The sequence below is a fragment of the Haemaphysalis longicornis genome, unplaced genomic scaffold (genome assembly GCF_048455015.1).
Source record: "Haemaphysalis longicornis isolate Haplotype H1 unplaced genomic scaffold, Haemaphysalis longicornis Haplotype H1 scaffold_9, whole genome shotgun sequence".
Taxonomy (NCBI): domain Eukaryota; kingdom Metazoa; phylum Arthropoda; class Arachnida; order Ixodida; family Ixodidae; genus Haemaphysalis; species Haemaphysalis longicornis.
This window is the reverse complement of record NW_027526460.1, coordinates 149,048,286-149,192,464: the sequence shown is the minus strand read 5'-3', so window position 1 is coordinate 149,192,464 and position 144,179 is coordinate 149,048,286. Positions and strand designations below refer to the sequence as shown.

Genomic DNA, 144,179 nt, shown 5'->3' with positions numbered 1-144,179 from the left:
GATTAGTTTTTTCTACCACATGTTGGCAGTCTTTGTTTCTCTGCTGTGTTTTTTTTAAAACGATACTGTGTAGTGCGCGCAACTTGGCACTTTCGAGAAGTGTTCCACAGCATATGCGGCTGTTCTAATATACTTGTTTGTACATTCGATGATGTTAACAGACTAAGCGCGTAGTTGGAGTATCTACCACATAGGTGTTGAACTTGCTCCCAAACCTTTTTTGATGTGACTGGCCGGGTTATTGAGAATACACAGTTTTGCCATGAGGCTTTCTCGGCATCCCGGCAGATTTTACTTGCTTTAGCTATTTTCTTTTAAAAATCTGCTGGGTTTTCCGGGGTAGGGTACCTTCGAAAGACCCCCCATCCTTCATTTTGCCGCTGTTTTGCTTCCTTACACTCTTGTGTTCATTACACTTGGTGGTTTTTTCTCACCACTTCTCTGGACAGTGAACAGCTGCGCGTGCGGCGTTACCGACGAAGGATGCAAGCATTTCATTCAATTCGTCAATGCTAAATGTGTCCCAAATACTTTATCTAAACATGCTTCGGAAGGAAAAAGTCCCACCGGCTTTCACTGGCAAGGTTTCGTTGGAATAATTGTTGGTGAAGAGGCTATGCTGATGAGTACATGATCGCTCCCGTATGGACTTGGCAGCGGAGGCAGCGAACAGAGCGGTCGCCTGATAGTCGCCTTCCTATTTCACAGGTTTGAAGGGCGCCCCAGGAATCATCTACAATTCACCGCCTCGTGGAAAGTTTCGTGCTTGCCGACTCGCGTGCACCTGCACCGACTGCTGCATCGCCTCGCCACACCTCCTGTTTCCTGGACCACGTGTGGCTTTCGTCATCGAGTGGATCCTTTAAAAGAACGCTCCGTCCATCTCAGCATCACTTGGCAGCGGAGGCAGCGAACAGAGCGGTCGCCTGATAGTCGCCTTCCTATTTCACAGGTTTGAATATTCTGCAGTAATCTTTGTTCGCTTAGTCAGTAACTTTTTTTGCTGCCTCTACTGCCAACCACCCAGCGTCATTGCTATTGTGTGCCCTTGTGTATGATCCGGCATTGCTTGGGTCATGGAAACTGACATTGCTGACCTAAGACGCGAGATCGCTGATCTTAAACGCGAATTTCGGAAAGAAGTAAGGGAAATGCAGAAAAGCTACGAGGAAATTAAAAAGGTATGTGAAACCACAAAGCAACAATATGTAGAAATGCAAAAAAGCTGCGAATTCTTCAACAAAAGCTACGAGGAAATGAAAAAAGAATGTGAAACTACAAGGAAAGAAAACGCAGCTTTGAAAACTGCACATGAATCACTAACTCGGGAGGTAGAAGGCCTCAAGAGGCAACTGCATGACACTTCTTTGAGGGTAACGGCCCAAGACCAGTATTCCTGTAATAAGAACTTGGAAATCAAAGGTGTGCCGGTTACAGAGGATGAAAACCTAGTGAATGTGCTCGGCAAGGTTGGGGACGTCCTGGGTGCAAAAATTGCGGAGCAGGACATTGAAACTTGCCACCGCGTTCCAACGCGCAAAAATGACTCAAGCCAAAACATTGTAGTAGTACTAAACCACCGAGCACACCATGACGAAATCATTGAGAAAGCTAGGAAAACAAGAATCCCTACTGAAGATCTCGGATTCAACGTGACAACTCCAGTTTACGTGAACGAGCATTTCTGTCCAGCGCTTAAAAGATTGCTTGGGATGACTATCTCAAGAAAGAAGGAAATGAACTGGCGATTGTCTTGGGCAAAGGGAGGGAAGTTGTTCGCCAGGAAAGCGGAAGCATCCCCCATCGTCCGGATAGTGTGCGAGAGGGACTTAGAAAAGATTAAATAAACAGATGACCGCCCCAAAAGATATCAGTTGTCCGAAGGAAAACGGCTATCTAACCTTTTTTCATTGCAATGCACAATCCATGAAAAACAAACGTGATTTATTGACGGTGCTTTTTGATCAATTTTGTTTCAAGTTCGAGGATGTCATGATAACGGAAACCTGGTATACGAGTGACACAGAAGTGCTGCGCCTTTCTGGCTTCAACACGTTCTTTTAAATCGGTCCCACCGACGAGGTGGGGGTGTGTTACAGCTCGTGTCTACACAGCTTTCTTGTAGCATAATGCACGAATTTTCCACAGTTACGGCAGATTATGAAGCTTTAACGATGCGGTGTGAAAATGCTATTTTTGTTGTTATTTACCGCCCCCCCCCCCCCCCCGATGGAAAAATCGAAAATTTTTTCGCATTTTTAGAAGACCTTCCCAATTTTGTTTGTCGTATGGTTTACAAATAACTATTGGTAGGGAATTTAATATTAACCTATTACAGGCGAGCGAACATTCGCGTGATCTAGAGCTACTTCTGGGTTCTTTCGGCTGCATGAACGTGATCAAAGAACCGACTCGTATTGGCCGTCTTTCCCAAAGTCTTAGTGATGTATTTATAACCAGTGATTCAGCTAGCAGTATCATGTCCGGTGTGATTGGTGTACATATAGGTGATCATTTACCTATATATATGTTCTCAAAGCACACAGAAATGCTAAGATGTAAGCAATGCCCCGAATCTTTCGCTTTTCATGATATTGATCAGAATACTTTGACTACTTTTCGTCAGAAAATTCACTCTATTTGGTGGAACCCTTTACTTCAGTGCACCACTGCAGATGATGCCTACGATACTTTTCTGGGATCATTGAAAGATGCATATAAAAAGTCTTTTTCTCTTAAGATGGTCAAGAAAAATAAGAATATAAGGAAACCATGGATTACAGACGAATGTCTGAAGATAATCCGTAAAAAAGATTTATTGTACCGTAAGCTTGTAAAAACAAAGAACAGGGACGATTTTGAAGCCTTTAAAAAATACCGAAACTTTGTGACAAAGTTCTTGCGCTATACTAAAAAAACGTACTTCGAACATGCGTTTTCTGAGGCTTCCTCCCGGCGGGATGTCATGTGGCGGGAATTGAATAAACTTTTGCACCCCCTTACCCCCCGTAACGACGACTTTGAACTGACAGTAGATAATAAACCTCTCAAAGGTCAGGAACTGCCAACCAAGTTTAATCACTATTTAACCAATCTTGTGCAATGCTCCCACAATGAAAACGCTATGAGCTTCCTAAAGGATTATAACCCCCACACAGCCTTTTTTTCTTCGGTAACGCCTCAGGAAATATGGTCGATTTTCTTGTCACTAAAAAATAGCAAAGCCATAGACATCGATGGGCTTCAGATTCGGCCTATTAAATTTGTACTGGATCTTCTTGCATAGCTGCTTAGCCATATATTTAACTTATGCCTTACTACTGGTGTTTTTCCAAAAAAGATGCAGCAAGCTAAGGTCACACTACTGTTTAAATCCGGGGACAAAAACAATTTTTCCAATTATAGACCGGTTTCTGTACTTCCAGTTATTTCAAAAGGGTTAGAAAAAGTAATCGCGAAACGCCTTGTGTCCTTCTGTGACAAACACTCTATTATATCATCAAAACAGTTCGGTTTTCGTAAACATATGTCAACGGAATTAGCTTTACTAACGCAAAAAGAATTAATAATCCAGGGATTTGAAGAAAAGAAGGTAACATTAGGTATATTTATAGACTTTTCCAAAGCATTTGATAGAATTAGTCATTTAACATTGCTTGAAAAATACAACATTATGGATTCCGGGGGCTTCCCTTTACTCTTTTGCAATCGTATTTAAGTAACCGGCAACAGGTCGTGGCAATAAAGGACCACCACTCTGCTTCACAAGAAGTAAGGGCTGGAGTTCCGCAAGGCAGTCTTCTAGGGCCAATTCTGTTCAATATTTATATCAATGATATCGTAGAAATCACTGACATTGTACAATTTATTATTTACGCAGATGATACCAGCATTTTCTTTCAATCGTCTGATACTACTCAGCTTTCGCATTTAGCAAATATAACCCTCCAAAAGCTTCACAAATGGACTAAAGCGAACTCGTTAGAAATAAATACTAAGAAAACTAAAGCAGTGTTATTTTCACCAGCTCAAAGATCTGTTGACAGAAACCTTGATTTGTATATCGGATCTGAAAAGATTTGTATCGTTAGTGAAATAAAAACATTAGGCATTGTTTTTAATGAGCATTTAAAATGGGATGCTCATGTCGATCAAGTCTGCACTAATTTATCTCGAGCGTGTGGGGTGCTTTGTAGGTTACGGCATGTGGTTCCATCGAATATTAAACTTACTCTTTATCATGCTATATTCGCAGCTCACATCAATTACTGCAGCCTCGTATGGTTAACCACTTCCGCAAAAAATAATAATAAGCTGCGTTTATTTCAGAAAAAGGCCATTCGACATATCGCAACTGTACCGTATGACTCACACACTAACGAACTGTTTCTTCAGTATAATCTGCTTCCTGTCCAATGTATCTACAACTTTAATCTTCTAACACACTATAAAAATAGCTTGCAACACAACGGTGCAGCTTATCTAAGTCTATGTAGTTTAGGAAAACCGGTGGACGTACCGTACGAAATAAGGGGAAGGAGCTCATGGTTCGTGCCCTTTTCGAGAACGAATTATGGCGATGATAGGTTTCAATTCCGAATTGCCCGCCTTTTAAATACCCTAGCCGAAAGTGGCATAGCTGTAAATACAATTTCTAAGCGAGATTTAAAGAAACGTTTACTGCTGAACATCGAACAGTTTAACTGAAAATATATCAAGCGTTGTCTTACGTTGTGACCTGGGTTTGGCCAGAATTACTTTTAGTGCTTTTCAATGGTTTTAGTGGCAGTGCCTTCATTCCCTGCACACTGGACCATCTAAAAAATACCGTACACTGCTTTTGTCAATATTGTGTGTATTTATGTGGATACTTGTAGTGGATACATGCAGTGCAGATATTAATGAGTGTATAAAACCTGTATATAACACAGACTTTTCTTCAAGTTTAGTCTTTTTTCTTTGTTTGTGTGTACACAGGTACCGTACATATCCAATATTTCTCTTTTTATGTACCTGTGTACCCCATTTTTTGTAGCATTTATATGTATGTATGTATCTATGAGTGTCTATATGCGTGTATGTATATCATTTATTAAGTTTCCTTTACAAAATGTGCGCTATAGTGCCTTTTAATGCATCCTTTTATGTTTGTATGTAATATCGGCATGTTAAGGCGAGATTTATTTTCTTAAAACTATTTCCTGTTCGCATGCTTTAAACTCCTGTTTCTGCTCTGCCACGCCAACCGTAAGGGGCAAACACCTCGTCAAGCTGCAGTTTTGCAGCTTTTTGTGTTTGTCCTCGCATTTCTATGTACGAAATGCTCAATAAAGTTGAAGTTGAAGTTGACTGTCAATGATATACCTAATGAAATCACTGAACCTGGGCGAACTAAGAGACAAATCTAAGCAGCTCATCTTTCCTAAGCTTTGAGCACAGTACGTAGGTTTCCCGGTGTCCAGAAGACAAAAATCACTTGATCAGAGAAAATACTATAAAATCTGGCCTCTTCCGTCAGTCTTTTCACTCCCGCCAAAAGGACAGTGGGCATTAGAAACACCAACTACCAAAGACGGCTCTGGCAGTTGGCTTAGTATATCTTCTAGATCTTGCTGTGTTATTATGAGGTAAGGTTCGAGCTACACGCATCACACTGTGATCTTTTTACACGCTACTGATATGGCAGCCATTCCTTCTAACCTAGTTATAAGGCGGAGGCAAAGTCAACATTGAAATTTTTTTCAATGTGTGAGTTTTTTCTTTTTGCTTTGGTAGATGTGGAAGTTATTGAACATGGCCTCAGTGAAAAAAATTTCTTCCTCCACAGTTTCTTTCGGAAGATACAGAAAAAAATGTGAACCCACCCGGCGCCAAGGGAACCGAAACTGAAACTGCCAGTTTTGTGTGCAACAAAAAAAGCATCAGCAAGCAATCGAGGGCGTCGTCTATTCGAGGAAGGCGGTGAAAGTCTTTCCGGGTGGTCTTGTTAAGGCGGCGATACTCCACACAGAATCGGAGGGACCCATCTTTTTTTATTACTACCACCGCAGGCGAAGACCAGAGGCTTTGAGAAGGTCGGATGACGCCACGTCGGAGCATGTCATCGACATGCTGACTAATAACACTGCCTTCCAGTGCCGACACCCTGTAGGGTCACTGTCGCAACGGGATGTGGGTACCTGTGTCAATATGATGGGCGAACGTGGACATTCTGCCCAAAGGAGCTCGCTTGCAGCTGAAAGAAGACTGAAACTTCCTAAGAAGAGCCAGGAGGTCTTTGCGTGGCTTAGGGTCTAAATCGGAGGCGATAACTTCTGGAACATATCGTCAGACGTTGGCGTATCGGTGGGATCAGTCACGTTGAGCGAATGTAGCTGCGGTGAAATTTTGTTGTAGTCCACGTCGAGGCTGAAAACGGAGTCAACTGGTTCGATATGGCCAACAGTTTCTCCACGACGCAAGCTGCAAGGGCGGGTCGTCTGGTTGCAAACTAACATCGTTGTGCGGCCAGATAGGAGTGTCAGCACAGCAAACGGAAGCGGCAAACGCTTGCGAGCAACGAAAACGTGTGATGGCGTAAAAATAACGGGTCCAGCCGCCAGAGTACTGCCAGAAAGGGAGACGAGAACTGAACTTTGCGGCGTGATATCCACGTCTTCGTCTACGGCCAGCTTTTCTCCGGTAGTAGAGGAATCGTTTAGGGACGGAGCGTCATTTTGTGAACAGAATTCGACTTCGACGTGAGCGCAGTCAATTACGGCGTTCTGGTTCGGCAAGAACACCCACCCAGGGATTATGTAATGAGAGCACATAGGCAAGATGGCGAATTCAATTGTGTAGAGAATATCCTAAATGGCGAACCGGGCAGTACACGCAGCCAAAATTGTAACATGTTCTGTGCTTGCAGTTTGGAGAGAAATCCCCAGAAGTGGCATCGTGACTTTCTTCAGCGAGCGACATATTTTAGCATCGATGACCGACACGGCTGCAACGGTATCAACAAGCGCCAGCGCAGGGAGTGCATCTATTAACACGTCAATTACATTGTGCGGAGGTAGGTGAGGGCTCCGATATTTCAACGGGTACGCAGTTCGTGCCTCAGGAACTGCGCGAATCAGTTTCCCTCTGGAGTGGGGGAGGAGTGGCGGTGCATGGTGGGGAGGGAGTGGCGACGGGGCGACGGCGATCGGCTGCCTTCGAACATCTGACGGCCGGCGGAAAACGAGGTTGAAGGTGGTCCCGAGGACACGTTATGATGTGGTGGCCGTGTGGAGTAGCCAGACGTCTGGGGCACGCCAGGAGATTAAACGACACGGCGACAGTAGACGGCAACGTGACTGATGCAGCAGCAAAAAAAATTTATAGGCTGGTTGTCGGGAGTGTACCAGGGGTTCGCGTACGGCATAGCTAGTGGTCTGGTCGGTGGAGGCTGGGGAGCTGTCTGCGAAGTGTGAGGTGCCAACGCTGGTATCGCTGGCCGAAACGAGAGCAAAGATGGGTGCACCAATCTTCAACGTCATAGTCACCTGCACCGCTGAAAAACAGCGGGTCGGCTGACGGAACGCCCGAGCGCAGATGACCGATGGCACCTGTGGGGGCGGTTGGTCAGCAGCGCCAATGGGAGTAACGGGAATTTGTAGCTTCCGACTGCGGCGTTCCAGGCTCTGTTGTCCTTCCCATAAACACCCCAACTCTATCAATTGCAAGGGGGTTAATGGGAAGGACAAGAATCCTCTGAGAGGGATCAAGAGGCAAAACTGTACAAGGTGAACCAGCCAGAGGATTCGACTCGTGCCGCGCGATCACGCACCGGTGATGACAGCCGTCGATCGGTGCCATAGGCTCATTCGGGCATTGACCGGTCGGTGAATAGGGATTGTACGGCGACAGCACTTCATTCAATCTTAATTACAATTTATTTATTTACAGGTACCCTCCGGGCTGAACCATTAAAGAGCGGAGTGGGTTTTAACATTCTTGAACATGTAATACCCTCCCGTCCATGTTCATCAGCCTATTTACGCTTACTGCGGGGCCAATACATCTCCCATAGATACCCAATTACCGGCTCCTGTGCTAACGGCGACCAATTTATCTCCGGTCACTTACTGATCTCATCTGGCCAGCTAAATTTCTGCCGCCCGTGCTACGTTTACCTTCTCTAAGGATTCACTCTGTTGCCCTTAATGACCAACGGATATCTTTCCTTCGCTTTACATGCCATGTCTACACCCATTCGCCGCATAATTACCTGTTAAACAACGTATTTTGTTCCTCGCACCATTTAATGACGTTTCGCGATATGTCAACGGTTGCCGGAAACGAGTGAGACAGTGGGGTGGTCTAGCAGCAAAACTAAAACCTACCGAGAGAAGCATCGCGACCGCAGGTGCCATTGGTCGCGCTCTCGGCCCATACGACAAAACTTGCCCGCCTATAGTTCCGTTACCTGCCCCTCTCTGTGCATCAATCTTGGTGCCGCACGGGACATGAGATAGCGGGTAAACAATGTGAATGTCCCGCGAGGTTTTGTACTTTACGTACAGAGTCTAGGGGACACCGCAACCGCAGCGCGAACGACGACAGCGGCACTCTTGTGATTTGTATTCCGGTGATCAATAGTCGAATTTAGTCACTGCGATGCACTCGGCGTAACAGTGTGGCATAAACTATGAGGTTGCTTTGTAACAGCATGCAAAGCTAAATTTGTGCAGCCCGCTACGTGGGCACCGCGACGTGAGTTTTAGCAGAACGTTTCGTCAGCTCGCCGTCGCGATATGGTAACGCCTACTGTTGCATGCGTTGAATGTTTTGCTTAGCGATTGTCCTAATAGCCACCTGCCAGAAGTGTGCCTAGAGTTTTTAGAAGTACCAAACCCACTACAAAAAAACGCCTTGGCGCAAGAATGGAATGATGAAGGTGTATAAAATAATCCAAATATCATTGCACCTAAGCGCGCACTCTAGTGGAAGCATAGCAACATACAATGCCCCTAATCAAAAGACCCGATTTTACGCACATGTTTTATTAACAGCGAAGTTGTTTCGCAAAGCGTAATTCTTCGTGTCCGCAGTTAAAAATAACCAAGCTATTAGCGAGCGCGTGCACGCGAAATACCGCATGTGTATCGGGCCTCGCGGTGACCGCCTGGCAGTTAAGAAAACCAAGAAAATCCCTAGTGCTCTTGTGTGTGCGCCTTGCGACGATCGCCCAGCGTCGTCTGCGTACGTTTACCAACTTAGCGACGTTGGTTAAAAATGCGGCGACTTAATGGGAGTTAAAAAGAACAAGAAAATGCCGCCGGACGCTCGTGTGTGCGTGCCTCGCGGCGACTGCCGAGCGTCCCCCGGGGCACGTTTCTCGAGCAAAGTATGACCACTTAGAGAGATTGCCAAAGATTGGCAAAAAAAAAACTCCGGCGTTAGCTGCATACGTGGCTAGACGGAGGAGGATAAATGCATTTATTGTTGGCCAATTTTTCATGTACTCGTCAGGAGATGTAGTCTTCAGTCCAGGAGCTCATACCCCTTGCCAGACGCTACAGGCCGCACCACCACCCGAAGCTGCTCGGACAGGCATGAGCTGGGCAGGGCGCACCTGCAGAGCTCAGGAGAGTTAAACGTATTGGGTTTTTGGATAGAATGGGAGGTGCATTCACCAAACATGTGGAAAGGAGTGCAGTCTGCTCCCCAAAAGGAACAGCCAGGGGACGTAATTCGTTCGTAGTAGTGGAGACTCCTCTTGGGTGGGGAAATGCGTCTGTTTGCAAGGCACGGTAGTGGTGTGCCTGCTGGTGTGTGGGGTGGGGGAAGGGTGCTTCGGGCCAGACTTAGATGTTCGGTAATTTCTGCGTATGTCAGGAGTGGAGTAAATCTCTCCGAGGCAGCGTTTTCTTCGTTCCTCGTGCGGCATGTCATTTCTCGCGCGAGGCCGAGCGCCGTCTCATTCACTTTCACTCACAGATGGGCTGGAGTCCATATTATCTGGTTATCTGGATCTGTAACTGCGGTGGGTGGCGGAGTAGCATTGCGCGGGCAGCAGCATGAGCCGTTCCCGCCTGGAAGTGCCGGCAGGCCTGTTGGCTGTCCGTCACTTTAGTAGTAGCCTGGGTAGAGCAGATGGCAGGCTTGACTGCCGCCTCTTCAGCTTCGGCAATTGAAAGTGATTTGACAGAGACAGTAATAGCCGTCATCCTTGGGTACAGCTTATTGCCAAGTCGAACGCTGAATAGGAGGTATTTGCTGTCGCGTTTGTGAAGATCGCATTAGCATCTTGATCGTACTGTTGTGAGATGGCCTCCGTGCGAGCCTTACGCCGTCCACTGTGGTGCATATTGTGGTGGTGCATATTACGCCGAAAGGGTTGTACTTTATTGAGTTCTTAAGCCTTTAAATTGGAAGTGGACCTTTGTAGCCCGGCGTGTTTATTCCCAGTCCTGAGAAGACCGGGCGGCACGCGTTGGTGAGAGAAAGCCGTTGGCATTGTTGTAAGAGGTGTCCTTCAACTAGTTCTGTAGAATCTTCTGAAGCGTTGATACACAGCCCCATCGTCATCCACAGCCATTGGCCTTCGGCTGCGAACCATCTTCACAAACTGAGGCCAGTCTCCCTTGACTGGCATCATCATCATCATCATGGATCGCGCTTGACGAGCGCACGCATTGCTTCTTTTAAGTGCAATGCACTTCTTAAGCGACCCTGAACCTGCGTCCACCGGCGATGTCCGCGCACGTGGAGATGGGCGCGCGCAGCCTGGCCGCTGACATGGCACATACCCACGTGGGGGATTGGCCAGGAATCTCCTCGTCTTCCTTGGCAACGGGGGGAGATGGGCGCGCGCTGCCTGGCCGCTGACATGGCATATACCCACGTGGGGGATTGGCCAAGAATCGGGCGTGAGAAGGGCTAATGCACCTGCTTAAAGGAGCACTGACACGAAATTTCAAAGCTGAGATCCGCTCTAGCAATCAAGTACAACGACAACACAAATAGGTGTCTGTGAATAAATGCATCTAGCTTTCTCTGTAGTTGTGTGCGTGTGTGTGATCTCTCTTTCGCGAACATTACCGAACCGCGCAAATTCAACTCGTGCATTCGCACTTTCACATTCTTCCCCTCGGGGAAATGCGGGGAATTTTTTTCTTCTCATTACCGCTCGGCGTTCCATTAAATGCAGGCCTTGACGTTTCCTTCTCTCCTACTTTTACGGTCGAGACTCGTCCTTGGGGTTCGACGGCTACTAGCGAACCTCGATGACGACTTCCTCGTGTCCCTCACCGCGTACCTCAATAGAGTGTGGCGAGAGGGCAAGATCCGTGCAGAATGGAAACTCGCCTGCATTCACCTCATTCACCAACCGAACAAGACCTCGTCCATTGTCAACCAACGACCTATATCGCTGGCGTCCTGCGTCGGCAAACTCGTGGAGCATGTAGTCCTTGCTCGCCTCCCGCGTCACCTACACGATAGGGACCTCATACCAACCTCTATGTTTGGATTCGAACCCTACCTCTCCACGCAGGACATTCTCCCTCAGATTGAAAACAAGTCATGATCCCGGCCACCTCAGACTACCCCGCTGCGATGCTGGCATTGGCCTTCAAGGGGGCCTTTAGAATGTGTCCAACTGAGTCATTTTGGCCCACCTGCGATAGCTCCATTGCGGGAAACACACGTACGCTTACGTGCGGGACTTCCTCACTAACAGGCAAGCCGTACTGCGGGGTTCGGCGATTCATTGTAGTCTGTGTAGCGCTGTTGCGGACCAGCCTGTAAGAATTTTCCCTCGAGGTACGTCAAAAGTGTGTCGGTTGAGTTATTGTACAGGACGGCGCGTAGTTGGTTTGATGACGCTTCCTTCGAAGAGAAGAGTTCCAGGAGGTAACGAAGAATTTTCCGAAATTTTGACGTGCTCACGTGGTTCCCCATGGCGTCGCAAAGGTAGAGTCAACTCTCGCGGCACTGTTCGCGTGCGTATTTGACCGCCTTTTCAGTGAGCTGCGCAATGCGGATGCAGAACCTTTTGTTGTGCCGCTGCTTTTCCCAGCGCTTTTGGAGGCTGAGTATCGCTTCCCATACGTGTAGAAGGTGCGTGTCTACGCAGGTATTGTCGGTATTTTTCTTTATTTTAGTAGTAGAGGCGGCCAAGTATTGAATATTTTGGGCTATCCATGCAGAATATTGGTCTTCCTCCGTCGGATCTGCGGTGGCCTCTGTACGGCGCAATGACCTCATTTTACGAAAATCGGGCCAGTCTGTCAGGGCGGCACGTACCCTCTATGAGGACTAGCTCTGGGTCTGAAATCATTAATTCAATAAGAAAATGGTCGCTGCCCAGTGCTTCTTGCTTGTTTCGACGTACGCACGTCACCTGCTGGTTGCTTAGAGAGAGGTCTGGCGTAGTATCGCGATAGGCGCTTGTGCCCATGCGAGTGGGTATGCTGAGCTCGTCTAATATCAGCCACACCTTCTCGTCTATGTACTTGTGAAGGTAGTTTCCGCTTGGCTTAGGGTAAGTGTAACCCCAAAGGGGTTGCGCCGAATTGAAGTCTCCAGAAACGAGGACTTGGTGCCTTCGTGCTTTCTTTCGCGCCAGTACCAGCGTGTCATTTAGGGCCTGTGAGTAACACTTGGGTCTGCAGTATACATCAAAGTGGAAGATAGGTGAGGAAGTCTTTTGTGGGTTTGTAGGGAGTAGTTCTCGTAGTACATCTGGGGCTCCTGCTAATAGAAGGGAGTGCTGTATAGCGGTGATTGACCTGGATACTGGCCTGTGTAACAGCCACGTGTCATCCGCATGAAAGGAAATATAGCTGGGTAGCGAAGCGTAGGTGCTGCTTTCTTGTAATGCGACAACATAGGGATATGTTTCTTGAGTTGTAATACACTAGATCAGTTCGGCGCGTTTTTTGGGGAAACTGCGGCAGTTCCATTGCCAAAGTATTGTTTTACCGCGGCTCCGACTATTCTTTTTAGGAGGACCCATCTTCTTCAACGGCATATTTGGGTAAGAGAGGAAGGGAGGTACTGACGCGAGTTCACTGACTGGAAAATGCTTGAATGTTCGTAAGTAGTTCTTCAAAATTGGCATTCATTTTTTGAGGGCTTGCATTGTCTGATTGAGTTTGTAAGTAATTGTAGCGAGGCAGCCAGCTGCTGTAGCATACAACGTAGTCTCGAGTGGTAAATGGTGGGGGGTTTGTTGGCATCGCCTGGCCAGAATTGGGGCGACGGTCGTTGGAAGAGGGGCTTGCACCACTGCCTGGTGGGAGGGAAGTTCGAGGACGCTTGATACCGGGAGAAAGTTGTTGTGAGGAGATGCAGGGGGTTGGCTGCTGATTTTGTTAAGGACGCAGGTAGATCTGCAAGTTCTTGTCTGAGAGCCGAGTTCTCAGCTCGTAAATGAGTTAGGCGTGCTCAGTATTTATCATCAGCACTGAACGACGCTACATCTGCCCAGCTCAGATTGAGGGAGTCTTGTTCTTTGTTCGCGGAGCCTTTGTTGATTGAGCAGCTGGCCGAGCGTTGGACTGTGGATGGCTTGCGTTCCGTCTCTGGGGTCTGATCTCGATTGCGAGCGTTGCTGGGCGCGCGTTACGTGGTGCTTGACTGTCCGTGTTGTGGCCCGCGGCTCTGATCTCGGCTCGCTCTTGAACTCGAACGGTGAGTTCCCCAGGTGCGGCACGAGCCAGGAGAGGGGGAGCGTGACTGGCAGGACCCATCCGATGTGGACCTGTTTGGAGTTTGCTTGGCCTTTGCACGGTTGGTAGATACTGCTTGTGGCAGTCTTTAACTGTGGTGGTGTGCGGGCAAAACTTGCCCGGAACGAGCAAGACTCCAGCGTTAGCCGTAACTGGGGCAATATTTGCTCGAAACGAGAAAGACACCTGATAACGTACGCCCACCAAGGTTATTTCCAATGATTACGACTTCCGGAAAAATGAAACAAGCTCGCCCCATTAGTAACAGTGATGGAGTCAAGGTCGTTTCGGGAGCAAATAAGAAGTAAATAGGCTGGAATCGTGGACTCAAACCTTCTTGATGTTTGGGAAGGTTTCGTACAGCTTCGCTACCTTCAAGTCTTACGCGTTAGTGTGGCCTCTTTCAATTATCAGCTTCAAGACACTGGAGAAATGGTTTCGAACAGGTACAAGCGTTGACACAGAAGTACAAAATTAGCAGGCGTCCAGTGCTTGTTGTTCTCCGTAAGGGTATTCCTGCGGTTTACGGAGGCGAAGCCGAGAAGGTTGTAAAAAGAATCGCGCATACTCTGCATACCCGGTTCGGGTTGATTTGTCGCTACTGATACTTCTAATGTAGTAAGCACAGTCCAACCGCGGGAGCTTGCAGTCCCATTTTATCACAAAGCTAGCACGACCAAAACACACACACAGCTTCGGCCACTGGCCTGTGTGCAAAACTTCGTACGGGCAGGCATTCCGAGGTAAGGAAGCTGAACACGTGTTCTGTCAGATGCGAATTACTGTCCACGGAAGCGCGGAACAGTGAAAGGACGACGCTCCACTTGCTGCATGGTGTAAACACGGATATAGCTGGCATGCGACTACGCCGAACCTGCAATAACCATCGCAACCGCCACTGGAGCCGCGGCTCGGCAGCTCACGAATATGGGCACGGCTTGAATTCTAAATGTACCGTTATAATTATTCATGACGTATGAAACGTAACGTGCAAATAAATATTTTGTGTTTCTTTGAGAGCTTGTGCGCACGGTTCTGATTGCGTTGTTCATCATGTGACTCTCAGCACATTCGCTGAGTCACCGTTTACGTCATCTCCTGGTGACTACTAGCTTCTTTTTAATTATTTACGTGATTATTTTCAATGCACTTTCCCAGAGAGTGGTATATCCTTTTTCTGGGGATGCCAATCAATAAGTTCAGACCAACTTCGGTTTTGACTTCAGTGTCCCTTCAAGGTGAAAATGTGGCCTCTTTCCAACTTAAAAAAAAAAGCAGGTAAACTGGATGCAGGTTAAACAACAGTATAAACTATGTGGGGCTAACCTCTCGTTTCTTAGGTATTGGCCGGAATGCTGCTGGTATGTCACTATTTTGTCATGGAAAAGAGGTGTTGAATGTAGTAGCTGGAGAAGAGTGGCCCTACTCACCGGGAAGTCGCTGGCCGCACACTGACAGTGAGAACTCGCCGTGTGTTTTACTAAAAATTCTGAGAGTGTCTGAAGCAAGCCACTCGCCACGGATGCGGCCGCCGGTTGCCTTGAGTGACACTCGTCCCTTGTTTAAGGGGGAGTCGCCTGATCACATTAATATGGTACTTACTAATTCATGACCCACGGGGCTAAAAAGCCTCGCCCAGCGATACGAAAAGGATTAAAAATACATTGAGACGTTCCTAACGGCGGAGCTTGCTTCTTTTGGGAATTTAAAACATTGTTAATGGAGTCAACAATAAATAAGAATCACATTTTGGTTTATGTAGTTCCTACGAGATGGCGCTAGGTGTCCGGCAAACGAGAGTTTTATTTTTTATTCCAGTACAGAAGCGACATACTCTGAAATAGGCAAAGTATGCCATTCTGAACATTGATACTTATTTGCGAAGCTTATCGTACTGGTGCAGGACGGTTTTCAAGTCCGTGGGTCATGACGTAGTAGCTCCCATAGGAGTGTTAGCAGGTTAGTCGCCCTTATGTGCGTGTGACAATTAGTGAGCGGCAGTGGGAGAGAAGCCAACGCCGACCGTTTTCCCAAATTTACCCTAGATTTGGCATACCGCGTCTTTCATTGCTGGTACTTTAGAGTTAATGCTCCAACCTGTACATTAACAGCCCCCCGTATGACGTTTCAGACAGTTACATACCAAAAAAGTATCGCCATCACATAGCACTTGACTGACGCGTCCCCACTACGGAAAGCAGCTGCGTATGAAATTTCTAAAATACAGCTTGCCTATGATGCCCCACCTGTCCATTTACCCTCCGCGCAGACGCTCACATACGTCAGAGGCAGTAAACTTAGCCTAAAGAAAAAAAATGAATTAACAGGGCCACCGCATGGCGTTTCAGAGAGTTGTATGCCAAACAATATCGCGATCACATAGCACTTGCGTGACACGTCACTGCATGTAATGAGGAATGCATCTGCGTATGAAATTTTTCAAATACAGCACGCCGATGATGCCCCACCTGTCTATTTATCCTCCGCCCTAACGCTCACCCACGCGACAGGCAGTGAATTCAACTTGTCCATATGTCCGTTTGTGAAAGCCCCAGCAACAGGAAACTTGAGTTCATCCACCATACCATGCATACGTATTCGTTTAGAGAAGCGGCGTTCGTCCTGCAAGCACTGGCTTGTTTTCAACCTGCAAACTAAAAACCGCTGCAGCATGATTCTTGGAGCCGACAATTTCGCGAAATCTGGTTTCGTTGAACCTCCGCAAACTTCGATTTAACTACCGCATAGACTTCAAAACCTATGCTGTGTGCATGCTTAGCCACTTGCTGTGTAGGTGTATGTTAGGTCTAGTGTATCAAATTTGAAATAAAATATAAAATATCAAATTTACAAATGTAAACGTAAATAAAATAAAATGTGTGCTTGGGCCGGGTGGCGCCGGGCAAACTCGACGACCCTGAATGTACGAAGGACGAAACGCAAGAGTTGCTGAACATTTCATTTTGAAGAAAACGGAATGCAAAATAGGTTCCTGCGTACCAGAAAAAATCGCGGTGAAACTCCCTCTAAGCGATGCAAAATAAGCCTACTGTGGAGGGGGGGCTGTTATAACCTGCTGTGGTCTGTGTGTAAGGCGAGAAATGCCCGAGGTTTCCGCTCCGAAATGATATCTATACAATACAACCATAAGGCGGCGAAGAAATTGCAATTGGTCGCAATTTACCGCGTCATCAAAACCTCCTGAACAACGGGGTTTGAGGGATATCTAAAGCTGTATCGCTGAATTTCGCTAGTACAACGTTCGATTTGTATTACTTACAACGTTTTTTTTATATCTCGTTATCGGGTTTTTCTAAGTTTATTGTGAATCATCAAAAATTCTTCAAGCAGGGTGTAGATGTGTTTACTGCGCTTTTTAGTGACATTACACTAAAACTACAATCACTTGAAGACGTTACCTGCCGTCTGAATTCATGTTTGACGGATTTTACCTACAGTAGTTTTGACGACGGTGTTCGCGCTTCTTTTGCGATGGCTAGAGTGGGCGGTTTTTGACGCTTCGTATCTGAATCATGGGTGCGCATAGACTGTACTTGTATACCACCCAAATGAACTCTTCTGCCTTCATCAAAATCGGCATTTCGCGATTGTATGTACCGTGCATTCTTCCGATCCAAGTAAGCTTTAGGATCACAACTATGTTTGGTATCGCGTGGTCGCATGCGGCGTTCTTGTTATGCATTGCAGATCGCATTTCAACGTCGCCACCAGACTGCAATAAATTCCGTCGTTCTTTCGTTCCGCACTTTTGGCAGAAGCCGCGAATCTACGCGCCTGCTTTTATTGTTTCTTTCACACAATGCAAGCTCGACCTCGCTCGGCCTCTCTGCGTCTTCCGTCTTCATTACTGAGTGGTTTCAGTTGTGCCTGAGTTATTGCAGTAACGCCCGCTCAGGCGATAGCTCTTGCTCAAGGGTGGTGGAATGACATGCGAAGGTGTGCAAGGAGCGACTTCGCCCTTCTACGCCACGTAGTCGCTCGCAACTTCGCGAATTCCTTCGAATAGCCACTTAAGCTGTTCAAATCGCGTAAATGCAAGCACTCCTGTAAAATGGCAAGTGGGAAACTGATAGGAGTATGTAATAGCGTTATTGTGGCGGCTAACGTCGCTGTACAGGCAGCGTTGCAATGGCGGGAGCGTTCCTATTGTTGCAAAAAACGGGTAGACGCAGATAGACTTTCGTTCTTTTTTTAGAAGGGACATTGTAGTTTACTGGGTTGTAGCATGCATTTAAATCAAGAAATGTAGATTCGAATTTCAATGCGCACAAATTTGTAATTTTGGTTTTTAGAATGCTGAAGCTCTACATGAACTATAAGGCGCGCCGTAGTGGAGGGCTCTGGAATAATTTGACCACATAGGGATCTTTATGTGCGCCAAAATTTCTACACGCGGGTGTTCCTGTTTTTAGCCTGTATTTGAAAAGCAGCCTCCATGGCACGGACCCGCGCCCTTAGGATCAGCAGAACACTATCTCAGCCACTGTGTCACCACGAAGGGAAACATTTCCTTGAAGGAGCATTGTCATGATGTATAGTGTCATTCCCCCCAAAAATTACGGGCCATCTCCAGTAACTTGAAAACTGAGGAGGGTGAAGCATGCCGTGTATAACTGAATTCTTGGCGCCTTGGTCTTTTGCCCGTGGAGATGAAACCTTTCGGGGGTTCAGGCATACAGCTTTGCTCGAAGTGAAAAAGCGTGGTAGTGCGGGCTTGTTGGTACATAATTGACGGCAATAACAGCGCTTTAACGGGACGCAAGAAAGATTGACAGACAAGGCGCTTGAAGCATGAAGTGTTCTAGTACGAGGAGTTGGAAACGAGTGTCCTGGTGGGTTCTTTTAGTACGCGCTACGTTCTGGCGTGAGGCGTGAAAGCGAGTTTACCGGTGTATTAGGACTGTGACTAGCATGAGGCGTAGACCATTGTCTCGGTGTTTTCGTACCGTGGCTACATCTACGATGACATGACACGACGACATGAGACGCCGACAGCCCTAGCCCCTAAGCGACTTCTCCTCTAAAATATCTGATCAATACGCTCTCTAATTGTGAGGAAGCTTCTTCGGCAGAATCTGTATTCACTGCAAGGTCGTAGTTCGCGTCTGCAAGTGAGATGGTTGAATGGTGTAATAAGCGTCCAAAATAAAGTACCTTAACTTTCAGTTAAGGTACTTGATTGTGGACGCTTATTGAATTTTGCAACGTCGTTTTTGTTGTGCATGGTCGCGTTATCATGATACGAGAAAGGCTCCCAAATTACCCTTTATTACATAAATTTTAAGCTTGAAAATTAAGATTTGCCCAAACCTTTACGCAAACGCGCAACCACTTGACCAGGCTGTTGCGTCCAGGATCAAAGCAGTGGCCCCACCACCTTCAAGGCTACGGGATTGTAGGGTTTCGTTATTTACTGAGAACTTTGTAAGAGGATTTGTGCCTGAGACACGCTGGACGATATCTTTGCCTTTATCTAAAGAGAGTACAAGCGATGGAAACGCCAGCCAAGACATAATAACAGAAAATATTGTGCGCAAATTCATCAGATGCCTTAGTCACTTTTGAAATAATTACTGGCGATTACTAAGGTTCCTAATGCGAAATTTCTGCACAGCCCAAACTGCGGTCTTCTTACTCACGGCGAATATATGCTTCGTTTCTGGAAGTGATCGGGTGATCAGAGAGTGAACGGCGGCGCGAGTTACTGTGCCGTTGTCTCGAAGCGCATCGCCGCCCCAGAGCATGTTGTGTGTCATCGTCTTTGAACCTCCCGCGTAAATATCCCGTGACACCGATGATCCACACAACGAGGAGCACGCCAAAGGACCACTTGTAGCACGCAGAAGTGATTGACTTCTGCTCGCCCGTGCTGCTCTCCCCTCACACTTTTGCCACACCCTCTCACTGTTTCCTGTCTGCCTTCGCTCGCTTGGTTTCAACGCTGTTGTCGCACCAAACCACTGTAGCTGGCGGCAAAGTGCTGCGCAATAAAAAGGCGGCGCGATGAACTATCATGAGAGCATTTGCCCTGTTGCCAACATTACACACTAACAACAACAAAAGACTGCCCTGCTTCCTTGGTTTCACTTCATACTTTTGCTTATGCCCAAGTTTGGTATCGCCGTTTCTTCACCAAACCCGGTTATCTATTCTGACGCAATCGTTGTTTTGTTTGAAGCCTTGAAAAGAAATAGATGTTACCCTTAAACATTTTCGACTTACATAACAGTGATTATCCGTTGGGGGAAGTTTCCCTTTTTTTATGAGAATTTTTTTCTAATTTAGGCCAAGAGGGAAAAACGGGATCTGGAATAGATGCAAAGAATGTGAGGAGTCGCGGAGTAGAATAGAAAAATTATATCACTAAACCGGTCCTCCCGTTATATATTACTTCGCGTTCTTTTATGATGTTGTCTTATCACTTCCTGGGATAAATGTTCAAAACTCTCGACTGGTGTTCCTGCAAACCACAAGCATCCAAGCCCGCTTCCAATCCAGTTCATGAAACACGAAGTAGCATGAAGAAAATAATACTACATGAGAAAGAGCTAGAAAAGCGTGAAGTGGCGGCGGCTGTAGGGCTGAAGACTGTTCGCACGTATTTCTGCGCAATATACAAATAATTATTTTGGGTGTGCCTTAGTCCGCATGCTGTCAAGAAGAGATGGAGCCTGGAGTGCCGGCGCTCAGCTAAATTACCTCGATTACCCAACAATGTCTCATTCGTTTTCATGAGAAGAGCTTTAACATAACGCTTTAGCTTGCAAGGTAAGTATGCTGTTTGGTAAGAAACGTTAAATGCATAGTCAAATGCCGCTGGGCGGCATACGTAGTAGAATTTTCTTTATGCTGAAACTCTGATTCTCTGTGCGGCGTCTGTGTCCGTGCGGGAGGCTACATAAAGTAGAAATTTCTGGCGCTGTCTATCGCACAAAAACGAACAAACAGCGTAAATATGTATCAGCAGTAAAAAGAGATTGCAGTAAACTTTCCAGGATATTCTTGAGGAACCCGCTTGAAAGAATGCTCAGTGGGACTTTTTGTCCCCAGTAGGCAACATCACAGGTGCATACCTTGCTCGGGCCATTTATTCTAAACTTTACCAACCACACTATGACGATAGGGGTGTTCCACTGACGCTATTATCATCCAACGCGAACATCAGCCGAAAGACCACGCTGTTGCTTATGATATTCTCACATTACGTTCGGGTTAAAACCTAGAACAAAGTAAGAGCAGAGCTCGCTCTTGTCTTGTTTGGGCCGAAATTCCGCCACTAATTATGCAGCCAAAAGTTTATGGTACGACCTAACACCAGAGGCTGTGCTTGTCAATGTTAAAAAACTTTCGTTGTCGTCTTCGATGGGGAATTCCCGCCATTGAAAATATTGTTGCGTCCTACAAAATGGTCACGCAAGTTGGCTATACACAGGAAGGAAGACTTTATCAGGCGATGAGCTTAAATGGTGAGGTCAGGACAAGCGAGAAGTGAAGGTGTGTCCAATATGGCGACCAAGGCAGACGCACTCACGATTCTTGCCGCCGTATTCGGTGGTCGCAAAGGTGCCGATTCACAGGCAACATTACCCACCTCCGAGAAAGGCATCGACTCGATGCAACAGTGAAGTGCACGAGGGGGTGGTCATTGCAAGAAGTATGGCTCCAGCCGCACAATGTGCACGACCTCGGACCGAGTTCAAGAATGTCCGGTGACGCCAGTACTAGTTGGTGCGACTCCGTACGTGACGTCACTCACTTGTCGTAGTACTGTCGTAGTCGTAGTACTGTCGTAGTTGTCGTAGTACTGACGTCACTCACTTGTCGTAGTCTGGGGTCCACACCCAGACCCGATCACCAGAGCGAAGGCGGTGTGCCGACGCCGTAGGTCATAGCAGGCGGCTTTGCACGGCTGGTGCTGCTGAATCCGAAATCAGGCCACAGCACGCGCGTCTTTAGTGCAGCGTACAATCTCGTGAACAGGAATATCTTGGTCATCGCTGATGTTCGAGATAAGCATGGCGTCAAGCATTGTCGATGATTCTTTAACAAAGAAAAACGCAAACGGAGTCATTTGCGTGGTCTCTTGCTGTGCAGTGTTGTACGCAAACGTTACCCATGGTAAAATAGCTTTCCACGCCCTGCGCTCAACATGTATGTGCATGCTGAGCATGTCGGCGAGGGTCCTGTTAAGTAGTTCCGTCAAACCGTTTGGTGAGGGTGGTATGCGCTTTCTTTTCGGTGAAGAATGCCGCTCAAATTCACGATTGCTTGTAGCAGTTCGGCCATGAATGCTGTTTCCCGCTAGGTAATTAGTATTGCGGGTGCGGTAGGACAAAGAGCAATCTTTGCGAGACAAAACTGCGCGACGTAATGAGCTGTAGCTCGAGGAAGTGCCTGTGTTTCGGCGTAGCGGGTGAGATAGTCGGTGGCGGCTAATATCTATTTGTTTCCTGTTCTCGATGTTGGAAAGAGACCGAGCACTTCTATGCCAACTTGTTGGAAAGGGATGCTGGGAAAATGCACCCGTTGTAGAAGTCCACCTGGCCAGAGAGGCCACACCTTTCGTCGCTGGCAATCACGGCACATTCGGACGTGGTTCCGCACAGTGGCCGACAACTTTGGCCAGCAGTATTACTGTTTTCTCCTGGCGAGCGTACGCACGTAACCGAGGTGACTGGAGCTGGGCTCGTGGCTCGTTGCGGCAGGTCAGCAAGATGTCATTTTGCAGAAGGCTTGGAACGACGAGGATGTAGTTGCTCCCAGTCGATGCAAAATTTCTCTTATACAGAACACCACTCCGCAGAGAGAATGACGACAGCCCTCTAGCGAATGGTTTCCGCACGACGGTCGTCCGGCCTTGCAAAAATTCAAGAGGTCGTAGTTGTGCATTCTCACACTGCTGTTTCGAAATCGTTGGTGCGTCCAGAACTCCGATGACCGCCGCGTCGTCGCTTTCGTCGTCATCAGCAGGGGAACGACCAACAGGAGCTTTCTACAGACAGTCTTCCTCCAAATGGCACTTGCCGGATTTGCACACGATGGTCATGTTAAATTTCTAGAGCCTTAAACTCCATCATGCTAGATGACCGGTAGTGTTCTTCTGGTTCATCAGTCTGAAGAGGAAAGGGTGGTCACTTACATCTGTGAAAGCACGTCCATAAACGTAGGGTCAGAGTTTTAGGATGGCCCAAACAACAGCAAGGCATTCCTTTTCTGTGGCCGAGTAGTTACTCTCTTCCCGTGAAAGCATTCTGCTAGCGTAAGCGATGGCTCTTTCGATGCCGTCTTGCCTCTCAACAAAAAAAGCACCAAGCACACCATTGCAGGCCTCCATGTGGACAACAGTCGCAGCCCCTTCGTCAAAGTGGGCCAATTCAGAGGTATCTGCAAGCGACAACGGAGTTCATCGAGAAGTGAGGCGAACAACGGTTGATAGCGAAGCGTTCCAATAACCGCACCGCACCGACCACGACCATGACCATGACAATGACCGCACCGACACCGCCTACTTGCGGCGCACTGTTTTTTTTTGACCTCTGAGCCAGTGCGGAGCTACGCGCCCCGTCTCCTCTTTCCTTCTTGAAAGAATATATAAAGATAGGTAAGGATCAATTGGATTCGGACGCTTGGCCCCGTTTTCTGTCGGTGTCCAATCAAAACAGCGCTGGCAGTTCTGCTGACTCGGCGCCAACATTTTGCTTTTTGAGATAAACGTCTGCTACGCTGCGTCTTCCAGGGTGTTTTGTAGCGTCGGAAATCGTGGAAGCTGGGTCTTACTCAGAACTCACCCATTCACAAGAACGTACCTGGTGACTTCTGCAAATTCACATTCTCCCTTGCAGGGCGGTACTTCACAACCGTCATGCCTCCCTGTAAGCATCACCTAACTGCCCCGCATCCGGTATCAGTGCTACAGTCGCGCACTCTATGTGGGGCTGCCCTCTTGACCCCTTCTCTTCAATCACCTCTGACGAGCAGTGGGAGGGAGCGCTGGGTATCTCTGATCAGTGAGTACAAACCTCACTTGTGGACAAAGCTGCTATTGTCGCCACCAGACATGCGTCGGCGGCCACCCCGCTCTTTTAACCTATTTTCACTCAATAAAAGATATCGCTATCTTTTCGCTTCGCTGGCTCAGAGGCTCGCTGCATCATACAATGTTACTAGGTGAGGGTGAAATGGCTGCTTCTCCCGCACTTCATCTATCAGGTACAGTTGGGAGTTTTTGCAAGCTCTTCAGCCCAATCGAACTATTTGAATAGCGGAGCGTTTCAAGACTTCTTCGGCGGTGCTCGCTCACTCGGTCTCTCCATCAATTGCGTGTCCACAGGGTTGCCTGTGCCTGTCCTTTAGCGCAGGCGAAAGCATAAACCCTGCAAATCCAGTAGATATTGTTGGACGACAGCCTGAGAAATCCTAAAGAAATACTTTCAAACACTGTGTGCTTAGTGTTTGCTTTCGCTAGTGATGTCGATGTTTGACAGTGATAAAATTGAACCATTTTTGTTGCAATCGACCCACCCCTTCGGTGGAAGGCTCTGACCTGATTGTTATTATCAGTACACTATTCGTCCAGAACTATAAGTGACCGGATGAATCAAGAGGCGCATTCTCCATGCACCATCTACACCATCAGCTCAAACGTTAAAATTATGTGGCATACGGCGAAAAGTATCAGAGCGCTGGTGCCGCCTGGATACCAGTTGCGAATTGTGCTTTCAGCCAGTTTTTTGAAGAGTTGCAAGATTGTGGAACTGCTTGCCACTTATTCTCCCAGCAACGTGATCGAGTTTTTTTATGGCTGCAGTTTGACTACCTTTTCCTGCAGCGTCGCGAAGTACGTCACCTCGCGTACATGTTGTCGTTCTCAGTAACGACATACTGCTTCACATCACTCGACGTGTACAGCCGTAAACTGTCCTTCCGCTACTCCGCAACTTGAAAGAAGCCCATCAAAGGCTAACAGTAAGGTGGAAAGCTGAAGAATTCATGATCTCGCTGTAGAAACGATATTCAGCTCTTACCGTGGAAGCAGAGTGCACGACACAGGAAGCCACTGACAATATTACAGGCATTATCACGGGCTGTGCAGTAGAAGTCGTAGGTAGGATGGCTAGACAGGATACTCGTGAACTTTCCCAGGAGACGAAAGATTTAATAGGAAACGGCAAAGCATCAAAATCTCCAGCCCAACTGACAGAATAGAACCAGCGGAACTTTCGAAGTTAGTCAATACGCGTAAGACACCTGACATACATAGTATAGCTGACAGCTGACAGCTGACATACACGGTATAGTATGGAGAATATCGAGCATGCTGAAAAAAACGAAGGCATCGTAAAAGCAGCGAAGGGAACTCTAGACATTGGGAAAAATCAGAACTACGCACCTAAAGACAAGCAAGGCAATGTCATTAAAAAGGGGTGTAAAATGATTATAGTAGCCGAGCAGTTCCAAAGAGATATGTACAGTAGCCACGATATCCAGGATAATACCGAACAAGGGAGCCGTTCACAGAAGACAGACATCCCACCAGTAACGACATAAGAAATAAAGAAATCTTTTAAACATATGAAAGGGGGCAAACCACCTGGTGAGGATCAGATAAGAGCAGACGTCTTGAAGGATGGCGGCCAAATTGTACTAAAAAACTCGCAAACCTGTATCCGCAATGCCTGATGACCGCGAGTGTACCTGTTTCTTGGAAGAACCCGAGCGCCATCCTAATTCATAAGAATGGTGACATGAAGGACTGGAAAAATTAAAAGCCGACCATCTTACTGTCAGTCGTCCACATGGTACTTACAAAGATAATCGCTAACACAATTTCTTTCACCTTACATTTCAGTCAACCTAATCAACAAGCAGGGATTGCTAAACGCTATTCAACAATGGACAATATTCACATGGTTAGACAGGTGATAAAGACATGCGCGGAGTATACTCAACCCTAAATATCGCCTTCACAGATTAGGAGAAAGAAGACTCTGTCGAAACCTCAGCAGTCATTCACGCATTATAGAATCGGGGTGTAGACGAGCATTACGTATGAATACTGGAGGATGTCTGCAATGGGTCTACTGCTAATATTGTCCTGCTTAAGGAGAGCAGTAAAATACCTATCACGAAGGGCGTCAGACAAGAAGACAGAATCTCTCGAATGTCAATCACAGCATGTTTACCAGAGCTATTCAGAACATTGGCTTGGGTACAGGTGCGAATGAGGGTTAATGGAGGATACCTCCGTAACCTCAGATTGGCTGATGACGTTGGATTGCTAAGTAACTCGGGGTAAGAATTGCAAAGCATGATTACCGCACTGGGAAAGCAGAGTAAAATCGGGGGCCTGAAAATTTGTATGCAGAAGATTACAGTAAGGCTTAATACCCTCGGCAGAGCATCGCGGTTTGAAATAGGGGGCGAGGAAATAAAAGTGGTAAGCGAATATGTCTAATTAGGCCACGTTGTGACCTTGTATCTCAACCATGAGGCACAGATAATTAGAAGGATAAGAATGGGGTGGGGTGCACTCGGCAGGCATCCTCAGATGATGAATAGCAGCCTACCATTGTCCCTGACCAAGAAAGTATACGATAGCTGCATCTTTCCGGTACTCACCTAGGGGGCAGAGGCTTGCAGGCTCACTAAAAGGGTTCAACCTAATTGAGAAAGACTCAGCAAGCAATAGAATGGAAGATGGTAAGTGTACCAATAAGGGACAAGATGAGAACGAAGTGGGTGATGTAACAAACACGTGTTAAGGACATATTAGTAGAAATTAAGAAGACCCGCCGCGGTGGTTCAGTGGCTAAGGCGTTGCGCTGCTCAGCACCAGTTCGCGGGTTCGATTCCCGGCCGCGGCGGCCGCGTTTCTGATGGCGGCAAAAAGCAAAAACGCCCGTGTGTACAAGATTTCGGCGCACGTTAAAGATCCCCAGGTGGTCAAATTTAATCCGGAGCCTTCCACTATGGCGCGCCTCATCGCCTGCATTGCGTCGGCGCGTTAAACCTTGGAATCAACTTGGACAAGGCATGTAGTGCGAAGGGAAGAAAACCGTTGGTCATTAGGGGTAACCGAGTGGATCCCTAGAGAAGGCAAGCGTGGCATGGGGCGGCAGAAAGTTATATGGGCAGATGAGATCAAGAGCTTGCGGATATAAATTGGTTGCAGTAGGCACAGGACCAGAATAATTGGAGAACCATGTGACACGACTTCGCGCTGTTGTTTGGCATAGATAGGCTGATACTATATATATATATATATATATATATATATATATATATATATATATATATATATATATATATATATATATATATATATAGGGTATGGAAATGAGGGGCTCGTTAGGAAATACAGAAAGAAATGCAGGCAGTCTACAACGCCAAAGAAGGCGTAGGGGAATGGTAAGACTGTTTTTTACCGCTGGTGAAGTTACATTATTTTTTTTATTATTACGTGAGAAAGAAAGAAAGAAAAATACGCGCCCAGAGTGGGGACCGCACCCACGCATTTCGATTAGATCTCGAATGCCTTACCAATTCGGCTATCTGGGTTACGGGGTTCTCCTTCACTTTCTGGGGTATTTATATTTACTGCAACTGTATCTGACGATTGAGGGTGGTAGCCAGCGCCACTCAGACTACACAGGGGGAAGGGGACCTTCTTTTCAACGCCCGGGGCGTGACGCGAACGTCTATAGCCTGTCATAAGCGGCTAACTCGCGGGAAACCCTCTTATGCTACCTTGGCATCAAGGCTGCCATAACCGACAACCTCGCTAAGCTTTCGCACGATAATAGGGTTTTGAAATGAAGGGCTGGTTAGGAAATACAGAAAGAAATGCAGGCAGTCTACAACGCCAAAGAAGGCATAGGGGAATGGTTAGACTGTTTTTTACCGTTAGTGACGTTACATTATTATTTTTTATTAATACGTGAGAAAGAAAGAAAGAAAAACACGCGCCCAGAGTGGGGACCCAACGCACGCCTTTCGATTAGATCTCGAATGCCTTACCAATTCGGCTATCTGGGCGACGGGGTCTCCTTCACTTTCTGGGGTCTTTATATTTACTGCAACTGTATCTGACGCTTGAGGGTGGTAGCCAGCGCCACTCAGACTACACGGGGAGAAGGGGACCTTCTTTTCAACCCCCGGGGCGTGACGCGAACGTCTATAGCCTGTCATGAGCGGCGAACTGTTGGGAAACCCTCTTATGCTACCTTGGCATCAAGGCTGCCAGAAGCGACGCCCTCGCTAAGCTTTTGCACGATAATAGGGTTTGGAAATGAAGGGCTGGTTAGGAAATACAGAAAGAAATGCAGGCAGTCTACAACGCCAAAGAAGGCATAGGGGAATGGTTAGACTGTTTTTTACCGTTAGTGACGTTACATTATTATTTTTTATTAATACGTGAGAAAGAAAGAAAGAAAAACACGCGCCCAGAGTGGGGACCCAACGCACGCCTTTCGATTAGATCTCGAATGCCTTACCAATTCGGCTATCTGGGCGACGGGGTCTCCTTCACTTTCTGGGGTATTTATATTTACTGCAACTGTATCTGACACTTGAGGGTGGTAGCCAGCGCCACTCAGACTACACGGGGAGAAGGGGACCTTCTTTTCAACCCCCGGGGCGTGACGCGAACGTCTATAGCCTGTCATGAGCGGCGAACTGTTGGGAAACCCTCTTATGCTACCTTGGCATGAAGCCTGCCAGAAGCGACGCCCTCGCTAAGCTTTTGCACGATAATAGGGTTTGGAAATGAAGGGCTGGTTAGGAAATACAGAAAGAAATGCAGGCAGTCTACAACGCCAATTTTTCCCCCTCGTCGAGAGAGCATCGTCCCGATGCGTGCAAAGCTCTGGAAAAAATTTCCCCGCATTTCCCCGAGGGGAAGAATGTAAAAGTGCGAATGCAGGAGTTGAATTTGCGCGGTTAGGTAATGTTCGCGAAAGAGAGATCACACACACACACACAACTACAAAGAAAGAAAGATGCATTTATTCACAGACACCTATTTGTGTTGTCGTTGTACTTGATTGCTAGAGCGGATCTCAGCTTTGAAATTTTGTGTCAGTACTCCTTTAAGCGGGTTCATTAGCCCTTCTCACGCCCGATTCCTGGCCAATCCTCCACGTGGGTATGTGCCATGTCAGCGGCCAGGCAGCGCGCGCCCATCTCCCCCCGTTGCCAAGGAAGGCGAGGAGATTCCTGGCCAATCTCCCACGTGGGTATGTGCCATCTCCCCCCGTTGCCAAGGAAGACGAGGAGCGCGCGCACCCGCAGCTGTTGCTATGTGGACGGACGGCGGTCAACGGAATTCAGGGTCGCTTATAAAGTGCATTCGCACTTAACCCGATGCGTGCAAAGCTCTGGAAAAAAATGAATGCGCTCGAGGCATTGTCCCTCAACGTGTCAGGTAGGGCTTCATACGCACGACATGAACGACGTCAGGGCGGCGGTTACGCCGGCGTTGAGAAACGATTCCGTCGTCCACAACCTCATAGGTTACGTCGCTAAGTTGGCGCAAAACTCTATAGGGACCGAAGTAGCTTTTGAGGAGCTTTTCAGAGAGTCCTCGACGTCGAACAGGAGCCCATACCCAGACTCGTTCGCCGGGTTTGAAAGCGACAGTCTGTGACGGAGGTTGTGACGGTGCGTGTCGTAGCGCTGTTGCTGCCTTGTTCGTAAGCGCGCCAGTTGACGCGCCCCTTCGGCTCGTTCCGTAAACTCATTTAGCTGCATGTTGTCGTTGCTGTTGTCGTGAGGCAGCATTGCGTCCAACATACTGGTCACGGGACGGCCGTAAAGGAGGAAGAACGGCGTCATCCTGGTGGTGTCTTGTTGAGCCGTATTGTAAGCGAATGTCACGTATGGCAATACGGCGTCCCAGGTCTTGTGCTCGGAGTCGGTGTACATACTCTGCATATCGGCTATTGTTTTGTTGAGCCATTCAGTCAAACCGTTTGTCTGCGGGTGGTACGCTATTGAGGTCTGATGTGCTGTACCGCTGAGTTGCATCACTGCGTCGACAAGCCCAGCAGTAAACGCTTTGCCTCTTTCCGTAATACCAATGGCCGGGGCACCATGCCGGAGAACAATGTTGTCAATGAAAAACTTGGCAACCTCGAATGCAGTTCCTCTTTGGAGGGCTTTTGTTTCGGCATACCGAGTGAGGTAGTCGGTAGCGACTACAATCCACTTGTTTCCCGCGGACGACGTCGGAAATGGTCCCAACAGGCCCATCCCGACCTGTTCAAACGGCTTCTCGGGGATTTGAACAGGGTGCAGGAGGCCCGCTGGCCGGAGTGGTGGCGCTTTCCGTCGTTGACATTCACGGCACGTGCGCACGTAATGCCGCACGGCTGCAGAAACTTTTGGCCAGTAGTATGACTGCTGAATCCTAGTCAGGGTACGGGTGAAGCCGAGGTGACCCGCCGTCGGGTCATCGTGGCAAGCCTGCAGAACCACGTTACGAAGTAGTGCAGGTACAACAAGCAGGTAACTTCGGCCACGCGCAAAAAAAATCGCTTTATACAGGACACCACCGCGGAGACTGAAGGATGACAGCGCTCTTGAAAACACGCGCGGCACAGGTAGGGTCGAAATTTAAGTACTGCCCAAACGACGGCGAGGCACTCTTTTTCTGTGGCCGAGTAGTTGGCTCCCGAAGAGGACAACGTTCGGCTGGCGTACGCTATCACCCTTTCGAGGCCGTCTTGCAACTGCAGAAGAACCGCTCCGAGTCCAACGTTACTGGCGTCGGTATGGAGCATGGTGATGGCGTATTCGCCGAAATGGGCCAAGACAGGCGGGGTTTGCAACCGCTGGCGCAGCTCGTCGAACGCCCTCTGTTGCTCGTCATTCCAAAGGAACGCGACATCATCCCGTGTAAGGTTGGTCAGCGGAGCTGCAATGTGGGCGAAGTTCTGTATAAATCTTCGGTAATATGAGCAAAGCCCCAAAAAGCGCCTCACGGCTTTCTTTTTGGTTGGCACGGGGAAATGGGATACCGCTTCAGTCTTAGTAAGATCAGGTCGAACTCCGGCACTGCTAACTACATGGCCGAGGAACAGGAGTTCGTCGTACCCAAAATGACACTTCTCAGGCTTTAGCGTAAGTCCGGCGGATCGTATTGCCTCGAGGACGGACGTGAGGCGTGTGAGGTGTTCTTCAAACGTGGTGGAAAACACGATCACGTCATCCAGATATACCAAGCAAGTTTTCCACTTTAGGCCCGACAGCACGGTGTCCATCATTCTTTGAATAGTGGCTGGAGCGGAGCACAACCCGAACGGCAAGACTTTAAATTCGTATAGCCCATCAGGCGCCACGAAATTGGTTTTCTCGCGGTCCCGTTCATCGACCTCGATCTTGCAATACCGGCTTTTTGAATCCATAGACGAAAAATAGCGGGCGTGTCGTAGTCTGTCGAGGGTGTCGTCAATGCGGGGCAACGGGTAGACATCTTTTTTTGTTGACCTCTTTGAGTTTGCGATAGTCTACACAAAACCGTAATGTCCCATCTTTCTTTTTCACTAACACTACGGGCGACGCCCAAGGACTATTCGACGGTGCGATGACGTCGTCTTCCAGAATTTGCTGTACTTGCCGCCGTATTGCATCGCGCTCCTTGGGGGTCACACGGTACGGGTTCTGTCGGATGGGCCTCGTCGTTTCTCCGGTAATTATTCTGTGCTTTGTCAGATGCGTCTGACGGACACCTGACGTGGAGGAAAAACAGTCCGCATACTTTTTCACTAGGTCGAGGAGCGCTCGGCGTTTTTTTGATGACAGGTTGGTGCTGACGTCTATTGCGAGTTTAGTGCTAACTGTTGCGGTGGCACTAGTTTGAAGCACAAAACAGCCCTCTGTGTCGTCGACAGCTTCAAAGAAGGCTGCCGTAGTTCCTTGCAGAATGTGCTGGCGTTCATTGGCGGGATTGGTGAGCGGGAGGTTTCCGCGGCCACAGGACAGGTGCAGCAGGCCTCTCGCGATGGCAAAGCCATGGTCGAGGAAGAGCGATGTGTGCAGCCCGGCAACGCCATCAGCAGTGCAAGGATCGTCGCACTCTACTGCGACAAACGAGCAGGATCGTGGCGGCACACTTACGTCGTCAGTGGCGATACGCAGCGGTAGACGTCGGTTCTCGGTAGGCTGTAATGGAGGCAGGTGCGTCGATAGGCTCACCCTGCCCCCGCCTATGTCTATAACGGCGTCGTATTCCCGCAAGAAATCCACGCCGAAGATTACGTCTTTGCAGCACCGAGGTAGAATGACAAAAGTTTCAACAAAGTCAGTGCCTCCTAGACGAATCCTGGCCGTGCATTTACCGACCGGTGTCATCAGGTGGCCGCCGGCGGACCGAAACTGAGGCCCGTCCCACGGAGTCTTTACCTTGTGCAACCATCTGGCAAATTGCTGGCTCACGATAGAATAGTCTGCTCCGGTGTCCAGCAAAGTGGGCACCTTATGCCCGTCGATGGTAACGCTGAGCTCAGCACTAGCGCCTTCGTCGGCGTTAAGGGTCGTCGTCGTCGTGTGCTTACACAGGGGCAAAGCTCTATGGCCGCTTTGTTCTCGTCGAGTGGGCGCGGCAAAACCATTGGTTGACGTCGGCGGCGGTGGGAGGTCTTCTGAGCTTCTGCAATCAGCAACCTTGCCTCCCGAGGCGCTTCGTCTAGTTTCCCCGCCGGGGGCTGGAAAACCGGACGTCGGGGTCGTCTCGAGGGGCGCGACGGGTCGGCGGGACGTGCGGTGCCGGAGGAGGTGAGCGGGATCGACGAGTAGGCGGCGTGGTGTTGCGTGCGGAGAGGTAGTCGGCGATTTCGGTCGGCCGCTGGCCAAGACGGGGAGGAGGAGCAGCCGAAGAGAAGCCACGTAGTCCGATCTCGCGGTAGGGGCATCGTCTGTAGACGTGGCCAGGCTCACCGCAGTGATAGCACAGGGGTTGCCAGTCAGCTGTGCGCCACAAATCCGTTTTGCGAACCCGGGTCGGTGGTAATTTCGCCTGCGAAGTGGGCCACGACTGCACAGGTGGGGGTGGCTAACGGAAAGGGAAAGTCGGCAGGTTTGGTCACTGCTGACGCATGGCTGCTGCGTAGCTTGCGGGGCTCTCTTGCACGGGCGTGTCGGGAGGCGAGAATGCTTGGCGCAGCTCCTCACGCACAATCCTGGCCACGGAGGGTGTCAGCTGTGGAGTCGCAATTCCAAGCTTGCCTAGCTCTTCGCGCAAGATCGACTTGATTAGTTCCCGCAAAGAGCTGTCGTCGGTCGTCAGGCTAGCAGTGGTCACGGGAGCGTTCGCGGACCTCCGAGAATACTGACGACTTCGCTCCTGCACAGCCCGCTCGATAGCCGTGGCCTCCCTGATGAACTCTTACACAGTGCGTGGCGGGTTTCGGAAAAGGCCGGCAAAAAGCTGCTCCTTGACGCCGTGCATAAGGTAGCGAAGTTTATTCGCGTCCGACATGGCAGGATCAGCGCGGCGAAAAAGGCGTGCCATGTCCTCGGCAAACATGGTGACACTTTCGTTGGGTTTCTGGATTCTCGACTCCAGCAACCGCAGCGCGCGCTCAGGACGATCCAGGTCGGAAAAGGCTTCCTGAAGCTCCTGGCGGAAGTCGGTCCACGTCGTGAATGTAGCCTCATGGTTCTCGTACCAAATGCGAGCGCCGTCTTCCAACAAGTAGTATACCTGCCGCAGTTTGAGCGCATCGTCCCGCTGATTAAAAGTGGCAACACGCTCGATGTGAGCGACCCAGTCTTCCACGTCCTCGAAGGCATCCCCGTGGAATTTATTGGGTTCGCGAGGCTGGTGAATTACCACCTGTGGTGCGGCCATAATGGGAGCTTGCGGGGCCTTACGGGTGCGGACGTCGGAAAGGCCCGGTAATTCAGGCGAGAGACCGAGCTTGCGCCGACTGCTCCAATGGACCGGCGTGTTGATGAGACACGGGCTTTCTGAGCTGGCGCTGGACAGGGATCCAGGCATCCGAAAACCCGGCTCCTCCACCAGTGTTGCGTCTTAGTAGACGGAGGTGTAGATAGCAGTATGGAGATGTACCTATTTATTAGGCGTAGCTCTACACCGAAGAGTAGAGGCAGCACGGCGAGTCTCAGCGAAGAAGGCTGAATCGTTCTGCCCGCGAGCGGTGAACCCACACACTTGCGTCGTCGTCTTCGAAGGAGAGGGAACGTCACACTCGCTGGGGATTGTACACTAACACTGCACGGCGATCACGCATACCGCAAGCAGGCGATCGCTGCTTGATAAATATCCAAGTGACAGTATATATAAAGGTCGTACACCACTGGCTTCACTACACATCCAGTGCTATGATTGCTCGAGCTGTCCTTAATAACACATAAAACAGTTGAGTGGGTTTCGCTTTATGTCCATATAACACGACAGATGGTACTCAAAAATATTCACTGGTTGCTCCAGGACTGGTGCCAGGATTGGTTCAATCATCATTATCACTATCATGGTTTGGACGTATTACTATACGCTGCAAAAACTATCGTAAAATGCGTACTAAAATGTTACTTTTGCTTCGTTATTCGCTCAACTCTAAAACTATCACTAGAACTCGGCCCCCCTGATCACATTTATTTCCTTCCGAAAACACTAATATGTCTGTCTACGCGCTGCTAAGGCAGAAACAAATACCTCAGATATTACTCGCTTTGACACTTTCGACCAAAGTTGTTCCTCGCCGCGTGCCACGAGCTCGTACGACATCTGTGCATAACTTTTGTTGACAGTTTTCGGCGTTGCTGTTTACTGTGAACTCAAAAGGATGCTTTCTTTATTAACTGCGTTCACTTGACAACAAGCCTTTGCGTAGCCAATAAAATATATTTTGACCTTTATGGATATCCACGTTATATAAAACTACTTCCGTGCAGTGAAGCAAGTGTAACGCAGCCAACTAGTGTGTAATAATGCACCGGCCTATTTACAAGCGTTTCTTCCTTCTGAACACCAATACTGTTAAGCAACCGGGGAAGCTGCAGGAGAAGGTGTGTCATTCGATGACCAGGCAGGACATAAGGAATGTTAACACTACGGATGTTTTTCCGTTACTGCAATGCACAATCTGGAATAATAATACAACTTTGGTAATAATACCACAGGAGGTAATGTAGATATTGCGTAGTAGATTTTATTCTCCAAGTTTACATTTGGAGTCCTTCTACATCGCGCCTTGTTAATCATTTGCTGCAAAGAGGTTTGTATTTTGCTTGTGGCAATCAATGGCCTGGGCGAGACGAAAAATGCTAACGAACCTCGAAGAATATAAGCGAGTGCGTAGGATGGTGCATGCAGTGTAAAATGCGATGCAGTCGCTTAACACTGTTGACAGGCCGCGTCATGGCATACTTAACATGGACTAAATACCCATTAAAAACGGTTAGTCTGAAGCTCATCTGGCCAAAAAGGTCGCTGAAGGTGTGTAAGTGTTCTTCCTCGCCTTTTTAATACCGGCAGAAAAACTGTTTATCGTGCGCTCCGCCAACAACGGTGACATTTTGGCCGGGATGCGCAATCTCTAGACAACGCTGTTCCTTAAAAATACCAAAAATGTTGGGACCACGACAGGGGTGGAAAGACTATTTCCTTGTGTTTATACATAAAACCCGATTGCATATATAGGTAGCGCTTGCTCGAAGAGTCGCGGCAACTGGTTGTAATTTTGTGTGCGCCCAGGAGTCGTCGGGTTATTCATATTTAGCGATCATCATCATCATCAGCAGCAGCAGCAGCAGCAGCCTATCTACGCCCCCTGCAGGGCAAAGACCTTTGCCATACATCTCCAATTATCCCGGTCCTGTGCTAACTGCGACCAATTTATTCCCGCAAACTTCTTGATCTCGCCTGCCCATCTAACCTTCTGCCGCCCCCTCCAACGTTTGCCTTGTCTAGGGGTCCGCTCTATTCCCCTAATGACGAACGGCTATGCTGCCTTCGCATAACATGCCCTCCACACCCCCAATTCTTCTTCTTAGTTTCGACTAATATGTCCTTAACACGCGTTTGTTCCCCCCTTCCTCCGTGGACTGATAACTCCGCGGGTCGGACTTGAGCTGCCTTATAAAGTTTCATCTCTCTCTCTTTCTCCCACCCACTGCGCTCTCTTCTTCTCCCTTCCCAGGCAGCACAGCAAGTCCGATTCTTGACCGGCCAACCTACGGCTGTTCTACGGAATGCTTGGCCATCGGCAACAAACTGGCCAGCGTTGAACATAAGATAAACGGTTTGAATACGGCCACCATCCTCGGCGCGCGTTTTCGGCAGCCACTGTTCTTAAGTTGGTCAGCTTTCGCTTGTTAACCGTCAACACGGTTTCCCCTCGGCGGAAGTTACTCAGAAGTTATCTCGCGGATCAACCACCAGCGATGAACGGCACTTGCTCCAGCAACGTTCAATAAAAAGACAGGCGGCCGGTTTCCCGCCACCGAGTACTCGCTTGTTGCTTGAAAGGGGGTTTACAAAAGAGGATCAGCTTGTGCACGGCCACCAGGCGACCGCTTTGTTTCCGCTTCCAGGGTAACACATGATGAATGGCTGTTGTTCAGTTCTAGAGTACTCGTGTTTCGTAGGCAGCCGTTGTTCAAAAGTTGTTTTGGAAACGTACGTTATCCGGTCCGCGCGAGGGTGGTTTCTAGAATAAACCACCCCAGAGGATTACCGCCCGTTGTCCCTGCCTCTTCCCTGCCTCCCCACGCCGGTGCTGTCCACACGGCAGCCGCGTCGCTCCAACTCTTCGAAAGGTGAACGGCTGACGTCTGTCGCAGGTCTAGCACCTCCCGTGCGCAATCACCGGAATTCCGAAGGTCATGCGTGGACACGCGCCCAGCCACCGAACAGTGTGCTGTATATACATGTTCACTCAAGGACCAATGAACGAGGACACAAAATATAACCGAATAAGCTAAATCAAAGATAATGGATAGTGAAGACAAAATAATGGCTTGCTAGTGGTATATTTGGAAAGGCACATTTTCGGTCTTGTGTTGTGACATGTGTTCGCGCTTTGTGGATATCTTGCTTGCCTTTGCAGTAGCTGAAATGCTGCTGCAAACGATCGACGAACGACGGCGTTTTCCAGTGCCCGGACAAAGAAAGTTCGGTAAGTTCATTTTTGCTGGCCATTTTCTTGCGCGAAAGGTTCGGTGCAGAAACGTGTCATGGCTCGATTTCCCGCTTCGGATTTAGTCTCACGGTGTGGTTCGCGGAAGCTAAATTCAATTTACTGATGCTGACGACGCTCGATATGTCTAGCGTTGCTTATGGACAGGTGGTAGGCGCAGCGGAGGGGGCTAGGAAGTATGAAACAATTGCCGGTGCTCTTGATGACATCGTGATGAATGGAGATGTTTTGTACTGTATGGAGGTTTTTGTCGCATGAGCTCTGTTTATACAGGGTGTTCAAAGTTAAGTGGACATGTTTTTTTTCTTAATAGGCGCCTAGATTTACGCGAAGACCACCTCTACAGTGAGGTTATGCTCCCAGGGGGACACATAATTAGGAGGTAATCATTGATGTAGGTGATTTTACTAACTAAAATTGATTAATTACCATTTTAGTGGCTGCAGTATCCACGCATGTTTGTATTGGAAAGTTATACGGAATCGTGTTTCTACGCAGTTTCAATTGCCAGAATTCTTCTAGCGCATCGGTAGTGCGAGATATGAAACTGCAAAGTTTAATTGCCGTTCGCATGATTATGCATGCTAGAAGTCAAGACCGGCGCATAGCTTCTCCCTTTTGTTCTGTGTTTCGATAGCGGCTCCGAGTACTGGATATTGCAATACCGCCAGCCAAGAATGAATGGGTGCCAGTTATCACTTTTTCCTGTGCCTCCACCCCTTTGACAAACTAAACACCGTACACAGCAGGCACATCACAGAAGGGATGAGCCTCGCCCCGATGCAGACTGTCTTGCATGCGTAATTAAGCGAACGGCAATTAAACTTCGCCGTTTGATATCTCGGACTACGAACACACCAGAACAATTCTGCCAATTGAAACTGCCTAGAAACATGATTGCGTCTAACTTCCCAATATGTCTGGTTACTGCATCCACTAAAAAGTAATTAGTCAATTTTAGTTAATTAAGCCTCCGAGATCAATAATTACCACCTATTTATGTGTCCCCCTGGGCGCATAACCTCACTGTAGAGGTCGCCTTCGCGTAAATCTAAGCGCCTATTAAAAAAAAACATATCGGCTAGGCGGTTTCACCGCACATCGTGTGACTTCGATAGCAGGGCCACTTTGAACAAGACAAAATCCACGATGCGACTGCTCAACTTTTCGGAGCTAAAACTTCCCTTGAGAAAAAAAAAGGAAACACGGGAATAGTTTGAAAGTCTCAGCTTCGCAATAAAAGCGTTTTCTCATTTTCATTTTTACCTGATTTCTGGCTGAAAACCTTTCTTAATGCCTTCTCGGGTTCTGTTTCTCTGGAAACTATTTCTTTTGTTTAACCAATTTGTAGTTCAGGAGCACCTCGGCTGAACTCGCGAAAGTTGTGCGCTCTCACCTTGAGTGGGGTGCCGCTTACGGTGTTCTGTTTGTGGGCCTTCGCTATATCACAGGCCATGGAGTTTTTTTTTTCTCCGCAACGTGGAGGGTTCTATTTCCTGTCTGGTGCCACAAAAGAGCAGACATCTCTGCCTAGTCGCAAGTGCGTGCTCAGTCTGATAGGGCGTTTTAAAAGTAATGAACGTTTGTTGTCGAGTGATCTCGTTGAACGGGGACTATTTAGTCGGTCACTGAAACTCCTTGCGCACTCAAAACACAACAGAACCCCCTAAATTCTACGTACAGGTTCACTCTTAGAAGAGGTTGGTACAGCGCCGACGAACAGGAAATGCAAGAAATAAGCCGCGAAGTTGACCAACGACAGCAAATAGGACAGCAAATAGGACAGCCATGGCCATATTGACGTTGTTTAGGCCATGCCAGGGGTGCATAATGAGAAAAATTGAAGAGAGTGCGGTTGGTTTTTCCGCGTCTTTCACAGTGATTTGCGCGCCTACCGCTTCACGTGCACGTGTAATATTTGGCTCAGGCATTCCTGGCAGTATAATCTAAAACGTCATGCAGGTTTACTTCCACTGCTCCAAGGGTGTTGTAGGGTCCCTTTAAGGCAAGATACACTGCACATTAGCAGTGTAAATATGTGTAGGTGCCTAGAACTGCCTTTATAGTTTGGTGACAGTGGGAGCTGTGTAGAGTTGTAACTTGTCCTTTTTTTTCATTTTGTTTTGTGCTGCTGGCGCTCCTAAGCATGGCAGCTGTGGTTTCCTTTGGAACTCTGTCCATGACCACAGTAGCGGTTGCATCAAATGGAAGCAGGATCACTGTAGGGGCAGCAATTGAGATCATAAATCTGCACGACATTTTGTGATCAACAGTCTTTGTCAGTTGCTGAATTTAATTGTTTACTTAAAAGCACGAATGATTGCAGTTACGAGGTTATAAATTCTGCACTTGGCTGTAGAAACAGCTTGACTATACTCATTCTAGGTCTGGATGTAAGCTGCAGCCCAACAAATAATATGCCTACTGCAATGGAACGGCCGGACGAGTATGTTGCATGGCTAAAGTTCAACCATGGCTCAGTGGGTCTGGTTGAACAGCCGGCCCCCAAACAAGGGTGAATAGCCATCGTCTGTAAAAGTTGAACGGCCGTGGGTAGTTAGGTTGAACGGCAGCCGGCCAATAAAAGAACAGCAAGACGACGGCAAAGTCTTGCGGCCGAAGGGCGGTTGTAAACCAATTGGCGATGCTTTGGTGAAAGGTGAGCAGCTGTTTAGCTTGCACCAGGGAACTTTCAGCACACGCCGAAGGCCCACTTTTGAGTACGGGCTTTGCACTCTGACGGAGCAACGGCCGAGCCGAAATTACCCGGCCAGAGATGGGCAGCTCATGCTTAGCCGTAAATGCTTGTGCTGCTTGGGTTAATGTTACACCTATACCCGCCGCGGTGGCTCAGTGGCTAAGGCGTTGCGCTGCTGAGCACGAGGTCGCGGGTTCGATTCCCGGCCGCGGCGGCCGCTTTTCTGATGGAGGCGAAAAGCAAAAACGCCCGTGTGTGCGAGATTTCGGCGCACGTTAAAGATCCCCAGGTGGTCAAAATTAATCCGGAGCCCTCCACTACGGCGCGCCTCATCGCCTGCGTTGCGTCGGCGCGTTAAATCCTACAATCAATCAAATCAATGTTACACCTATCATCTTCCGTTCAATTGCTCCCTGAGTCGTCCTCAGTTTAAGTTGAACACTTTTAGTGAGCTTCCAAGTTTCTGCCCCGTAGGTGAGTACCGGTGAGATGCAGCTGTCATACACTTTCTTCTTCAGGGACCATGTAGGCTGCCATTCATTATCAGAGAAAGTTTGCCGAATGCAGTCCACGCCATTCTTATCCTTGCAATCATCTCTTCCCAATGGTTGAGACCCGGGGTCACTACTTGGATGCCATCCAGCTAGTATCGGCTAAATTAAAAAAAAAATAAATCAGTAAATCTCTGATTTAGGCGATACTAACTGCGTAACCTCGGGTCGTCGTGCTATTCGTAGGGCCGTATGGGCATGGCATCTCTAACGTAGCGATTCTTTTTTGTAAATTAATTTCTGATGCTGCGGAATGCCTTTTTAAAATTAACCCGAGCCTAGACAAATGTATATATATATTTTTCATTTAACCCCGCAGGCAGGGCCGGTTAGGTATGCGGCTACTGCGGGTTGTTTAAATCGAGTTTCGCCGAGTCCTGTTATCATACGGCCGGTCGTCGTTTCGAAGTCTCTGTGCGATGCAGCGGAATTGTTTTTAAAACTTTGAAGTGTTTAAAGGCCCCGCCGAGTGAATTACTTGTTTATCCTGCAAATCGTGCAGGCGGCTTCACCGTTAGGGCTGCGGTGACTGGTTTATTTACATTAGCGCTTTTGGCTGTAACTGTACCAAATATGCACCATGCCAGCTCGTTTGACTTTTCAAACAATCGGGAATCCCTCACGATAATGGGAGTATGGTATTCACGGGGCCACCTAGTCGGGGACGTTGAAACTAGGTTTGGTTTCCTTGCGTTGACACTAGGTGTGACTCGACACGCACACCTCCACGTCGAAAAGCATAACACGCTTAATATACGTAAAACTATTGGAGCCACGATGTTCAAACTCTGTACATATTTGTTACAAAAGTGCTCTTGCTTTACCACTAGTTGAGCTAGCTCTCGAGCACTAGGTGAAATTTATAGGGTTAAGCGAAATCAGAAGGATAGGAGAAAGCTTTATGGAGCTCACTAACGAGCATTTTCGCTGCGACAGTGGAACCCAAGAGAAGAAAGCACACGGAGTGGGATTTGAATTCACAGAGAAATAGCTGGAAACGTTGAGAAATGTTTGAGTATTATCGAGAGAGTCGCGGATTTGGTGTTCAAGCTAAACAAGTTGTACCGGTTAAAGATGGTACAGGCCTATGCGCCAACAACCAGTTACGATGATGGAGCCGTACACAGCTTATAAGAGACCTGGAATCAGCAATAACGAAGGCAACAATGCTGTTCACAGTTGTGATGGGAGACAATAACGCAAAGCTTGGTAAGAAGCAAATGGGAGGAAGTTGAGTGGCAAAATCTTGAATCGTCAATCGGAAGGGTCGAGGATACAGGAAGGATTTGCAGAGGCAAAAAACCTGAGGGGAATGAACACATTCTTCTACAAACGGACGGATAGGAAATATAGTCTGGCAGTGGTGGTGACGAGCAACAGACGTCGATCTGATTCACCCGTACCTTTTTCACAAATTTGTTCCTGAGTGACCGCATCCGCTGTTTCGGCTCATCTCCTTCCTGCCATCGCAGCAGAAAGGACGAGGAATTGCCCTCGACAACCCGCTTTTTTCTTTGAAACCCAGAATTTGCCGACCGACAAGATTCCTGAAGCGAGAACATTGCGAAGTTAGAACGATCTGCCATAGTGGTCACAGCCCCCGGTTTCAAGGAAGTCGGGAAGCGACGGTGACGAGCAACAGACCTCGATCTGATTCACCCCTACCCTTTTCACAGGTTTCTTCACAAAGTTATGGCCATTTACTTTTTGTCTCTTTTTCGCTCACGCCACAGCTGCTGCTAGACTTGTCACTTGTTTCAACTGCGCATGAACTGTGATGTCTGGTGTTGAAGCAGAAATCTGTCTTGCCTGCAATATGCCCATAGACAAGGCAGACAGTTTGATAACGTGCAATGAATGCAAGTTCCCATACAACCTGGCCGGCTGTTCCGGTCTGCCAGAATCACTGGGGAAAACAAAAAGTGCCTGCGCTCGCAAAGCATATACGTGCCCTACATGTAAAGTGGCGTTTTCCCGCTCTGGCTCAATGTCTGAGGCCAAAGATACCTTCAATGTAGCCGCGGCATTTCCGGAATTGAGTAAAAATCTGGACTCCTTGTCGCCCCTGAGAGAGCAGGTAAACAACATCGAGTTATCCATGCAGACCATGTCCGACCAATTCGATGAAACAATGGAGCTTCTTGACAGCCAGGACAAAGAGATTGCACAGCTTCGCAAACGGGTTGAAAAAATTGAAACCGCGTGACGAAACGAACAGCTTCTTGAGTTGAACGCTGACTTGGATGCGCTTGAATTTCGGAGCCGGAGAAGAAACCCAGAAATTCATGGCGTGGTGTTCTCAGAACACGAAGACCTCATTACCGATGTTAATGAAGTTGCCCACGTGAATGGCGTAGACGAAGTCAGTGAGAGAGAGAGAGAGAGAAGTGAACTTTATGGAAATCTCCGGCGGAGGTAGCAGGGTGCCACGCAGGGCCCTCTTGCTACCTGACTATATGGGGGGCAGTCATCAAGTCGTGTCCCGTCGCTTACGTCGGGGAATCCAACGCTCTCCGCGAGGCTTCAGCCCCTGGATCGCGTCGGATGCATCCCTGCGCGTTTGGCGAGCGAGAGCTGCCTCGATCCGCTGGACCACCTGTAGCTGTTGCACTGAATCCTGTGCTAACACAGCTCTAGCAATGTCCTTCGGCAGCCTGCCTGGGTAGGCAGCCGCCTCTTCTGGATTCAGTTCGCAATCCCACAACACGTGAGTCAGCGTAGCAGTAGCACTCTTACAAACACTGCACTTTTCGCTGTCGTAGACGTCGGGGCACATGTAGCGCGCGAGCGCCGGCGTGAGCACCGAGTTCGTTTGCAACTGCCTATAGAGCACCGCCTGTTCCCGCGAGAGCAGCGGGTGCGGGCCCGGCATAGAGCGGCGTGCGCTCCGATACCAGTCCAATACATCCGCGTAGCTCGTTACGGGCTCGGCGTCTTCATCGTCGCAGCTGTTGTCTTCGCCGTCGCTGGCGTCGTTCGCAGCAGCTTGCTCCTCCGCAGAGACGAGGGACGGTGCTGCCACCACGCGGCGAGTGAGTCCTCGCGCGGCGGCGTCCGCCGTCTCGTTGCGGTTGGGGTAGCTCCCGCAACTGTAGCCTTGGTGCGCCGGGAACCACCGGAGATGAGTCCGCAGTCTCTCGTCGCACTGTCTGACACCGCACTTCACAACGCGCACTGCATTAGCACACACACTGTTCTTGCCGTAGTTCCGGATCGCTGTGCGGGAGTCGCTCAGGATCGTCGCGCACGTGTCGTCGGTGAGAGCCAGCGCGATGGCTGTCTCCTCCGCTTGATGCGCCCGCTGCACGCGAACGCTGCAGGCACTGTAGACTTCGCCCGTCGTAGCTCGCACGGCGACGGCTACGTAGGTGTCTTCTGTGTCTTTGTACTTGGCGACGTCCACGTACAGGGCGCTGGTGTCGGTGGCATGGGTTTCGGTGAGCGCTTTGGCCCGCGCCTCCCGTCGACCGCGGTTGTGCTCGGGATGCACGTTCCGCGGCAAGGGTGTCACCACTAATCGGCGGAGGGCTCCCTCCGGGAGAGCGCCGCCGTCACGCTCGTCATTGCTTGTAGTACTCGCGCCCAGGCCGAGTTTGGCCAGGATGCTTCTTCCCGTCTGCGTAGTGAGGAGCCGCTCGCGTTGAGAGGCCCGCTGCGCTTCTGCAATTTCTTCAAGGGTGTTGTGTACCCCCAGCTCCAGCAGCCTGGCTGTGCTTGCGCAGTTGTATAGGCCCAACGCTGCTTTGTACGTCTTCCGGATGGCTGCGTTGATCCGGTCGCGCTCCTGTACCTTCCAGTAGTGGAACGCACCGACGTAAGCGACGTGGCTGACGGCGAAGGACTGGACCAGTCGTAGCAGGCTGGCTTCCTTCATCCCCCTGTGTCGCGTCGCAACTCGCTTGATGAGTCGCGTTGCAGTTCCCATCTTCGTGACGAGCTTGTCCACGGTAGCGCCGTTGCTCCTACTGGCCTCGAGCACCATGCCCAGGACGCGGAGCCTCGAGACTTTCGGAATGACGGTCCCGTCTCTCGTTCGGAGCACGATCCGCTCCGAATCTTCGGTAGCTTTCCTCCTGTACCGCCCCGGCGGCGGGACGATCAGGAGCTCGGACTTTTGCGGCGAGCACCGGAGCCCGGTGCCCTCCAGCTGGTCTTCTATAGCGTTCACAGCTTCTTGTAGCGTCTCCTCAATGTGGCCGTCGCTGCCGCCAGGCACCCACAGCGTGATATCGTCCGCGTAGATCGTGTAACGGACTAGCGGGACTTGCGCGTTCAGCCGCTCCGCAACGCCGATCATGACCAGGTTGAAGAGCAGCGGTGATATCACGGACCCTTGCGGCGTGCCGACGCTGCCTAGGGTCTTCTCGTCCAGTTGTAGGTTGCCCGCTTGGATCTTCACCGTCCGGTTCGACAGAAAGTCCCTGATGTAGTTGTAGGATCTTCGTCCAAGTCCCAGCCGCGAGGCCTGCGACAGGATTGCTGAGTGGCGCACCTTGTCGAAAGCGCTCTGCAGGTCTAGGCCAAGGACGGCTCTGTTGTCGTTGGTGGGAACCGACACGTCCAGGATCTCGTGCTGGAGCTGTATCATCGCGTCTTGGGTACTGAGCTTCTCCCGAAAGCCGATCATGGCGTCCGGGTACAGGCCCTTCTCTTCGAGGTAGCGGTTCCATCGGTTTCGCATGACGTGCTCCATCACCTTCCCGACGCACGACGTCAGGGAGATGGGTAGCAGGTTTTCGATGTTGGGGGGCTTGCCGGGCTTCGGTATGAGGACCGCGCGGGCCGTCTTCCACTGCTTCGGTAGTTTACCTTCTCTCCAACATTTGTTGAAATATCTTGTAAGCGCTGCGATCGCCCCGTCGTTGAGGTTACGCAGCGCTCGGTTGTGAAGCCGGTCCGGCCCTGCGGCCGACTTGCAGTTAAGCTCCTGCAGTACCGCTCGAACCTCCCATTCCTCGATCTCTCGATCCAGTTCAGGGTTGTCCGGGCCGCTATGCTCGGTGTGAGTCTCGCTGGCTTCGACGGGGAGGTACTTGGCGTTGATACGCTTGCTGGCCTCCTCTTCGCCCAGCTCTTTGACGGCGGTGTAGATCGTTTGGGCGAGCTTGTGCTGTTGGTGGCCCCTGGTGGACTTGTCGTCCAACAGATGCCGCAGCAGCTTCCAAGTCTGCCCCTTGTGAAGCTGTCCGTCGGCGGCGCTGCACGTCGCATACCACTGCTGTGAGCACAACTCTCTGCTGTACTTTTCGATGGCGCGGCCCAGCTCGGCGACCCGTTTCCGGAGCCGCCGGTTGTGTCGCTGCCTCTTCCATCTTCTTTGCAAGGACTGTCTGGCCTCAATCATGTGAGCCAGCTTACTGTCGACTTGCTTGACATTTTCTTCTACGTCCAGCTCGGCGGTGACCGAGTCGGCCGCAGAAGCGATCCGCCCCGTCCATGCCTCGATGTCGTCAATCTTGTGGTCGAGCTCGTCGAGGGTGGCACGGAAGCGCGTCCAGTCTGTGAGCTTGTGCTTGAGTGTTCTGTGGTCGTTGTGCAGCGCTGTGGGTACGTTCAATTCTATGATGTAGTGATCGCTGCCTAGGTTGTGGCCGGTGTTGTGCCAGGTCGCCGTTCCTCTTGTCTTGCCAGAGAGCCGAGCGAAGGTGAGGTCCGGGTTCGTGTCTCTTGTGGTCGATGTGCCGATCCTTGTCGGAGTGTCCGGGTCCGTGAAAAGCACGAAGCCGGCGTTCGACGCTTCTTCTAATAGTTCCCTTCCCTTGACCGAGGTGCGGCTGTACCCCAGCTCTTTGTGCGGCGCATTGAAGTCGCCGCACACCACCGTCGTGTCGTTGGGCTTAGTCTTCACAGTCTTGTGTAGGAGTGCCTTGAATTTCTGCTGCCCGTGTGTGGGGTTGCTGTAAACGTTCACCAGTAGTATGGCTTCTTGTTTCCTTCTGCCCACCACGATCTCGGTAACGCAGTACTCAATGGAGCTGCGGCCGAGAAAGTTCTCGTGGTGGATGGAAGTGAGTCCCTTCCGCACAAAGGTACACACACCCTGCGCGGCTCCCTTGCCGCACTCCCGCGCACTGGGCGGGCTGGAGTAGGCTCGGTATCCCGGCAGTGACGGTGTGTCCTCCATGTGGGTCTCTTGTATCATTATAACGTCTGGCAGTTGTCCGGCGCTTGTCATGTGTTGCTGTAGTGCCGCCTTCCGACACCGAAAGCCGTTGGCGTTCCAGTGCCAGATCTTCAGTCCTGTGCGGGTTGTGAGGTTTCGGTCCATGTTGGTGAAATCGGTGTTGGCGATTGGTTGCAGGGATTGCTCTCTCCATTCTTCGCGTTAATAAGCTGGTTCAATAGTGCCTCCATTTTTGCAAAGCCTGCAGTGACTCGACGTTCGAGCGCAGTTAGGCGCTTGTCCTGCAGTTCGCTGCGCTTCTCGAGCCTACTCAAGCGTACGTTAGTACTTTCACGTTCTTTGTTCACGGCCTTGCGGTCTCTGAACGAGGATCGGGATATTTCTACCTCCTGCTCGTTCATGTCTTCCTCCTCTTGTTGCGGGGCCGGTGCTGTGAACTCTGGTGTTGTAAGAGTAACTGCAGGTGTTTCCTCTGTTTGAGGTGGCGTAGTCTGTCGTTGAACGGGCGTTTGACGTGATTGCGGCGTTAGGGTGGGTGGTCTCTGTGCAGTCCCCAGGGACCATGTGGGGTTCAACTGAGGCGCTCCCGCGGGTAGCTGTGCCGTACGCAGTAGTCGTAGAATTTCGTCCTGGCCTTGCTTCAATTCCCTGACCTGAGCTTTCAAGCTCATGTTCTCCGCCTGTAGGTTTGCGTTGGCTTGTTGTAAAGCTCGCATCTAGTCCTCGAGCTGCGGTGTGCGGCTCTTGCTTCTGCGCCGGTTAGTTACCAAATCAGTCCACGTTGCACGTTCTTGGGAGCGAGACTCGCGGCGTGCAGGTTGAGCGGCGCGCTGCTTGCTTCTGCTCCTGCTTTCCCACCCGCGCGACGTGGCGCGATTCGGTTGGGCGGAGTCAGCGCGCGTGCAGCTGCGGCTCGTGCTGCGCTGGCGTCTCCCCATTGGCTGGCTGGCCTGGAGAGGAGGAAACTCTGCAGGGTTCCCGCTCGCTATGCTGACGCGTTTCGGTGACGTAGGTCTCGCGTGATCCCATCTTCGCATCTTTACCAAATATGGCATCTTGAAGCGGTTGCTGCAACCCGGCGCCCCCGTCGGGTGGGGGCCGTTACATAACTTGCAACGTGGCTTGCAGTCTTCGGCGTGCGCTTCGCTTGGGTTAGGCTTACCACAAGCGAAGCACACTTTCACGTTTGGTTGCGGGCATACATCTTGCCGGTGGCCTATCTTGCCACAGGTTCGACACACTTGATGATGTTGACGATACAGGCTGCATCGGACGAGTGTCGCGCCGTATTTCACGGTAGAGGGTACTTTCTGTCCCTGAAACAGGACCAGTACCGCCGTTGATTCTCCAATACGATGGGCCTCGATGGCTGTAGGGTTCCCTCGGTGTATGATGTTGTCGCGGATGTCTGCCGCGGTGTCCGGCGTCGGAATCCCATGAATGACTCCTTTCGAAGTATCATGCGGAGCCGCGAAGTAGGCGTTAGCTTCATGAGTCTGTCCCCCAATAATCAGCGAGCGCAGCTTGACATATCGTCTCGCTCGTTGCTCGTCCGGGGTGCTAACTACAATGATATTCTGTGCCACGTTGGCGCAGATCGTATCCTGCATGGCCTCTGCTTTGGTAATCCCTACGGACGTCCATATGGCTGCCGTGAGGGTTGGGGCTTCGACGCGACCCGTGTTCAGACCGCCTTTCGGCCGTATAATGATTTTGCTCTCTTCTCGCGGAATGTTCATCGGCATGCGAGCTGCTCGCGATATATTTGCAGTAACTTTCTTGACATACTGCGCTTGGGTATAGCACGAGTCATGCTTCTTGGTGGGGGTGGACTCACCGGCGAAGCAGGACTGCGATGTTGGCTTGTGCTGACGTGGCTTCCGCACGGCGGTCTCCCATCCCGCGAAGTCGTTGTCTTGTAGGTCTTCGCCTTGTACCGTTATAGCTGTACGACCGTCGAGATGGCCAAGCTGTGGTTGTAGGGCTTGCACTTCTTCTCGAACGTCAGGTTCGCACTCCGTTTCCATCGCCGAAGCCATGTCGCTCGTACGGCTAAACTTTTGGTATCCACACGTTCCTTGTAACTTCGCGGATGCCATAGTGTGAAAACGTGCACGAGTTGGGGTGAATTATCGGGCCGTTTGCCGAAAAAGCGAGGAACCGATGCGCACACCAACATCAGCGAGCGTCGTCTTCTTCTTTCCAGTGACTGTGACACGGCGGCTTGTCACAGGCTGCCGGCAAAGCCTAACAAAGTGCCAGGCTTCCTTATTCGGTTCGAAAAACAGGCAGTGAGAGACCGATGGCTCCGTAGGAAAAGCGCACTCAAATACCTACACCTGTGAAAATCTGACCCGGAGAGCGAAAGAGCTGTTGTACACGACTAAAGGATGGGCCTAAGCCAATGGCTGGAAATACGCGTGGCATACAAAAGAAAAGATTCAGCTTCGCAAGAAGCAAGGTAACACTTCGCGTGTGATCAAAGACGTGAGCGACTTAGCGAGACTTGCATCGTAACCATTATTTTTGCTATAAATCCAAACAGCAAGGCTTCACCTTGTTATGACTTCACACCGATACCCCTTACCCTGTGAACTTAAACAAACTGAACCCAAATAATGGTTGTGTCCTTCAATATTAAAGTATTTTTATTTAAATGCCCGCGCATTAAACAAGTACGATGATTTAAGTGTACTCTTAGATAGCTTCGGATTTTCTTTTGGTGCAGTAATGATATCTGAAACATGGTTAGATTCCGATGTCGATTTTCTGCTACCCTCGTTTTCTACTTGCACTGTTAATCGAAGTGCATGTCGTGGTGGCGGTGTATGTCTTCTGCTTAGCAATAAGTTTAGAGGCGAAATGACAGAAGAGTTTTGTTATATCGATCCCAATGTTGAAGTTGTATCAGTAGTAACCAACAACACAGTAATGTCTGTGTTCTACAGACCCCTCAGGGGTGATACTTCTTTCTTGGGATTTATGGAATCCTATTTGAGCTTCATTACTCAGCACAAATATAAATACATCATAAGTGGTGATTTGAATATAGATGGGGTACGTAGTACCCCGGTAAGTACTAATTTCGATGTGCTATTGAAATGTTGTGATTTCCACATTACATCTAAGATGCCCACACGTATCGCTTTGACTACGGAAAAACTCATTGATTTTTTATTACAAACGTTTACTCCTCCCTTGCACGTTCTGGTGTTACATGCTGTGGTCTCAGTGACCACATAAGTATTTAACTCTTATGCAATAAACCTATCACTAAGCGTAAACAACGTATTGTATGCACAACTCAATGAGTTACACAAGAATGTCTCGAGAACGTTCGTGCAGAACTTTGCTCAATGGACAGGAATGACGTTTACAAGGAATCAGACGCAAATAAATCTATGAAATATTTATGTCAATTTTTATCAAGATATACCGCAAGCACTTTGCCAATGAGAACAAAAACATCTCGAACAAAGCAAGGAAAGCATAGATTTCACATGATTTATATAGCCGCATCAAGCAAAAAAACAGGTTATATCAATCATTCAATAAATCAAGAGATGCCGAAACCCTAACAGGATTATAAAACAAAGGAACAAATTAACTAACGAATACGCAATGCAAAAAATCGTTTTTATGACAAACAATTTGAATCACTCAACCGACCTGATCAACTGTGGACGAAGATCCGTTCGTTAGATGACAAATCCACTCACAACGTTCCTACTGATAAACGAACATGTACTGGCTGTAAGCTCGCTGATGCTTTCAATATCTTCTTCACTCCTGAATCTACCCCTGTCACAAACCAGTTAAACTGTTCTTTACAAAGTTGCTCTGCTACTATATTTCTAAATCCTGTTTCCGAAACCGAAATCATATGAATACTATCAGACGTTAATAATAGTTGCTGCCGTGATGCCCACAATATTCAAGCACGGCCTGTTAAGCCCGTTATTGACACAATTATGATATCGCTTACTTATATATTCAAACTATGTATAGAGACCGCCACCTTCCTTTGAGTATGCAACTAGCAAAAGTAACGGTTCTTTATAAGAAAAGCGATAAAAAAGATTTCAGGAATTATAGACCCATTAGCATTCTACCAGTATTTTCAAAAATTTTTGGAAAGTGTATACCTAATGGATTCGACGCATTTCTAAACTCACACGGTGTGACTACTAATTGTCAATACGGATTTAGGAAGGGTAGGTCCACGGAGCTCACACTCATCTACCAAAAAGAATACCTACTAAACAATTTCGAACACAGATATATCGTAATCGGAATTTTTATGGATTTTAGTAAAGCCTTCGACCGTATAAACCGTGAAATTTTGTTATATAAGTTAGAACGATATAGCATTAGGGGCCAAGCTTTAGTGTTCATTAAGTCCAAAGGAATAACTTCAATTTTACTACGACACCTACAGTTTGTGGTGTCCCGCGGGGAAGTATTTTAGGCCCAACAATATTTAACCCGTAAAATAATGACATAGTAAACCTTGAACCCAACGCTCGTTTTGTAATATACGCGGATGATACCCGTATTTGTCTGTCGGGTGAATCCACACATTTATTTTCCCGTGCGAACTCATTATTAAAAAAACTAGCAGCCTCGTCAGACGCTAACTTGCTCTAAGTAAACATCTCGAAGTCAAAAGCTCTAATTTTCCGCCCAAAAAATGAACCAATACATTCACACATTCCACTATGCTATAAATCACAAACCGTTAAAATAGTTAAATCTTTCAAAACTTTGGATGTTGTTTTGTCAGAAAATATGTTGATGGATGATAACGTACACTATGGGTACGAACAAAGGGTACAAAAGAATTCACTATCAATTACCTGCCCTGTTAAATGCCATTGAGTCGTCTTGTAGCAATGTATACGCGGTTATTCTGCTCACCCAAGAGCGTTTTTTGCGGTTTTGTGTGCATTTTGCTTATTTGCGCTTGGCTACTTCCTTCTTCAGTCTCTTTTTTGTGTTGATTTTTGTTATATTGGCCAGTGCCGCTTGCCGCCTGTTGCACCGGGGGGCTGGGCCTAGTCAAGCGGTTTTTACGGCTTTTTTCCCGGCTTCCTTTGCGCGAAAGTGATCTGTTTGTTGTTTTTTTCCCGCAAGAATAACAATCAAATCAAAGCAAATCAAATCAAACATAACGCTAAAAGCTTCGAGGTCCATAGGATTTATTCTCTGCCACAAATACATACTGCCACAAAAAGTAAAACTACTACTGTGCCGGGCTCTTTTCTGCTCTTACTCCAACTATTACACACTTGTATGGGCAACAACTACAAGGTCAAATCTAGAAAAACTAGTCATTCTTGAAAAACGGACGCTTCGCATTGTTTTTGACTTACCGTACAGGCATACTACGCAACATTTATTTCGGAAACATGACATAGTAAACATAATCAACCTGTACAAATACTGCTTGATCCTGAACTACAAACGCGAAAGAAAACGAGGTTTAAATTTCCTTTCCAGTCTAGCCAGCCTACAATTGTACGAGACTCCATATCCACAGTGCCATAAACCCCATTGGGCATTACCCCCCCCATCCGTACAAACTATGGTCATAGAGTCCTATCATATCAAGTATCCACAATATTAAATACACTCACTGATGAGGGTATCAATAATGATAATTTCTCACTGTCATTTTTACGCAGTTATCTTGCCGACAATCCACGTTCTACATAAGAATGTACGGTTCATTGTTAAAATTGAGATCAGTGCTGTGTAACTTTGAATGTCTGTTTGACAAAAAAAGCTTGGTTTGTTCTATTAATTTATTAATGAGTATTCTTGAACTGTATGTGCGTGTGGTTTCATTTGTTTTATGCCTTTTTAAGTGCAATGCACTTCTCAAGCGACCCTGAACCTGCGTCCACCTGCGATGTCCGCGCACGTGGAGATGGGCGCGCGCAGCCTGGCCGCTGACATGGCACATACCCACGTGGGGGATTGGCCAGGAATCTCCTCGTCTTCCTTGGCAACGGGGGGAGATGGGCGCACGCTGCCTGGCCGCTGACATGGAACATACCCACGTGGGGGATTGGCCAAGAATCGGGCCTGAGAAGGGCTAATGCACCTGCTTAAGTACTGACACGAAATTTAAAACCTGAGATCCGCTCTAGCAATCAAGTACAACGACAACACAAATAGGTGTCTGTGAATAAATGCATCTTTCTTTCTTTGTAGTTGTGTGTGTGTGTGTGTGTGATCTCTCTTTCGCGAACATTACCGAACCGCGCAAATTCAACTCGTGCATTCGCACTTTCACATTCTTCCCCTCGGGGAAATGCGGGGAATTTTTGTAGTCCACTACGCAGAGCGCAGTGGAATGTTTTTTTTTTTTCTATTTTTGTTTATTACGCAGAGCGTAGTTGAATGTCATCTCTTTTCTTTTTTTTACTACGCAGAGCGTAGAAGCATGGCATGTTTCTCTTCTCTTTTTTTCACTACGCAGACCGTAGTACAATGTCAAACTCCGCCCTCTATTGCGGTTGGCTGCCGCTGCCAGCTGTAAGGGTGGTGGGAGCTCCGTCAGGCGATTTTTTTAGATGCGAAGCAGCTTATGGTGGCGCCTGTTCCCTCCGCTTTCGTGTGGGCGCCGTTGTGCGGCGTCCCCACCCCAAATGCGCATGCCTGGTCAGGCACCGCTAATGATGATTGTGGCAGGATGCTCCTAGGAATTAGGCAACCAAATAATCCGTCACGAGATAGCTTCACGTTCACCCCCGTCGCCATTGTAGCGGAAGCTCCTTTGCACCGCCGCATTCCTTTCTCCCGTCTGCAGCCGGCCGTCGACAGCTCGCCTTTGTGAAACACTGGCATTCGCGGCGCCGGCGCCTCTCCCTACCCGCTTCGGGGAACAACTTGTCCGACCGACTCCTGGGATTCGCCCTGGCGGCATGCTAGGTCTGCTCGCTCGGGGGTCCCTTTTAAATGCAGAGCATTTCAGTAACTCACGATGTCACCTGCGTTGGCGTCCGTGGTCCGCGTCCGCATCGCTCCCCCTACACTATATAAAGAAATAATACTTGCCGGCGCCAGGTTTCGATCCTACGACTCTGCGGGCGGAACGCAAGGTGCACGGTACTCTACCAACTGAGCCACAAAGCCGACACAGAACGGAAGGTTACGAACGTGCCTTATATCCTTGACTCATTCAACCGTCGGCCAGAGGTGCGCCCTCTCCCCCGCGACCTCCTCGCCTTCTCTCCGCTCGCAACGCCCTCTCTCGCCGCGTTCGGTTCGGACGCACAACAGGTGGGGACGTGCGCAACACCCTCTCTCGCCGCGTTAGGTTCGCGCGCAAGAACAGGTGGGGCGCTCGCATCGCGCTCTATCGCCGCGGTCGGTTCGCGCTTAAACCACACATGTCGTTCGCGCGCGCTGCGGTCGCTAACATCTGTGGCGTGATCGTGACGTCAGCATCACGCGTTCGCGTGGTGGCGATTTCGGCGCTATAACACTCTCTCGCGAGGTGCATTGGATTGGATTGGATTGGATTGGCTTGGATTGGCTTGGATTTGGATTAAAGAGGATTGTGTTGGATTGTGTTGCGTCATAGCCTGAGTTGCCTGAAGCCAGGTGACTGCTAACACTGTACGAAATTGATTCAGTCATGCAGAAGTTTTTTCAAGTGACAAGACATCTGAATTGCAGGATCTTCCTGCATGTGACAGTGAAGATGCCATTGAGAGGCAGCATGTAGCAGAGCAGCGTGCTATAAAGAGATCCGTACGGACTGTGATGGCTATGTGCACATCGACAGTGATGTTGCGTCTTGCCCCGAGAACACAGCGGAGAGCATTGTTGCAAAGGTGTGCGATGAAGAGGAGGACGAGGAGGGTGAGCCGGAAGATCAATCTGAAGAGATAGCTACCACAGAAGATACCACACTTCAAGGAGCACAGTCAACTGAGCGGTATCTAAGAATATTTTTCCAAAAGGAACCAAGATCTGAACGTTTGTCCGAAGCTTAAGTGCCATGAAAAAAAAACGATCCTGAAGATGCAGTTGCAAGGACTGAAACAAAAAAAAAAGTGATTCATTTTTTGTCTCCACAGGCAATAATTCTTGCGCAATAAACTTTGTGAAGGGTGTGACTAAACCTCCTATAGCTACATTCGCCTTGTAGTGCTTCGAGTTAAGTGAAATAGTATTAAGAGTGCATATGCACAAACATTTGCACGTCTGCACATCTCTCCCACTAAACGGTACTCCTGTTAAATGGAACTAATTTTTTCAGTCCCTTCAAATACCGTTTATCGAGAGTGTACTGTATTTTCTATTTAATAGCCCTCATGTATCACTACAAAGTCACGTACAACGTGTTCCCTCCTCTATGCCTACCCGCTTTCCCGATCAGGCCAAGTGGTTATCTGCGTTCACTCCAGGGTAAACAACAAAATTAAAACATCATTACTTGTGTCGACATTTTTAAAGAAAATGCACTTCCAGATGAGGCCCATTTTTGTGTTTATGGTGCCAATGATAAGATTTAAAAGTGTATTACATACAATAAGCAACTCTGCAAGTCGCCGTGTTCGCTGTACTTCTGTGTGGTGACGGGAACGCATTTATTGCTCCCAAAAGCGACGCGAACAAACCTGTGCGGTTTATTACACCAACAAGCAGCATTCTCTAGTGGTAACATCAAATGTATACAACATGGCTACTTTGAGAATGCACTATCGTCAAAAGGCACGTTAGCAGCGAGTAGAAAGAAATTCGTGGGTAATGACGTAGTACACCACATGAAAGGCAAACCAATTGGTGTATTTTCGGCCATGTAAATCAACAACGAGTCTTGTATTTTGCATCTTTTTGCAAGGCTGACCGCTGCACCTTTCCGGTTTCTGTGCGGGGCAGGAAATCTAAGAAGTAAACGCCTCCGAGCAGATGATTATGCCTTGCCAAGTTGCCTGCGGAAATACAAAAAAAAATATGTGAAAGCGATATCTTCAACAAGAAAGTCCAACCAACGTCTGAATGGAACTTGCACGAGTCTTTACAGCATGAAAAATAAAAAAGTTCAACAACCTAAATTTGTTTCACCGCTTGACGGCCGGTATAACGTCGCAGCTCTGAATAAGGAGACGCTATGCTTCTGTTTTCGGTCGATGGGGGCACTGAGTGTCTATGCTAACAAGAAGCATACTTAAGGATAAGAAACTAAGCCCGATTGTTTCTATTTGCGACAATGTATGCAACAATGTATGAAAAATACGTAAGGTAATTGTGAACCAATAAAGGTTGCCGCGTATGTTGGAGCAGGTGACAATCTCAAAGAACCAAAATAATCCCTCCCTGCAAACACAAAACTGTGCGTTTTTTGACGAACTGTTTCCTTGATCCCTTTATTTCCGTGCACACCATGCCTTTACTTCTTCTGTAGAAAGCTTACAATCCACTTCCAACAGACTTATCTTCATTATCCTCTGAAATGTCCACCTACTTATTTACGGATCGACATATTGTGCCGCTAATTGGGAGCTTTGCAAAACACGGTAAACATGGTGTTGCGCAGAGTTCAATAGATAGTACAGGTGGCTGTATTAACGACGTGCCCTATGCTGCATAGTTACGAACCAGCAGGTAGTAACGCTACTCTGGAGTGGGAGTGTGTAGCTGTAGAAAATTACGACAAAGTTCATTTTTGCTCAAACAATTAAAAGCTAGCTCATTCTAAAGAATATGTTGGTCATGAGGCCATTAAGCAATTATGTTACCACATCAGGCAATTATGTTAGACCTTCTACTTTCATATATTGGATGAGCAGTGCAAAGTAGTAAATAGCGTCCGTTCATTGATTTCATGTCTCACTTCAGTTTTTTTATGCGGCGGTTTCTCGGTAATTGTTATTCTTACTCATAAAAGACTTGTCTTCAAAGCGACGCCTTGCAGCTTTTCGCCGTTTTATTGAGAATCGAAAATAATCATGTCTTTTGGGTCAGCGTACCGGTTTAAATACAGGTAAATTACTTCTGCGATTTCTTACACGTGTCAAATGCTATACTGTTTAACCTAACTAAAAAAAGAATCTGCTGATGAATAGTGTACAATTAATTCATCCCTTTTTCACTAAGCATGGTGATTACACAGGTGGTACTATATAAATATCAAAGGCACTTTTCGCACAAAACCGTTCGTTTCACTGTTGTGTCTTATGTAGTAAACAATAAGGCATTAGAATTATTTGAGCTCAACTGTGAACCATTCTGCGTTCAACAATCGTGAGTTCGAAACACCTTCCTTATAAGAAGTACCCTACCTGCAGTTTTTTGTGTGATGCCCATATAGAACTGCATACGTGGTACAATAACAGCAGCGCCACACAGGTCTTCAAGATGAAATAAAGGTTCGATGACTTGAACTAAAGCGTAACGTAAATTTACATATTCTTGCAACACAGTCCGCATATCAACGTTTCTCACCTGCTTATCTGCGCGAAATTCACAGATCTGTTTATAGCAGCAGACAGTACCCACTCTCAGCCGTTTTTCTGCATCACATGCCATAGGTACTATAGATATCCCTGCCGCACCTACAGTGGCACGAACTTATTAACGTAAACGACTCTTAACGGGCAAAGGGTTACTAAGAAAGAACTTTTAAATACGATTGTGTTTATTCGACTCAGCCATCCGGAAAAATCGAATGAATTCTTGAACCGTAAGTTCATATATAGCAAATCTTCCCGAGACACGTAATGAAGAAACGTAAAAGAAAACCGTAGCAAAAAGAATATATTCCGCATATTTGAAGCAAAACAACATTGCACAAGTAGCGCTCGCAGTGTTCTTTTTTTGATAGTAAATGTGTGCTTTATATTAGAGGCAGCAAAAAAAACGGCTAAGGCTTAGCCCAGCTAATCCTGGGTATGCAAAGCGAACTCTTGGCTTAGCCTGGTTCATTCTTGGTTGAAGTTGGTTAATCTTTGGTTAAATGTCGCGATTATACTATTCGCCTAAAGCCTGCCTTGGTTTTCTAAAGTTGTCCCGCTTCCGGCTTTCTCTTAGCCAAGCGGTTTGCCGGGCAATATCTACGGGGTGGTCTCACGGCGTTAGCACATGACGGCTCAAAGTCTCAGCTAACCACCAACGCTCAAAGAAAACGGTCCGGTCTTACGCTCATTCATGGCCAAGCTCGCATGCACACGGCGAGTCACGTGGTCCGGGGCGAACCAGCTGCAGAGAGAGCATGCGCGAAGCCGGAAGCAGAGGTGCTATCGACGAACGCGGCCGTGTATTTCTTGGTTGGGCGAATGGGGACGACAGAGCTCGGCCCAGCGAGGCACGTAATGTGTTGCCCAAGATAAGGCATAGCTGCGGTCCAATGAAGGCCAAATCTACCGCGACAGCATAACCACTCGACGAGATTAGTAAAGTTTTGCTTTAAAGTATGCCTTGCAAACAATCTTATGACCCAAGAACACAAGAACAGCTCGCCCGAGCCTGGACCTCGGGCCACGGGCCCGTTCCAAGTTCAATTATAACAAAATGTCCCAGTAGATGTCACGAGCAGTCGGACACGGGAAAATTAAATTGCCTTTATCAAATCTCCTCTGTGATTATCGTGGGAGAAGGAGAAAGTGGCGGGAAGTGCTTGAAAGGTCGGCTACGCTGAGAATAGAGGCATTTACGTAACAGGGGCAGAAGGAGGCTATCGTCTTCCGACGATGTTTGCGGTGAAAACCTAGATGCTCGGCCAACCATTTATCGCGTCTCTACGAATTCTGTAGCCTCCATGATGGCGAACGCAAGCAATTTAAAATTAATACCATCAAACACCATTACACCTGCTCGACCAATAAAAGGTATTCGTTCAGCAGCCCCAAGCACACACCAAGCCCAGTACACCGCCCTGTGCGACGTTGGTCGCTAAGCCAGTCACAAGCTCGTATGTAGAATAAATCCATCCCAACAAAATTGCTTTGTATCATACGAAAGGAAATCAATCAGCCCGAGTGCCAGTTCTTACACCAGAAAGTAACCCCTAGACCTGGACTCATATCGTGCCATAGCAAAAACTACTTTACTAGGGAAACTGCTAAGGAAATAGTACCTGGAGCGCTCACGTTTTTGATACGCACTATAGGGTATTTATAGCGACGAGAAGCGCAACGTCCCCGTAAGAAGAGGCGCCGAGCTGTCTGCGTTATCGCACACCGGAAAACAGGGCCTCGCATTATTGCAGGTGTGCTTATGCTGTGTACATTTGTTTATATGTCGAATGTACGTTATAATGCTCGGTTTCCGTTTGCATGGGGGCAGCGGCGCCGAAAACCAACAATACAACGCGGGTGCGAAATCCGCACCTCATAGACAGTGGGGTTCTTCGATTTGCAACTCTGCCTCACCGCCGACTCCCAGAGAAGTAGTGCGGCGTTCGATTTACAAATTTATCCCTGCGGCTTCAAGGGTTACTCGGACTACCCGTAGCCTAACCGAGGTGAGTTCTAGACTCTAAGTAGGAGAGCCCCAGTATTCAGAGCGGCCAGGAGTACAACGTCCGCGCAAGAAGAAGACGCGCTGACCAGTACGCATGATCGCACAACTTATATCAGGGCTCAGCGTCGCTAAAGTATAGGCCATGCAGGTATGGAGTTCTGCTTGCTTCGGAAGTAACCATCATCCCGGATACCTAAGAGGTTACACTAGACAGGTGTGACCACGCAAGGAAGCCTCCTGGGGACACAAGCAGCACTCCCTCACCAAGCCAGGTTCTTGCCACTGTAATGCAGTAGTTGACCCCCGCCTCCCATCAACCTAAATATCGACACTCAGTCCCCAGCAGCTGTAGAGCACCTGTCCACGGTGTCGGTCACGCAGCCGATGCAATAAAAGGGGCTAGAATTGCTGGGTCCATACAGACCGCCTTTGGTAATTGAACCTGCCAATGTTTAACCCACAATCCTTGTACAGCGAGGGAAGCTTGGCTGTGCTACTAGAGGAGCCCTCGGACTTCAAGCGTGATATCATAGGCTTAAGCGTAGTTTGCGCAACACGAGAAGACGTCACGGAACGGCCTAGCGCACAAAGTCTGTGCTACAGAGTACATCAAGAAAACAGAGAGCGTGAGGTGGGATTTTTAACCCACAGGAAAGTGGCAGGAAACATGGAGGAATTCCCGAGTATAAAGTCGTAGAAACAAGCCAAACAAGCGACACAGGCCAAATTTATTCAAAGCCTACGCGCCAACAGCTATTTGACAAGACGAGGCCATAGATGCTTTTCAAGAGTATGTCGAATCAGCAACGAAGAAGAAAACAACACAGTTCACGACTGTGATGGGAGATTTAAGCGCAAATGTAGGTGAGAAGAAAACGAGAGAAAGGCCAAAGGGAAACAATGGAGTAGGCAGTATCATTCGAGGTGTGATTTGCGGAGAGAAACCTGAAAGTAATCAACAGTATCTTCTGCAAACGAAAGAATAGGAAATGAACATAGAAAGGTCTTAAGAACAAAGCCAAAAATGAAAGCGAATGAAAGACAAAGTTGAGAAGGCTCTCGAGGCCATTAAAATAGGCAGAGCTGCAGGTGATGATGATATAACCATGAATCTTATAAAACAGGGACATGATTTTGTACCGGGAAAGCTTTCTATGCTATTTAGAGAACGCCTAAAAACTCTAGCAGTGCCATAGCCTGAAAAAAGAACACCATAACTCTTATTCACAAGAAGGGGGACACCAGGGACTTTAACTACAAACCCATTTGCTGCTCACAGTTGTATACAAACTGTTAAAGAAGTAATAGTTAACTGAATAAATCACGGGCTAGATCCTCATCAACCTAAAGAAGAGGCTATATTTAGGAAAGGACAATCCACAATGGATATCCTCCACGTCGTCACACAAAGGGTAGAAAAATCCTCAGTACCTGTTTACAAGGCATTCATAAACTACGAAAAATCGTTTAATTCGGTGAGAACAACAGCAGTGCTGGAAGCATTAAAAGCCATAGGGATTGAGGAGAACTTCCCAAGACTCATAAACGCATATATAAAGGATGTACGGGCCGGAGAACCCTTCCCTGGCGAGGCGACAATTTCCTGATCGGGAAGGCAGTACGACGGGGTGATACCATCTCCCCAAAACTGTTCGCAGCTTGTTTGGGGGGGGGGGGGGTGAGAGTGCGCAGGAGGGGTGTAGTCATGTGGCTCGACTTAAAAGCACTTAATTGCCGAAAAACGGAGAATACGTGAGCTGTTAGAGGTTTGCAGACGGCACAGTTCCGCTAAACGAGTCTGCAGAACACGTGCGCAAAATGCTTGATGAAGTAATTACAGAAATGACGGCCGTGGAACTAAAAATAAATATGAATAAACATAAAGTAATGACGACATTACTGCTCAAAGCACCCTGTTCAGCATATGTAACAAAACGCTAGAAACCCGCCGCAGTGGCTCAGTGGCTAAAGCGTTCCGCTGCTGAGCACAAGGACGTTTGTTCGATTCCCAGCCGCGGCGGCGGCTTTTCCGTTGGAAGCGAAAACCAAAACTCCCGCGTGTACGAGATTGCGGGACACTATGAGGGTCCCGGGTGGTCAAACTTATCGCCTACGTTGGGTCCGCGCGTTAAACCCTACAATGAATCAGAACTCCAGGAGAAGTAGAAGATCCGAAACTCCAGAAGAGGTAGAACAAGTAGAAGTAGAAGATCGATCAAGTCAACTGTGGTGATCTCTGTCAGAAAAAAAGTAATCCGGCGTAGAATGGGTTTGGGCTGGGATGCACTCGGCAAACACTTCCCGGTATTGAAAAGCAAGTTGCCTGTATGACTGAAAGGAAATTATACAGCCAATGAATCCTTCCACTGAATACATATGAAGCGGGAACTTGGCTACTTGCTAAAGAAACTTGAAAGGAAACTTAGATCGGCTCAACTCACCATGGAACGAATAATCATCGCAGTAACACTTAAAGACAGAGAACGAGCTAACTAATCAGAGAACAAACTAGAGTAGGAGATATCATAGCTAAAAAAATTGGCTCCAATCCACGGTGTGAAGGGGGTTAGGAAGCAAAACCTTGAGAGACACCCACAACAACTGCCCATGCGAAGTCACTCGAATTCACACACGTGGCTCTACAAAGCGTGATACCAGAGATTCTGTCACCCGTTACATGTAATTCGCGGGGGCGGCGTCCCGAACACTGGATCGTCGGCCACGGCCGGGCTAGAGTGGCGGACGACGCCGCCGCTGTAGCCCGGCCCTGCGTCGGCAGAAAACGGAGAGGAGCGTATTTCGAAGGGTGAGACGGCGGAACCTAGCAATCCCGATGTGCTAGCTAGGGGCTACACCCCCGCGAGACACAAGCACAGACAGCGCAACAATTCGGCATGTGGGCTTAGTGATTCCCTGTTTATACCGATTTGAACTAGGTAGTTTAATACGTTTGAGAATTGCGAGAAAACTGAGGGAACTTTTACAATCGCTATTCATCAGTTCCAGTTGCTACTTTCACCTTTTGTAATACTTGTTAAAACACAACCGAATGGGTATTACTAATTTAAAAACGGAGCAAGCAGTGCGTGGCAAGCAGTGCGTGGCAAGCAGTGCGCAAAAAGTAGCGTTTCTCTAGTGGCCAGATGTCTGTATGTGGTTTCTACATTTGCTGTTTCGCCCTACGAACCAATGCTTAGCGTATCTTTGCCGTACGACCACTTAGGTCTGTCGGGTCCGGATTACCGAGGGGGTGCTGTCCAACAAGTTAATCAAGCGGTGCGAAGGAGGTGCGCAATTGACGCGAAGCACGTTAGAACAGGCCAGGCCGAAAACAACCGTCGCTAAAGCAGACGACAAAGCCCTCCGTCCAACGCACCCGCCGGTGCGAGCAGGCAGCTTCATGCGGGAACGCAGGGAACGCGCCCTATCGCCGTGCCATTTACACTGTGCTCCGGGAGTGAAAACCGCCCTCTCCCTTCCCATCCGCGTTCGTAGTTCCTTGTCCAGGGCGCCACGAAGGAATCGTTGGCTGGTAGAGGTACAAAGCTTTGCTTTAATAAAGAAAAAGAAATGGACTGGGGCTGACAGCATAGTTAGGCGAAATGACAATCGGTGGAGTACCAGGGTGCCAAAGTGGACGACGAAATACGGACGGTACAGAAAAAGACAGGGAACAATCACTTGATGGGGGACTAAATAAGGAATTTCGGAGGCAAAAAATGAAGTGGAGCGGAAGAGACAGGAGCTCTTAGAGGTCGACGGCAGAGACCTTCGTTCTGCAGTGAAGCTAGTGGGCTCTTGATGAGGATAATGATGGTATGACTAACTTTCATTGCACAAGTTAGTACATTGAGAACCTAGTTGAATTATTGCATCGCTCGTGCAGGATAAATCACAGAAACGACTTGTCGTCTGTGTTTTTTGATGTCTAAGCCGTGTTTTTAAGCGTTATTCATGACGTCATTTATGAAGGGCTTTAAGATGTGGGAGTTTGTTTCCGGGGTTTCACATGAAAGCAAGGCTTTCGTTCTGAAGAATGATTCTTTTTTCGGACTGCCGACGCCAAGAACTCAAAGCTTATTTGTTTCCCGGAGCGCATCGAAGCTTGTGTGCTTACAGATATTGTAAAATGTCTCTTTGTACGACTCAATAAACATTAGCACCCACAGCCCGCCGCTCCATTTGAGCTGGCACCGCTGCCATCTGGATATATGTGGCTTTAAGTGCTCCCGTTGGTGCACAGATTCACAAACCTTCGAAACTCACGCCTGCCTGCCTCAACACACACTCTACATATCTCCAGAGAAATGCGCACCCTTCGCGTTTAGTCGCATACCAATGTTACAATGCGACGTTTTTTTAAATCTCACACCCAATTTCTGCGTCAAAAAACGGCGTTATAATTGTTATCAACCGTGTCTTATATGAAGAGCGCACGTTTGATTCTTGAAAAACACGGCTGATTGTAGTTTCTGGCAATGTCTACCGCATACAATGCAACACAAAACGCAATTTTCCCTGTCTTTTTCCGTCAACCTTGCCTCTTGAAATTGAATGTCCACATAAGTGATAAAATCAGCGGTGTAGCATTATTGAACCAAGCGGTGCTGTTGAGCAAACGAACGAAACCAGAAAAAACACATTGTTCAAAGCAGCCTCCTATATTAAAAAAGGTCTTCAGAATCAACGTTCATATTTTTAGAAAAAAACACAATAAAAGATTTCTGCGGTAAAGGACATGTTATAACTTTGCACACCAATAAAAGTGAATAAAATACACCTAAAAGGTGTTTTGAAATTTTAAACGAGATTTGCACGATATGTACACGTGCGGCACTTTGGGACTTGGTACAGCAACAGGTGTCCCTAGCTATCCCAGAAACACAAAAAAAGAAATTTCTTTCCAGAGGCTGTGCAGCAACTATGTGTACTATTTCGAAGCGAAGCTCAAAATTCTTGATTCATGTCGATTTGGATGGTTCTGTAAACACCTGCAGGTTCTCAGGTGCTAGTATTGTACCAGCAAGAGTCATGACAATAATCTCAACATGCGAGCCCTTATGGCGTCCATCGCTTCTCAAGCTAGGCCATACGGTGTCTACAGTACGAATGACTCCAAAAAGAGCCTATCAACGGGGACCTCAATGTCCGTACTAAGTGTATATGGTTTGCTCATCTTCATAACCGGTTTTGGCAGCATCTGTGGCAAATCTAGAATGTTGATGTTTCGAAGACAGGCATTGGTACCATATCTTGATGTGGCTTTTGATGTCTTGCCTGCATTCGTTCGACCCCAAACTCAAGCGTCAACCCACTTCTCTATTATCGTACTCGCACGTGCGCTTCTTGTAATCTGTGGCTACAAGGTGCTTTAAGCAGCACTTTTCCTTTACTCTGGCGTGTATGCAGCCCAGCCTGCTTCGTGGGTGACACTCTGTACCCGAATGGACACCCTATGTTTCACTGTACCCATTTACAACACAAAGATACCAAATCGTACCTGAGGCTAACAAAGAAGAAAGTCACGCATTTATAGGACCCCATTTTGCAGTGCAGGCATTGTGCCACGCCGGTGCACTGCTTTTTTTGAAGGAAAAGATCTGTATAAAGGATTGTGTGAAGACTGCCACCAGTCAGCACCCTCTTAATTACAAGAACTTAGGAGAATTGATTACGTGATACGGAAAACACATTGTAAGCTCCTAAAGAGGGTAAGCATGATATAAAAGAGGGTTTTTCCAGTGTGTTCCTTTTCAGTGTCCTGTCTTTTAGCGCTAAAATACGTATTTAGGGTCCTCTGTTCTCCCAAGAGTGCTTTTGTTTTAAATGCATAGCATTTCTTAGCCTCGCCTGTTCCTGCGTCGGACGGTGTCAACAGTTCCGCGTCCGCAGCAGGTGCGCCTCTCCTTCCCTCCTCTCTCTCAACAGCAGCTGGCGCGCGCATGCGTCGTAGTCAGCCCGTTCGCTCCGTCGCGGTCTCGGCGTAACAGGTGCGTGATAGCAGCGCGGTGGGGCGTGGAAGGGCGCGCGCTGCTTGCGCCTGCGCGCTCTCCCCCCCGTACTGCTCTCCCTCTACTCCGCGCGCTGCAAATATAAAGCCGCTAGCGGTCGCTCGTGTTTCAGTCACTGCGTTGCTCCTTCCTTCCTTGGTTGACGCTCGTGCCCACGTTTACTCGTGTCTGCTACTCCAGCATCCCGGAAGAAGCGATGGAAGCAACACTGCCTTCAATCAGTACTGAGGCCCCGATGCTCTGCATTTACTCGTGTTCCCCTCGCGGGAAGGCGCAGGAATTTGTTTATGCCTCATTTTGACCCCGAAGAATACTTGCGAATGCACCCCTTTTTCGTTTTTACTCATTCTCTCCGATTTTCATCACTTTATTTCCCGTTTAATCCCGTACTTCTTTGCCTATATTTTCGGCAGTTAGCCAGACGTCTCCCTTTATTTCCTTCTTGCATATTGTACACTCATTCCGGTTGTCTGAAAATATTAACAACACGATACCCACAGAATCGCTTGAATATCTAGGGACTTTCGGGTCCCCGTCGCTGTCAGGGAATTTTAACGGCATTTGTACTCAACTGTAGTAATTGTTTCGGATTGATCAAGGTCACCGGAAATTGGTGGAGGATACAGTCACTTGATGTATGTTTGTCTTCTGGCTCGTTCATCACTATCGGGAATTTAGCTATACGTTCAACATCCTCTTGTTGTTTCAATGTAAAAATACTTGGCTTAGCTTGCAGTATCTATTGTTTTAGAGCACGCTTCATATGTCAGGGTAGGCCGCACCTCAGTAAATTCATTTAAAAGAAAGCTACCAGTGCGCAAGATACACGCACGAAAAAAGAAATACACTCACTGGCCACGATGTTCTTGATGGCCTGTCCACTGACTTTTCCCTCATGGCCCGTTTTGACCACAACAAAGGCGGCAGCAGCCTCCCCATATTCAGGGTGAGGAAGGCCCACTACGCACACCTCTGCCACTGCTGCACAGTGAGTCATAATGATAGCCTCCAGCTTAGACGGAGCCACCTGGTTGTCCATGCACTTGATCAAATCTCTCATTCGCTCCACGTAATTCAGGCGGCCGTTCTCGTCGTAGAATCCGATGTCCCCTATGTACAAAAAAAGTCAATTAATGTGTATACTTCGCAGCCTAACGTTGAATGGCCAGCCGCAGACAATTTTGAATGACAGAAGCACAATAGCTTCTGGGTAACCTAGAAAAAAACTAGTAGCGAGACATATCCATTCCTGTAAAGAAAACCTGATGTGGCTTGAGCACTCACGGTTAAGGAAACGTTTGACCAAACTGATGATATGTGTTCTAAGGGTGGCCTACGTACTTTTACCACCTTTGTTAGCGAAAGTAAAAGTTTGGTATTGAGTTCAAAGGACAGAAACTAAGAAAAAACAATCTTCACACGAACAAAAAGCACTGAAACGCCTCTGTGGAGTGTGCGGTTCTTTATAATTGAGCTGACTGCGCTCAAAGCGAGAAGAAATGGGGTAAGATGAGTATGTCCTGTTCGGTACGCAACCGCAACACAACTTTCTCGTCTACATACACCAAATTCTCTCCTCCCTTCCCAACTCTCCATTCTAATCGTTCTGCTTTTTTTACCTGAAATCGGCTTTCAGGTGTGTCTTGTATTCAAATATGTCTTCTTCTAGCTCCGAAAGCCCTCTCGTGTGTAGAAAGCATTTCGAGTGCTCCGGGCTGGGAAAGCCTCCACGCGCTCAGTGACCTACACAATTGTACTCGCACCAGTACATCCAGAAATATGTCGAACGTGGTTGGCTTCGATGACTGAAAGGAATTTTAATTACAGCCTTTGCACCTGTGTGGAGCAATGACAACTTGAAACTATGCGACTCCGTGTGACTCGCCAGAGACTTTGTGTGTGGTAGGAGAAATGTCACTGTTCATCTCTTACTGGCATCAGCATTGTGCGTTACGACAAAGGAACAGGAAACCCGGACGTCAAGACACGAAAGAAGGACTACAGTCGAACGGGCTGTACCTCTCGAACCTCTCGAACCTCTCCCAGTCGAACCTCTCCCGATTGTATATCGAACCCGGATATACAAAATTACCGTCAATATCATCCCCTTGAAAATCCAATGCAAAAGTACAGCGCTATTGCACGCGTGTATTGAACTCCCGATCGCGGGCACATTAGTTATATCGAGCCCTCCGCTACAAGTGTCCCTGCCAGTGTGCGCCTTCTGACGGTATGGGGGTGATTTTAATTACTTTTCCCGTGTGCGCTACCACGCTTGGTGAAACGGAGGTGGAGTTGACGGCGTCGCGTTGATTCGATGGCCCTCAACACCCGCTCGCATGCTACCGCGGGGGCAGCCGCGTGGTAGCGAGAACGCGAGGAGTGATCGGGTAATAAGGCAATATAGGATGAGGGGAAACAGAGGACGCTCGGTTTCTGTGTTTGAGCTGTTTGGTGCCTCGCGCAGGGGGACCGATGCGGCGTGGTGCAGGTTTGATTTGTCCGCTGCATGCCCTTATGAAAGCAGCGGTATTCAAACTCCCTCGCACTATTTTTGAGCGCGACACTGCGTATGAAAGCTGACGTAAAGGCGAAGGCAGCACCTCCCGCCCCGGCTGTTCCGGGGCGTGTCGTGTGCAAAGCGGCTTTGTCGCGCGGTTCTAGACGAGAGGTGTTCGGTTCGGATACTGAAGACGACGGCACTGAATTCCTCGAGAGTGAATTTAAAGAGCACTCAGCCTTCCCCTGCGCCATCCCTAATGACACCTTGGCGGACGAGTTCGGAAGCACTGAAGGCGAGGTGCAGGCTATGGCGGATATCACCGATGCCGAAGATGCTAGATGCGGACACTACTAGTGGCCCTGACGACGCTCCCAATCTACGGATGGGCGTCCGAATTATTCGCCACAGTTGCGGTACAGCGAACAGGGCAGGATTTTCCCATTTGTACAGGGTTCGTAATCTTGAAGAGTGTTTGGTGAATTTTACGACGCAGAAGAAGAAGCAAGCGAACCTCACAGACACTATTATAATTCTAAATAAGGTGTGATAGTTGTCGCGCTGTGGTTCACATTTTCCGTGCTCTGAGGAATTCCATATCGGTAAGCTCCCTCGTGTCACTACCTGGGGAAGCTCTCAGTGATGTGCGGTCTTGTTAGACAATATCTTAGCAGGCGTATTGTATATTTCGAATTATCAGTGTATCGAGCTATTTCTGATCCCATTGTCTGTCTTCAACTGTGCGTTTATCGCAGAGACCAGAAGCATGATGGTGAACAATGCCGCAAGCAGCACCCAGGAGCGAATCCTTTCTTTCCATCTGATGTACTGTTTATTTATTTCATCAGAATAATCCTTATGTCAGCAACATTCGCAATATTTCGACATATATTGCATTTGAATGGTAGCAGCTGGAGTAAGCACGAAAGAGTGCATATTAACAAAGTCGAAGCAATACAACGGAAAGCGGTCAGGTTTATATTCAACAAATACAAAATAACAGAGTCACCTTCCGAGTTATTAAAAAAAGCTGAGTTGCTGACCATGCAAAATAGGGCGAAATTAGCGCGTTTAAAGTTCCTGTTCCAATTGCTTCATAATCAGATGAACATTAGTACCACAAACCTCATCTCGGTCGTACAGACACGACCGACGCGTAATAAGCACTCTTTTACACTCACTGAATTCCCTTGCCGCACTAACTGTCTCGGGAACTCCTTTTTCCCTCTAGCGATAAGAGAATGGAACAAACTAAGCCCATCCATCACGAGTGCCAATTCAATGACAACATTTTTAAAACTTGTGGAAAAGCAAATGGTGCCAATTTAATTTTTTTTTTTTTTTTAGCTCTAACCATGTGGCGCTACCCGTATTATAAACTGTCGTCATCGTCTATTTGTATGTGTTACTCTGAGTCTTTTAGAGTTCGATTGCTTTTATGGCTGTATGTTTTGTTGAAAGGATCAACCAAATGTATACCTTTTCAGACATGAAGCTGTGTGAGTTTGCTTTTAGTGATGTCAGAGTGTATTAATGCCAGTAATATGCACACCATGGTCACTGAAACCGCTCTGTTATTATACATTGTGCGCTGTATTGCTATGCATTTAGTACTGACTATCACATTCTGTGACGCATTTTATACACTTCAATGTACTTTTTTTTGCCCACCTGCTATGATCTCTCACGAGATTGGCAGTATCTCTAAATAAAATAAATAAATTACCGGCTCACTGAATACTGCAGAAAGCGAACATATTAGTTTATAAAATTATAAGAGTATTACGGCACTAGTTGAGAGCTCTACTGGAAAAGCGCGATTGGCGATCCTCTGTCTATTCCGGGGACGCGTTCACTGTGTAACACAGCCTGAGAACTGCAAGCAGTCTAGATCTTTACCACCAGGGATGGGCACTCCCAGAACTACCGGTCAAATGGCCAAGGGTGCTTTTCGGTTGGAGTGATACAGATGCAAAGTGGGATCTGATACACAACGTTTCAGATCTGATCCACAATCTGATACAAAATCATGAACGTTTCATCCCTAACGGATCTCGCAATACACTCCTCGCCAAGCGAAGGATATTGAAAAATATCCTTCTCGCTCCGATTCGGGCAGCCTTACGGCGGTAAATTTAATTCGTTAACCCAAAACAAATCTGTCTGAAGCTGCAAACACTCTGCTAACTCAGACTGTCTATTCGTGATATTATACAGACAAGGCTGTCTTTTTAGGACCAAAACGAGTTGAAACAGTTGAAGGGAACTGGAAACCACTTACCAGAATGACACCAGCCATCGGTGTCTATGTATTCAGCCGTTGCTTTTGGATTTTTGTAGTAACCGCGCATCGCTGACGGGGTGCGATACATGATTTCACCATTCTCGTTGGGCCCAAGGGGTTCCCGCGTAGTTACAGACAAAATCTGCGGCATCAGCCACGGGTTACTTGTTTGTAATGTTTAAGAAGGCACTATTTGAATAGCATACACTTATTGTAGTCACAGCCCAAATTAAACATATATTGAGATGCTAAGGTTCCCTCGTGAGGTAGATGTCCATAGACGCCAACGACTCGACGAGCTCGACCAAGGAACCAGCGGACACATCAGGAAAATAAGGGTCTACAGAGGTGACGACGAAGTGCTTGCGCGTACTCTCATGGTGATAATGACATGATTATGTCGTACACCTGAAGAGAAACGATCCAACAATTTAGATGTCTTACACCAAGCGTGCTTACTCCAGCTGCTACCATTCAAATGACGAAAGGGACTCACAACACCCTTGAAATAAAATAATAAAAAATTGCCACTATAAGCGGTCACCATTGAGCGAAATGTTTGCAGTAATGCCTCTATATGGACTGGGATTCGGTTGCGTTGTACGGATGAAAGCCTAAATGTGTCGATCAGACAAGGAATGCATTTAAAATTGTGTCGCATTCTTTCACTATACGGGATGAGTGTCAACAGCAGATAGAATTCGTATACCCCAGAGAAGGCACCTGCCGAACTTCTTGCGGCCTGCTCCACCAGGCCGACGTGCATGCGCAGCCTCATGGGAAAGGAGGGCGATTAGAACCTTAATGATTTGCCTCGTATGTCTAATGCAACAAGAGTACGGTAGGGCGTGAGGCGCACACGGAAAGAAGTAAACGACCGCCTAAAACAGCAATGACAACACAATAATTCATGATGACCCTTCCACGGGGGAGCTGTCAGAGGTACCTCTCCCCGAATTTAAGTTTCTCCTGGCATAAACACTACGTGGCTAATAACTTAACTGGAATGTTCAGCGAATGTTCAGCACCCGCCGCGGTGGCTCAGTGGCTAAGGCGTTGTGCTGCTGAGCACCAGGGCACGGGTTCGATTCCCGGCCGCGGCAGCCGCTTTTCTGATGGAGGCGAAAAGCAAAAACGCCTCTGTGTACGAGATTTCGGCGCACGTTAAAGATCCCCAGGTGGTCAAAATTAATCCCGAGCCCTCCACTACTGCGCGCTTCATCGCCTGCGTTGCGTCGGCTCGTTAAACCCTGAAATCATCAATCATCGAATGTTGAGCACTTCGCGTTCTTATGCGACCATTTTTAAACATCCCAAGACGCTTACGCATGTATTGGAAGGTGTAAATGTGAAAGGAAAAAAGGTCTAATTAAACCCCGCTCGTTGCTCCTTCCTTATGTTCATTGGGAGTAGTCGCAGCGGCCGCGGCTTTGTGCCAATTAGGCGGGGCGCATGCTTGACGTGCCGCCGAATCTTCTACTCAAAACCACAGCTGCACGGCTACGCATTTCACGTGTCTCTGATTCCCGTACCCCGCAGGTATTAACTTGTGCTTTATTTTACTGCAGCTAAAATGACTACGTGCACATACTTAGCAGCGGCAATGACTGACGTCCCTGTAGCTGCCGTGCTGGTGCGCGAACGTGTGATGTAAGGCTGTGAACTGATCTTCCGCTCTTATCCCCAACATCGCTGAAAAAGCTGTGAGCAGGGCACTGGAAAGGCCGATTATGACCCCATGAGCCAGCCATGTAGCGGTACTCAAACAGACGTCTGTCTGTCAGAGACGCGTAGACCGAGGCCTGATCGCTTCTCTTGTGGCAACGGTTCATTTATTGCTTTCGCAATAACACGGTAACCTGGGCTTGGTGGCTAAACGGACTATTAGCTACGCTATATTTCATGTACTCCGCATAATTACTTCAGAAGGGATCCATAAATGTTTACAAACTCACCCACATCAAGATGAAGGTGTTTTGCTAAAAAAATTGATTTAACCCTTTAGGACAACAGGCACCTTAAAACACGTTTTAAGTGATTTTACTGCCCATACAAGACTATAAGCACAGGCATATTTTTTTCATTCGGAGTCCTGGGGTGGTAATCATGCGAATAACATGATGTAGCATTTTCCGAGCTCGTCCTGTTTCATCAACAGGTAGGGTTGATGGTGACCCCGCTTAATTCCCTATTTGAACTCTCCTATAGAGCAGGTAAAGATCATTTTAGCACCAAATCTCCAGTTTAATTTTGTTTTCAATATAATTACGCGTTTGGAACTAATTACGTATTGAAGCTTTTTAATGAACTAATAGAAGTTTGTTGCAAGGATATTACGGAGAGATATTCACTGCGGCACACAAATAAAAGACAACTTGGTTGTCACGTATTTTGTTATAAGAAAATATCGTAACGATTACTGTCTTTTCTCACTTAATTTGAAAAGTTTTCCTTTGGCGAAAATCGTCTATTTGTGTAATTATCACAGGGACGGGACGTGTTTCTACCTTGAGCTCAAGGTTGGGTGTTGGCACACCGAGGTCCGTAAAGCATATCTCGTCCTGCCCAGGGGTCGTTATCAGGCCCACGCACTCGGTGGTGCCCAAAAATTTCCGGAAACTGTGCAGGTTCGGAAAGACATCTCGTACATGGCGCGTGATGGTTTCCGGTACGGCGCCACCACTCAGACTCAGCTTGTGCACTTTTTCGAGACGGATATTTGTACACAGCATTTCACTGATGAGACCGTTCAGGCGAGTTGGAAAGCTGAAGAACGACGTAACCTGCATAGAAAAAGGAAACTGTTAGAAGTCACGCACGCGCGCACCATTGACGAGGGATTCGATTTCTGTGTAAGTGCAGTTCTGTTGCTTTATATTATAATTCCAATTGAACACACTATAACCACGTTGCTACGCATGTTGCTACACACGGTTTGGATCCTATGTTAGACCTGGCTAAGTCTGAAAAATTTTCAACTCCTTACCCGATGAGATATTTTCTATTTCTTTTCTGCGTTGCCTAAGAACATACCTGCGTTAAAACTTTTCTCTTTAGTCTACCGCTAACTAATACCATTTATTGCCTGTGCTGACTGGCGGGTATGGCCCGACAAGCCTTGCATGGCTTGGGCCAACCCGATGTTGATTTGTATATTTCAAGAGTTGAATTAAACTATTACTATTACTATACAACCAGCATGCTTTCACGCCTTAAGCTAGGAGCTTAAGGCGTTCACGTGCGTTCGCCATTTTACGAAGATTTGTAATTAGGTAAAAGTGGCCCGCTGCATCTTCGACTTCCAAGGACTGTTCTAGGCGCCGGCAAACAGGGTTCGCCTACGAAGAACAAAATAACATGCGAATAGGGATATGCTTGCAAATACGGGAATAAATATGTGAATAAACTTGCGTCTACCAATCAACAAAAGCGCTGTTACGGCTTTTTCAGTTGCAACTGTGAAAATAAAGACACTGTTGGGGAAGCGTCGCTTTGTGTACTCGCATATCAACGGACGCCCAGTCAGCACAAACAACCTGAACTTCCAACAAGAAAGCTTCAGTGCCCGATCTTTGGTCCTTACTGAAATGTTAAGATGGACGTTGTAAATTCCAGTATAAAAGCGAACAGATCCGTCTCACAACCTATTCATGTTGAACAAAATACCAGAGAAACCATACGAAAACCAGCGGTACGTTATAAAATATACAGTGAAATTAGGGCAATATTTGATACCATATGTGTTATATAAAAGGGCTATTATTTTTACGAAAAGAAGCTATATTTTATATAAACGCTAATATGTGGAGGTACCAGACGCGTAAGTTTTCCAATTACTCTAGGGATCTGTGTTTATTGCTCGGGCATTTGGTGGATTTTATGAGGGCATTGTTTTATAAAAACACGCCACTTCAAACGTGGCAAAAAATGGTATGTATGGAAGTTCGCGCCAGTCAATCTCTTAAAAACTTCTGTATCTGAGGTATCACAGAAAATGTGGAGCTATATCACATAACGAAAGTAGCCTTAGCCACACTAGTGATGGGGCCCTTTTCCTGTGTCACTGATCAACTCGGGATCTTTGAATCTAAGCCGGCTTGCAGAAACGGCCACGAGCTGAATAGACCACTTGGCTTTTGCTGAATATTTGTAACCAATTCTCCGCTTCTTCCAGGAGACTTCTGCTGCATGTAAAAGGCGAAGTACGCAGCTTCAAAATACAAGGCTACTCTTTGTGCATTCTTCGTCGGCAGCCAAGAAATAGACGTGGCGGCTGTGTGGCATCAGCGTTTTCCATACCGCCGCAATTTGGAAACGCTTAAGCTCACCGTTATTGTGGCCAATTCAAAAAGAAAATACATTTTGAAAACCATTGAGGCCTTTTGTTTCTTTCCTTGAATGATGTGTACTTATACGCCATTAAAGCGAATAATTGCGTCTTGCCTAACTATTCAAGGCATAGTAGAGGGTTGGCCCGTTTTCCTCATTTTTGTTATTACTTCATTAGTATTCTCAGTATCAGTATTAGTTCTTCTTGGTATTTTGTTTATTAGTACTTTGCAGGACTTTTTTAGTTAGTCTTCTACTTTTTGTAGAAGATGCATAAGATGCATTTTTTTCATTCTATCAGTGTATCTTTCTACATTTTTGTTCGTTTTATTTGTTGTATTTTTCTCATTTTTCATTATTCTGTACTAGCAATCATGTCGATTTTCGCTGATATAATGATTACCTGTGTTATTTCCGCCAATCATTTTATTTTTATTTCAGCAAAATATGCATTGTTGTAGAAATACAGGGCGTTTCTAGATATGCTCATGTGGGGTATTTTTTATTCGTAATTCCAACGCTAGTTTCCTAACTTCTTAGTTCAGTCTTCGCTTTGTTAGGATATGTGTAAAATGCATATTTTTTATTGTATCAGTTGATTTTTGTAATTTCTTTTTCAGACTTCCGTTTGGGCAAATATCTCTACTTAGGTAAGTATGAACATTAAATGTGTTACTAGCGTTAATTATTCATTTTTCCGCATTTGCTCTGCGTTACAGGGACTCGGCTGGGAGTACTCGGCAAAGAATGCTACGCCTTAGAACCAAAGAATATTTTGTCCCTCTTAAGGCCAGAACGCCTTCTGCTTGTTGCCGAACCTGCGGTAAACAAATCTCCCCTCTTATCGGCTGTATCTTGCCGAACAGACTTGTGCTCTAACAATTTGCAGCCCAAAATAACAGAGTGTTTATAAAGCACCAACTTATTTCTCTCCGGTGCCACAAACCATGTCTATCCACCGTTACAAGGAGCCGGGCGCATTACATCGGACAAATGGAATAACATTAAGTTCATATAGCCAAGGGCCTGTTTTTGTCCCTCGACTGCCTAGGAATCTTCCAACATCTGGGTAGTAACTGCACAGCAAAATTAAGACGCTGAGTATCAGCAGTAAAGGGGTTCACCACTCCATCCTAGATAAAAAATGGCAGCATCTCCACTCCGCGGATGATGGCGGCGGTGCGGAGTACGGGCAGTCGAAATGACAACAAAGCTGCGCTGCCCCGAGTGACATCCGCTCTGAGCAGTGAGCTGCACCTTCATTATCCCCTAAATGAACTGCAACTTCACGGCTCAAATCGAATTTCTCTTGATTTTCGCTTGATGGCGGTGTGCTCACGGATGGACGCGGATGGACATTTGCAGGTCCTAACATACTCCCCATCATTAAAGGCGAGGGAGGAAGCCGTTTGACTCTCGGGTACTAACTTATGTGATAGGCATGCTGAGCCACCAAGATAAACTAAGTCCTATTTCCGAGAAACTGTGGCATTTGTACATAGTGTGTATAGTTTTCTTGACCAACCACCTGACTGGTTCTCTCTTTTGAACGCTTGTGTGTGTTTGCCTAAATTTTGATGTATATGTGCTTGTCATAACTTCAGTGTATTCTTTTGTTTGCTTGTATTCCTCGTACTACAACGTCTTGCGTATTCTCCCATGTAACAAAGAAGAAAAAAACCCGGTCGTAGCCCAATGTGTAAGGCGACTGACACTAACTTTGTCTGGTGTACCAGGCACAGGCTCGAATGCTGCAGGCACCTGTGTGGTTTCTTTTTGGATTGTAAATGCTATGCGCACGGAGGCGGACGGACATTGTGCGGTCCTAAGGTACTCCGCACCTAAAACCATACCTTCCGGCGAAAGTTATCAGGCGGTGAAAGTGGCTGGTACATATTAAGTAGCCACCTTTCCTCTTCACTGGAATAATGACAGCTGTGCAAGTGCTCTAGAAGTACAGAATAACGCCTTTTTTTCTGTTAACAGTGGAGCTGCTTAAGCTTTCTTCTGTCCGTGCGGATCGCTAACAGGAAATGCCGCGAGGTGAAGGGGAGAGGGGAAATTCTAGGCCAAGAAGAAGGAAAAGCAGCTCTCGAGCAGGTGTGGGAGTGTGCGTTTCCAGAAAAAAACTCCCACCTCCCCTAGCGGGAACCCCTGTGTAGATGCGACGCATAGGCGGAGCGGCAAAGGGACCGCGTTTTATAGCGCGCATAACGTTGAAGGGACTGCCTAAGCCGGTCGCAGTCGATGACGACGTTGGCGTACTTGTAAAGCGGCGTGGACTCTAGGTGTTTGAGCCAAACGTGGATGTTGCTTCTCCGGAGAACGGCACACCGGTTATATGCGCAGCGCGCCCGAAGGAGAGGAAACCGCGGAAGAGAGAGTACTGCACATGCGCCGGCCCCAGCGCGTCGGCCGCGGCTAGGACGCAACACAATTCAACACAATCCACTTTAGTCCAATCCAATTCAAATCCAATCCAATCCAATCCAATCCGAGCCAATCCAATCCAATCCAATGCCCCTCGCGAGAGAGTGTTCGCTATCGGAGAGGAGAGGGGGTGAGCGGCGGAGAGCGCAGCTGGCGCGGCGAGGAGAATGGCGGAGGGGCGGACAACGCCGACGACGACGACGACGACGACGACGCCGGAGGGACAATGCGAGTGAATGAGATGCTCTGCATCTAAAAATCGCTTCCTGGGGTCGAAACGGAACCTGGGGCACTGGCGTTATGAAACCGGCGTCTATCCGTTTGTGCTGTCATCGCAATCAGGGCTCACAGCATTTCATTTGCGTTAGTAGCTAGGGCGTTGGCCCTAGACTTAGGCAGTTCGGAGTTTAGAGTATGGGAAGGTGTTTGTGGACTTTCATTGACTTAACTCAGATTGCATGGAGAAAGAGTCGCATTTTAAGAATCTTTCTCTTAAGAAAGGCGCAGACCGAAGAAAAGCCGATTTATAGTTAGCGAAGATTACGATGATGCTGATGATTGCTATTGGTTTCCCCTTTGTAGCGGGGTGATGACGAGTCATCTTACCAAAAAGGACTAATATACCTATATTTTATACTCTTGGTTTAATACTAGCGCTGCTTGGGGCAGCAACAAAATACTTTTTTTTCTGTTAGAGCTGGTCACTGTCCATGGCAATATTACCCTCTCTGCTTTTCGTCCACCAGAGTTCTAATCTTCTATTCGTCGCCTCAACAGCCTGGAAGTTAACTTCCTCTGTGCTACCCTTAAATCTTAGGGCTTCTGGAATCCGAATATTTCCCTCATGTAGATTTGGATGGGTACCCTCGTATTCGAACACTATCTGCCGCATAGTTTCTGTTTCTTTTCCGCAGACCACGCATACCCCATCATGTCATGAATACCTCCCCACAAAGCTCTTAGTTCGCAAGCAACCTGCTCTAGCCTTAAAAAGCAAAACACTGCCCTGGGTAATTATCGTAGAAATTTTCCTTTCTGATGTCCAATTTCTCAGCCCTGTACATCTTTAACGACGTTTTCGCTTTCATTTTTTCCCTCCATTTATTCGTCTCTATCTGCCTTGCCTCTTTTTTGGTTACCTTGGCTGTTTTGGATTCTCCACTGTTCTTTCATTATTTCATCGTTAGCCTTCTAGTCTTCCTTAACCACTGCACGTCCACGCTTTTCAAGTATAGGTACCTAAACACTTTAGCTGCCTACCTACGTTGATTAATTGCTCTCAGTCTCCTCTCAAAACATAATTTACTCTCCGTTTTTCGAACTACAAACAACGCTCAGTCCATATCTCCCTGCGCTGCTGCGTTAGTAGTTTTTCCATGCGCGCCTGACATCAGCTACACTGTATCCTCACTCATTGCATCTCGATTGCGAAAGCAATCTAATTTTTTCATCAGTGATCTATCGATTTGCTTTCGGGGGGCGACACCCATTAAAACGTCTGTTACGGACTGTTAAACTGACTGTTACGGAGCTCGTATTTAAGATGTTGGCCAACGTGGGATTTTTGAAGTAATGTGCTAAGGTTCTGAGAAAAGTCCACAGCACGGCATTGGAAAAGAAGGTTGATCATAGTTCGTAGTATTTACAGCAAAAAGTTTCATGTGCCATCCCAAGACAGCTTGCTTCATAAGTGCAAGAAGCGTTATGGTCTAGGCGGTTACGAACATGCTGAAATTCGTGTTGGTGCATATTCTTCAGGCAAGGCGGTGTTTTTGAAGTGCAAACCGAGTACCGCATGTTTCTTTCTCTAGACTGCAACTTTAGTCTGAAGTCTCTTTCAAATAATTAGCTACGAAGATATATGCCCAATCCCGAATTACAAACAAACGTGTGTTTTCCAGCGCTCTCTTTGGACTGCATCCAGATCCGAGATTTTGTATGTGTGCATCTTGTGTCTCGCCGTTTCGTCTTCGTCAATGTTAACTTAGAACAGTCTTTTATATGTAGTAATGTACCAACTATCCCAGAAGCAAGCTCTCATCCAAGTCTGCTGGTGATCCCTCACAGAGAGTAAGGGGACTTGACTTCTCTTTTGAAATGTATTCGAAAAAATCAAACTCAAAAACAAAACTACCGAAACGCCTTTAAAATAAATATCACCTGGTTTTTTAAATCACCACGGTTGTTTGAAACCACAAAAAAGTTTGAACGTGAGGCATAGGTGCTAAAAGGCGGTTTTGTTATTAAACGAAATAGACAACATAAGCGATACACAATCTCCACATATAGATCTTTTCGGTGTCGCCCTTCATATACCTAAAATATTTTTAATACTGTATTCTTTTTGGAATTTCGACAAGGTCAAACACTTCGCCGGATTTAAGAATTTCGAGTAATGGGTTTTAGACCACATTATAATCGTTTGGTACAATCAGCAGACGTTCGTTTTGGAGTTAGTGCTGGGAATTTTTAACACTCCTTTCATGCGGACATTTCTAGCGACAGGTTGTTATTAACAACAAAATATGGTTCTGTAAGAAAAATGAATCCATACCTGAAATTTTTTGCAATTTTCAATGAAATGCTCGAATGTGATGTCAGGAGGAACTACCACGCAGGTGGAGCCGATGCAAGCAGCAAGCATGGTGAAGAGAAATCCGGACATGTGCGTTATCGGGTTCCAAGCCAAGAATACGTCCGTCTCGTCCGACGGTGCGACTAACCTGCGAGGGGCACAATACAGAGCGAAAGATTTATGAGCAGGCTGTTGAAAAACTTGCAAACTGCGCTAGACTATTCGGCGTTACTGCAAAGCTTGAGAAACCTCCCGTCAGGTCTCCTGCCTAAAACCGTATTTGTAGTCCCTTGTCATAACTAGGACAAACCTCTTAAAGCGTTATGAAATCCACGACGTAGGGTCCTTCAGTGGTCTCCCGTTCTAGAGGTTTTTGTAAATGCAAATACAAATTGAACTCAAACCTCTAGTAAACATACCTCTAAACAAAATCTCGCTCATTTACACGGCAGATTCGAGGAAACGTTAGGACTAGCTCCACCGTATTCACTTCCTGGCTATTTTTCAAGGTTCTCTCGCACATCTTCTGCCTCAGGAGTTTACAAGTGCAGTCTTAGTTGTATTCCCAAAGGCTGACGCATTTATCAAGCACTGGAAGTTTATTTTTGTTTGTGAGAGATAAGGCGCTTTTTCCGCTTTCAATTAGGTGTAATGGCTTCAATCTGCCTTCCAAAGCGCGGGGAAAAAAGCAGTGAGAGAGAAAAACTTTATTGTAAAATGCAGTTTAGAGGGCGAGGTGGCCGGTGGCAAGAGCCTAACGGCGGCAGCGGTGGCTCGCTTCACCAGATAGATTTGGATCCCCGGATCCGAGCTACCCAGCGCCCCCTCCCACTGCTCATCACACGCTATGGAGGGGAACGAATCATTAGGACATGCCCACATGGAGTGGGACATGGTGTCTAGAGCACAGCCCGAAGGGCAATTTTGGGAGTGAAACAGTGTGGGGCGAATATGGTGCAGCACTGCACGACGCGGGAGAGTGTCGGCCTGCAAGAGCCGCCACGTGCGTTCATGCGGCTGACAGGAGCGGGGGAAGCGTGCGGCGGGAGAGACGGCAGTGGACAACCAAGTAGTGATTGCTGGGGAGGCTATCTCGAGCCGATCTGGTGCCGTTTCAGGGTACAAGGCTGCCGCCCGCTCGGATAGTGAGTTCTCTAGCAGTACCCGGAGGGCGGGCAGGAGTAAAAAGGGCTTCCCAAACTACGTGAGCCGGAGCAAAATCCCCCTCCAATTGACCTGTTTAACGTAACTAGGTGTACCGTGAAATTTGTTAATTTAGGTAGCTTCCTCCCGGTTACAACCTTGTCCCTTACACAGCTTGGCCGGTCGATATGGGTGGGGAGAAACCAGCGATTATACTGCTTGTTGACAGCGGAGCTGTTGTACAAGCTGTGAGCTTGGTGTTGCAGCAAAAAAAAACGAAGAAAATTCGAATAGTCGTGAGTGCATGCCCCGCGGCGACCTCCGAGCGTCCCCGGCACGCGCAGTTGCTTTAGCTAAGAAAACTGAAAAAAAAAAACAGAGGAGCGCGAAAATGGTGAGCGCTCGTGAGCGCGTGTCTCGCGGCGACCGTCGAGTCCTTGGCCTGCGCAGTGGTTTTAGATAACTCCAACGCTGTCGACAAGCGCTACCGCGCAATTAAACAACAGCAAAAAAAACTCCAGCGCTAATGCTAAGGGCGCGAGGCACCTTGCTTGGGTCACTCTGGCCGCCACATTTTTTTATAAGCCATTATAAATAATTGGAGACAATGCTGCAGGTGTGCCGCTCCTTCGCGAGACGACTTGCAGATCACCCCACCTCTACCTCGAGTTAATAACGAAAAGGTGGTGGAAGTCTACAATGCTGAAGATGACTTTTATCCACCACTCGCTATGAAGAAGACAACTATCTCTTCGATGCATATGACGGTGACTAGTAGCTTCATAACTATGGAAATAAACAAGGACACTTAACTTTGGAAATAAACAATGATACTTACCTAGGCGATGCGCAGCGACAATAGTTTCGCCATTCAAGTCTTGCTTGTGAGTGCAAGGTTTACAGAATTTTTATTTGATACGCCGCTGCATTGTCAGCCAAATAAAACATTCCTAACGACAAAAAACTTCATCTCTTTCATACAAAAGTTTTCTGTTGTAATCAATTTCAGCACAGCACACTATTATTTTTTAGACCGTTGCAGCACTCTTACATTTTTTCGCGAATCCCGAAACTTTGTTTTCGGATTTTGTCCGTACCGCCCGCGGGCACGGACTGTAAGTGCACTGCGTCCGCACTGGGCATTTCTGTAGTGGGCTTTAGTAGAAAGAAGGACATCCATCGGGTGTATTTCCTAAAGAGTCTGTTTTATATTGTTACAAGAAGGAATGAACAATGCCGCGTTGCACCTTGTTTGTCGCTAAACGAAGACAGCGAAGTGGAGTTAGGCATAGAGTTGTGCTTCCCCTTCACAATCAAAAAAGAAGCACTGCGTCGCATGTAGCCTTAGCGCACCTTTCATGCAAAACTTGTAAATACATAGGGTTCTTTGTTTTTGGGTTTTATATATATCTTTTTTCACTCGGGGTGTTAAAATCGGATGCTAATTTTCAAGTTGATATTTGGGGAGAAGTTAGATTTTTGTAAAACCACTTTGATATTCGCGTTTTTTCAAAATAACACGTTCAGATGTATTAAATATTACACCAAGTTTATTTTACTAGAAGCTGTCATGGACTTCTTAAATCTGACTCGATATAGTTGGTGTTAGATTTAATCAGGTAATTGGGGGGACATCAGGGATCAATGGCAAAAAAGAGCATTGATAAGTTCTTAGAAAAGAAACATTTTATTCACGAGATGATGGTCATCGATTTTGTGCACATTCTTGTTATAATACATTGCCATCTGCGTACGTAGCACATCGGTTTCCATCCATTCCATGCCTGTCTGATCATTTAATGTATGCCAGCTGGGAGAAAGTTCCCTGGACATCATATCTTCCATTAGCTAGACACAACAATGTCAGTGCAGCATTTGCCAGCATGAGGTAGCGAGCGGTAGAGTCATTCTGTTACTTAATCAGTTTGAAAGGTTTGTTTGTGGGGCTTGGTTCCAGCTAGTACTCGTAGGGAATGGCACACAGTCAGCGCATGATTGTGCAGATCGCTACTTTGAGAAGGTCCATTTGGGAAGAAATCGAGTTTAACCCAATTGTCCTGAAACACGTTCGCGGTGTCAGAATACGTTTTACCCGAAAACGAACAACCGTATAACTACATAACTTCGCCGTCAACCATGGTTTGTGTCACCTTTGTCGTGCCGCCACACAACATCTTTGGGGGAGGGTGCAGTCTCATCCCCATCCTGGGCCTTCACCTTTGCCCCGCCTCGGCTCGTGAAGCGGATACTTGAAGACACATGACACGCGTCTGCCCTCTCTAGCCCGGTGAGCCACGAACACGCCCACTCTCCAGCCAATGACCATCCTAGACGAGCATAGACAAACCAAGACGTTCGGAGGACGAACCTAACCATTCCAGACCTCCAGCGCGTCCCCAGGTGCCTTCAACGTTTCTTCGCGGCTCTCGCGGGAATCGCTTCTCGTGGGCCAACGTTCAGTAAGGTTTCCCTCTTCATACGTGGCAGCATACACGTTCTCCATCTCCGTTGTCAACCATTACTCATCGTCACTGCCCTTTTCTATTTGCCGCGGACGCGACCAGGACGAACGGCCAACAGCAGACGGTGGTGTTGCAAGAACGAATGAACGTAATCGCCTTGCACCTTGCTTGAAACTAAACGAATCCGACGAAGTGGACTTTAAGCTGTGCTTCCCCTTTACGAAAAAAATGCAGAAGCAGTGCGTGGCGCGTAGCGTTGCTGGAGCCAGTTTTTCCAATAGATAGTAGCCCTCATTCAGACTAAAGTCCCCAGGCTACCTTTTGCGGCTGATTTGAGGCCAGCTTTTTAGAAGTGACGAAGGTTTGAAACTAAACACGGTTTTTGAACTTTCTAGTAACGGAACCATCTCCGAATGTTGTAAAACAGCGAAAGGTGTTTTTACTGACATAAAATGTGCGAGGACGTGTAAGAAATTCTCGTGGGTTGTAAAAATAGCTGAAGAGCACTCTGAGCGGGACAAATTCGGGAATTTCTATCATTAAGGATCAGCGAAAAAACACGGCAGCATAGAACGAGAAACTGAAACGAGAGCTCTTCACTCAAAACTAATTATTTTCTTTAATAAATGCTGTAGGGCTGCATGACCGAGAATTCGAATATCTGACTTCTGTACGGAGGTGGAAAAAAAATGGCACTGACGTGGCATGATTGCGTTTCACTTTGTTTTTTGGTATGATTTAGCAACATGTGAGTGACTGATATATGTATACAAGCCAAAGGTTCTTTAGAAACAAATTAGTCGTGAATGCAACGTTGTTCTGTTCCTCTCCGGCTTTTTTGTGTGGTGTTTTCTTTTTGCGCTTATCTTCAATGATGAGTTGTAAATTCAATATTATGAAGGTTCTGTTTAACGCCAAAGATGCCTTCCTTCCTATTTGCGTTGTTTAAGGGGTTAAGTAATCTTGGATCTCGAGACGCTCTGCTCCGCAGTCCGCCTCCCGCCTATTGAATGACATGCATCCACCTGTGCGTGGCGTTCCTTGTTTGTCGCTCCGGGTAATGCAAAGAGGGGTGTTGGTTGGTTTATAATTTGGTTTATAACCCACTCTGGGGGATTGGCCAAGTCAGATTGTGCAGTCATTATTGACGACGGTTAGGAAATAAAACTTTCAGGTGAGAAAACTGGGGGAAAGTGATGAATTTCTCTTTTTGTCCCTTCGTACGTTTGGCTGCTTGGTTTTTTTTCTTCATATGCGCTGTACTGGCAAGGACGACCACCCCTAGCCACCACCTGTTTGAAACTGGCGCTATGGAAAGCCTCGTACTACATTGAAGGCTTTTGAAGCATCCGTTTTTTTTCCTGTCCCAGACGCCGAAGCCAGCTTTTTTTCTTAATGAGCCAGTGATTGCTCTCGGCTATAAAAATGAATTCACAAGGGTTTTCAGGCAGCTTCCAAATCCTAACGTTTGCAATTGGCCCTACGTCTTCTATGGCTGGATCCTGCAACATTCACTTACGTCGATACAGGCAATCCTAATCTTTTAGGGAGCTTGCAGTAATGACGGCGCTTTCTGATAGAATGCCGTCCCACTGACCACGTTCAAGCAACCAAAGACAGCGCACCTGCCAATTAACTGTTCACCGTCAATTTTAAGGTTCCAGAGGTGATGGATCTTTGGAGCTTTTGGGATCGAAATGCCCAGTTTAGAGGGCCCTGTTACACAAAGAATATCATAGTCGATCATTCCTGTTAGCCGAGGACGTCACCGAGAAAGTCGCTGTGGACGTTGCCTACAAACACGCACAACACTGACATCTTGCACATACCCCGCTTCCGTGCAAACTACAACCTACAATCTCTGCGGCATAACCTTCCCGATAAGCCATCAAAATTTTGTTGACTTGATACTTGTTTTTATTCTTGAATTATTATGGTGGTTTTGCCTGTTTGGCAGTGTCTGCGCTTTATATTTTTAGTAGTTGTTTGTTATGTTGGAGCTATCTTTAGTAGCTGGTGTTCCTCGGGGTAGCGTGTTAGATCCCCTTCTTTTTTGCATATATGTGAACAACTTTGTTGATAGTGACTCAAATACCAAGTTAATTATTTACGCTGATGGTACCACTCTACCATTTTCTTCTGATAACGCTGAAAAATTAGTGTTCCTTGTTAATACTGCACTAGCAAAATTGCAGAAGTGGTCTGAGGCAAACGGTCTGACCAATAACGCCAAAAAACAAATGCTATACTCTTTCATCCCACAAACAAGAAATGTTTCTTGCAAAGTGGTATTAAAATTAGTTGCCAAACCATTGGACTTTTAGATTCAATGAAAACACTAGACATATTCTTTGATAAACACACGTCTTGGTCTAATCATGCTGACGTCCTTGCAAGTAAACTGTCGGGAATCATTGCTATTATTTATGCTTCCTCTCATATACCGTATCGGACTAAACTGCTAATTTACAATGTTCTGTTCGCTAGCCACCTAAACTACTGCACCGTGGTGTGGGGTGCTACTATGGTCACCAATATCAAATCAATCTATATCTTGCAGAAACAGCTCATTCGCGCCCTTTTTAGGCTACCATTGAAAGCTCATACTGAACCATTTTTCCTACTGAGACATCTCTTGAAAATTCATAGCCTGCTAAATTACCAGCTGGCAACTGGTTATCGAAAAGAACAAAGATCTCGGAGTCGTTTCCTTAGTTTGTTGGTGAACTGAGTTTGTTGGTTTGTTGGCCAAACATTGTGCACTACAGCACTCTTACGCCTGAGTACAGGAATGTACCGCAGCCTAGAACCAACTATGTGCTGCAGTTGTTTCGGCCCTGCTTACTGCGGCTACTTAACAGTCTTGCTTCTGAAAACATTGGTATTCCTATGTTCCCCAAGAGAATTGTATGGCCACTTTTCCTCCTTGTGAGAAATACCATTGTGCGATGTTTCTGTGTGTTTTTTTGTTGATGTAATTGATGATGTAGTTGATGTTTGTTTTGTGTGTTCCTTGTAATCTACTGTATTTATACTTGCGACATATTGCGCTTGTAAGATGTTGTTTTTTTATTCTTTGTAAGTTGTCTTTTGTTTTCTTCTCTCTTTCTCTTTCTTCTTTTTGTTTTCCCTAAACTTCCTTTGTTTTCTTTTGTTTCTCGTGCTTTTGCTCTGATGCAGCCTGTCAACATGGATTTTTGGGCTAGTCAAGTTGCCTACCTGCAACTTTATCCCTAAGTATCCTCCATGAATTGTAAGTCTTTTATGAAAATAAAGTCATTTCATTTCATCACTTTGTATTGCCTCCGTCTAACATTTATTCAATCAATTATCCGTCACTGCCGCAATTGTACTTAGTTACGTACATCTGCTTGTCCTCTTTTTCTTTTCTTTTGCTCATACGCAGTGTTGTTTGCTAGTATGCTTAATTCAGTATCCATCTTGTTATATTTTATGTTTTGTGATACCTAGTGCAATTTAAATTGTTGTTGTTTATATCCAACACTTCCTCCCAAACATTGCATTTGTTCCTAATATTTCTTTACTGTATGCAATTTCTGTAAGCCGTGCCATGATTTGCCTAGGCCCTAGTCAATTTGTTTTTAACAAATTTAGCCCAGGAATTCATCTATATTCATCTAGATCCCGTTGATGAATAAACTGAACTGAACTGAACTATGAAGGTGAAGAATTTGTTTACCCCAATTAGCCGCATTTTAGCTCCCATTCCTTTAACATTGTGACAGTCATAAATTCAGCTTGCAATATTGCCCGTTAATTGCTGCGTCAGAAGTCAATATGCTATTTTAAGCTTCCTGCGAAGCCTTTCTCGAACTGACAGGACTTTTATCTCCGTCTTTACTTCTATTTAGGGCATAAATGAAGCCCCGAATGACATTTATTTGTGGTGCACAAGTAACCGAGAAGATTTAGCGATGAAGAGTTCACAATAAAACCGGGGAGACAGGAAATGAGCTATCCCAGCCATTGGGACCGCTTTTCTGAAGGAGACGGAAAGTGAAAACGGCAGTGTGTTCGATATTTCGGCGTACGATGAAGATTGTCAGGCCATCAAAATTATTCCGTCGCCATGTACTACAGCCCACTTAATTGCCTGTGTAGCGTCGGTTCGTTAATTCAATTCACTTAGTGAAAGGAACTATCAAATTTGTTTAGGGTTTATTTCTGCTAAGAAAGCCAAATGAGCGTAATGCCACAGTGCTTAGTGAATTTCGTTCGAACACTTCTACCTGTGATATTCTACAATAAATTTCTTTCTTAATATGGTCGTTCCAGACCTCTAATTTTGCGTCCAGTCATCTAGTACAAAATGTTTTGGTGATTAAAGTGAAAAGAACTCTAAACTATCGATGTTCGCATAGCAAACGGCTCGCATCTAGCAATCACTACGTAGAGCCAGATTTAAAAAATTAAAGCCGTTCCACTCAACGTGAAAGCTGTCGGAAGTGCAGAGCATTGATTCGCCATAATGGGATGGAGCGCCACTACACGCTCACTGCTACCACCAATCACGCTCTTCACCCCCCTATCTCACTCTTCTCTTAATGAATTTAACGGATGTTTGTCTAACGCAATTGAAATTTTCCCCCTTCGCAGTGCTCGCGCGCGCCCTGCCTGTAACAGTGGGAGTCGGAGTTCTGTTGTTGCTATCGCAACTACCACAGAAATGAATCGCCAATCTCCCGTCAGTGTGACACCCCAAAGGAACACTCATTGCATACAAACTAGAATACAGTCTAGATTACTAAAAAAATGTACCTGGACTGCACCATGTGCGCGACGAAGGAATGATGAGAAATCTCCACGCCTTTTGGCATCCCTGTTGTACCAGAGGTGTAAAGCAGGCCAACAAGAGTGTTACGGGGGTCAGCAACGGGCACTTCTTGAAAATTCTGCTCATCCAGTTGCGCAAAACCCAAGGTCGAAATGAAGCCCGCCGCTTCACCGAGAACAAAGCGAGCCTGCAAATTCCAGAGCGAAATGAGGCTGGCTGAGATCCACTCATACAAATGAAGCGCCACTTCACTCCCCTCAGTGCAAATTCCATCACTCAAGGATAACAGGCCTTCACTTCACTCTATTACCTTAAAAACCCCTTCCAGTGTTTTACATAAGGGATGGGAAGCAGATACAATAAACAACATACATATGCAGGTTGGGTATAAATACAACAGGGGTAACAACATACTGTGAAAAAGGAGGAAAGGGAGAAAATACAACTACTACTCAAATACGAATGTATTGCATGTGCAGAACGGGTTCAAAAAGGACGCTTGAGTATTGAATGTGAGAAGAAACCCGTGACATTTTGTGTAAATGCAGAGTGGCACGTGTACGTAGCAAGCTCAGTGGAAAGGCCATTCCAGCCTGAGGCTGCGCGAAAAGAGAATGAGGCGGCAAATGTCGTGGTACGTGCACGTGCCGGGCAACATGAAAGGAATGAGCGGTGCGGCGAGATACGCGGGCAGGAGGCAAGACTTAGGGTGGGTGGCCGAGGTTACTGTGGTAGAACTTGTAGAAAAAAATAAGACTGGCAATTTGCCGACGAGTATTAAGGTTTAAAAGAGCACATTCTTGTTTAAGGGATGAAACGCTCATTGTGTATGAATATGAGGAATGAATAAATCTAGCTGCTCGATTCTGGACGGATTCCGGATCGTCGGGTAAGTAAGCTCGATGAGGCTCCATACAGGCGTCGCGTATTCAAGTTAGCAAGTTAGGTACGAAATAAAGATTTATAGGCTGACAGTTTTACATGCGGGGGCGCTTGACGTAGGTGTCGTTTTAAAAAAACCAAGCGATCTGTTTGCTGATGATATGATATGATACGATATGATGTTAGTAATATGGGCGCACCTTGTTAAATCTTTACTTAAAGTGACCCCTACGTACTTATAACTGTTCACGTTTACCACCGTAATGTTGTCGATTTGATAAGAATAGATGAGGGGGGTGATAAGAGAGGGATTTACATTTATTCGGGTTTTTAGCCATCAGCCTACGATTGCACCAGTCTAACACATGGTAAATATCATCTTGTATTTGTGACTTGAGCAGATATGTTAGTAATAGTACGGTAAATTACACAATCGTCCGCAAACGTACCAATATTACTGGATACACTCATAGGGAGGTCGTTGATGTATATTAGGAATAATAATAGGAATTAGGATCTTTGCGGGACGCCTGATGTTGCTGCCATTCACATTAACAAATTGAGAACAATTAGTCAGAAATTCTCGGATCGAAGTTGAAATTTTATGAAAAGTTTAATTTGGAAAGTTTTAACATTGAATTTCCCGTGGCCACTATTTGAAATTTTTAATATATACGAAAAAATGAAATCGCACAGCACGTAGACAGTAATTCAAAATTACTACATTCACAAACCTTCGGCAAAAAATCATATCTTGAGGCAAAGTTGAGATCAAACAATTTGTGTTCAAGCGTGTACGAAAGTTTCACTGACGTCAGGTACCGAAACCGTCCTCTGGCACCTTAACGAAGCATACAGCAAGCAAACCAAAAAAGAAAGCGGCGCCTATAGAAATAAAAAAAATGGCTGCGGCTTAGCTCAGCCAACGTAGTAATAAAGCAAAAGCTTGGATTAGTTTGGTGAAGTCTTGGTTTCGCTTGGTTAACCTCTGATGTAACTGTATTGCGGACCACGGCTAAAACCCATTCAGTGTCACTTAACACTCACAGGAATATGACGTTCCTCATCGCCAGGATCTAGACGAGTAACGTAGCCCGAGACTACCCTGTGGCGCGTGCATAAAAGGCTGCGGGAGGGGAAGAGGGGGGGGGGGGGGGGTCGGCTGCCGGTCAGCTAATCGGCCACTACCGCGGCGGCCGCCACCGCTGATATGAGCAGAACGGCTTAAAACGAGGCCTTCTGCGCAGCGCTGAATTCGGGCACTGCGCTTCGCCGGGGGTGTGTCTCCGGTCAAAAGGTTAACTTCCGCATCCTCCGCGAAGCCGCTGGACGAAAGGAGTAAATCTTTGCTTCAAAAAATGCAGAGAAACGTGGCTGCGACGGATAATGAAATCGAAATGAACATGAAGTTTGCGCCGTAGAAGCAACCAGTACTCATATGTCATCTGCAGCATTTAGAGCGAAAGCAATCTTGCCGACCCTTGCCGGTTTCGCTGGAAATTTGTGAAGCCTATACACTGAAGCCTACTTTCTGGAGTCTTTTTTTTGTGACCGATGTTTGGGAAGCCTGTTGTGTTTTACACTTTAAAACTCGACTCGAGAAATGCTGCCTTGTAGCAGATAGATGGGAACAGCGCGCCCATGCGCCGGCCTTGCATGCGTTACTCCTATAATCTAGGTATGAGGTGAAAACTAAATAAATGGTGCTCCCCAGTGACCAGTGAAGCTACAATAGTGACGTTGCATGATGGTCTTAAGGATCATCGGAATGTTATCTACGTTAAGCTTAAACACATGATGTTGCGCCCAATGGCATGGTTTCAGGCGTAATGTTGTCAAGCTCTGTCATAAAACAGGTACTGTTTTTACGCGTTGCAGGCCACCCAAATGCAGTGGTTAACGTCGTAAGACCTCAGACACGAACTGCAGGGCTATGCCGGTTCATATCCGATGGTTGCTGCGGTTACATTTTCAGGCAACACATTTCTTCAGAGTAGCACGCACATATCCGGTGTTAGAAATTCGGCCATCCTATCAGCAGAAAGGTATACTTTTTTTGCACGATATTCCGTTGTTGTCGAGCACAAACAGTACGTAATTCATATGTAGAAGTCAAGTGAAACAAATCAAATGTGTTACCGTTATTGGTATGTTCATCTGGTCACACACGTTTGCCACTTTTTCTGCATTCGAGGGTTCCGTCAGGACGCCTGTAGCTTCTCCATCAGCCATCTGCAGGGCGAGCTCCCCTGATAGAAAAACATTAGGATTGTGTGTACTAACGGAATCTCTGCAGCTTTTATCTACACAGCACAAGGAATAAAAATTTTGAGAAGTTTGTCTGAACCCCGTATTAACCCCACCAATAGAAACATACCGTTCAAGAAAAACCCGCAATCAACCCTACATCATTACGTTGGTTCCAGCGTGTAGAGCTGTCATTGTTTGCTTACTCTAGTTGCAATTGACTGGGAATGGTAACAGAGCGACCACAGCAATTGCGTCATCGAACCACTTTTCGCTCTTCGTCCAGTTATCCGCAGTTACTCGTACGGGCGCACCAGTATGCGGGGAACAACATGCATATAGCACGTCAAACGGAACGTTGCCTCTCCTACCTGAACCGACCGCTTGTTGCCCGAAGCTACTCCTTCCGCCTGTTCCTGTAACCCTTCATGCTGACGGCAAGCGCAATCGATATCGTCAAGCCATCATGGAGACTACAAACGCCGGCAGCCATGCACCGCCCACCTCAGCGGGTACAAGAACGGAGCTGCCGCATCAACGGTCTCACCGGACCACCTTTTGCTTTTCGTTCAGTTTGGTCCCTCCTACGCGTATGAGCAAAAAAGAACAAGTAAATATTGGCTGCTGCTGTTCCCGTGCCCACGAGTGTTGCTTTTTACAATGACAGGTTGTGTTCTTGTAGTAAAAGCGTTCATCCTTTACGGGGACATTGAATCACACCCACGCGCTAATCTCGAAGCACTGGAAACCCTCACGAATCTATCGACGCACTTTAGATGAGCGTCGTCAAAACTTACAGAAAGGCATTTACGAAGTCAAAAAAAAATCATTTAGTACTACTTGGTTTCACAGTAAAAAATTCAACCGCATGGGTAACTCTGCTTGAAAAGAAAGCTAATTCTCACAAGAGCTTTCCAGACAATCCGCGCAGAAACGCTCCTTTTTGACCGCTGAAGTGCTAAAAAAATGCCGCCCTCAGCTCACGCGTAGGTGACTTCGAGGATCGTTCCCGTCCGGACAACCTGATTTATCATGCACTATCAGATTCTGCGCCAAAAAAAACTTTGTCAGAAAGTGAGCTGAAAGTTCGCCAAATCGTGTTTGCTTTCCAAAAACTGGAGCTTTCTGTTTTAGGGCTTGGAATGTTCGACCAGAACAAATGTAGACGAGGTATTGTTTGTTTGAATTCTTTTAAAGATGATAGAGTGTCTTTTCAAAAAAATCGATGCTATCCACACCTGCGTCAATTAGTGAATACTTCTACACGGCCACACGCAACATTCGAACAAAGCTTTAAACTTCGCAAAAACCACCGGAAAGCCTCACTACCCAAAGTACAAGATTTATATTAACAAGAAAGCCTGTGTTTGCTTATCGGACACCGATCGTGTAACTGATAGTCCAATCTGCGATAGCCCCATGCAACTTTCTCATCCAAACAATGCAGATGCTCCAGCCACAAGCGGTTTTCCTTTACCACCGTACCAAACAGGCCTTCTCAAGCACTGCAATATAGTTTTATGCTGGAGAATACTAGAACCGTGAATAACAAGCGCGATGCTTCATCTGCTCTATTAGATGCACGTAAAAAGGTCGTCGCGTTTTTACTAAAACTTGGCTATCGGCGAAAATAGAAAATAACGAGCAGTCTGTGGAACCCGAACAAATACAGGTTCTGTTACGGTTCGGGTTTGGGCATTTATTTTGTTCTGGTTCAGATCGGATTCGACTAAATAATGGGCCAAACCGATGCGCGAATCGATTCAATAAGTAGAATTATCAGCTAAGTACAAAAAATCGAATATTGTGGTGTTTTCCGATAACCGTGGTGCAATTTCAAAGCAAACTTTCAACAACTGGGCAAGATATTAGGAAAACAGATGCACTAGTGACGATTGACCAGCTCTTTCCCGCCAGGACCTTTTGTTGTGATAACACACTACATCCACCGCCAAGAGATATGTATGACGGGTGGATATATTTTCTGCTTTACTTTTTTTGTTGACATCAAAATCCTCGCTAAGAATTCGCCCATCCCGCTAAACATCAAACTCTACAGTTAGGCCTGCGTATTGGTGATTTTACATACCAGCGCCTAATACCAGCGTTTGATACCTGCGGTCAAGCATAAGAAAACATTCGCACCAGCACCACGTAAATGCAAGCAATGAGTCCTAGTGCTTGGTCTCCTAAAATAATTTGTTAGCTGTTACCCTTTCGTGGAAGCATCCCAGAAGCATTACTGGGAGGGCACCGGGAAATCAAAATCACGCGTTTGGAGCGAGCAAGGTAGGTCCATTTCGGCTACTTTGGGGATTCGATGCCTTGCAAGATTTAATTTGCAGTGATTGAATATTACATTTACAGTCAGTCTCCTGAGTTGGGCCAGATCAAGACACGTCGAGTAGAATGTGGTTACGATTACCCAACATTCTCCTCCAATGAAGAAGGGGTACATGCCGACTCGCGGCCAAAGCGTTCAGGAAGCTCCGTTGGCTGGAGCTACATTAGGATTGTGCTTGATGTCCGGACCGTTTCGCTACTCCTGGTTAAAGCGAAGCCCCTACGACTCCAGGTACAAGCTAAAACAACGCCTTGTCCCGTTCATCTAATCTTAAAGCTCTGCGCAGGTTAAGCAAGCGCCTCCGACGGCTGACGAATGAAATCGCCTAGAGAGAGAGGGAGAAACAGAGAGAGAAAGGGAGAGATACTGAGAGAGAGAGAGCGAATAGATTTAATTGTAACAGTGCGTTTAACCGAGTTATTTCCATAGCTTGCTGCTCCATATAAGGAAACAAACATATGAAAGTTTGTTAATAAAATAAATTAATTAATAAATACAATGAAATAAAAGTTACGTGATGGCAATAATTTTGAAACACATATACACAGTTTGGCGGGGATACACAACAGCGTTTCACCCAATGGACAGTGTGCGGAGAAAGTCAGTTGGAGGAGTGACGGATAGTTCCAACTGAAAACTGACAGAAGCAGAAGCTGGATGCGTTCAAGTTCACTGCACGTTCACTGCGCGCACTGGCAGCCAAAGCCACGTCCACTTGGCACACATGGCTTCACCGCGTTCCATGATTGCAATTTTTTTATAAATGTACAGAGCTGGTGGTCACGTCCATCGCCTTTTTGCTCCGGTTAGGACGATGTCGAAACTTGGGGTGTAGGAGGCCGCTGTTCCATGTTTTATTCCACATCGATGGTAAAAGACTGGGAAAAATGGACGTTTGTGGCGCCTAAATCGCCGAGTTGGGCAGTGCGTAGGAGGCAGGCGTTTTCGACGTATACTACTCCTCGGCCGTTGAGCTTAAAACTAAACCTCGCACCTACCCAGAGGCAATCTTTCCATTTAGAAACTGAAGCCTTCGATGTGCTCGAAGATTTTTGAAAATGGTCGCTCTGAGAACAGCCTCCAATGCTCTCGGATGGATCATGATTACGAAGTCTGCGGCTCGACGAGGGTGGAGAATTGTTCTGCTTGAAGGAAACTGTCGTCGTTATGAGGCCATGCAGGACTGGCATCTGCTTCATGTTTTCCAGAAAAAATGTTTCCCAGAAAAGGACTAAAGACGGTTTTTTTCTGGACTTTTGGCAAAGTTAGACTTTGGCAGGATGTTTAGATATCGCGTGACGGTCTTTGTAACACTTGCCTCAGGATGGGAAGTTCTTCTTGAAGCCTTTTGCGCTTTGTATCGTTAGCATTGGCGTTGAAACGGGGTTCCAAGGTGGTGTGTCCCACCGTGCCATTAAAGCCTCGATGTTTGCATTGTTTTTATGCGGGTTCTGAAAGAAGTGCTAGCAGGACTAAGGTGTGGAATTTTCGCCGAACATAGATGACATTTCACCGCTGATTGAAGTAGTCTTGGAGGCCCATTGGGCTCTGCTGTCAAAGTTTTCGAGCTAGTCATGGGTTAGCTTGAAGTTATTAGGTATTTCTGGAACTTGCGGTCCCAGCATGTAGACCAGCACGTCAACCTGACATCCTTCGTGTCGATCGCTGTGACCATAGGCAGTGCGGTAGAGAAGGAAACGTCCCCACTGGGCCAGCGTGTCGGTAAGGCGAAGATGGACGGATAAGGTTCCGCGATTTGGAACAAGGCTGCAGTGTTGTTGAACATCAAGAGCGAGTAGTTTCGAGGCCGAGAAAATGGCCGCGGTTGTAAAGAAATAAAAACATATAGGATGCAGCGGGATTCTAACCCCGTCCTCCACAGTGTCAGCCAGAGGCTCTGACGACTGTGCTAATGCAGCGCTGGTTTTTTTAAATACATTGGAAATTCAGGCAGATTCATGGTCACACAAAAGGGTGACAGGATACAAAAGCTAACAGACAGGCCAGAAGAAACAGATAAGCCCAACGGCAGTTTGTCAACCTTCAAAACCCAGGCAAGCAAGCACACGGGTCCAAAGCGTACAGCCACTCCGGTGGATGGGACTTCGCTGCACGGACAGTCGTCACCGAAGCAGCCAGTCCACGAAACAAACTTAGTTGGGCATTCGGGTTGCTCATGCCGGCAGACATGCGGCATTTTCACCGTCCATTGTTGCGCTGCAGCGCAAGCGTACCTTCAATCTGGCCAAGCGTCTGCACTGGAACAGTCGTGTTAGACCCAGCCATACCGGCCGATAGCTGTGACGCTAGAGCGCAGGTGTGTTTGTGTGTTTGTGTGTGTGTGCGCGTTCAATCAGCGTCGAAGCAAGACCGGTCGTTCCAAAGCGTCTGCAATCGAGCGCACGTGTAAGAAACGGGAAACGCCGGCCAGAACCGATCGGCGTTCTCGCGTGCCGCAGCGCACGTGGAATAACTATGCTTGTGCTGTTTCCAACTCTCCCTCGCGACGGTGGGGCTTAAAAGCAAACGCGAGCTCCGCCGCTGGGTTCTTTTTCTCTCTTCTGTCGGCAAGTGAGCCGCAATAAACGTGGCGTCTTCGGCCTCCGGCGTCGACTTTCTGCGTCGGCCTAGAGCACAGCTCGGCCAAAACGTAACACCATACACACCCAGCCCAACAAAAATGTGGCAAGGCACCCGGATAACATCAAAAAAGGCAAGAAACGAATTGGTTACGGAAAATGACTGTGCTATTCCTATACTATTCGAACGCTATCACAAAAGTTGCTGTCGTAGTTGTTTCTTTGTTCGTTGCACATGCCCACTTGGGGGGTTGACCTACAATCAGCAGCTTTGAAGGGCTAATGTGCACAGTTCACAAAATCCACAAAACTGTCACCCGAAAACGCAAAAGTGGCAGAATAGGTCGTACCACGTGATACCAGAAAGTGATGGCACGGGAGTATAACTGGTGCACACAAGCCTTGAAGAACACTGATTCTATGGAGGCTGTTACGTGTAGGAGTGTATTTGCCATCTGAAATGTATTTGGACACCCTGACTACCACAACCTTTGAATCTGTTGATGAAAACTCGTGTGGGCCACATGGTCGCAAGACGTTTGGAGGGCGGATTCCAGAAACCATTTTTCATTAACATATTCAGAGGTTGCATTCGCCAGGGTATCCAAATACCATTCTGGTGCGGCTGTGAAATCCCTGCTGGAGAAAGTAAAACGCAGGGTGAGAAAAAAAGAAATGCAGAGGAGCGCCACGAGGGCCGAGGCGATGCCATATATCCACAAGGTGACACATAATATTAGCAAGATGGCAAGCAGGCACCATGTTCCCGTCATTTTTTCAGTGCCGAAAAATCTGTTGAATTTGTGTGCGCGAATCCCTGGCGATGCAAAAAAGGTGTGGCTTGTGGTAAGAAGCCCACCACGAGCTGTGTGGACTGTGCGCTGTCGGTTGTTTACGAGTTGCCAGTGGACTGCGGCACCTCCTATATAGGACAAACCGTCCGGCGTGTCAACTACCGGGCCCGTGAGTATGAGCTATCACTCACAAGTGATCACCATGCACATCTTCCTGAGCATTGCGCAGGGTGTAAATGTATGCCTTTACTTTCTGAGTAGAACGTGCTGGAACGCAGCTGAGACACGGTGGCACGCGAACTTTTGGAGGCTTACTACATCAAAAAGAGGGGCACAGATTGTGTCAGTAAGACGTCGGTGTGTTTGGGGGAGCGAGTTCCGCCTATTATGCCTTAATCAGTAGCAGCGCATGTGGCTTGCTCTTGGGTCTGTGGATGCGCAGGAGCGCCTCTGGTGTACTGACGTTTATATGGTGAGACGGGTGTTCAAATAAACTAGTTGGTATTGAGCGCTTGTCCAGTCTACTGTGTTTGTCTGTCTTCGTCCACTGAGCTCTTTTTAATTTTTTTGAAGCCATGAACAAACTTGCCCAAGCAAGCATTTTATTACATTAAGCAAGTAGGACGGTTTAACTAGAGTTTCCTGCAGCATACAAGGAAGGTTCCAACTGGCAATACTGCCTTGTATTGAGGCAGGTGTGACAAGCTTAGATGACGCAAAGAATCGCAATTTCAAACGCACTAAAGAAATTTAAGAAATTCTCTGCTGCTCTGGTAGCCAAATTGTCGTAGAATCGGACTCGTAATTTAAATGTAGTTAATTTTGTTTGTGCATTGCGTGACCCTATTGTATAGTACCTAGTTTGAGCGTGTGTTATTGCACCACAATAAACAATAACTCATACTTGTTCCACAGGCACCGCGAAAGGAGAACAATAAAGCAGCTGCAAATCGAGGGGTAAAATACCAAAAATAAAGTTGTTTTTTACCTCTCACAAGAAAAACAAAGGGCGCCGGATGCAACGCAGAAAAGCGGCTGACATGTGAAAAAAGTCCGCAGAAAAAGGAAGTTTCTCTTTGCTGACAGCGTAGTTAGGAATTTACTTGCCAGTATTTTCATCGAAATGTCATCCCGTTTCTCCATGGTGCCCCCTCAGGCCTTGCTAGTAGGAGGAAAATGACCCATAAAAAAAAACTCTGGAAGGGATACATCTGCGCCTTTTCTCTTCGTGTGATCTGCACCACAAAACAAATATGTTGTCGGCTACACACACTGTGCAGTTTAAAATGAAGACACCGATGGACTTTGACGTTTTCCGGGAGCGTTTAATTACTAGGAGGAGTTGGATCTGCGTATTTTTTATACACAGAGGAATTGGCAACAAATTCAGCTGAATGGTTGTACCGGAATGAGCACTACAAATTATAGTAAAAAATAAGCAATTATGACACAAACACCATGGCCCGCATGGTTTTGGGGAACCGAGGCAGAGTGCCTACTCACATTGCGTGAGCGAAGGTTTGGAGAGAACCACTGTCGCTCCGGCGAAGATGAGGCCGAACACTGCGATGAAGCTTTCCACAGAGGTGCCCAGGTGCACGCAAATGTGATCACCCGATTTGACACCCAGAGACTGGAACCCCGCAGCGTAGCGCTCGCATGCCCGTAAAAGTTCTTTCCGTGTGTATCTTGTGCGGTGGTCCTCCTGCAAGGGGGAACAAAACACGTTTCATCCACTGTTGGTTGACTCATATCTGGACGCAACTTAGGCGTGCTTTTTACCGGCAGCACCAGCGACTGGACTCGCAATATTGTTACCTGTCGTGTGGTAACGGCTGGTCATCCGTGTGCAGTAACAATTGATAGCGGCCACTTCGTGATCGACGGCAAGCGCCCACCATCATCATCAATGCTCGCTGCCTCCAGCCGGCCGGGTTAGAGTGTAGCCGGGTCACCAATAAATTAATGCGCCGATATGGTAGTGTGGCAAGGCTACATTTATTTACAAATGCAATTCGGTTGCAGCAGGAATCCACGATCCGAGGAGCGCGCATAACTTGTGACGGAGCCACGCGACACACCGAGGGAACACCCAGGCTTCTGCTCTGCTCGGCCACAATCTACGGGTGCTCCTCGGATCATGGATCGTACTGCCAGCGAATCGAATTTGTAAATAAATGTAGGCCCTTCCGCAAGACCCCATCAGCGCCTACAACGTAATGCAAGGGCACCCTGTATTCATAAAATTCGGAAAACTCACTTTCTTTTTATTCTTTTTACCGTAACATTTTACGAACGGTTTGGTGGTTGTAAAAAGGCAACCATCGTACCGGGTGTGAAAGCCGACTTGTAGACTCAATATAATTTGTATAGCGTGTCCTAGCTTTCACAACTGCAAAGCGGCTCAAAGCTCAACAAGATACGTCTCGTCTTGCAAGTTTCTTTCAGTCGGTTCCCTATCACTGCGCGCGAATTCATGCGCTGGATTACGGAAAGCCAATCATTTTGGGATGTCATGTCAGTTGCCAGTTTAAATGTAACCTTTTGGCAGCCCCAGATCATACCAGAACGCGCACTAAAGAGTATAGTAATCAATCTCTTGGGACGAAATAAACTATGACACATTGCTACAAGCGACATTGAATGAAAATAGTTGAGTGTTAGGTATGTCGTTCATTTATTTTTGGTTGTTTATTTACTTAGTACCCACTGCGCCCGGCAGCATTACAGTAAGAGGACGCAAAAAGGGGCATTCAGAATTAGTACTTATTAACACGCCAGAAAGACCGCATATATACATTTCAAATAGGCTGAAGCACGCCGCGTGAAAATAGTGTATTAAAATGATAATTATTTCACAAACGCCACTCGCGAGTACTCTACACAAGCGGTAATGGAAGGTGCAAACAGCAACAAAGCAATTAAAGGAGCATATACATATCTTCAATAGCCCTGAGACACACCACCTGAAAAGACAGGATTGCTACGATAATCTGAAAAGGGTGCGTGCTGGGAGGCTGCAAAAACACAACTCCTATATTACAAGAAACAATTGCAGAATGTTGAGCGCACTTGGCAGGTTATTTGAGAAAACAACAAACCTCGCCCTGCAGCAAACACATGACAATGTTTGTTTAGGCCTGAAAGTGACGAAGCCGTAGACAGAACTGTGTTACTAGAATGGTGTACAAACACCTAAGAGGGTAACCTGTCCTACTGGCGAATAGTTTTTAAAAAAACATTAGTAGAGAAACGCACTAGATTGAGATTTTATCTGACGACCTTCATAGTAATGGTGTGTAAGCGCGGATATTGTTACGGGGAATTAATTAAAGTTCCGGCAAAGACGACGCTACATGGACGGTGCTACACTGGCATCATCACAAAGAAGGAACGTGAAGAGGACGCTGACGGTGAAACACATGGCGTTTGATTCCTGGTTTCCGCGGTGCTCTCTTCCATTGTTTTTTAACCATTAGCTTCTAAATAGGTATTTTAAATACGCCTTTGTCAATGCCACTTCACCTTGTATCTTTTTTGGGGATTGTGCTGCATCAGCTCCTCCCTGCTCTACCTCACCCCTTCCTTGAACCAAGTGAGCCGCGGACATGGCTGACTCGGAGGTGCTGATCACGGATCTTCGAAGTGGCCTTAATCTCCGAGGCCCCAAAATGGCACCGCCTTCTGAAACAGCGAGCGCAGCTGTGGCGCTGGTCATCGTGAGCCCGCTTCAAGAGCATGGTTTCTTCTAAGGCACCGATGATATCGACATGGAGGACTGCGTCAGTCTCTCCGACCGTGTGAGTGCCCACAATCACTGAGAACCCACCCTTATACTGCAAGCCTCATGTTCTACCTGAAAAGTACGACGAAGGCGTTGTATGGCACGAGTGAAGCCAAACTTGCTAGCTGGGACAGATGCAAGGTCAAGATGATTAACATTGTTGGCAAGTCGACTGGTCGACTTGCCAACTATACTATACGTACTGGCTCTTTTCAACAAACTTGATTATCGCATGCCGGATGAGGATGAAGTAGGCCGCATGTTTAAATGCATAGCGGGTGACACCTTCAATCTGCTAGTGCGCAAGGAATGCTCTACCATAAACTCAATTTTGATTGAGTGAAAGTGTTTTGAGCGAGCGAAAAGCCTTCGAATTACACAGGAATTCAATTGTCTTCGTAATACCCCCGCCATTTTTTAAAGCAAAGCTTTTAAAGCAAAGCTTTTTACCTCTACCCCCCAAGGGTTCTTTCGCGACCATTGGTGTCAACATAAAACTCCCGTGAACAAATAAAAGAATTTACTGGCACCGCCAGGAATCGAACCTGTTACTAAAAGCGTAACAAAGCAAGCGAGAGGCCGTTGTCTTAGCTAGTTAGCTATAAGCCCACGGGGAGAGGGGAAGAAAGGTGGTTAACTCACCAAGCACATCTACGGGTTTACCTCTTGCATTCTCGCTGAATGCAACGTGATAGCGTCATGTGACCTCATGCGCCGCTGTACGCTCCATCCAGGGCACGTTTAGTGGCCCTTTGCGCACGTGCTAGGAGTTACAAAAATTAAAGGAAGCTCACACAAACGCATGACCTCTCACTTCTAGTACGCCAACGTGCTAAAGCCTGTGACCTCCAGTGTTCACGTAAAAAATCAGAGCTCCTTGTTGTACGCCCTCACGCCAAACGACACATGAAGGAACACATTCAAATGCTCGTTGATGGCCAGGCCACCACTACAGTCCCCAGAATAAAGATGTCGTGCCTACATCTCCAGGCCAACACCAACAGTGACATATACTTGCAGCGCCTCAATCACACAATCAATCAAATTATACACATCATCAGGCGAGTTGCCAACAAGAAGCGAGGCCTCGTGGAATCCGATACCTCACGATTAATACAAGCTTTTGTCCTCTAGAAAATCACTTAGGTCAACCCCTGTCTTCTTCTCAGCAAGGAGGACATTAAGATGCTTTATATAATGATTAAAAAGGCGGTTGAACAAGGCATTGTTCTTCCCCTGAGTGCGTCCACAGAGACGCTTCTTAGCACGGGGCTCCACAACACGGTGGAAGAGCTGATGGAGGGCCATCTTTCAAACCAGAAGCTCTGAATGAGCAGAACTGCGGCGGATCGCCGAATACTTCCCAGATTGGCGGGGCAGCACCGAATGCCACTCCGCTTGATGTACTCTAGGACTCTTGGCGACAAGAACTAAAGATGCTCCCTTTGCTTAGAAATATGAACCCCTAACACGACATGGGTCACCGACAAACACGGGCTCAAGCGCTCAACCCCACCCTTGGTGAGGATCATGCAGTTACCTATACTGACACCTCCCAACATCGAGGGCAGTAGTACGCCATCATCGTGGCTACCTCCAGAACCAACCTCCTTGCGTGTGCCTAACTCAAGACCCAAGACATGATGGCAGCTATCACCTTGACTCTTACTCAACCAGGGGTTCGTAAGGTAGTAACCGATTCCCAATCAGCCTACCGGAATTACCAGTCGGGTAGGGTGTCCCTACGTGCACTGCGTGTGCTAAAAGATAACTTCGTAATCGGTTCCATTCGGCTCATCTGGACACCCGCTCACGCTTCCATGGAGAGCAACGAATACGCCCACCAACAAGCCTGCGGTTTTACCCCCCGTGCTATGGAGCTGTACGAGGACAGTTACCCGCTTGTCTCATTCGGGAACATAACCCAGCATTATCGCCTTCAGAGACAGACCCTACCTTCGCCTTACCCTGACCTTTGCAGAGAAAAACAAACTACCCTAAGGCTCATACAATCCGGATCCTTCCCACACCCGACGTTATTGCACTTGAATGGCTCATACAATCCGTCTCCTTCCCACACCCGCCGCGTCTTCACTTATTTCCCTCGAAGCGCTACGACGCTGAATGTAAATATTGCTCAGAAGTAGGAACACTCCGCCACATAATCGAGGCATGCGACTTTAGCCCTGAGCACCCTCCTCTCGTTCCGTCATCTACCCCCCCAAAAAATTACGCCCACGTCCCCTCGCGGGAATCCTGGTGTGATGCGACGCTGAAGGGGGTTCCATTGTGCGTTTTCGTTGGGTCGATTACTCGAATTTCGTGAGCAATCGTCGGGTAAGGCGAGAGAGAGAGAGAGAGAGAGAGAGGGAGAGAGAGAGAGAGAGAGAGAGAGAGAGAGAGAGAGAGAGAGAGAGAGAGAGAGAGAGAGAGAGAGAGAGAGAGAGAGAGAGAGAGAGCGCACCGTAGCGCGGACGACCGTCGACTGAGAGACCGGCCGGAGCGCGGCGCTCCGCTTATCTGCGCAGCGCGCCCGAAGGAGAGGAGACCGAGGAGAGAGAGGGCTTTACATGCGCACAGCGCGCTTGCGCCGCGCGCAGCACCACCCACCGGCGAAATGAGAGTGCGCTGCGCCATGCGCTCGCAGATGTTGGGCGAAAGTGTTCGCTATCGGAGAGAGGAGAGGGGATGAGCAGAGGAGAGACGCAGCTGGGCGGACGCGGACGACGACGACGCAGGAAAGACAGGGCCGCCGGCAAGAGATGCTCCTCTCAGCGTCGCATCTAAAAGCAATGGGAGATACTGTTCTTCGCTGGGATCATCGTCAAGAACAAGATGAAGAGCACGCTTAAGGTGAAGCGCGTGGAGTTTGTTCCCTCGCTTCTGTGATGGTTTCTTCAGCCTTGTTTTTGGAATAACTAGCTTTTAAATAAGTATTGTAAATAAACCTTTGTAAATACCGCTTTAAGTTGCATCAATATGTAATGAAACGGAAAAACATACGCTTCGTATGGCATGCCATTCCGTGAAGTGTAATGTAATTTTAAGCGAAATACAGTTCTGCGATGTGCAAGTGATTCCCCATTCAGTAATTCAAAGCTGTATTTCTACTAAAATTTGTTTCTTTTGCCAATTTTGCTAACACAATCGCGGATGTCAGGCTTTGAAGTTTTCCTGATTTAGCTTTATTAAGAGTGGTTGGCGGGTCCCATAGCGTGCAAGCATATTCCATTATAGGCCCTATGTTATTTTTCTGCAATGGTTCTCTGGCAGTTTCCGGGAAGGTGCTTGTGTTGCGGATGAGGTATATTAGTGTCCTTGAAACCTTGCGGGTACGTTAATCAATGCACATGCGAAAGCGCGGTGTATACGTAAACGCCTAAGCATTTAAATTCACTTACTTTAATGAGCAATGTCTTGTTTTATAAATTGGGTAGTGGACATTTGCTGTTCTGGTAAACCGATAGGAGACGGTTTTCTCAAGGCTTAATGAGATTTCCCATTTTTTGCACCAAGCATTATTCCTGTTTAGATCATTTTGAATTACCTGTGTATCACTTTCACAAGAATTGATTGTATACAGCACACAATCGTCAGTTACGAGCTTTATGGATGACGCAATGTAAGTAATGTTATCACTAATATTTATACAAACCAGAAGAAACAAAGGCCCCAAGACCGGTTCCTGCGGTGCCTTGAAATCACGTCTATGGCACGGGAAGCCGCAGCATCGAGGATTGCATATTCTTGTCTACGGTACTTCATGCTGAAAGTCATGACAGTGTCTGGGCTAATACCGTATAAGTATAGGCTTCAATGACAGCTTATATGGTGCTACATTGACTGCTTTTCTGTAGTCTAACAAAATGCAGTCAACCGATTCACCGCCATTAAGTGTTAGTGCGATATCATGCGTGAATTGTGTGATGTGACACAATATCAACCATTGCGAAATATTTACTGGGACTGGTTAAAAAACCGGGCGGTATTTTTGATGTGTTTACTATGTTGCTATAGCGAACATGTTCTGAGAACTTGCAACATACTCTAATCGGAGAGATAGGGCGGATTTTGACACAACAGATGTTGGGCTGGTCTTAAGAATTGGATAGCCCTCGCTATTTCCCATTCATTGGAAATAAAGCCTGTGACAAGTGTGTGGCGCACTCCGACCCTAATCTTCGTTTGCCGCTAAGCTCAGTGCCCCCCCCCCCCCCAGGTTCGGTGCGCAACATTGTGTACGGCTGACCAATGAACACTGACGAGCACGGCCGCTCTCGGTCAGTCACCGTCACCACCAGCACGCTGCGTCTCGTTACTCGGCTGCGTGTCGTCACCTTCCCACGTTCATAAATGCGGGCCAAATCGTGACACTGGCGACGAGGGAAGAAGCCCGCGGAGCGGCCGAACCCACCGAGAGCACCGCGACACCGCCCCTCACGCCGGCCGCCATTACGCCATGAAGCTGTACGGGAGGCTCCAGCCGTTCGAGGGTGAAGGGTCCGTCTGGCCGGTCTACGAGGAACCTGTCGGCGTGTTTTTCCCGGCAAACGACACACCCGAGGAAAACAGCCCGACATTTTCCATGCCAGCTGCGGGACCCGCGCCTTCACTCTCCTCCTTGACCTTCTCAAGCCGGCCACGCCGCATGACAAGTCGCTGCTTGAGCTTATCGCAACGCTACGCTCACACTTCAGCACGGCCCCGTCGACGTTCATAGAACGCTTCAGCTTCAACAACCGGAGCCGCCGAGACGCGAAGACGCTCGGGCAGTCAGTCGCAGCGCTGACAGGGTTGGCGAGCGGCTGCGCCTTCGGGGACCAGCTCGACTTGTTGCTCCGGGACCGTTTCGTGTGCGGCATCAACGACCCCGCCATGCAGGCAGACGCAATTCCTGGAGCTTCCTGACCCCTCGCTGCACGACGCCGTAAAGGCAGCGCTGGCGATGGATGCTGCGGCCAAGAATGCAGGCGACATATCACGTGCGACCGGCTCACCGTAGACGGACGCGGCAGTGAACAAGATGGTGACACGGCATGGCAGGTACAGTCGTTGCGGTGGTGACCACCTCCCCCTCACAGTGCCAGTTCGCACGAGTGGAGTGCTTTGCGTGTGGAAGAACTGGGCACATTGCTCGGACGGCGGACGGACGAAAGCAGCAGCCGGCGTCGAGCACATAATCCGCGCCAGCCCACGGCCAAGCGAGTCGGCGCAAGGGTAGACGGTGGGGGCGTACGGCACCAGCTTCGGTTCCAACGGCTAGGCTTCACGTCGTGGCTGGAGACCCGCAGATTTTTCACATGTGGCACACGTACTTACTTCAGTCGTCTATGCCACCGTATATGCTGACCGTTGAAGTCTGCGGGCGTCCCATTTCCATGGAGCTGAACACAGGGGCCAGCGTGTCGGTCATGGCCGGGAAAGACTTCAAACGCACCTTCCCTGGAGTGTCCGTCGAGGCGTCGGGCGTCATGCTGCGCAGCTGCTCCGGACAGCTCGCCCAAGTCGAGGGTCAAGCCCAGGTCAGCGTTCGCCTTGGCGACAGGGAGGTCACCATGCCCCTAAACTTGACCAAGGGGTCGTCACCTACACTGCTGGAGCGGAACTGGATCCAGGCGTTGGGCATGCCGCTACCGGTGTACCAGGAAGCAGTTCGGGTGGTGGCAGACGTGCCGAGCCTCTTGACCAAGACGGTGGCCCGGTCCCACGTTTGGTGGCCTGGCCTGGACAAGGACATTGCTCGCATGGGGCAGAGCTGCCAAGTATGCCAGGAGAACCAGCAAGCGTCGCGTCATGTGGTCATAACCCCCTGGCCATTTCCGGAGAGACCCTGGTCCCGCCTGCACGTGAATTTCGGAGGCCCCTTCAAGGGCCACTACTTCCTGGTGGTGGTGGACGCCTTCCCCAAGTGGGTTGAAGTACTGCCAGTCACCGCTCCCTCGGCAGGTGCAACCATTGCGTCGCTGCGGCAAGTCTTCGCAGCGCAGGGGTTACCGTACGTCATCGTGTCCGAGAATGGACCCGCTTTCGCCAGCGACGAGTATCTGGCCTGGCTGCCGAAGAACAGAATCCGCCGGAAGATGGTTCCGCCGTACCACCCTGCGTCAAATGGTGCTGCCGAGCGGGTGGTGCAAACTGTGAAGGACAATCTCAAGAAGAGCAAGGCTTCGGATTCCCGGACGCAGGTTGCCGGAGTCCTGTTCAAGTAGCGGACCACACCCCAAGACGTCACGGGCCGTGCCCCCTGCGAGCTCCGGTTGGGCCGGATGATGAAGACACTTTTGGACGTGTTGCACCCTGACCTCCGGTCCACAGCGCTCCTGAAGCAGCTGAAGCAGAAGCTGGCGGCTGACCGAGGTTGCCGTCCTGGGCCCTTGCCGGAGTCTGGGGCTACGGTCATCGTCTGGAACTTCTGGCCTGGTCCAGCCTGGTCCGCCGGGCATGTGTTCTCTCTTGCCCGTTGGTCGTCACTGCTCATCCGCATGTCAGATGGGACCACGTGGCAACGGCATGCTGACCTTGTGAGGCCTCGCCTGGCAACCTCAGCCGCCCCTTCAGGAAGCCAGCAGGCAGGGGAGCCCCTACACTGGCCGCTCAAGCACAGCACCAGGGGCTGGTGCTATTCGCGCCACTGTGGCGCCACGTGCAAGTCCGGTGACACCTCAAAGGCTGATGGACGGTGCGAGAGTTACACAGGCAGCACCCGATGCTGCCACACCTGCATCAACACCTGTGCTCAGGCAGAGTACGGGACTACGGAGACCACCGGGCCGTTACTCGCCGAGGTGACAGGTGTTTTGTGATTGCGTTGGACGAACAAACTAGGGGGTGAAGGGTGTGAAAATTGTGTGGTGCCCCGGACCCCAATCTTCGTTAGCCGCTAAGCTCAGTGGCCCCACCAGGTTCGGCGGGCAACATTGTGTACGCTGACCAATAAACACCGACGAGCACGGCCACTCTCGGTCAGTCACCGTCACCACCAGCACGCTGCAGGCCGTCACTCGGCTGGAGGGTACTCCGACCATCCCACTTTCACGAATGCGTGCCAAATCGTGACCAAGCCATGTTGGACAAATGTTTCAAAAATTATTCGTAGATATTGCGCAGCAAAAGACATTCAAAGCTTTAGTAGCGATTTTGGTAATTGGTCAGGGCCAGCTGATTTTGCAACGTTGAAGTTCCACAAAACTCGTTTGATTCTGTATGTTTCAAAAAATACCTCCTTCATGCGTTTTTAACTGCAAGGTTAAATATGCTATGTTGATTAGGTGGCGATAACCCCGAGCAAGATATTCAAGTAAAATAGCGGCCGAAACATTCCGCTATCTCGAAAGCTTCTTCCTTACCATTGTCGCTTTGAAGCAGAGGTGGAATCGACATACCGTCTTTTTTATTACTTTTCGTGCATTTCCAAAGATCGTTTGGGTTCTGTTGGCGCCGATGTTCAAAAGAACCAAAAAATTGGGACTTCGATTCTGATATGGTTGATTTAACGTGGTTAGATATTCTTTAAAACTCATCTGAATTTTTTGGGCATTAACTGTGCCTGAAGCTGATAAATCCTCGGTTTTAGCTGTGTAAGCCACTGTAATTCTTTTGTGAACCAGCTTTATTTTTACTACGTCTTGGGGATAAAGATGGTGCATATTGATCACGTGGGTCTATAATCATGTTTGAAAAGTTGCCAGAGCTAATTTTCGGAATGCGACTAAGCCAAAGTTTGCAAAGTATTGCAGTAGTTATTTATGGCGGCATTGATTTCTGCTATGTTAGAGTTTCAATTATTAATTTTTTTTCTTTTTTTCTTTGTGTACGAGCTAGTATTCTCTAAGTTCATTTCACAAAGGACAGCCTGTTGATCACTAATACTAGAGTTAATCACAGTTTATAGCAGCTGTTCACGCGCGTTGGTCAAAAATATCTAGAATGTGGTTGTATCTGGCGAGTTGTAATACCATTTGTGTTAGTGAAAGCCAATTTGCAAAGCTAACCAATGATGCGTTAAGACTACGAGAAATTCCTAGGGAAGCCGGCTGTCGACGTCAATCAATTTCGAGTAGCTTAAAGTCGCTACATCAAATGACATGATCACTCTGAAGCGACTCGGGCGCTGTGAAAAATTGCGATAAGTATTCTGCGCCGGATGTTGGTGGACGTTCAAAGCGGCATACCGATAGGCACTCCCTATTACACAATCTTAATCGGCACCATGCGGATTCAGGAGTATTTCGGGTTTCTTTGTCAACATTTCAGAAGCTTCAGCTCATCCCTAATGTCACATACGATTGCCTTATTCGTGCGAGGAGTATTGAGATGCTCTTTTCTAGTTATTACATACGAGGGTGTTATCATATCGTACTCTTTTCGTTCGCTGCCTCAAGGCTTAGCACATATGCATATATTTAGCCTTTAATTTTCTTGGGTACTTCTCCATCAGTTTGTAGTGTACCTCAACCTTCAGCAACCCTCAACGCTGATTGGTAGGAGTTTGGGGTACCAGGCAAAGAGAAGATTCATTTGGCAGGTTAGTAGGAGCAATGATCTTTGCTGTACTGCTGGCCTGAGCAGCCTGACATTCAGAGCAGTACCGGCGGCCATGGTGGGCACGTCGGATAAACCGCTGTTTTCACTCATGGCAGGCATGCAATAATAAAACGGTCAACAGTGCAAGGAATCGTCGGAAGCTACGCGCATGCCCATCGAACACCGTCATCGGGACACGCGCCTTTTAGAGGCGAAGCTCCTCTTGCTCGGGCCGTGTCCCGTTCCTCGTTGCTGCCATACACGGCGGAATGGCGATGATTGTGGCAGGATCCCCTAAGGATTGGCCAACCAAAGAATGGCCGAAAAGGTCAAAACGTTCAACGCGTTCATTGCTACCCACCAAGGAGGAGAGGAAGAAGATGTTGTCGTTTGTCGCCTGCGAGCTCAAGACACGTACCGGGGGTACGCGACACAAGACGCTCTGCAGAAGGTGACAGCCAAAGTGGCTAAAATGTCACACCGAATTCGCCAACTTACTCATGGAGATTCTCATCGTCCCAAAGAAGCCCTACATAATCACCACAAACATCGACGTCATCGACGGGCTTGTCTACGGAGCGGTGGGAAGTATCAAGCTTTGCGAGCGAGGAGTGGTGGTCTTGACGCGGCGGCGCCCGGTTTTGATCCCACAACTCCCTGACCGTGACGGGAGGTGCGTGGCGAAATTCATACTGCGCTACAAACCGAGACGCGAGCATGGCTACGAACGCGCCTTATGTCCTTCACTCATTACGATGGTGCGCACCGTCAAGAAGACCTATAGCAATGTTTCACGGTTTTAGCGATAAGCATTTCAGCTTCACCCCTCGCATCATCATTCACTTCGTGGAGATGGCGGGGTTTTTTTTTACTGCGGCGAACCAACGACTGGAGGTGCTGGCTTCGCTACATAAGGGAATGGAGCACCGGCCAAGGCACATTCATAGCGGTACCCGCGGCCGTGGTGGACACCTCGGCTAAACCGCTGTCTTCTCTGGTTGCAGGTGGGGATTCAATTTTACTGCCCATTGAAATTCAGCGGTCTATGGCTGCAGGACTGCTCTGAAACTAGTGTGTTACTGTAGTTGTTATTGTAGCGTGTTAGTGTAGCCTGTGCTTCTCTGTGTTACTGTAACTTGTGAGAAATACGCCTTAACACGATGGCAAGCAAAAAGGGCGACACTTTGACCATATTTGCGCAGACATTCGATGAAAAAGGGCCTAGCAGTATAAAAGCATTAGTCAAGGTTTTGACCGACATGACTTCCATATTTCTGGAGGGGATGAATGAACTAAAAAATGAAGTAAAAAGCTGCATTCATCTAACACTTCTCTCCAGGCAGAACTTGCGTTATCACCCTCCGTAATGATCTGGAAAAAGCAAAACCCCGTGTCCTCGAATGCCAGAAAGAGAACCGAACACTAAGCAAAGAACGTGATGAGAGCAAACAACTAATTGAACTGAAGCAGCAGAGCAGGAGGAGCAACCTCGAAGTGAACGGGATACCTGTTACTGAGAATGAGGATATTCTCAAGGTCGTTGAAGCAATCGCTTCGCGGGTTTCTACACGATTGTCCAGTCACGACATTGAGATTACACATCGAGTGCATACAAAGGCTTGAGAACCACCAAACATTGGTGTTCAGTTTACTTCCCGAGCTACCCGAGACAGATTTTTGTCGGCAGCAAACAAAACACGTATGAACGCATCGATGCTTGGATTTGAAGGAGCCACTCCCACCGTTGTCAAAGAACATCTATGCCCGGAAAATAACATTTTTCTGGGGAAGGCAATCGCAACTAAGCGCGCTAAAGGCTGCAAGTTTGCTTGGGTCTCAGACGGAAAAATACTGATGAGGAAAGCTGAAAAATCAGAAGTAGACCACGTTACCTGTGAAGCAGATCTACAAAAAATTACATGCAATTCCAGCATTCAGCCGCAAAACGAAGCATGCCACACTAACTCTAGCTCATGATTGCTCCCAGGAAAAACATATCCGCTCTTCACAGTAACGTCCCAGCATAAATAGAAACCTGAACTCCCTTTTTTCTTTCAACTTTAAACAAGACAAGTAGTTTGAAATCATGGCAACAACTGAAACATGGTTAAGAAAACACGAAAATATAACAATTCCTGGTTACATGACAATATCGCAGCCACGGGACTCTCAATTACGTGATGGTAGTGTGGCATTGTCCGTTAAAAATAGTTTACAATACACTATCTTATCAACAGTTTCTTGTTGTTCACCGGCACTTGAAGCGTTATTTTTGAAAATTGAATGCGGGCTCTTAGTGGGCGTTGTCTACCGACCTCCGCATTCAAGCCTTGGCGGGTTTTTAGATGAAATGGAAATAATAATGTCTTCTTTAGACGAGAACAGCAAAACTCACGTCATAATTGTCGGAGATATGAACACTGATACAGCTCCCAATAATTTAATGGATTACACACACCTTCTTCGATCATACAACTTTCGCAACCTGATCACCACCCCGATGCGTATAACCACACCTTCGGCAATATCAATCGACCATGCGCTGACAAATATTGATACAGGTAGAAACGCAGGCGTCTACCAAACCCCAATTTCGGACCACTTGCCAATCTTCGTACAGGTTAACACACTTCCTATGGTAAAAACGCTTATGCCGACCCACAACCAATAAAAATTACGAATTAATCCGTAACAACCTGTTGTTAAAGAGACCGGATCATATCTAACATCTAGACGTAAATACCGAGTTATCGAACCTGATTACTACCATAAATGAGCTTATAGATGGCAGAAGCCGAAATGTAGCATCGTCGCAACGCTATAAACCAATTTGTCCCTGAATCACCGAAGAAATTTTAAGCATACTAAGGATAAAGGACTGTTGGTATCATAAGTGGCTACATGATAAGAGAAACGAATATTACCTGTACTAGTTCAAATACGCGCGCAACAAATCAGTGTCTTTAATGAAAGCCAGAAAAAAAGAATATTTTACTCGCCGCATTCAAGATACCCCAGGGAATCCGAAAAAAATGTGGGAAGTGGTTAACGAGATCACAAGAATTTAACAAAAAATGCTCCACCCATCCGCCTATTGTTACTAAAGACACTGTTAACGAATTTAATACTTTCTTCACCAATATCGGTCCTGAAGCAGCTTCGAAGCTTCCCGTCGCAAGTTTGGATAGTTTTCCTCTACCGCCAGTTATTGACTCTTTCGGCATTCACGAAATCGAAGGCAACGATAGTCCGTTGTTGCGCAGTTGTCAACAAAGAAAGCAGTAGGCTTAGACAGCATTTGTGCAACACTAATCAAGGAAAACAGTGATATAATAGGACCAATTTTGTGTCGTTTCTTTGCTTGAATACACACACCCGTCCTCATTGAAGATAGCCAGAGTTACACCAGTATTTAAGGATGGTGATACTTCTGACTCTTCCAGCTACAGACCTATTTCTGTTCTAAGCATTATTATAATATACTTGAAACAAATCTCTCTAAACCCATTCACAATTTCCTAGATAAATATTTTATTATTTTACCACAGCAACATGGATTTCGACCGAAACATTTCACTAGCTCAGCCGTCATTACACTCACCCAGTCTATTAACAGTGCGCTAGACAGCAACAAACTAGCTGCCGTTATCTTTCATCATATAAAAAAGGCCTTCGACATGGTTAACCATGATATCTTGCTAAACAAATGAAAAATATACGGGTTTTGTGATAGGGTGCTTGACGTTTTTTCTAGCTATCTTACAAACCGTCATCAAGTTGTCTCAACGAAAAATGTGACGTCATTCATGCAGTACGCGTGAATAGGAGTACCGCAGGGCTCTACTCTTGGCCCGTTGTTTTTTTTCCTTTACGTGAATGACTTGCCTCAGATACTAACCTCAGCCAACTCTATCATGTACGCTGATGACACTGCCATTATAATTACTGCCAATCTTACTACCGAACTCGAAAGCATCGAAAACGCTCAGCTGAAAAAAAGCTCAGAGAGGTATCTGAGGAACATATTGACCGTGAACACACAGAAAATAAGTATGTACTTTACCAGTCACGAAACATCTCTCGGTTTGGCTGATATCAGATTAGCTAGTTGCCAAGCGCAGCTTGAATAAACCCACCTTTTTACGTACCTCGGTGTGACCTTAGGCAAGCATATACACTGGGAACATCACGTCGACGCGGTTTGCGCGAAGATTTCGTCTGGCTGCTCTGCTACAATTCAGTTACGTGAATACATCGACACCGATGTTCTGAGAGTCCTATATTTCACGTTAGTGCGCAGTCATCTTACGTATTGCATCGAGTCGGGGGGCTGGACATACAATACTAACGTAGAGCGCCTGAGGCGAGCGCAAAAACGAGCTCTTGGAATAATTATGCTTTATGGCTACTCTCAACCCAGCAAGGCGCGCTTTACTGAACTATACGAGTCCTACCATTTGATCTACTTCGTGAGAAAAAAACTGCTGAATGCATCCATAAAGTAATAAGAAACGACTTTCCGTTTGTCGTGTCTACTCCCAATACTCCTGCATGCGCAATACGGGGCCATACCTTTAGATACTTTACTTAGCCGCAAAAGAAATGTTTACTGTACACGCATGTTAGAATTTACTGGTGTAAAGATCTGGAACAGCCTGCCGCATGACGTAAACGTAGCTAACAATTTTTCTGTTGCACTAGAAACGCACTACCTTAAAATGAATGACGCACTTTGAGTTCATGCTTGCAGCTATTATTTGTACATTGCCCCACACTTATACCCCATTATCGAATGACGTGATACTTCTTATACAATGTGATAACATACTGCATGATTCTTGTGATTTACTATCATGTATTCATTGTAACCTGAGTGACAAATGCTATTGCCGTTGTTATTGCTGGTAAAAATTCAATGTGCTCTTGTTTATTTCATTGGCTTATAGAATTGTGTTCATTCAAGCAATCTGTGCTCTAACGAGTGTCTCGAGCAGGGTGTCGAACCGGAACCGGAGCCGAACCGAAAACCGGAACCGAACCCGAATTTTTGCCCGGAACCGGAACTGAACCGGAACCGTATTTTTTCCGCCATTTTGGAACTGAACCCGAACCGGAACGAATCGAAGGAACCGTTCCGAACCGGTTCCGGGGCCTCAAAAATGTGATTTCTAGTTTTCCATTTCAGTACCCTACCTTGCGTCTGAAGATATTTTGCCACTCGCCAGACAGAACCATGAAATATTTTGCGTAGTCGGCAGTTCCCAAGACCCATCATGTTCTCTTTTAATTATTGCCCTCAATTTAATTTAAAGTTGTTCGTATATACTATCAGTTTGCGTTAGGTGCTGCCCATCTCTCCCAATAATCTTTTACATTTAGCATAACTTAAGTGATAACGCATATTACGAGGCAACATATCATTGAATATTCTTCATGGTTTCTATCTATATGGTGTTTAAAATCGTGTAAAGTTTTCAATGTGTTGTTAATTCGCATGCATCCCTGTCCGCTTGTGAAGGCCTTCAGGGACACCATCAACAATAAATCTGCATCTTCCACTTATTCTAGTTTGAATGAACAGTTATATACAAACAGCACTGAGACACAAACGCTCGCAGTTCTCAAAATTAACTTCACTTTTTCTTGTATACAGTGCTGTTGTGTCCTTTGGTTACTGCTCTAAGAGAACATGAGATATAAAAAAATGGGGAATCCTAATTTCCACTTTTAAAGTATATTTGATAGCATTTTCATGTTATCTTGAATCTGCTCAACCTTAAACTTAAGAGGCGGATGGATTGACGTCGATTAGTGCGGGTTAGCGGGTAGACTGGGGTGAATCAGTTAGGTGAGTGAATGAGCTAATGGGAATTAGGGGGACTGATGTGTTGATTAATTTGGATTAAAGGAATTAGCGGGTCAGTTAAGGCGGATGCGACGGTCGGACAATACATGATATCTTTGGGGTCCTTGGCATTTGGAAATTTTGCAGCGTTCTCCTTCTCGACCAATCAGAAAATTTTGTCACGCACAAAGTAGCCGCAAAGTTATGTGACGACCACCTGATTGCTATAAAAGGTCTTTCTTAATGCCCGTACGTATTGCGCCATTATGTTGTTGCTATATTAAAATTGACATCTCGCACTAAAGTTAATAACTAATTGCCTAATGCATATTTTATATTCATCAAAGGGTTTTCAAAACGTGTGTATATATGAGGGGAGACAGTTGGAAAGAAACTAAACTGCGAGAAAAAAAGGGAGGAACGATCAACTGGTTTGATGCAGGAGACGCCCGATAGCATTCTTCAATACCTTCTCTTTCTTTGTGTTACCGTTCTGCAGCCTCCCACAGGTGTAGCATCTCAACCCCCGAACACAGCCCCCTCTAAGCTGAGGAAGCGGCGATAGCACGTGCGCTTAGCCAAAGCGGCGACAAAACTCTCATAACAGACTCTTAGCAGGCGTGGCCCAACTTTGCCAACGGTCGATTGCATGTTACAAAACTTCCGATGATCAATCAGAGACCACCAAGGAGACCAGCCGGGCATGTATGGGCACCAGCTCATACTGGCATCCCCGGCAAACAAGATCACCAACCTCGTGGGTCGAGATTTGACTCGCTTAGCCAGCGCTGATGAAGCTCGGCCCGAGTGCATACATCCTGCAGTCACAGACCAGGAAGTTACTCAGCACTATGGCCTCTTCCGTAGAACGTATTCCTCCCCGCACAAATCACTACCGATTAACCAGAAAGATTACTCCGCACCCTGTGGGCACACACCTTCCCCCACAACACCAGACTTCACCTCTTTGGCGGGACACAACTCTCTGCATTTCGCTGCTTCTGTGGAGAGCCTGGGAACCTCATACACATAGTAGGCGGCTGCGGCAAGTGTGCCGTAGATCCATCCAACCTCCACGTTTCCATAGAGAATTGGGAGACAGCCATGGCCAGCTCCGGCCTGGAAGATCAGTTGCTCTTGATGGGAACGGCTGTCGATTCGGCCCCCTCGAATGAGGACGCCAGGCGCGTATCCAGGATTTTTGTTCGGGGGGGGCTAAGATTGTTCTCGTCCCCCCCCCCTCCCCCCCCCCCCCCCGAACAAAAAAAGTGCGGTAGTTTGCAAGCGCCCTTAAAGGCTATGAAGATAAAATACATGTTTGGTTCATTCAAAAGTCTGCCTTGTCCCGATATCAATGATACCAGTTTTATCGCAATCTTCAAAGGAATAATCAAAATATTAAATTAAACGTTTGAAGCAATGGCGAATCCCCGCCCACTTTCCGGCGGCGATTTCACTATGACAGTTCAGGATCTTGTTGGTACGATTGGCGCCCAACGACTTAAGTCACCGCCAAGGAACATGATTGCGCGATTGTAGACGGGCCTCCATTGATCTTATCATTTGAATTCTAACGTGCAGTTAACACACTCATAACTACGCGTTAGTGCTAGCCTATATATATACCACTCCTGCCGCTATCACTTCACTGCAGCGCTAAATTTAAAAAAATTTGACATTTGTTGCATTGCTTCGATTTAAAAAACGCCTGTGATTGGAATGGAGCTGTGCGAGTTACCAAAGGCTAGTTGCTATTCAATTGAACAAGGTTGTATTTTGTCTTTAAAAGGCTCTTTAAGGTTCTCTCATGATATTGGTGTTGATTATGATTGTATTAGTGCCAGCTGAAGTTGTAAACTGGGCGGAAATCCGCAGACCGCGTGGTGCAAATCTGCGCCCGTGATACGGGACGTACATTGCACGCACAGGAACCTTGTGCAGGCATTGCATTAAACGGCCATAGTTTCATGCAATTACTTGCTTTATCTCAACGTGTGGAGTATGATAGGTGTGACAACCGCAATAAAATGACGTAGGCCATAAGAATTAGATTTTTTTTATTTAGTTGTCCTTGTCCAAAATGCAAAATAAAATATTTTGCGTACGCCTGCACAGTAGCGGCCAGTGTCAGGCCAATGGAGCTCATTCTGTGCAGTATACATCGATTCTATGCACTTGCGTTATCTGTAGCGCAGATCTTATCTTTAAAAAATGAGAGGCTATGAATTATACATACAAGAAGCGTTATATCTCTAGCAATAATTTTAACAAATATCAACCCTAAACACACAGACATCATGCGCAATAACAGCGCTGTTAAGCACGAAAATTACATGAACATGGCAAGATTAGTCCACACCAAAGCGTAATAATTCAGCCATTGGTATTTGTTAAGTCATGCCAGTTTAAATTTGCGCTTCTGTTTTGAGTCTCAACACAGTCCATTTCGTAGCTTCTATCAGGTCTCCGGGCGGACATGAGAAGCTTGTGCTTTGTAACATAATGGATCTGGTTTACATTTCGGCACAGCCTAAATGTAGAGTCTGCTGTAATGAGCTTGGTGTTCTCAAATAGTTTTGCATTATTACCTGTCAAGTTTTCAATGCTTCGTGCATAAATGCCCTATAGTCTGCCTGAAGGCGTGTACTATCCAGTAACTTTTCTGGAGCAGCCACCCCATTTAGCTACCACTCCTAGATGAGGTAGAGCAAGTCACTGCAAAGCTCACCATTCGATGCTGTATCGAACTTTATATTTAGCAAGAAAAAATAGTAACGCAAAGACGACGATGCCTGACCGTACTCTTGCGGTTAGGCGTGTTTTGTGCAATCTGAGCAAAATATTGCTGTTTTGAATTTTGTCGTGAGATCTGAGGAAAGAGTTATAATGCGGTCCTACCATTTTGGTTTCAAACTTTAATGAAAGGACATACTTTTTTAGCTGACGCGTGCACTGCCATTTTTCAGCCGAGTACACACTGCCGGTTTTAAAGCTAAACGATAAAAAAATATCAGTGCATAAGCATGGGTGGCTCTGGAATGTATAGGGCGCACATGAGTTTTGTAGTTTTTGTTAGAGACGCGGGAAATGGAAATTATGTTGGGAATCTCCTTGGCCCACCAGAAAACGGAGGATTGGGCAGCTGTGCAGAGCCAGCATGACCTTCGGGCGTGGTGCGATGCGCGAAACAAGTCAGCATTTTGTTTTCCGGAGTGCACCAAGAAACCATGCGCATTGGCATGGCCCCGTATACAGAAAGGCCAAAGACTACCATGCTTCAGCATGAAGCGGACAGTAATGACATAGTTAAACTATTTCCTTGGTTGACAGCGAGCGTGATGTTGAAACTCAAGCATGGTTTCAGGCTATACGACAGGATAGATTGGCTAAAAGTTGCAAAGTTGTTTACCGTGATAATTCCTCGGTCATTTCGGTTACTTAGGAAATGCTGACGATTGCTCAAAATGTCCTTCATGCAACATTTTAGAATGTATAAGTAGCAGTTGTGGATTCAGGAAGAAAGACAACAGCGCGCACCCGTATGTGTGTGTGCGGGGGGGGGGGGGTGAGGTGAGCGGAGGAGGAGGGCAGAGGTGTGCTGGTGCTCTTGAGGGGGCCTGCTGTCTGTAGCCCGTTTATTTAATTAGGAAATTATGTTGTCTTGCACGACCGATTGAGCCTTGAAAGAACGATACTCCTGCGTCCACAGAACTTCAAAGAAGGCCAGGAAGAGTTAAAGGAAAATTCTACCAGAAAGGCACGTTCGTTTCTTCGCCACCAGTACGAAGGTCCTTCACTTGCGCTGTGCACGTACGCTGCTATGGGTTTAAAATTTGGTGTAGCAGTCGATGCACGCGTAGATAATAAACGCGGTAACAAAAGTCCCGATAACGCGCACACAATGCAACAGCGGCTACATCACATGGAGTTTCGTTCCAGTAAAAGCAAACTATTAAAACTGCAGCCAGAACAAATATATTTTTCACTCTTCATGTACTGATACTCACGCTGTCCCGATGCACTCTGAGTAACCCTCTCCAACTTCGTGCATAATAAAATATTTAGGCGTTACAGGAGTTGAATTTACGTTTTCCCTCATTAAAAATCACCTATCCGCTCCACCGTGGGCGCTTTTAACAACCAATTCAAACGCAAATAATGCATTCGGAATAAAACGAAATACACAATTTTAGCTCGCAGACGCAAGATACTGGGGCATCGTATAAATACAAAGAAATTATTATTTAAATATCAGAGAATTCATAACTGATCTGCACTGCACAACTTAACGTACAATGCAACCTCCATCGTCAAAAGACATCAGTGATCATGGAAGGATTAATCACTGGAAGGAAATGACTTACAATTCGAGGCCTCTTTTGGGTGTTGGCACTTGGAACATGAGCTTCTCAAAACCAGGGGCGCTTCTATCCTCGCGACATATTGCCGTTGTGTTTCAGGCCCTTAATATACACTGCTCTGGGCAGCCGCCGTCCAGAGAAAAAGCGGCCGTGGACACAATGGAGGGGCTTTAGTTGTGATCTAGGTAGAATATGGCCACCTGATCGTTGTTACTCTCGCGACGTCGTCTGCCTGTGGCAGGGCTGGTGACCGCGGTGCCTTCACATTTAGGATAAAGTGTGGGACTGGCTCGGGGAGCTGCAGCGCGCCTTTTTTGTCGAACCGCTGTTCTCCAGTTTCCTAGGTTAGAAGAGAATACCGCCGAACAAAGCTGCCTAATCGCAGGGGTGAAATTGATTGTCGCAACATCGCCGTCGGAAGGGGACACTCAGTGCGCGCAGTCTGAGCCCACTCCAACAAAACCCTCCCGGGCTCGCAGAAACGTGAAAAAGGAAGAATGAAGGGCTGACGCGAGGAAGAGGGGCGTACCTTGCTGTGTGTCTCATTCGCAAAGGCCCTTTGCCCGCGCACGACATTCATCCAGCTAAACTGCATGTTTCATCCATTACGTAGCCCCATCGCATTCTTCAGTTACCTTGCACGAGTCTTGAATGTGCACGTGCCCACGGCCGCTTGATCTCCCCTTTTCTAGGAGATGGAGCGGCCGTGGTCAGCCACCGCCGCGTGCACGTTGTTCTGCTTAACATACAAAGATCGTCTGTTCCCTTACGGGCCTGCATCGTACCAGTCTTAAACCATCAATGACCGGCGGTCCCTCTTTTTTTTTTCCCGCGAGTTAGTGCGGACCACTCCTTGCTTCCCCGGCCGAGTCAATCTCCTCTGCTGAGAAATACTCAGCCGGCCTATTATTCTCTGTGTTGCCACATGTCTCGCACAAAGGGACACAACGCATGCCTGTGTCGTCCCGTGCGCTGAGCTTACCTGAAGGCGCCGTGGCTTTCAGGGCTGCCCCCCTCCGCAATCATCCCTCAGTGGTTCGCACCCTTCAGGGGCTTCATTTTGTCACGGCCGGACTCGACTCCCTTTCCGCAGCGCGGAAAAAGAGTCGAGTCCGGCCGTGGTTTTGTGTAAACACCCTTGCGTAGGGAAGACATTGAGTCGTGAATGCTTCTACTAGTGGCACTTTCAAAGGATATGCAGCGTTGTTCGCAGGCGACGTACCAGGCATACAGGCAGACCGGCGACGGCCGGAAAAATTTCGGGGGGGGCTGAAGCCCGGTCAGCCCCCCCCCTGGCTACGCCACTGGAGGACGCCTCTCTGAAACTTTGCCTCAATTGAATTAAACTTCATTTTCTCTCTCTCTCTCTACAAGTGATCATTACTGCTGCTTGTGACTTCACTTGGCTATCATCTTTCCTAGAGCCCAATCGCTGTCACTGGTCGCGGAAGGGCCATTAGCAAGTTGGTATCTCCGGTGGTTCCCTATCCAATGCCGTCCTATACACGCCGTCCAATTAGTCTTTATAGCCATTCTTTCTTTCTAACAGCTCTGTTAGCAGATAAAAGATGGGCAGAAGGAAATTTCTCTAAATGCCACCTGCAACAATTGGCAGTCGGCGCAACGTACTCGTCACACTACCATAGAAAACATTTTGCAGGTACAGTTAAAGGAGCTCTTCAACACTTTAGGTAAACTCGCCGCGGTGGCTGAGTGGGTAAGGCGTTGCGCTGCAGAGCACACAGACGCGGTTTAGATACCCGGCCGCGGCGGCCGCTTTTCTGATGGAAGCGAAAAGCGAAAACGTCCGTGGGTCCGAAATTTCGGCGCACGTAAAGATCCCCAGTTGGTGAAAATTAATCCGGAGCCCTCCACTATGGCGCGCCTCGTCGTCGGCGTTGCATCGGCGCGTTCAACCCAACAACAAACAAACAAATAAATAAATAAATAAATAAATAAATAAATAAATAAATAAATAAATAAATAAATAAATAAATAAAGCAGTAAATAAATAAATCAACACTTTCGATAAACGCTTTCACTCTTCTTCGCATTTGGAAGCACTGCGAAAACTATCGCTATTGCCAGCACAGAGCAACAGTGCGTGATTTTCTCGTCGATGCGGATGCACCTTCCGTTTCTGCTTCGCTTTTGTGGCTTTTTCTTAAGTGGCTATCAAATGCGTTCTATTCTGCAATTTAAGGAAAGTCGGCCAACAGCCGCTACACCGCTGTAATGACGTCATTCAGCGGTCGAAGAACGCGAAGACCGGGAAGGAGAGAAAAATATTTTGAGCAAGTTTCTATGTTATCTGACGAGGAGAGAGCAGTAATTTTTGGCTGAGGCACATTGCGACCCCATAATCTAATCTGTTGGTTGACTACTTCCTGCAAGCACTTAAGATTTAGAAAAAAGTTGAAAAAAGTGTTGCAGGGTCGCTTTAGTTTGGCGAAGACAAAATATTTGGACAAAGAAACCTTCATTATGACTTTGTTTTTATGCCGACTTGATAAGGAAACGAAAAACGAGCACAAAAAATTAACAGAAAAAAACACGCCTGCTTTTTTTCTTCGAACCCGTTTGAACCCGTTTGAACCGGTTCGAACCGGTTCGAACCGGAACGGAATGGTGCTCTGGAACTGAACCCGAACCGAACCCGAAAGGCTTGAACCCGAACCCGAACCGAACCCGAAAAAATTCCGGTTCGACACCCTGGTCTCGAGTGCCTTTTACGAATTTTAAGTTTACTGTCGACCACGTGTACTGACATGTGTTGCCTGCAATTCTTGGATTTTTTTATTGGCCACTGGCTATGGGTCACTATGACTATAGCCGCTGGCTATGGGTCCAAACAGTTTTTGCGTATTTGTAGAGCCACAAACAAAAATAAATTGAATTGAGTTGAACTGAAATTTGATTGAGGTACAGCCGGTTGTTCAAGCAGCGACCTGTTTCACCTACATTGTTTGTCACAAATAGAGGTAATTGTGTACATGGTATTTCTAAAGCATGCCATGAACGCATGCCGCGATGTGGGACAAGAAGAACAAAAACCTGTTACTTGCATTCGTTTGAAATGTCGTTTAAACAATTCCTGTCATCTGTGACAAACAAAAGATCGGACAAGCAGGTGGTCGCTAAACGACCGGCTGCAGAAGAATGACTACAGCGTGCACAATGTTGCCCAAGGCCACCTGGGCATTCATTGCCGCGATTGCGGCTGTACGTCCCACTCTTAGCGCTGTGCCGTAATTGCTTGAAACGCCAATCAAACGACAAGAGAAATCATTCAGGCGGGTGAGATAACCTAACTTAGGGACCCAAGAGTGAGCGTAACTTCGGGCTCTATCTGAGAAAACCATTGGTTCATGAAGGCGCCTGCATCCCGTCACTTCGCTATTTTTTTTTATTCATTCATGGCCTGTTGGAAAATTGCCCAATAAAAAAACAAAAGGGGGCGGAGGGGCAGGGTTGGCTACCACCGTAGCTGTTGCCTCGTACTGCGTCTTTGACGTCTACGCCTTCGTGTAAATCATTTTGTGTACGACATTTATGTTGTTTTGCGTATATTAGTTTTCTTCTTCCATGTTGCATATAACATCCCACTTCTTTTAATTGGCTTTTGTGTCAACAAACCTCATTTGGAAAGGTAATGCTTGCGGCCGTTACGTCTTTCTGTGTGTTTCTTTTTCGTTGTTTTTTAGCTCTGTAAGAAGCAAGGGATAGAATTGGCTCAGTAGCTCACAAGATCATAAACGAAACCCTCCCGATGAAGACAGTCGGTTACTTGTACAGTAAAACACGCATACATATATATACGTTAAGTCACCTTCGCAAATCCGCTGACCCGGAGCACGTATTGTAACTTCGCTAACTCGGTGATTGAACAAACATAAAAACTGTCAAACCTCTGTTGTCAAGACATCAGTTAACAAGTTCCTTTTGGCGCAAGCTTGCATTCAAAGAACGCCTGCGCCGCAGAACAAGACAAACACCCTGCAAACACAAATGCATTCCCAGACGGAGGTCACATCGCAGGCCGGACGGAAACTGAACTTTCGTGGCCCTATTTTCTACTTGGGAATGTTTTAACGGAACCCCAAAAATGTACTGACCTGTGTACTTTCAGCTCTGACTAAAAGGATGATATATAGCGTTTCGCCTAAACATTAACGCCATGCTATGATATTTTATCGAAACAATGTCAACATTTCTGGCCGGTGCATCTAAAATTTGAAACGAAGGTCGGGCTAGCTAAATAAACACTTTTTAAATTTAAATATAGCGTTATCAGCCCACAGCAAACCACTAACGTTGATTCGAAAAGGAGCAAAAGTAGGAGTAATCCTGAAAGCCAATTACATTACATATTCTTTTGTGTTTATTTATTTATTCTCGTTGTTTCAATGACCGATTTTGAGACCTCAATCGCATGTTGATATGAAAAATTTATTTTGCCATTTCACATTCAACGGATGAAAGTAGAACAAGAAGCAGCGCAAATTGTCTGGCAAAATCAACCGAAAAGAGGGCAATAAAAAGGTATTTGCCTGAATTCTTTCGAATGTGGCGCCGCCACATGTTGCCATCTACATTTGAATGTTATTTCATTTTTATTAAAATGAAACTTGCACATCTTAGTTGTTTTGCCGTACATTTGAAAAAGAAATTATTTAAATTCTGGTGGTGCACGCGACGCCTTCGGTGCGTCTTCTGCTAACGTCGCGTCCTCTGCTACACTGAACGGTTGCGGGAGAGGGGGTGTTTGATGGTGTCTTGCAGAGGCATCGAAGTGTCCAGGCACTGGCAAAGAACTACCACATCCTCGATGTTACTGGTAAAGTTTTCACTGGCCTGTTGAACCCGCTCCCTCCAGCGCTGCTCCGAACGAAGCCTGCACGCCGCTTGGCGGCGAAATACCGCCAAAAGTTTGTTTTCAATGCGGTGCAGGTTGAACGATCAGATTTATGGTTGTGATGCCATTTTTGGGCAACTCCCTTTTAGAAGAAATACGTTATTTAGCTTCCTCCAAACGTCTTACTTATTGTGCACGCCTACCCTCGCATAAGCACAAAGCCAATCTTCGACGACCTGGACGTATGCGCCACTGAACATCGCACGGTCACGCTGGAGATCACTCCGGAACACTAGACAGCCAAAGGCGACGGCAAAGTAGCAAATCGGACGTCTTAGATACCTAGCGGTAGAAGATAGTGTGCAACTCCGGAATTCCAGTCTTGTAGGTGCACGGGGTGCGGCTGAAAAGCAGGAGGCATGCAAAACCGCACGCTCCACCAAAATTTAAGGCAAATTTATTATTCAGATATGAGATGACAGATAAAGGTCAATGAGAGGTGGCAAAAGGATGGCTGGTCCAGCCGGGAAATTATATGGTACACTTCACGTGCTTAACGCCGATGACGATGTCGCTCTTGGGGCTCGTCCTGTTCTCTGATCGTCATCTGCGCAATCAGAGGAGGAAAACCCTTTCATTGGCTGTACCACAGTTCCGTCGGTGTGACAAACACCAACCACAAGGCCAGTGGTGACTGTTGTTGCCTCACAGCTTCACGCCTCTTCCATCAAGTTTAATTGGGATGACGGGGCTTTCCAACACTTGCGTGTCTTTCGCACTACAATATATGTTTATAAAAGAAACCTCCTTTAAAACATGTAAAAACTGGAAACGCTATAACATTTTTAATGACGTCCGGCTCCACCGAAACGGCCTGCGTCAGAATAAATGTTCAGGCACTTGATATGGACATGTAGTATATGCATTGAAAACGAATCAAAAATGAACAAGAAGTTAAAACTAAAAAAAGGGGAAGGGGAAAGAAAGAAGCGAACACGATGTAAGAGCGCTTGTGAAAAAGACTCTGTCGATGCAATTGCACGTAACAATTTCATTATAGACTTCCTGCACTGAAACAGGGGTTGTACAAACATTTAGAACCCTTCCAACCCTTGAGAAGGAAGACCAGAGAATCGGGTGCTCTAACGAAATTTTCTGTGTGTGCGTGTAGCTACACTGGGGCTTGCCTATGTCAAATTTTGTTATTAGGAGATCATTATTGGACGATTAAAGAGACATTTACTCAACGATCCCGGTTGTCATAACTCACTTTCTGGGCGTTGTAATAAATGCCTTGTGATCGCTGTTGCCAACGGTAAGTGGTTGCACGTTCACTTCGTCAGTGTTCTTCCCGAATGTTAGGTCGATGCATGACCGCGAGAGGTGGGTACCATCGCATCGGTGAAACACTCAAGGCCCAAGCGCTGTAACATGAAGGTAAGTTTCCGCGCACTGTAATCTCTGCTGACATGGATATTGAAACACGATGACGACGGAGCTATTGTCGGCAGGCATAATATTTCCGTCATCCACAAATACGGTTACATCTCTTTCTTGAAGGTCGAAGGAGAGATGTACAGAGTCGAGATCACCGTGCCGTGGTGCAACGGCTGCCTTTGATTTAACGCTCTTGCTCGCATCGGCGCTCAACACGCACGATGTCTTCGTTAGGGGCATCTTTGTCGGCATCCCATGTTCCTGTGGCGCTAACAGCAACGGCAGCGACGGTTTCCTATTGACAGCGTGCCCATTTTCGCTCTTGGGCTCACCGACAATCCTCTTACTCCGGCTGCTTTTCTTGGGAACATACAACACGGGTTCGACCTATGTGAATTCATTGATTTATTGTATGGTTTAACGTGCCAACGCAACACAGGCGATGAGGCGCACCGTAGTGGAGGGCACCGGATTAACTTTGACCACGAGGGAATATTTAAAGGGCGCCAAAATCTCTAACACACAGGTGTTTTCGCCTTTCGCCTCCATCAGAACAGCGTCTGCCACGACCGCAAACCCAACCCACGCAGTCGTGCTCAGCAGGACAACACCTTAGCCACTGAACCACCACGGAGGGTTTAACCCATGCCAAGACGGGAGTCCAACTGGCAAGAACGGTGCCGCTATCTTCAAAGACATAATATACACAGGGTTGGTCGGTTGAGGAAATGGCGTTTTACAATAGCGCGCCTATATGGCTGTAGTGCACCGGACAAGTTGCCGATGAAGAGCGTGTATTTACACCAGATCGAAGTTTTACATTCGTGGTTACATCTGCCAAACAAGATATGCGAGAATGTTCGCTTTATTGAGAGAAGTGCCCTCAAGTCATTTATCGATGCGCTGTGGCGGAGCTCCGCCCTATAGTGATACTAAAGTTGTTTCGACCCGGCGATCACATCGAAGCAGCTGGTGGATGCCTAAAACATACAAAAACTTGCGGAAACGTGAGTGAGCACACTCTACCGGTTCCCTCTTGAAACAGAAGTTGCATATCCCGATGGATGTGCTTTGTAAGACTGCACGCCTCCGTGACTGATTTCTTCGACTACGGAAATAAGTTCTTCTGGGTTTCTTGTGCGCAAGCTGGCTATATATAATATATTGTTTCGGTATCAGTTTCAGTTGAAGTTCAGCACTTGCTTTGTCATTTCGTTTTCTTATTCCTGACTATTTCTGCATGCGAAAAAGAAATTTCACAATATTCACAACTTATTTCACGCCGACATTGCACGTTGCACCTGCAATTACTAATCTGTCCTAGCCCCTAGTTGTGAAGACGCGTGCCATGCGCCGTTATTGTTTCCCCTATTCTCTCTGTGCATGCCTGCTGCGAAAAGAGAAGTACTGTTGCCTGTCGGTTGGCTTATGGTAAATTTAGGCACTAATTAACCGTTGTCTACAGTCAGGGTAACGTCAAAAAGTTGATGGTTGACTGGGAAAAAGAATGGGAAAATGAAATAGAAGAGTTGCCCTGAATAAACGCATTAATGAAAGACCAAAGAGGAGCCTCACCGTGTGTCCAAATTAAAAAAAAAATTGTCGTGCATGAAGCGCTTATAGTGCGGAGGTTTCAGAGCACAACTGGCGAGAAATTCCTCCTCAAGCAAGCCAAGGAATACATTAGCGTAGTTAGGACCAATGATCGTATCCAATTATGTGCCGCTAAAATGAACGTAATGTATTTGATTGCCTTCCAAGCTATTTATTTTGTATGAGGACTAAATAGACGCTGCAGTTTGGATGAACAAGGTCTTATTGATATCTGACATCTCATAGGCTAGTAGTACAGATCGGGTGCTGTTGGTATGCGGTATGATAGTAAAAAGAGATGCTAAATCTAAGTTAACAAAGGGCCAGGGACCTGAAAAGAAAGGATATAAGATAAAAAATGACTGGTGTCTCTGATATATGAAGCATACATTGCATGAATTTGGTTAATTTCAGTATCGACAAAAGGGGATATATATTCGATTACAGTTCCTATTCCACAAACGATTGGACGGCCAGGATTTACATGCATATGTATATTTGGTAAGAGGTAGAATTGGCCTGCGACGGCGCTTAAAGAGAAATAAGAGACCTTATTATTGATCTATCAAACTTTTTACGTATCGGACCATGGTTAGCGTACTTGTTATAAGATACTTAAACATTTCTTTCGAGTCTCCAGGCAAACGTTTATAAAATTATTGATAATTAAGTTGCCTCATCGCTTCTTTAACATAATCTGTTTTATTTAGCCCTACTACTGTGCCAGAATATCCGCAGGCCTAATGACTATGCTGTCACGGGACTCTAGTTTCTTGAGTGCTCAAGTCTCCTTCGGTTGGAGGTTATGTTTGAAACGGGCTTGATTGCAGGATACCTGAAGGAAGTCTCGCCGTAGTGCGTTAATGTACAAATCTAGACTGTGTGTCACGTTACGTGGGGGGTTTGCAACGCTTACACGAATGAGCTGCTTTGAATGTATGGTTAGAATCATCTCTGCCATAAAAATATTCTTTTAGTCTGAAACCACAGGCGAAGTTAAGCCTGTGATTACCTCAAATTCATTGAAACCTCCTGTGGCTGGACACAACCGCAGTCCCCTTGACAGCTGACTCATCTCGTCGTCTCACAACACAGTTGACAAATTTACAATACAGGTTGGCGCGACTGTAATCTGACCAAGGCCGGTGCCTTGGCCGAAAAGTTATTAAAACCATTTTTCAAGGCGGTGGAAAATGTTCTTCTGTATTTTTCGACCGGCGTTCAATAATAACTGTACTCCAACCGGCGTACAATAATAATATGAATAATATAAAGCCGCCATGCAGTTATTCCTGGACACCGGGTGAAAAATAATGAAAAGCGTTTTCGACCACTGTGAAAAATAGTTTTAATAACTTTTCGGCCAAGGCACCGGCCTTGGTCAGATCACAGTCACGCGAAGCTGTATTGTAAATTTGTCAACTGGGCTGTCAGACGTCGAGATAAGTGTGCTGTCAAGGGGGCTGAGGTTGTGTCCAGCCACAGGCGGTTTCAATGAATTTCAGCTAATCACAGACTTAACTTTGCAAGTGGTTTCAGCCTACGAGAATATTTTTATTTATTTATTTATTTATTTACTTATTTATTTCACAATACTACAGGGCAATGTGCTGGCCCAAGCAGAGTGCGTACATCGAAACAAAGTTGTAAAAAACAACAGACAACAAGACAAAAGAAACAAATTTAAGAAAGAAGGTGACCCTCCAGGTCACCAAGAAACCTATTAGAATAAAAGATGTCACACGGCAGACAATTCCAGTCCTCCACAGTTCTAGGGAAGAAACTATATTTAAAAGCATTTGATCGGGCAACAATTGGGGTTAGAGCATGTTCATGGCCATGGCGAGTACGTCGTGCTGATAGGGGTTTAACACAGTCAGGGAGAACAATTTTTATATTACCACACAAACAATTGTAAAGAAAAGAAAGACGACTGAACTTTCTCCGATATTCTAAAGTAGAAATGTCGTTTAACTGCATTAGGATGGTCGGGTAATCAAACCTATGATGTTTGCCAAAAATAGACCTAACTGCTTTTTTGTTATACGTTCGAGATTCATAATATCTTTCTTCGTATGCGGATTACAAACAATGGAAGCTTACTCCAGCTTCAAACGAACACAGGCATTATAGGCTAGAATTTTAGTGCGCGAGGTTGCAGATGCTGGTTTTCTTTTTAGAAACCATAGGCCGAGATGTTCTAACCATACATCCAAAGCAGTTCATTCATGTAAGCGTCGCAAACCCCCACGTAATGTGAAAAATGGTCTAGATTTTTACATTAATGCAGTACAGCGAGACTACCTTCATGCATCCTGCAATCAAGCCCGTTTCAAACATAACTTCAACCCAAAGGAGAATTGAGCACTCAAGAAACTAGAGTACCGTGAGAGCTTAGTCTTTAAGCCTGCAAATAATGTGACACAGCAGTAGGGCTAAATAAAATAAAATATGTTAAAGAAGCGATGAGGCAACCTAATTATCATTAATGTTTAGGTATCTTATAACAAGTACGCTAACCGTGGTCCTATACGCAAAAAGTTCGATTGGTCAATAATAAGGTCTCTTACTTCTCTATGAACCCCGTCGCAGGCCGATTCTACCTCTTACCAAATATGCATAAGCATGTAAATCCTGGCCGTCCAATCGTTTGTGGAATAGGAACTGTAATCGAATATATATCCCGTTTTGTCGATACTGAAATTAACAAAATTACTGCAATGTTTGCTTCATATGTCAAACACACCAATTATTTTTTATCTTATATCCCTTCTTTTCAGGTCCCCGAACCTTTGTTACCTTAGACTTGGCGTCGCTTTCTATCTATCTTACCGCATACCGACGGCACCTCATCTGTACTACCAGCCTACGAGATGTCAGATATCAGTAAGACCTTGTTCATCCAAACTGCAGCGTCTCTTTAGTCCTCATACAAAATTAAATAGCTTTGAATGCAATCAAATACATTACGTTCACTTTAGCGGCACATAATTGGATACGGTCATTGGTCCTAACTACGGTAACATATTGCTTGGTTTGCTTGAGAAGGAATTTCTCGCCAGTTGTGCACTTAAACCTCCGCACTATAAGCACTTCATGGACGACAATTTTTTTTTAATTTGGACACACGGTGAGGCTCCTCTTTGGTCTTTCATTATGGCTCTTATTCCGGGTCACTCTTCTATTTCTATTTCCCATTCTTTTTTCCAGTCAACCATCAACTTTTTGACGTTACCCTGACTGTAGACAACGGTTAATTAGTGCCTAAATTTACCATAAGCCAACCGACAGGCAACAGTACTTCTCTTTTCGCAGCAGGCATGCACAGAGAGAATAGGGGAAACAATAAGGGCGCATGGCACGCGTCTTCACAACTAGGGGCTAGGACAGATTAGTAATTGCAGGTGCAACGTGCAATGTCGGCGTGAAATAAGTTGTGAATATTGTGAAATTTCTTTTTCGCATGCAGAAACAGTCAGGACTAAGCAAACAAAATGGCAAAGCAAGTGCTGAACTTCAGCTAAAATTTATACTGGAATAACATAAAATATATATCCAGCTTGCGGACAAGAAACCCAGAAGAAGCTAATGCTGTAGTCGAAGAATTCAGTTACGCAGGCGCGCAGTCTTACAAAGCACATCCATCGGGATATGCAACTCCTGTTTCAAGATGGAGCCGGTAGAGTGTGCTCACTCAAGTTTCGGCAAGTTTTTGTATGTGGTAGGCATCCACCAGCCGCTTCGATGTGATCGCCGTGCCGAAACAACTTTAGTATCACTATAGGGAGAACTCCGCCACAGTGCGTCGATAAATGATTTGAGGGCACTTGTCTCAATGAAGCGCGGGGGACACGTGTTGCCGCCCTAACTGTGGGCGCTATGCACCATCCATGCTACGCCTATAGAACGTTGAACCAGTTCCGAAATGCTGCCTGGTTCGGCGTATAACTTCACCGGATATCACTGGAGGCTGTATGAGGCAGCTTGGAAGCATCTGCGCGTGCGTGTTCAAAGTTGGCGACCGCGATCACTTGACTTGCTTCTTGTGTTTCTTCGAGGAACGCAATTGCAGCGCCCTTGTTTAGATGCTGGTACTCCTCGGGGAAATTGGTCACCAAAACATGGGATTTACTTTGCTTAAAGCGCGCAATTCCTCTTGCGGCAGAGATACCGTGGTTCCGAAGCTACCTTTGGCCACTCTGTGCGATAGCGGTGATGTCATGAGCAGCATCCTCGCAGCAGGCGGCGATCATCAAGCTGGCGCGGTGTGGCAGGGTCACATGATCGTCAGCGATCCTTACAGCAGCATGGTGATCGAAAAAGTTATCGACTTGGTCTGCAGAACAATTATTGCGCCGTTGCTTGTCAAAAAGTCCATTCCAACAATTACGTCGCGAGAGAAGTTAGGCAACATGACGAAAGCAGAAGGGTGCATAGTGCCGTCTATGGTGACGCGTAATATGCACGTTCCACTTGGCGTTACGAGATGGCCTCCGGCTGTTCGGACATGCGGACCGTCCCTTCTTGTCGTAACGTTCTTCAGTTTTGACGCGAATGACCCGCTCATTACTGAGTAGTGGGCTCCCGTGTCGATGAGGGCGACTACGTCGAAGCCGCCGATGGACACCTTGACGTCGGACGCCGCCTTCCTCGAGTTCTGGGTGCGTCGGGGCGTCGCATCTCGGCTTGTGCATGTTGACGGTCGGACACTGTGCGTACTCGTTGTCGTCGTCTTCTCAGCGGCAGTCTCGTTCATGTCGGGTACGCAACGCGCCGTGTAGCTCTCGTCATGCTCGGGAGTCTCGTCAGGGTTAGGTCGGGTCGTCGGGATGAGGGATGTCGTGAATCACGGTCTTCGGCGCATCCATGCGTAGTTGGAGGGTTTCCGGTTTTTTGCCGTAAAGCAACTTCACCTCCAGAAGTTGCTGCTTATAGTTTCCCCCGCGTGGGCTGGGGGACCTTCCACGTGCGAAGTCAGCATTGCTTCGACGGCTTGGCGATCGCTATCGGCAGGGTGATGGCGAACGCTTGAAGCGCGCTTGACCTCGGGTGGCGTTGAACAGGTAATCTTCGATTTCAGTAGGGCTTTGGCCGGGCCGGGGGCGTAGTGCGTCGACGGAGAACCCTCGCAAACCGAGCCTCTTGTAGGGGCAGCGACGGTAGATGTGGTCAGCCTCTCCGCAGTGGTAGCACAGCGGACGATTATCTGGCGTTCGCCACACGTCGGTCCTCCATGGTGCGGGGGTTTTCACCGAAGGTGGTCGGGCCGGCGACAGGGGACGACGGTATGGAGCCTCGAGACGATAGGGGGCAGGCGGGTGAGGTCGACGGACAGCAGCCGCGTAGGCCATGGCTTGCGGCTGACGGGGTGCTTCTGGCGTCGTTGAAGTTCCCATTGCTAGTCGCACTTCTCTAATCACGTCGGTAAGGGGAGAGACTTGGGGTTGCGGCGGCGTTGGGAAAAGTTTCCGCACCTCATCTCCAACTATTGCACGGATAGTTTCGCGTAGGATGTCGGCCGGAATCCGCGTGCTGTCGAAATAGTTCGCATTGGCCGCGGTAACAAAGTTGAGATCATACTGTTTAGCACGCATTTCGAGGGCCTTCTCAATTGTGCTGTCTTCGATCACAAATTCTGTGACGGTTTTGGGTGAATTGCGGACAAGTCCAGCAAACAGTTCCTCCTTCACTCCACGCATCAAGAAGCGTTACTTCGTTTCTTCCGCAATGCAAGGGTCAGCATACCTGAAAAGCCTCTTCATCTCCTCGACGAACACAATGATGCTTTCATTAGGTTGTTGTCTTCGCGTCTGCAGCAATACTTCGGCCCGCTCTTTCCGCACAACCGCGGTGAACGTCGTTAAAAATTGTGTTCTGAAATCGTTCCAAGACACTAGGGAGCTCCCATGGTTTTCGAACCAGTTCCGCGCTGAGTCCTTAAGGTAGAAGAGCACTTGCCCATCGGTTAAACAGCCTCACCCGTTCGACCAGCTCTAACCAGTCTTCGGGGTCCTCCGCAGGCGACCCATGGAATGAAGGGGGCTCTCTGGGTTGCTGAAGGGGGCGAGGACAGCATTGGAAGAGCTGGTCATGGTGCGTGCGTTGATCATGATGGTTTTCACGACGTCTATTTCCTTCACTTTATCCGGAAGCAGTTTAAACTCTGCCTGAACGCCTTGCTGTCGGCGGCTGACACGACTTGGGCTTGCTTGTCGGCTTGAAGATAGTTTAGGGTTCATGCACACCGCACCTCTACGAAGCCAAAGACGACACAGTGGTCTTCAAAGAAAACAAGTTTATTGGAGAGAACTTGTGCTCTCCTAACAACTCAAAGAATACACAGGCTGCGAGACAGCAGTAAAGAAAATGACGTGCGTAGGTGAGCGTCGAGAGTCAAATACCGCGGTGTCTGCTCTGCACGCTTTTATCATTCGGCACCAGTGTTTCTCGAGCCGTCGATTTACATCCAGAACAAAGAAGATTATTCTAGGCTGTTCACGTTAGTTTGGAATGCTCTCCCTACCAGAAGAGATAACACATGCGGCATAGAAAGAAAGAATTGAACACGCCCTTCTCTCGGCTCACAGATGACACACAAAACAGAGACTGGCGCAGCGGGCGATAAAAGCAAAACATAAACACACCCAATGGATGGTTCGGCGCAATATATATATATATATATATATATATATATATATATATATATATATATATATATATATATATATATATATATATATATATATATATATATATATATATATATATATATATATATATATATGTATGTATATATATATATGAAGATGAAGACTGGTCCTCCAGTCGAAACGTCAGTAAACCACTGCTTTTGTTTTTAGTCATGCGTCCACCATTTTCTTAACTTAACACTATATATATATATATATATATATATATATATATATATATATATATATAAAGTAAGTCTCTTTGCTGAAACGTTGGCAACACCCGTGCTTTTACCTTGTTGAAAGTTTTCTTTTCTTATATATATATATATATATATATATATATATATTGCAGCGACAATCTGATCGGATTAGGTTGACAACAAAATTAGAGTGCCTATTTACCGTCCTAGTCTGCACCTTGCAAACCACGTACCTTTACTGCCCCTAGCGCGAGATCGGCGGGCCCTAACAAATGTTTTAACTTTTACTCGAAAAATCCCAATCCCCTGATCGGATGCAAGCACCATATTCCGAAATTTAATAACAACTACCGAAAAATATGTAACCAATATGATCACAACGTTGTTTTTTGCTCCACCGCTCGCTCACCACTGCAATCTTGGGGTCTTCAACGTTGAGGAGTAACTTGACGTATGTGTAAAGGGCGCATTCTGGAACGATGAGCTTAGGGAAAGGTGAGTGCACGACCCGGTTTTCGATGCACGCGGACAGCATTTTCACTTCTGTATAGCAGGAGAGTGAATTCGCGCACAACTGCTTTGAAACCCGTTAGTTGAGCTAGTGGCGCTGCGAATGTACACAGGTACTGCCGGCTGCCAGGAGCAGCTGTAGGTGCAGCGCTGCAGCCCGCGCCACCTGGAAACGCCGAAACACTCCTGTTTTTCCCGTATGCTTCAGTCCGGTAAACGGATATCTATATGCGCGAAGACTACTTACTGTTCATGAAACGAGCGTATTTTGGATCGAATCGATGTTGCAAGGCCGCGTTGGTACACAACACCTGAGGTATTATTTAGTCGATATGAAAGATTTCTTTTAATAAAACGAATACCAAAGTGTGGATGCAGAGCGCAGGACATTACACACGGCAAAAAGTACGCAAAGAGCCTAATTTCGCACCATCCCTCTGGTCGCTAGCATAAACTACACGGTGGTGCCTCCTTTTTCGATTTTGTTTCTAACACGTGTCAAAATTCTTTCCAAGCAGGGCGCATTGTAGCCCACCTTTCCTCCCATAAAATAAAGAGGGCAGTGAATGCCCTCTGATGTGTATATCTTGCTTTTTTGTTTTTATGATTGATGACGTATAATTTATTTTAAACAGGGAGCATTGTAGCGCACCTTTCTCTCTCCACACGCGCCTTTAAAAGCGTGCTACAATGTTCTGTTCTTGTTACTTTGATGAAGACTTGTCCTCTAGCAGTTTTTTGCGCTTTTTGAAGGTTAGTTATTTTAGTCGTGCGTCGAAATCTACTTTTTGATATGTTTTTCTGAACCATTGGGCACTCTTCTTCCTAGGCTATATATATATATATATATATATATATATATATATATATATATATATATATATATATATATATATATATATATATATAGAACAGAGACGTACGGGACGAGGGATTCCGTAAGGACACATATCAAAGTTGCAGTCCTTATTGCCAGTGCTGTTTGGCGTTTTAACGGTGTTTTTTTTTAAGTGCCGAATGAGGTCAGATTGCATTTTTTTTTGCAGGAATAAATAATTGAAAATTCAAGTCGAGAAATTCAAGTCGAGAAAATTCAAGTCTCGACTTGAATTTTTAATTATTTATTCCTGCAAAAAAAAAATGCAATCTGACCTCATTCGGCACTTTAAAAAAAAACACCGTTAAAACGCCAAACAGCACTGGCAATAAGGACTGCAACTTTGATATATATATATATATATATATATATATATATATATATATATATATATATATATATATACAGGAAGAAATTCCGGCAGTCTACAACGCCAAAGAAGGCATAGGGGAATGGTTAGACTGTTTTTTACCGTTAGTGAAGTTACATTATTTTTTATTAATTACGTGAGAATTACGTTAATTAAGTTGTAGACTGCCGGCATTTCTTGCTGTATTTCCTACACGAGCCCCTCATTTCCAAACCCTATTATCGTGCGAAAGCTTAGCGAGGGCTTCGGTTCTGGCAGCCTTGATGGCAAGGTAGCATAAGAGGGTTTCCCGCCAGTTACCCGCCTCTGACAGGCTGTAGACGTTCGCGTCACGCCCCGGGGGTTGAAAAGAAGGTCCCCTTCTCCCCGTGTAGTCTGAGTGGCGCTGGCTACCACCCTCAAGCGTCAGATACAGTTGTAGTAAATATAAATACCCCAGAAAGTGAAGGAGAACACAGTCGCCCAGATAGCCGAATTGGTAAGGCATTCGAGATCTAATGAAAAGGCGTGGGTTCGGTCCCCACTCTGGGCGCATGTTTTTCTTTCTTTCTTTCTTTCTCACGTAATTAATAAAAAAATGTAACTTCACTAACGGTAAAAAACAGTCTAACCATTCCCCTATGCCTTCTTTGGCTTTGTAGACTGCCGGCATTTCTTCCTGTATTTCCTAACGAGCCCCTCATTTCCGAACCCTAACCCTATATATATATATATATATATATATATATATATATATATATATATATATATATATATATATATATATATATATATATATATATATATATAAATATATAGTATTAGTAAAGAGTGGGATACACAGCAAGAACAATAACAAAGAATGTTTACCTGTTTACCTAAGCAGCGGTAATGGGACTTGCCTTCATCAGAGTAGCGTTACATGATTTTTCTGTCACAGACATTTGGAACACATTTCTTATATAGATTCGCAGAAAACTGTGAGAAGGTTCGGAAGATGTTTTGAAAACGGAGAGGATGCATGCAGTCGGGCTAAGCCTGTGCTACAACAACAAAAAACAAAGAGAGAGAAAGGAGAGAGGAAGAGAGAGAGGAAGGGGTTTGTATTTACAAGGCCGCGGTCAAGGTTGCTCCAGGACGGGGCAACGTACCTGGCATGGGGTGCAAGTGCGGAAAAATAGACAATCGCGGTTTCAAAAGGAAGGGAAAGTATACAATAAGGTATTCAGTGGTTGGGGAGACTGGTTCGGAGGCATGCATACAGGCATGAACGAAGAATGTGTGTTGGGTGTTCTTGCTGGGTTGGGTGTTCTTGGTGGGTGGAATAAAGCGGAATAAGCGAGAGCCCGTTGTCTTACCGATGTAGCTATGAGCCCGCATGGAGACGAGGAAGACCAGTGGCGCACTCACCAAGCACATCTACGGTTTTACCCCCTGGATTCTCGTTGAATGCAACGTGATAGCGTCACACGACCTCTTGCGCCACTGTTCGCTCCGCCCGTGGCACGTCTAGCGGCTCTCTGCGCGCCTTGCGCTTGTGCTAGGAGTTACAAAAACTAAAGGAAGCTCACACCAACGCATGTCCTCTCACTTCCAGTACGCCAATGGGCCAAAGCCTGGGGCGTCCAGCGTTCGCGTAGAAAATCACAGCTCCTTGTTGTCTGCCCTCAGGCCAAATGACACATCAAGGGACGCATTCAAATACTCCTTGATGGCCAGGCCATCACTCCAAGACCCAGAATCAAGATCCTGGGCCTACATCTCGAGGCCAACACCACGAGTTGGGTATCCTTGCAGCCCCTCAAACACAGCATCAATCAAATCATACACATGATCAGGCAAGTTGCCACAAAGAAGCGAGGCCTCAGGGAATCTGATACCTTTCGATTAATTGAAGCTCTGGTCCTTTCGAGAATCACTTACGTGAAACCCCTGTCTTCTCGGCAAGGAGGACATAAAGGTGCTTTATATAATATTTAGAAAGGCGGTTGAGCAGGCCATTTGTCTTCACATAAGTGCGGCCACATAGAGGCTGCTTAGCACTGAGCTGTACAACACGGTGTAAGAGCTGATAGAGGGCCATCTTTCTAACCAGAAGCTCCGAATGAGCAGAACGGCGGCGGGTCGCCGCATCCTTCACCAGACTGGCTGGGCAGCAGCGAAGGCCACTCCGCTTTTTGTACTCCCGAACTTTTGGCCACAAGAACTAAAGATGCTCCCTTTGCTTAGAAACATGAACCCCTCACACGACGACGCTCGCTGACAAGAGCGGGCTCAAGCGCTCAACACCACCCTTAGTGGTGACACAGACGCCACGCAACACCGAGGGCACCAAAACGCCATCATCGTGCCTACTTCCAGGACCAACCTCCTTGCCTGTACCTCCCTCAAGACCCAAGACATGACGGTAACAGAAGGGGCAGCCATCGCCTTGGGTCTCACTCAAGCAGGGATTCGGAAGGTAGTCAATGATTCCCAACAAGCCTTCCGGATTTACCATTCGTGTTGGATGTCCCGACCTGCACTGCATGTGCTAAAAAAACACTCCCCAAGCGGTTCCATTCAGCTTATCTCGTTACGCGCTCACGCTTCCATGGATGGAAACGAATACGCCTACCAAAAAGATTGCGCTTTTACCCACCCGTGCTATGGAGCTTGTACGAGGAAGTCACCCGCTTGTCCCTTTCAGGGAGATAACCAAGGGTTATCGCCTTGAGAGACAGACCCTTCCTTCGTCTTACCCTGACATTTTCAGAGAACAACATACTACCGTATGGCTCATACAACCCGGCTCCTTCCAACACCCGAAACGTCTTCACTTAATGCACGAGAATCGCTACGACGCTGAATATACATTTTGCTCAGAAGTAGAAACACTCCGCCACATAATCGGGGTGTGCGACTTTAGTCTTGAGCACCCTCCGCTCTTTCAGTGAACTAGCCAACAAAATCAATGGGAGATGCTGCTGTCCTTCCCAGCTTCAGATGGTGGGCAGAGCACAGGCGGACTGCATATGGACTCCAGTCCAAAAGGAGCCACTCCCTTGGGCTGCACTCTGGGAAGTTCAGAAATCTGAATAGAAGTATTTCCTCCTCCTACTTCTACTCCTCCGTTTCTTCCGCCAATCTCGTCGCCTCCGTCCGCGGCGGCAGGGACGGAGGAGTGAGATCGTCTAACATGTACTGGGTTTGAGCTTCCTTTTATTTTAGAAAAAAAAAACATTTTGACTCATGTGCTACACCTACACAACTCGAACAACTACCGTTCATGCATTATGCATTGGTTTCGCCTTACAAAGAATATCTCTGAAGTAATAAAAGGTGCGGTTAAGTGTATCTCACTTCTCACTGGTTTCACTCTTTGTACAGCGACATGACTGAATTTAAGTGACGTCGCATGGGTAATCGTTGTGGGTGCCGTACACAAATTTGCTTTCTAGCCACATTCGCACGGTGGAATGGCGCAATTTTTTTTTACTTATTTGGTTTTACTTACTTTTTCGTAATAGTTTAAAACAACGTGACTCGCCTTTTTTTGTTTTTTTTTTAAACACGCTTTTTTTTTAAAAACTGGCGCGTTTGATGCCCCGTGCTATATCTCTGCTCCGAGGCGCACCTTACGTTGGACGCCGGCCGACTTATTTTAACCAGCTGGTGATATTAAACGTGGATCAAAATATCGATACACGGACGTTCTCGATTTCCATCTACTTCAGAAAAACGGTCGTGGGGAAGGGAAATCGAGGTCACTTGTGGTCAGCAGCAAACGGCTTAGCCACTGAGCAGCTCCTGCGGTCACACTTGTCTGGTATTAACAATTTGCAGGTGTTGGACCTTTTAAACAAAATATGAAATGCAAAACGTTTGCACAAGTCTGGTGTGGGCTTTCGCTGTTGCGCATTGGGTCACTCCTGCAGCCTGATTGCTCCAATAAAGTCGCAGCTAGGGAAGGGCAAAGTCGTTTTATATCCTTTGCAAGCTGCCGAAAATCACATTTCGTTTGGTCAGCTTGCACTACGCTCGCGCTTCCAGCAGCAACAGACCATTTCTACATTGGTGGTCATTCAGTTCCCCTGTTGTTACATAGAGCGTGATAGCGTTCAATTATCTGGAGGGGAAAGTGCCCAAGCGGGGACGAAGTTGGTCGTACGTGAAAGAAAAAGAGGCCTGAATTGCATTGACTGTGGAATATCAACAACGAAAGGTCGAACCGGTTCGGCATGAACCGGTAGCCGGAATTTGTTCTGGTTGGGGTTCTGCGTGCTCAAAAATTAACGTGTCGGGTTCTGGTTCAGTTCCGGCATAAATACCGATGCAGTTCCGTTTTCGGCTTGGTTCGGTTCCGGTTCGACACCCTGATATATATATATATATATATATATATATATATATATATATATATATATATATAGCGAATTAGAAAATGGGAAATGAGGGGCTCCGTGAAATAAGCCAGAAAATAAGGGTTGGCAGTCAAGAAAACCTCGGAAAGCAAAGGTGAGAACGTGGTAGGTCATTTAAACGGATAAAGATTTCGGAAAGGCAGAAAAAAACTGGAGAACAAATACCTGTCGGGTTACATATGCATTCACTGCTTCCAGGTGCGATTAACTCTACGCTACCGGAGGGGGTTTTTTCTCTCCAGCTTCTCTGGTATTTAGGTTGAGGTATTTTGTTTTCCTGCGCGTGGGGGGTGGGGGCGGGTAGCCAGCGCCACTCGGAATATTCGAGGTGAAAGAGACCTTTTTAACCCCAGGGAGGGCCTTGACTCGAGTGTCTAAGACATTTCGAGAGTGGTTTACCAGCGTTGAACCCTGTTAAGCTCCCTATGGCACCAAGACTGCCAGAACCGAGGCCCTCGCTTGGCATGTAGCGAATGAGAATAGGAAATGAGGGGCTCGTTGAATTAAGACAGAAATAAGGGTTGACAGTCAAGAAAACCTCGGAAAGCAAAGGGGAGAACACGGTAGGTCATTGAAACAGATAAAGAATTTGGAAAGACGGAAAGAAAGTGGAGAAAAAATGCCACCGGGTGGGATCAGAGCTCACGACCTCCAGAATACGCGTCTGGTGCGGTGATCACTACGCTAGCGGCGGGCCGTTTTCCCTCCACGTGGGTTCGGATCCCACCTGGCGGACATTTTTAGTAGTTGTAGCCAGGGAACCCCATTTCCATGAAATTTGAACAGCTGTCATCATCGTCGGAAGTCGCATAAAATCTGGACCGCGGTTACTTTCAGTTACTTCAGCCGAATTCATATTCAGCTTCTACGTTTACCTTATTACTCCGCGTATTTTCATTAGTTGTACGGGTATAATAAAAAGAAATTTATTTGGACTTTTAAGTGACAGTACTAAGGGCATAAAGCGAAGGTTAGGGATAAGTTCGCGATGTCGACTGTTTCCTGGAATGCACTCGTAACTAAAATTAGAATGTTTAAGGGTAACATCGAATAAAAAAGACTAACACTTTCACATGTGAACTTCTTTGTTAGGACCATTGTAAATCTTGTAAAGGCCATTTTCGCCCTACCTTCGTTACACGGAGCAGGAAATTAATTTCTTTGAAGAGCAGGCAAAGTCGAAAGAACAGCCCCATGAAGAATGCCACTGGATGCCCGATCTCCTTCTCTGCTTTCTCAATCTTCAAAAGCCATCCAATTATATCACCCGGCTTCACGCTGTGCCGCATAAAGCGAACGTCTCGTCGTCAGGCATATTTTGCATATGAAACATCCTCTGTATGTGGACATTCAAGGAGTAGGGACACCGAAATTTTGACTTTAGGTCTTTTTTGTTTTAACGTTTTCATACCACCCGACAAAATAAACTTGAGATTTAGAGGTGTCTTACGAGTTGCCGATTTTCAATGACACCACCATTCACCATTCGTGGCATCAGGTTTAGCTTCTGCTGCTGAGCCCGGGAGCAGGTGCGGGGGCTAACCTGTCAGCACATTTTTCCGTCGAAGCAAGACATCCTTCTGATTGGCTTCGAAAAAAGCCCAGGCAACCTTGCACGCTCCCGCTTCGCCCCTAGCTCAATTAGAGATCAATTCTGCCGCATTCGCCGGGTTTGAAACTGCTCACGACTGCGCCTAGAGGGGCTATAAAGGAAAAAAGGTGCCACAAGCCGGGTACGCGCTTGTGGCGCTGAGATGAAATGAACGGACCACTGCGAGATCTCCCAGCTAGAAGCGTCTACGTCAGACACCTCTGTTATGCTACTTTTTGGTCCCAGCGATGTTGAGCCGCGCAGCTTCATGGCCTAAAACATAAAGTATTAATGTGCATTTTAAATTGGTTTCAAAGGACGTTCGAAGCTGCTAATTGCCGGATTCGCCCTTGCTCTTTACAAAGCGATATAGGGTTTTGTTAAAGAAATTGTGGTGTCAGTACTTCTTTAAAATATAATTACACTCAAGCTGTATGACACTCAAGCCGCATGACATTCAGGATGTTTTCGCAAACTAAGCCGAGAGTCCTTTTTAAACGCTATATACTCATTGTGTATAGTGACACGCAAGCATTTTTCGCTTCACAAAATCATTTTTATTCAATGTGCACGTAAATAATTTGCAACAGCTTACTTTGCCTTCGTTTTGAGCATTACATTGTTTACACGCTAGGGCACAATAATATATTTTAGCTTTAATATAGTCACAGCATCAACTATTACATCGCCGTCAAGTCGCTGCCTTCACATGCAAGCTTTAAACGTGGACATTCATAAGTATAGGAAATCTGCATGCCTTTTGAAATGCCACTGAAAGTGTCTCGCGAAAAGTAACCGCCACTCCCAAACATCGTATTCTGGCTGTTGATTCAAAGCCTGATTGCTGCGTACGCCGACATCATGACCTCTGTTTGCCTGGCCACATTTTGTTTCGCTTTTTACTTCGGGCTCCGCGCGAAAGAGTTTTTTTTCTTCCTCGTGGCCATTCACAGTGCTTGAAAGCGGCGGCGGCCGGCCAGGGCAACGCTACGTCATCCTCAGTGTCGCTTCTGAGCTTCCTACTCAAAAGCTGCGGTGCAAAGTGCTTGCTTCTCTATCTGCTGTTCTCAATCCGAGAATCTATTTTGTGGTCCAACCCGTCAAGCCTAGCCCATTGCACCGCACTTTTAAGGGGGTCCACGACAACTAAGGCGTATATTTGTGTAAGATATTTGGCCCCAGGCAGAATTTGTCTAACAGACGGGCGTGGAATGCCCTTATCCATAGCCGCCGCAATCATTCGAACCAGTTCGTTGCATTTTGGCTTGTTGAGGGTACTACGGCCGCTTGATGACGGTCATTTCTTCGGAAATGGAGTCTTGGGGCTGAACAAGGTTAGTTAAAAACTGATGAGCATGAACGTGGTTATCCAAGTTGGGGTGGCACACCTGTAAATAAGAAAAGAGTTTTTCAACCTGGTGGAACAGCGGTAACGACGAAAGCGGTCTGTTCAGCTACGGATCGATACTTCCTCCTTCCCGAAATTTGTCCAGGCGGCTTCTTTGTGAGGGACCGAAGCTAAAGCAGAGGCACTGTTGAGGGTGGTCAAACATACTGGATGTAAACGTAGATGCCTCTATTTCAGGCATGCTGCCAATGACAAAATTGTAACGTTCCTCTTTATTCGGTCGATTTCACAAAGAAGACAAACAACAGTCTGGTTGGTTGGTTGGTTGGTTGGTTGGACCCTTAAGTCATGGCGCGTACCCACGCGGGGGATTGACTAAGAAGCTGCCTGTAATGATTAGGCTGAGCCTGTGACCCGGTTTATTTTAGAGAGCGAGAGAAAAAAAGTGAAGTACGAAAAAAAATATTGAAAGAAGGAAAAGCAAATCTTTGAATAGAACAGGATAGTCAGGAAAAAAATTGTGAATGAAGATATAGCTGTCTAGCAGAGCATCCGGCCTGTCGCCGCAACAAAGGAGTGAAAGGCGATCACAACATCTCTGTGGCAATAGCCCAGGACGGAAGCACCCAGGGAAAGAATAATAGTTAAAGATAAAGGGAGATTCATCCGATTAAGCGTGTATTCAGGTGCGTGCGTCGCATTGAGGAAAAGCTGCGGCAAGTTAAAAGAAAGTGTTCTATAGTTTCGGGGGCCTTGCAGGATGGGCATTGGGGAGAGAAAGCTTGACCAGCTTTATGTAGATAAAAATTTAAAGGGGGGATTCTGCAGCGACATTTTGTGATTACCACCTCACATTTACGAGATTCGCAGAATTTAGGCTTCCATAAGTGAGAGAGGTGAATATAGTCGGAGCATGAACGAAGGGCATCCTGCCGATTAATTTGCAAAACTTGAAGGCGCCTGAACCTCGCTCACAAAAGAAAACTGTCAATTGGGCAATTCACGACGGCAGGACCCCCAAGAGCCAAATTGGCTAATTGGTCTGCCAGTTCATTGAATATTATCCCTGCGTGACCAGGGACCCACACTAACCGGATCTCACGAAGCTGGTAAGGAATGAATGAACGGAATGACCGCAGAAGGGAAGAATCTTTATCATTTGTTAGAGCGGTGCACACGGAGAAAGAATCCGAAAGGATAACCACCCCCGCAAATCTATGCTGTAGTTTATTAAGGGCTAAGATTATCGCCAATTTTTCTGCCTGAAAAATCGGGGTATAGTCTGGCAGCCTGATTGAGAAGGACCAATCTAGAGACTGAGAATATATTCCTACCCCAGCCTTCTCATCGCTTTGCGAGGCATCTGTGGCAATGACGACATGAGTATGAAGAGTAGGCAAATGCTCTTCAAGTAAATTATTGAGTAATCGGGCCGTCCTTTGACATCCTCTTCTTCTTTCTTCTTTTCTTATAGCTGACCACCTCTCGGTCGACCTCTTCCTTTTACAGCTACACAGACCACCCCCATGTTTTCAACTAACCTGGGTTGATATGGCGCTAGGCTTCACGTAGACGCAGCTTCCAGGATGTTGTGAGGTCCATTGTAGCATATATATTTCAAAATTGCTTGTTTCCGAGCAGTATTCACAACCATGTAGGACCCTGAAAAAGGAGCCTTTGATCCGTGCAGGCCTTTCCAGACGAGG

At 47.0% G+C, this 144,179-nt stretch overlaps 1 protein-coding gene across 1 annotated transcript; it reads right to left on the bottom strand.

Annotated features, from left to right (window-relative positions):
- Nucleotides 1-55,034: 55,034 nt before the first annotated feature.
- On the bottom strand, nucleotides 55,035-133,984 carry LOC144152150 (putative 4-coumarate--CoA ligase 2). Its single transcript, XM_077683366.1, has 9 exons — nucleotides 133,805-133,984; nucleotides 97,609-97,810; nucleotides 90,281-90,390; nucleotides 87,244-87,446; nucleotides 78,839-79,007; nucleotides 72,033-72,308; nucleotides 69,523-69,667; nucleotides 65,594-65,851; nucleotides 55,035-55,201 (listed from the first exon to the last, which is right to left on the bottom strand). The coding sequence occupies exons 1-9, from the start codon at nucleotides 133,928-133,930 to the stop codon at nucleotides 55,074-55,076; spliced, it is 1,617 nt and encodes a 538-aa protein (XP_077539492.1). The 5' UTR covers nucleotides 133,931-133,984; the 3' UTR covers nucleotides 55,035-55,073.
- Between the last annotated feature and the right edge of the window lie 10,195 nt (nucleotides 133,985-144,179).

What these genes read in the sequence shown, in the direction of transcription:
- LOC144152150 (XM_077683366.1), bottom strand. Translation starts at nt 133,930, where the DNA reads ATGCTGTCCGCGTGCATCGAAAACCGGGTCGTGCACTCACCTTTCCCT. An exon ending in CACCCAACCTTGAGCTCAAG is followed by an intron (nt 69,668 to 72,032) that starts GTAGAAACACGT and finishes CTGATGCCGCAG; the next exon opens with ATTTTGTCTGTAACTACGCG. An exon ending in CATCAAGAACATCGTGGCCA is followed by an intron (nt 55,202 to 65,593) that starts GTGAGTGTATTT and finishes GTATTTCCGCAG; the next exon opens with GCAACTTGGCAAGGCATAAT.